The sequence below is a fragment of the Prionailurus viverrinus genome, chromosome C1, assembly GCF_022837055.1.
Source record: "Prionailurus viverrinus isolate Anna chromosome C1, UM_Priviv_1.0, whole genome shotgun sequence".
In the NCBI taxonomy this organism is placed as follows: Eukaryota; Metazoa; Chordata; class Mammalia; order Carnivora; family Felidae; genus Prionailurus; species Prionailurus viverrinus.
The window spans coordinates 143,134,952-143,279,007 of record NC_062568.1 but is presented as its reverse complement, the minus strand read 5'-3'; the positions used below and the strand labels follow the sequence as shown (position 1 = coordinate 143,279,007).

Genomic DNA, 144,056 nt, shown 5'->3' with positions numbered 1-144,056 from the left:
AGCCCAATGCGGGGCTAAAACTCACAAACCACGAGATCATGACCTGAGCCGAAGGTGGATGCGTAACTAAGCCACCCAGGTGCCCCTCTTTCTAGTTTTAAAAATAAGCTATGATTATAAATCTACAGAGCAACTACCCCCAAAGTGGAATGCGGTGATTTGCTGAGGTTTGAGGAGATCCACAAGGGTTTATTTGTTCAATAATCTATCCTAAAAGATTCTAGATGGAGAATTGAAGGAGAACAGCAGCTAGGAGAGGTTCAGATTGCTTGGGGGAGGAAGAGGACCTATCAAGTGATCCAAAGGGGGGAGCACAAACTGTGGAGGGACATCATGGGGGCTCAAAGAGCCTGCAAGGGAGAGGAGCCTTGAGCAAGGCTATGAGCACCTAGGAAAATTCCACACTTTGGCTAAAACTGGCCCTAAACACAGTTTAGGCAAAAAGCTTGAATTTTTTTTTTGGTATCCAAGGAAACATAATTAAGGGGACACAGGTGGTAATCCCTCCTAGAATTGACAGAGAAATTCCTCAGAGGTTTGAATACAAGGTTTGTGTCAAACAAATAAGCTTGGCTAATCAGAGGAAATCAGCGACTGTGATTAGATAAGATGAAATAGATGTTTAAGAACTTTGGGCATGGATGGGAAGTGAAGGATAGAGATATTAGATCCTTGTCTATTCTAAATCTGAGGAAGAGAGAAGACAGCGATTCTCAAATCCAGAGTCAATACAGAAAAGGTAACATTCTATATTTGTAATATTTTATGTGACAAGGATTCATTTTTAGCTTATGAACAGTAAAGCCTAAGGTCAGTGGTAAAGTTATTATTAGTAGAAAAGTATAGATTGCTGGTGCAAAAGAGTTTAGAGTGGGAGTGAGCCAAAGCATAAGAGAATCTTAAAAACTGAGAACAAACTGAGGGTTGATGGGGGGTGGGAGGGAGAGGAGGGTAGGTGATGGGTATTGAAGAGGGCATCTTTTGGGATGAGCACTGGGTGTTGTATGGAAACCAATTTGGCAATAAATTTCATATATTAAAAAATAAATAAATAAATAAATAAATAAATAAATAAAATTTGGTTAAATCTAAAAAAAAAAGTATAGATTAAAGATAATTCATACATTTATTAGGCTATTTCTTTTGATTCTTGAATATCTGTACTCTCTCCACAGCAGCTTGCATGTAATAGGTGTTGAATAAGTATATGCCGAATGAACAGATAATGAAAAATTTTTGTGAGTATAAAGCCATGGGATTTTTGAAGTCTTTTCTGACCTGAGATCACCAATAAAGTCTCATTGGGAGCACAGGGTGAATCTTTGAGCGTCCCCACATCAGTGTTAGCTGAACATCATCATTATTATTATACACTTTAATACCCAGAATCAATGATTCCTGTGTGAAAGGGTTGTGGAAAGATCTCTGTATATCTAAAAATGTGCTAAGCCCTTTCTGGAAGTATGCTAGCACACACATACTGTTTGCTTTCAGAGACAAACTTTTCATAGCAGTGTTAAAGTTTTCCAATAATTAATTACAAAAAAATAAACTGATTGACTACAGTGACAATGCAGTGCATTTCAAATAATTCTAGGAAGACACAAACAATGGCAATGCAAATAAAGACTTTGCTGGAAAGTAGAACAGGTGTGAAGGCTGAGTTTCCATACATAAAAGAAAAGAAAGCATGTTTGTATTCCATTTCTTATCAAAAGAACTTCCTAGTTGGAATTTTTAGACTAGATTAACACAGTCAAGGAGGGACTACTCCTAAATGTCCTAAATTTTGGAAAATGGGTAAAGTTTCTACAAACACAGAATGTTAATTAGAATCATATTTACATTTCTATTCATAAGTCTAATCATTCATTTAACAATCTCGTTGGTGATTACTGCTGAGCCAACTGTTGAGTATTTTTAAAAATTATTCCCTGGTTAGTGTTCAACTTTTATATTATATGGTAACTCATTATTAATGACAAACCTTGATCATGACAAGTACATTACTAACAAATTCTTGGTTCATGAGGGTGTGCATATTCCAGTATAGATGGGATGATTATAAAATCAAGATCTCTGGGGCTCCTGGTGGCTCAGTTGGTTAAGCAACCGACTTTAGCTCAGGTCATGATCTTGTGGCTTGTGGATTCAAGCCCTGCGTCAGGCTCTGTGCTGACCGCTCAGAAGCTAGAGCCTGCTTTGGATTCTGTGTCTCCCCCTCTCTCTGTCCCTCTCCTACCCCTTAAAAATAAACATTAAAAAATTTTTTAAATTCCAGCCATCTAGCCATCCACTCTATTTTCACCCTTATCTACTTTCTTTCTATCCTTTTAAAAAAGAAGTCAATCGGGGCGCCTGGGTGGCTCAGTCGGTTGAGCGACCGACCTTGGCTCAGGTCATGATCTCACGCTTTGTGAGTTTGAGCCTCGCATCTGGCTGTGTGCTGACAGCCCAGAGTCTGGAGCCTGCTTCTGATTCTGTGTCTCCCTCTCTCTCTGCCCCTCCCCCACTCATGCTCTCTCTCTGTCTCAGAAATAAACATAAAAAAATTTTTTTAATAAAAAAATAATAAAAAAGAAGTCAGAAGACCTCATTCCTCTGCTTAAAATCCTACAACAGCCTAAAACCCCAAATCCTTACATAGTCTGTAAGATCCTGTCTGGCCTCATCTCCTATGACCCTGTGCCTTGTTCACTCTGTTCCAGCCGTGTTGGCCTTACAGAAGCCAGGCACACACACACTCTGCTCAGGACCTTTGCACTTGCTGTTACCTGTGCAGGGAACATTCTTATCCAAAATATCCTTGTAATTTGCTCTGCTTTTCCACAACTTCACTCAAATGTCACCTCCTCAGTACCTAACATCTCCCCTATTTAACACTGTAATATTACTCTCACTCTGGACATTCCTGACCCCTTTTCTCTGTTTTATTTTTTCTCCTTAGCACTAATCACCATCTAAAAATATATATATTTGGGGCACCTGGGTGACTCAGTTGGTTAAGTGTCTGACTTGGGCTCAGGTCATGATCTCAAGGCTCATGAGTTCAAGCCCCGCATCTGGCTCTGTGCTGACAGCTTAGAGCCTGGAGCCTACTTCAGAATCTGTGTCTCTCTGCCCCTTCCCCACTTGTGCTCTGTCTCTATCTCCTTCAAAAATAAATAAATATTAAAAAAAATAATAGTTTACGTTAGTATCTTTTTTATCTGTCCCCTCACTAGGAGATAAGCTGTATGAGACAAAGGGTAGTTCTCTGTTTTGTTCCCTGCAGTATTCCCAGAACTTAAAAGAGTGCCTGGTATCTAACAGATATGCATAGATATTTGTTGAATGAATTGCATGAAGTCAAATAGCACCAGCTCCTGAACCAAGAATAAATAGAAAAAAGGTGAGAAAATATGTGACTTAAATTCATTAGGCTTTACTACTCTGGATCAACTGCTTTTGACAAAGTTAGAACACCTGTATAATGTGAAGCTTCTGATTAGCAAATATTTTTCATTTATCCAAGGGTTTCTGTCTTCCCACAAAAATTTCCAAAGATGATGTAATAAGTAGAAAAAATATTGCTTTGCATTTCATCCACTTTCTCTATTCCTTTCTATCACTCTAGAGGCATAATAAAAGGGATTAGGAGTAAAAGCAAAAAATATAGGTAATGTCAAATTGGGCAAACTGTACCTGAAAAAAAGAGAAATGGATGGTTGGTTTTATAAATGGAAACTGTCAAACACGGGCACAAAGAGACTTTCTTCAATGAGGCACCCTATCTGGTTTGGATTGTTTAAGCCACTTAATTCAAATGAAAATGCCTTCCAAAAAAAAAATATATAAATTAATGGACTAGACAGTAATTATCTTACACAAGGAGGCAGTGTTGCTCAGAAAAACTGAAGGTTCTACTTCCTTAGCTAAGTCATGGATATGAATCATCAACATACACCCAAAACCACTACAGAAAGAACGAACATAATTTTCCATATGACTACTTGTTCAACTTCTCCAAAACTCTTCCCTTCTAAATGAAAGTTGTTGCAAGAAACCCAACCCAAATGCATTTATAAAACCCCACTGGAAGGTGCTTTGTTTGAATGTTCACTCAACACAACCTTGTTTCAGATCACGATTTTGCCTTCCACAGGAGCTCCTATAAGATTCTGTTTCAAGAATGCCTTTGAAAGGTAACTTTAAATGAAAAAACAAAAGCAGGCATTTATATTCTACAAATTTTCAAGTGTTAAATTTGTTTCAGCAGGAAGTAAAGTCTTCTTTTAAATTAAGTCTGCAGCTATCCAGGGCTTTGTTGGCAGTGCTGGTGGTGAGCACTGAGGATTTCCCTCCTGGTGCTCTATCAGAATCTTAATTCCACTCTTAGATAAAGATATTGCCAAGGTATGGCATGGATAGTGGAGTTACGGCTGAACAAAGCCACAAATCAACAAGAGTAATGGGTTTTGCTTGTAAAATCAACTCTCAGTTATTCCCTATGTGGATTCCTATTTTGGTACATTTTCTACATAGAACGTCAAGACCAGTCTGGCTTTCCGCTGCTATCGGCATTCTCCCAAACCCACATGACCTACTCCCAGTTGACGGGTGCTTCTCAAACTAAAGTGATTATAAGTATCACCCACCTAAAGCCAACCATAATTAGGAATGAAAATCCACTACAGGATAATAATACAAATACGTCCCAAGACCAGACAAGCTACTTAATGTTTTAAATAACTAGCACCACAATCCTGCTTCCTAGGATACTGGTTGCTAATAGAATAGTACCTTATTTGAAGACATGACGTTTTTGAGGTATACGCCTAAAGGCCTAATCCAGGACCCAGGGTAACCCAATGACTTGCCTTCTGACAAGTTGGTCCTGGAGAGGAGCAGGGTATGTTTAGAGCCTTCCCTGGATTCTTAGGAGTAAATCCAAGGAGCACTCTTCCATTTGTTGCTTATCTCCTCCTTTTCAGTTCTCTCCTCTACTCCAAATCAAGGTTGACATGTGCTTTAATTTGATGAAAAGTAGATTACAGGAAACTGTTCCAATATCAGGATAACCTGGGCACACCTTAGTATTAAAAAGCAGGATTTTTCAAAAAATTGAACAGTGGAAATAAGATAAAATCCATTGAAGCCAAATATAATACTTCTATTATGCAAGAATAAGAGCTTAAACATGTGCTCCTCAGTAACAATAAAGATAAAGAAACTGGGTGTTTACATGGAGACCTAATACTTCGTTTCAACATATAAATCACTAGAATTCAAGGAATGACCCAGTGAGTACAGGAACATCCCAGTGACTGTTATGTGAGTCCAAGCTGGGTACTCCAGATTTTGTTAGAGAATATTATCATTGCCCTTTGTGCCACAGACCATCAATAAATATGTATCAGAAAAAAAAATGTATCTGACCATAACATTATTTGCACTCCAGTTTCTTTCCAAAACTATAATTTTGCACACGTTGTTGCCAAACTCACACTGGCAGCTTACTGACCAGAAATAATATTTAATAAGAGTTGCCCCCAAATATGTTATCCATTTGTTTCTCTAGATTAGTGATTTTTCACTTTCTTAAAGGCAAAGACTGCTTTCTTCAAAGCAAATCATATTCAGAACCCCAATTTTTAAATAAATAAAGCTACCCTGATTAAAATGGGGGGGGGGGTGCTCAGAGCCCCTCAGCCACTCACCATGGTCAGATGCAGATAAACCTCTGTGCCCTCTTAGGGAGTGGCCTGAATCCATTGCTCAAGATATTCTCAATTTTGTTGTTGTATCAAACCAAACCATCAGAGAGATACACATTTGAACCAAGATTTGGGCCTTTCTAGAATTAATTCTCTGAAAGTACTGCATAAGTTACCTTCTTTTTAAAGTTAATTTAGATTTACTTAAAAAGCAACCCCCCAAACAAGAATAATGTTTAGTATGACAGCCAAAGGTGTAGATTTCAGAGCTAGACTTCCCAGGTTTCAAATCATAGACCTACCATTTATGAGTTGCATGATCTCATGCAAGTTACTTGACTTCCTTGTACCTTTGCTTCCTCATCTGTAAAAAGAGGTTGAAAACATAATAGTACCTCCCCCAGAGAATGCTGTGAAGACTAAATGAATTCCAATATATAAAGCAGTTAGAAATACACTGTTTATGAAGAGCCATGGAGAATTCTTTCCTTTAGCCATCAGTGTTAAGAAAATTTATTTTTCACCCTAAACCGTATATTTTTTATTGTGAAAGCATTGAGATTCTTATAAACGACTATGACTTCTTTATTGTGCAAAATGTAAGGATGTTATCTCCACTTCTCCCTTCAGGGCCCGTGGGGGACACAACTGGCCAATCACACACTGAGATCAGACAAAGCCTCGGAATACTTTGCAAGTAATCCAGGTAACTACAACTACTAAGTCAAATCTGGCCTGTAAGTGAAATCTACTTTCCCTGCGCTGCAAGTACTCTTTCCATTTAACCATGCTGCATTCTGGATAGAAGGAATGGTAACACCAGAGAAATGACTATAGAACATGCTTATGAAAGAGCAAATAAACCAACGTAGGTTTTTATTTATCAAAAATTAATATTAACAGATTATGTACCAGGTACTTTGAAATATGAACTGTTAATATTAAATACTATAAACCTCATAATCACCCTTTGAGGTAGATATGATTATCCCCATCGTACATAAGAGAACCGAGGCAGAGAGAAGGTGAGAAACTTCTCAAGATCACAGAGCTAGTAAATGATGACCCAGGCAGTCCAACTGCAAAGGACAGCTTTTCATCACCCTGTGATTAGGCATCTCTTCAGGAGTAAAGTCCAGTCAGAGCTGGACTTTAAGAGGATTAACCTGAGGGCAGAAAGTAGAATGAATTAGGAGTGCTGAGCAGTGATCATTATTATTATGTGTTCAACACTGATTATGTGCTAGGCATTCTACTGAATGTTTTACATACATTCTCTCAGCTAATTCTCACAACAACCCCTTGAGGCCCATACAGCTGTGTACCCCATTTTACAAGGAAGGTAACTAAGGGTCAGGGAGGTTAAATAATGACACACAGGCAGGAAGTGGCAGAGCTTAGGACTCAAACCCAGTTCTGCCGGACTCCAAAGCTATGTGCTTAACTGCTCACAAAATATGACTTTAGGTGACACATGTGAAAAATAATAGGAATGAAGAAGAAAAACCGATGTAAGACATTTTGCAAAAAAAGGAATCCATGGAGTTTAGTGACTATTTCAACATTATCAAAGAAAGGGGAGGGGTCAGGGATGACTAAGGTTTGAAACTGTGAGTAATTTGGAGAATAGTGATGCTGATCAAAGAGAGAAGTCAGGAAAAGCCAGCCTCCCAGAGCAAGATGAGTTCATATTTAGACAACACTCACTCCAGAGCAGGAAAACTATGTGGCACAGAGTTGTCATTTTTATACTAGTTCACGCTACTCATCCATCAGATTTTCTAAAACTCATGCAGAGGCTGAACTGAAACTTCCGGTTCTTGCTCCTCTGAACAGATTTTTCTGAGCTCTTTTACTATTTGAACGATGAACATGATTTTAAAAGTCAAGTCAGAAGGAAAAATGTTAAAAAAATTATGTTTAATGTTTATTTTTGAGAGAGAGAGGGAGAGACAGCACAAGTGGGGGAGGGGCAGAAAGAGGAGCATACAGAATCCAAAGGGGCTCCAGGCTCTGAGCCGTGAGCACAGAGCCCCACACAGGGCTCAAACTAATAAGCCAAAGTCGGACGCTTAGCCAACTGAGCCACCTGACGCCCCTGGTTCCTTTGTTTTAAGGCACCTTGCACTTTAGAGAGGTAGCATCGGCATGAGCCTAGAGAATCTTAGGCTTCCTCATTCTTCTTCTTCTTCCTTTTTTTTTTTTTTTAATATTTATTTATATCTGAGAGGGAGACAGAGAGACAGAGCATGAACAGGGAGGAGCAGAGAGAGAAGGAGACAGAATTCCAAGCAGGCTCCAAGCTCTGAGCTATCAGCACAGATCCCGACACGGGGCTTGAACTCAGGAGCGGTGAGATCATGACCTGAGCCAAAGTCTGATGCTTAACTAACTGAGCCACCCAGGTGCCCCAAAAGGAAAAACATTTTAAGGTGTTAGTTTCTTTTATTTTTACTTTTATTGGGGGGGGGGGTGGAGGAGAAGGGCAGAGGGGGGGAGAGAGAGAGAGAGAGAGAGAGAGAGAGAGAGAGAGAGAGAATCCCAAGCAGACTCCATCCGTGTTCAGCACAGAGCCTGACCTGGGCCTCAATCTCACAACCCTGGGATTCTGACCTGAGGGGAAATCAAGAGTCAGGCACTTAACCAACTGAGCTGCCCAGGCACCCCTTAGTGTATTAGTTTCTTAAAGAGTAGGGTTCTTTGTGTTTAACCCTTAAGCAGCCAACAAAACCTCTGCACAACAGTCACCAATATTTTGGCATGAGATATACAAGAAGCGTCCTAAAAGGTGAAGCCATCTTAGCAGAAACAGGAGTTCCACCTTTTTGTGAAAACTTCTGTCTCTTCTCCACACATTATCACCCCAACCCCCACCACCAAAAAAAGATAAAATTTTTTGACAAAAAAATTCTTGATTGATAAAAATGTCAGGTTTGGGTTATTAATTAGTTGTGTGACCTAGGTAAGTAACTTGAGTTTTCTGTTCTCACCTAGGTTCTTCTTCCTCTATACACTAAGTAGGTTGTTTAGATTCAGTTTAGCTCAGACTTAACATTAACATTAACTTAACCGATGGCAGCGTTCTTTCCCACACTTTATATTCCATTATTCAAGAAGCTAGAAAGGAGGGATTAAGGGTCTGGAGCTCAAACAGAACATCAGAGCTGAACATGCTGCTACCATTCATCTCACACAATTCCTTTAGTTTATAAACCAAGAAAATGAGGCACAGAGTCTAGACTCAGCTGGTTAGCTACAGAGTCCAATCTAGAACTGAGATTCTGATTCACAGTCTTATGTTTTCCCACTACACCATAGTGTCTTTTCCAACCAACTGACCGGTTTAGAAATATTTGCCTTGGATGAACTCAGAGTGAGTTACAAGAGAGAAAAGGAAAAAAACCAAAAACAAAAACAAAAACAAAATACAAAGGCTCGCTGACCTGAGAGAGATTTATGTGTTGGACTTAGGTTCTTATAAAATGAAATCCCATAACACTTCAACTGCAACATAAAAGTATTAGGCTGTGTTGTGTGCTTTTTATAGAGCAGTATAATTGCTCAAGCCTCAGACAGAACTTCAGGTCTTGCGGCTGCAAACACAGTGTAACCAGGAAAAGTCACTCTCAAGTCTTAGCTCCTGAGACTACAAATGGGAGGCGATAGTACCCTCCTACCTGGGGAATGCCCTTGGCCAAGTATGCATTTGCTCCCACATTGACTATGCTGCTGGAAGAGCAAAGAGGAAAAAAAGATGTCCTGAGCAAGGTAGACAGGTAAGAAAGTGGCTAACAGAGAGGGTGCCAGCCAAGTCCTCCACCCACCCCCTGTCTTTACCACTGGATCTAAAAGGATACAGAAATAGAGGAACAGCAAATACAAAATCCAGACACAGAGACTGAAGCGAGAGTCCGCTTGGCATTGCCTACGGAGCTCTGGGCAGAAGCCCACACTGCCTGCCCTAAGGGCTGCCTCTGCTCACAACCTCTGTGCTGAGTTGCCAGGTTTAATATAACCATCTGAAGATTCTCTTGGAATTCCTTAGAGACAAGAACTAAATGCACACAGAAAAAACTAACGAATAAAATGAATTCATTGTTTTTATAGTTCAAAGTCTTTTTACCTTCCGAAAGAGTAAAATCGCGATGAAATTAACCTCTGAGGCAAAACCAGTCTGGGACGTGAAATAGTTGCCCTCCTGAACATACAGGAGTGTGCCTTCTCTGACACCTGGATGCTTCAAGTCTTCCTCAGAGTATTTTTCTGAATGCTGGGCCTTCTGCTGCTCGCTATTTACGGTTCCAGGTCAAATGTGCTTAGTATAACTCTTACTCCAAAATGAGTTTCTTTAAAAAAAAAAAACACTAATATTCATTCATCAACAAATATTTATTAAATGACTTCTCTGTGTCAGGCACTGTTCTGACAGTTAGGGAGGACCATGAATGAAATAGACAAAAATCCTGTGCTCATGGAACTGACGTTCTGATTGAAATCTCTCCCTCTTAACCATAGTTTGTATGATTCTCCGCAAATTCTGTGCATCTTTGAAGTTGAATATTGATGATGGAACAAACATTTAGTAAAACTGTGTTATTGTGAACTTAAAAAAAATCTCTCCCTCTATCTGCAAAGTGCCTGATTTCATAGATGTTTGTTGAATGAATAATATTTGGGGTCATCTATGAGAATCAGATTGATGATAGTACAAAGATGAGCAGTGAGCCACGTAAAACCTAAAATGTATGTATTTTATTAATCGATTCTTAAATTTCATTTCCATTCCCCTTCAAAACTTTTTCTTATTGGCTATAGTGCTACAAAATAAAATGGAGTTAAGTCCTGGGAAGTATTTCTCCCAAGGCACTGAGTCAAAATATCAACAAAGGAAAAAGGGAGAGCCTACTAATGATCACCATCATTCTGTGAAGTCCTGCATTTAGACATCTCCTGCTTCTATACGGAGCATCAGTTTTGTTTTGTTTTGTTTTTTAATTGAAGAATCATTGACAGACCACCTTATTTTAGTTTCAGATGTACAACATAGTGATTTGATATTCATATACATTATGTAATGACCACCATAATGAGTCTAGTTACCATCTGTCCCAAAGTTTTACATATTATTGGCTTTATCTCTATGCTACACACTACATCTCCGAGTCTTTATTATTTTATAACTAGAAGATTGTACCTTTTAATCCCCTTCACCTATTTTGTCTATCCCTCCACGCTGCGCATCAAATTTTTGGAAACCAAATGAAGTAGCATCTCAAAACCAACACTAAAATAAGTAATAATGTGGCTGAAAACTTACTTCAAGCAGATTCAGAGATGACCCTCTACAGATTGGCCTTTGAGGTTCCATGTTGGTGTAAGCTCTTCTGAACCCAGCAGAGTACTACTGACCTCCAGTCCGTGGCAACTTCATTTTCATAGTGTCCTGGGTGGTGCAGCCTATGGAGGGATGGGTCAGACAAACCCAGGTATTTCATAATGCAGTTAGACACAAAGCGTGTCCTTTGCCTCTGGGGAGTAAAGTTATGAGGATAAAGGTTATGAGGGAAATCACCTCTAGCATCAAGGAATGGCAACAAACATGGAAACGTAGACATCAAAGCCTAGGTGGTTATTAAAACACATCTCCAAAGAAAGACATACCATCATTGGATGAAGCCGCCTCTCACCATCCCCTTCTAAGGTGACTAGATGAAAGAAGAAAGATATTTATTATTATATCGGAAAGTTAAAAAACAATAAAATACTGGAACACCACAATCACACAACCGTTGTGGCATAAATAATGCTACCTCCATCTCAATGTAGCCTCTCCTTAGAAGGAAAGCCTATACTAAAAGGAATGGATTTGACTTTTCTTTGCCATCACTCTTGAGCAAAGTACCATTTATATTACAATCAGCTACATTCACATCCAAAGAAAAGGGCAGGAGTCAAACAAAAGTTTTAAAATAATACTGAGAATATACAGATGAAAAGAAATCATACACACACCCACACCCACACCCACACCCACACACATATACACACAAACATGAACAAGAATAGACAATGACATTACAAGGTCTAGAGGACAAGCTAGCTCCATCCTGACAATGACAACAAGAGCTGAGTTCAAACTTTGATTCTCTTCCTGGGTCATCCTTCCTGGAAGGCCTCTGCAAGAAGGTTATTCACTACTGGTAATGAGAAAGCAGTCAGAAGCAGTTCTCTGTCTAGAAGAACCCAAGTAATGATGAGAAACAGCTCTAATATGTACATTGGAAGAACAAGTGCAAAACCATTGTGACTTCTGTGAAGTGTTCCTGTATCTGCTGAAATGGCTTGCATGAGAAAGGCTTGGGGAGGAGACGGATGGTGGTGGGGGTGCAGATATAACAGAAGGAGAGGAGCATAAGTGATATTTTTGTGTTTTTGTTGACTACTTCTAATCTTCTGCTTTTGAAAACTTTCAAAATATTTCGAGAGTATTGGGTCCTCCTTCTCTTTCAAATTTTTCATCCTTCTCGCCACCTTCCTTTCTTGGCTTTTTCCCCCTTTTGGTGCCTGTTCTCCTCCTCTTTGCCTCCAGCCTGTATGTATGACAGGGCTCAGAGTTTCTGTGTCGAAGAAAGCAATGCTACGGGAATGGAGAATGGGAGTGTGATCGCGATTCGAGGAGGAACCATTTTTCTTCCTTGAACGCTGGTTCTATGAGAAGATCTGTGCAAGCTGGTGAGAATTATTGCAGAATGTGGCAGAGGTGGAGCCTTAGGAAAGAAAGTCCACCATTACAAATTCTAGTCATGAAATGTAAGAAAATACAGTCATTTATTGCCCCATGATATAGTCCCCCATCTGGATCTGATGTTACATAAATGTATACAGGAAGCTTTGAATGACAATGTCTGGAGGTGTGCATGAAAAAGATGACTAAGACACCACCTTGCCAGTGACCTGAAAGTCAAAGTTTAAGGTGGACAGGCTGTGCCCCAAACACTCAGACAGGAAGCTTGTCTTCCAAGAGCTCTTTCAGGTGATTTGGAAAATGAGTAAAGATTGTTCATCTTTGGACACAGGCTTAATCATTGCTGGCATTATACTGACTAAAAAGAGCCACTACAGACCCAAGAGAACAACCGAATACGTCTAGCAATAAATGTACACTCTCCATACATGAGTATTAAGTAAAACAAAATATACAAAGAAAAAATACAATAAAGAATGGTAGTAAAGATGTCTTGAAAGTTCCCACTATTTTTATTATTGAACCACTGGGGTGTTTCGAAGTATGGACTTCTTTTCTTCTTCTGTGTATTTTCATTTTTCTTCTTTCTTCTTCTACCTCCAACCCTTTTCCCATTTCAAGTACATAAAAAGTTATGTGTTTATACCTCTGAGTAGCTTTGGGGCAAAGCCAAAAGTAGAAAAGGCCTGTAAATCTTTCATTACTCTTCCAGGATCTTAGGAGAACATGGTGGTTTTGTGAAGAAGATGAAAGTCTCTATGCTAAACATGAAAAAAGTGTCTTGGCCAGAAACAAACAGGGAAGAAGAGTTTCACAAGTAGAGATCCCCTTTGTTCCACGCTGGTGGTTGGGGGGAGAAGAGAAGGAGAGAGGAGGAGGTCTGCAGGTTCTGAGAGCAAAGAGAACCTAGTCTGCCTTCTCACCAGCATATTGGTCCAGCAGCAAGATCCACAGAGTAAAGGGCTGCCTGCTGTGTCTAGACTGGTAAGAGTACAGCAACTTTAGGACAGAATTCCAGCTGTTTTCAGTAGGGAAAGGTAAGCAGATCACCCCCACAGGCTAGGTATAAATCAAGGTCCTTCACTTGGAAGCAAACTACACCTGTTTGAGCAAAAAGAATGTATTACCATCAAGCAAAAATGGAATGTATTGGAGGGTTATGGGAGAGTTCAAAGAATCAAAAACAATCTGAGAGCACCCAGCTTCAGAAAGGGGAGGACTGAAGTAAATGTGGTGGTCTGAATAACGGGAAGTATGGGCTTCCTCCAGGGTGCTGACACCAAGCGGATCAACTACAATCTTTTCTCATCCTTGGGTCATTCTTCACAAAATTTAAATTCCTGGAGAAAAAGAGGAAGCTTACTCAGATCCTTTGTTAAACTTTCAGCTAAAGAGAGTATGAAACTTGTTTGCTCATTGTAGAAGATTATAGGGATTGGGGGAGGATTAAACACCCCCACCCCACCAAAGAAAAGTTGAGGTGTTATTATAAAAAATGAAAGAAGGAAAGAATGGATGCTGGGCAGGCCCACTATAGATGGCCACTTTAGATATACAAAAATCTCATATACTTGATTACTTTTTAATACATTATTCATGTGTGATAATCAATTGGAAGAGTTGGAGCTCAATTTGACTGAGCATTAAATACATCGTGTCACTTTCCTGCTTACAACCATTTATTGACTCTCCATTCTTTCCAGTAAAGTTCCAAATTCTTCATGTTCTTCTGGACCTGCCATTTCCTCCAGGTTCATCTTTAATTCCTTTCTTTCCCTGAAACTTCTGTCCTCATAATACTATGGGATTGACAGTTCCTTGAACACATTATCCTATTGCATATCTATGGGTCTTTATACGTGTCACACCCTCTTCTCAGAATGCCCTTCCCTATCCCTTGTCTGCCTGGAGAACCATTCACCCAATTCAAATACTTCCTCTTTGGAAATGCCTCCCAGATACCTTCTTATTCCTGTCATCCTTTTCCCCCCACCACTTCTCTTCTTTGTTTTGGTACCCCCACTATATGTCTTGCACATTGCCTCTATTTTTAAATTTGTTCTACTGTGTTGTAATTATTTGTGTATATGTTTATCTCTCCTGCAGATCTATGAGGTTTTGGTGGGGGGAGGTTCTGAACAGATGGTTGTTGAACGAACTAATGAATTTTCCAATCAGACACCAATATTCACCAAGGGCCCACTCTGCATGGAATCATACACAGAAGACATTAGTAGGGAGTCATGCAGCATATTGACTGAAGCAGTAATTCTCTACTAGGGGTATGCAGACTACCAGTGGGGAGAGAAAAGTGGTTTAGGTAGGACATAACGTTTTCCTTAGAATCCCCAAATTCTTCCTTAATGTCCATGTTCACTTGCAAGCACAGTGCATCACTTTCTGCCTACTTTTTAGTTGCTGATATTACTTTTGCAATTTTAATTTATCTTCATTTCAGATATATAGTAGTAAAGTTCATACTCTAAAATATTATCAAAATTTTAAAGTTTATTTATCTTGAGAAAGAGAGAGAGAGCAAGGGAGGGACAGAGAGAATCCCAAGCAGGCTCCATGCTCTCAACACAAAGCCGGATGTGGGGCTTGAACCCACGAACCATGAGATCATGACCTGTGCCCAAATCAAGAATTGGATGCTTAACTGACTGAGCCACCCAGGTGACCCTACCATATTTTTAATTACTAGTGAAGCACTTGGTTTTATTTAGTGGATCATTTTATAGCGTAGCCCCTAATAATATGGATGCAGGAGCCAGAGTGCCTGTGTGTGGATCCAGGTTCTGGTTGAGTCACTCTCAGCAAGATACTTAACCTTCCTGTGCCTTAAATACCTCTCTGTGCCTCAAATAAAAATGAAACTCACAATAGTACCCAACACATGGAATTGTGGAGGAAATTAAATGAGTCAGAGATGTAAAGCACTTAGAACATTTCTCAGCATGTGAAAATTGCTGAAGAAATGTTAGCTGCCATTATTAATGCAATAAGATGTACTTCCTATCATAATTTTTTGGTCATTAAAATAATACAGTAAATGAGAAGTATAATAACATAATGCAGGTAAATATGAGTTTGTTCATCATGGTAGGATTCAGGTTCTTGGTGAAGTAACTATCAGGACATAAGAAACCATTCAAAACCACTATAACTGAGAATCACTCTTAAGGAATTGATAAATAAATGGGGGCAAAGAGAATAAACACAAATCCAAATCCACCAAAGGCATGGTTGAATACACTTTCTCACATAAGAACTTTGTAACTGGAAGATAATAACATGAGTCCAAAGGAATTACTTCATTTGAGTGGCCAAAAAAGAAAGGGGGCCATCTTTCAGTTGGGAAGGAAGGCAGGAATAGGTCTTGAACTTGCTGAAAAACAATTTTTGCCCCACTTAACGTGGGGAATTAGAACTAATGAATGAATCCAGTTAATTCATGAGTCACTATTCACATTTTCAGTCAGTCTTGTTTCCTAGGATCAGAGTTACAAGGTTTACTAATCAGTCATGTATCTGAGAGTTTCTACTCATTTACTCCCAAACTGACTTTCATTAAAGGGAATTTAAACAATTCATCTACTCACCTAAGTCTATAAGTCCAGGTGAAGCTACTGTTAGATAAAACTGGTTTTCCTGGTTTTCTAAGCATGCTGGTCACTCAGTAAAAGTTATTTAATGAGAAATATTATAAGTTTGTTTAGGAGTTTTCATATGGTCACTTTGTTTCTATGGGAAGATGCTTAAAAATCCAAACTTATTCCTGTAGTTTTTATTACAAATTGACAAAGGACATTGTGTATTTTTATACTTATGAAAATAAGCACTTGCTGTAAGGTCCAGGGTCAAAGCTTAGTTAATGATAATTAAGCCTTAAGACTTTGGAAATCACTGAAATATATTTTCCTTCTCCCTAATCTCTTAGGGTTTAGCTTTGTTAGGATGTATATGAATGAGTGAAATGAGGTTACTGGCTATGGAAAAATAACTGTGCTATTTTAGTATGTTTGGAACAATATGTGAGGATGTTTTGAAGGGGGAGTGAGACATGTTACCTTGGGAAATGCCGTAAGTCAAATGGAATTTGAAATCTAAAGGCTTCCACTGATGATGACAAACCAATAATAATGAATACTCTCTATTTCCAGTTAGCTAAAATTTCACCATATGACCTCACCTCTACTACCTCAGTAGGTCAGAAACTCAATTTCCCAAACAGAAATCCACGCATCTATGTAAAATTGCCCAACCCCTTTCTCACTAGTCTTTTTCCTAAGGTTGGTCCTCTTCTTATGCTCTGGATGCCACCCCAACTACCTTCTCTCCCCAACTACCTTCTTCTTCATTCAATTTCTAATGCCCTCTGTATTGGATCCTTCCCATCAGCTTTCAGACATACTCAGTCTCTTCACCTCTAAAACATCCTCCCTCAACCCTACCTCCTCCCCTAACTACCACCCTGTTGCTGTCCTCCCCTCCACAAACAAACTGAGAAAGGATTTATGTGCTCTGTATTCCTTTTCTCACTATACACTGCTTTTTAGACCCACTTCAATCTAACTTCCATTTCCAGTCCCCTGAAATGGCTGTCACTAAGTCACCAATGGCTTCTAGGTTGTTAAACCCAATGGACATTTTAGTCCTCACCTTACCTGATCTCTCAGCAGCATTCAACACAGTGATGACACTCTCTTTATGAAACACTCCCATCTCTTCGGTCCTCCTTGTTTTTCTTCTACTATTCTTCCTCAGACTCTTTTGCCAATTGTCCTCCTCTATTCAACCTTCAACTGTTGGAGTTCTTTAAAGATCAGTCCTAGACCTACTGTTCTTCTCAGGTTATATCCTCTCTAGTTGGTTATATGCATTAATTATTATCTATATACCAAATGACTCCCAAATTTCTACTTCTGGCTCAGACTTCTTGGAGCACCAGGCCATATGTCCAACTACCTACCTTATAATTCCAGTTAGGTTTTCAAAAAGTACCTCATATTTGAAATATGCAAAATCAAAGCCTGGGCCTCCCCTCTACCCTGACTAGCTGGTCCTTTCTTAATTTCTCACTGTCTCACCATCGCTTCATTTTCTAGATCAGAAATGGGGAATAATCCTTGACTTTCTTCTCCCTTATCTCCCATATACAATGTTTCGGGATGGCAAACTATTCTCTCCCTGTATTTTCAGAATTCCCTCCAAATCTCCAAAGCTGAAGAAGACAGGCATCGATGAAACTTTATCATCTTAAGATAACCACTGGGTTAATGAGATGCAACAGAACTGGCTTTGCGCGTGCATGCACCCACGTGTACACATGCGCGCAGGTGCACACACACACACACACACACGGAATATGAAGGGAGTCCCTGGGGGCAAATGATGTGTCTCTTCCCCTCCCACAAGCCAAGTTAGGAAATTCAATCAAATTAATTGTAAAGATAAGAACCCCTTCAAGAAAAAGATACAAGTATCTCATTGCTAGGTTGGACATCTACCAAGGCAATGGACTTGCTAATTTGCTCTAAGCCCTGAGCAACAGAAAAACAAGAATTGGAGAACAAAAAGAAGTAGCACCAGTTAGGGTGACAAGATGTTTAGATTTCCCAGAAGACACCAGAGAAGAAATCCAAACTTGAATAAACTGCTGGTACTGCCCAAGAGGGCCACACCCCAAGTGAGGGGACCCTAACACCAAGAGGCTGTGGGAACATTGCTAAGGTAGTGTCAAAAGTGGTCCTTCCCACATCACAGAACTGTACAGAAGCCCTTGCAAGGCATGTCTTTCATCAGCCACGTCAAGTACATTAGGTGCATCCTCATTTTGTAGAAAGCATAGTCTCCTCACAGTTCAAAAACAGTTAAACCTCCTTTTAGCAACTCAAATTTTAAACCATGTAAAGTCTTATTCCTGAAAAAAATTTTTTTTTATTCCTGAGAAAGAAATCTGGAAGAAAAATCTATAACTCTCCTGGCCTCTGACCACGAATTTTTTAATTGTGTTAACCAAATAATTTTCAATTTATTACCTCACCTCAGGGAATCAAAGATTATTCTTTCCCACTTTCTATAATTGGGAACCCCCAAAATAAGTCTTCCTAGTTTAATTAAGTATATGGGAAACAATATATCAAATGTATATGTTTTTGGCTTAATTTCATTGTGCTGAAATTATTTTTTGTTTTTTAAAATGTGTATTTATTTTTGAGAAAGAGCAAGCGGGGGAGGGGCACAGAGAGAGGGAGACAAGAGAATCTGAAGCAGGCTCCATGAGGTCAGCACAGAGCCTGACATGGGGCTCGAACTCACAGACAGTAAGATCATGACCTGAGCTGAAATCAAGAGTTGGACGCTTAACTGACTGAGCTAGCCAGGCACCTCTCCTTGTGCCAAAATTGTATCAAGCTCCACCAGAAATGCAAGAAACAAATGGGTTGAAAAAATTCAGTGAGAAACACATATGACTCTTACATTCAGTACATCAACCTTTTAAAGAGTCCACATGTTATCAAGTGCTTCGTTCCTAAACACTACCAGCTGAGTCAAGAAAAAGAATATGCAGTTATATGCAGATGTATAGGGTTGTGTTCATTTAATAATTTACTCTAAGTAATACTGATCTAAGGGCATGACACATGATCAGTTGAAAGAGCAATGGCCTAAGTACTATAAATTGTAGTTTAATCTGAGTGTTGTCTTTCATCTCTTTGAATTTCCACTTTCCCACTGGAAAAATGGTGATAATTCCTGCCTTGTATGTATTTATAAGAATTTTAGGTCTGAAATGATATATTGGAAACATTTGGAGAATCTGTAAGGTTAGATGTATCATAATTCTTGATATTTTAAAGTAACTTTGGCTTTCGTTTACAGAGATACTGCTGATGAATATCAGAGAGATAAATCGTTCCTTCTATTACAGGCATTTTCCAAGACAGATCAACAGCCAGACCAAGATAATATTTGTGATCCTTGATTACCTTAAAAAACAAAATGCACTAAAACAGAAAGCATGGAAGAAGTAACACTGGTAACTTTCTGTTCATCCCAAAATTTATTTTAGAAGTGTTAACTTCACACGAACTATTCACCTTCAGTCTTGAGTGTATTTCATATGGATGATTTAAATTTTTGATATTCTGGTTGCCACTGACAAATTCTGCATTTTGACAAGTTTTGATGAAGTCTTTTCATTCTAGACAATTTATGCAAACCTAACTTGAATAGTTGATTTTGACTTTATCCCCTTGAGTTCCTAGAACTGCCCTGATTAAATTTTAAAATATAATTACAGGTAGCACATTGAGTCAGTCAGTTAGTCAGAGAAATCTGAGCTCTGAATGCCTACTTCCTGCATCACACTGCATTAAGTGCTCTGGGGGAGGGCGGGGGTGGATGGGAACAGTCATCCATGAAATGATTTGAGGATTATTATTAAAACAACATATCACCAAGTACAAAGTACTCAAGTAGAAACTATACATAAAAGTTCAAGGAATGAAGAGTAAAGGAAGCACCTTTCCTGCTTTAATTGCCTGTCCTATATATTTAACAAATATGTTTGGTGATTGTTAGTAGTCATCCCTTTGCTGGCATCCCAAGAAAACAAATTAAACAATGTTGCTCCACCTAACAAATGGGCAGCCTGGGTTGGTATAGAGTTCTTTAATTTCTATTATCTGCTCATACTTGAACAGCTTTGTTAAGTGAAGGGTCAGTCAGGGTTGTTGTTGTTTTTTTTTTTTAATATTTTTTTATTTTAGAATAATTATAGATTTATGGACATATTGCAAAAATAATATAGAGAGTTCCTGTACACCCTTATCCAGTTTTACCCAATCTTAATATTTTACCTTGCCATAATACATTTATCAAAACTAAGGACCCACAGTGACACATTACTCTTAGCTAAGCTCTGGGCTTTATTCAGATTTCATTCATTTTCTGCTAATGTCTTTTTTCAGTTCCAAGATTTAATCCATATACCACATTGCAAAGAGACTTTAATGTCTTACTGCTGAGATTTAAAAATCAGCCATTTCTGGGCAATGAAGCTAATCCATGTCAAAATATTAATGTGAACAGTAAAAAGTAAACTGAAAGCCCAAGAGCTACCTGGGCATACCACAGTCCTAGGTTCTCAACTAACTTTGGCAAGAAATAAGCATGATTTTATATCAGTCACTATCCCTTTTTTATTTACTTAAAGATGATGATTGCATCAATATGAGCTTTACCGTAATTGCTTGGGTATTTTTTTAAATATCCATGAGAATAATTCTTTTGGTATCATATAGGGTGGACACCTACATTTTTATACATGAAGACACAAATAGAGGTTGATTGAGTTTCCAGTTAGGGAAGCTTACCATAGTCACTAGAGAAACAGAACTTTAAATAGTCAGCTGAAGGGAATCAGAAGATAAAAATGGATCAAGACCAGGGGGTGTACAACTTGGGTATGCATCAGGATCACCTGGAGGGCTTTCTAAAACACAGATGTCTGAGTCCCACCCCCAGAGCCTCTGATTCAGAGGGTCTGGGCTATTCTCAGCATCTGCATTTCTAACAATATTTCTGGAGATGTGGATGCTACTGGTCCTGATACTACACTTTGAAAATCACTTTCTTTGGTAGTTGCCCGGAAGAAGAATACAGTCATTTTGTTCTGACAAGGTATAATTATAGGTCCCTAAATTGATATGTTGTCTATCAGTTAGATAGGGAATCTGTTGAATCTCATTCCATATCTGTGCAAGAACTAAAACAGAAAATAAAACAAATATATTAGTTTTCCAAACTGGTGTTTACCATTCAGTCTTCCTTTCAATTAATGCTTTCATTTTAAAAATAATAGAATATTGTTTATAACAATAATAAAATATCATTATAAATGAACCATAAACTTGTGGCCTGAAACAATACCTCTACCTTGTTTAATAGAAATTAATAGGGGTGAGGGATATAACACTCTCTTCAGCAGTGTTTTGTTTTGTTTTGAGATAGAGAGGGAACACGTGTGAGCAGGGGAGAGGGGCCGAGGGACAGAGAGAGAGAGAATCCGAAGCAGGCTCCACGCTCAGCAGGGAGCCCAATGCGGGGCTCGATCCCATGACCTTGGGATAATGACCTCATCCAAAATCAAGAGTTGGACACTCAGCAGACTGAGGGATAATTGTAAGGAAACTAAATTAATAATATCTCCTGGGGTGTACTGGCACATGGTGGAAATTTTTGGAAACATTACTTATTGAGAGGTCTTTTATCCCTAATCTCCACTTTTTCACCCTTGTATCAATAAGTAATGTTAGTGCTGATCTCATAAACATATCTTCAGTTCCTCAAACTGTTCTTCCATATCCTTACCTCTCTCTCTCCCAGAAGCCTTCCTGACTCTTGTGATGGAAATTCCAGGAAAGCTACTGACATTTGTTACTTCCTCTAAGTGAAGCTTAGCAATTTTTCAGTTTTTGTGAAGGCATAGACCAACATTATATAAGACCTCATCATCCCTATTAGAGTGTAAAGAGATAAAGGATAAGGTGCATTTTATTTCTATTTCATCTGGTTGCTACAGAAAGAAAAAGAAAAAGGAAACTTCAGAAAAATTGAAAAGGTATGCTGATTGCCTCAGGACAAGAAGAGAAGATGTGAGAACACATTCTTTTTCACAGTGGGTCAGAAGAGAAAAAATCCTCTGTCAGAAGCAACAAATAGTACAAACTTTGTATCCTGCAAGACCCTGCCTTAGGATCCTTCATATGGTGGGTTGGTAGCTTACATCCTGCACAAATTAATAGGGTACAAGAACCTCTACAAAGCACTCCTTGGATTCCTCTGCAAGTACACTCCAAATATATTCAGGGTTTCTGATAAGGTTGTTCTTGCTAACTAATGGTGGCAAAGGAAAAGTCAGCCAACTTTCAGGGTCCACAGATAAAAAAAAAAAAGGTAACAAGGAGATGACCTAGCCCTGGGAAGTATACATCAAGAAGAGGCTCCTATCACACATGACTCTCCTGAACCCCTGTTTCTATCCCCCTGCATTGCCATCAGTGACAGAGGGTTCACAGGGTGGGGGTGGAAGGAAGTCCCCATTCAGTGAAAATCAGAATTTCGGGTAACCTCTGCCCACCACCGTAAGCTGGACAGCTTACCAATGCCAGTATTTGAAGACTTTTCTGATGAGATTAGCGGTGATTTTAACAAATGTGATTTTTTAATACTGTATAATGAAATGTGTCAACTTTTGGAAGATATGCACAACTCAGTGCACCAATATATTCCAAATGACCACTATAATGCATGATGTTACAAAGTCATGCATGGGTAAAAAATCCATTCAAAATGAAAGCTAGACCAATAGATTTTAATGTGATAGAGTACATATAGCCTGTTGATATGATTTCAGATTACACATTGCAACTAACCTTTAAGAAACTTAAAACTTCTCAATTTTTGGTGTAATATTAAAGATGAATATCCACAGTTACCTGAAAAAGCTCTTAAATATTCCTTCCATTCCCAATCACATACATTTTTGAGGCCATATTTTCTTCATGTACCTAAACCAAAATAGTATGTCACAACTGGTTAAACGCAGAAGTAGGTATAAACCAAGTTATTTCCTATTAAGCCAAACATAAAAGAAATTTGCAAAGCATGTAAAAAATGCCACTTTTCTTGCTAATTTTTTTGTTTTTGAAAATACAGTCATTTTCATAGAGTGTGTATATTATCATATAATGAATTTGTTATTTTTTAGATAAATGAATACATATTTAATTTGTTCTCAGTTTTAATTTCTACATGGTGCACATTGATATGATCTAAATAAACAGAAGCTCTTTGGGGTTCTCAATAATTTCTAAGAGTGTTAGAGGGGTTCTGAGACAAAAAGTTTGAGAACTGCTACTCTTAAGCCAAGGACTATGCTTCATAACCTTTCATTTTAAATATTGTGTTTCTGATAATTGTGCCCAATGTTTGCTATACTTTATGTTTGTGAAATGTATAGTAGGGAATATTTTATTTCACATAGTAATTCTTTCTAAGATTATGGAAAATTAAAACATAAATATGGAGAAAAGTTAAACAGCTGAAAACAAAAGAAACAAATGAATAATCATGTCTCTAGTGTGGGTGATCTAATCATTACATTTGGGCTAATTTCTATGGAAAATATATTCTCAGCTACCAACGAGGGACGTACAAATGCATCTAATCCGGCTCTTTGAAGAAGACATGAGAAGGTATCATTCTAAATTTGGTGTTGATTACACAATAAGGTAGAAGTCATAGAACCTCTTCTACTTTTTGGATTTGCTTGTGTAATTGTTGGTCTCTCCCAGGTGGAGTTGTTTGATCGAAGGGAATAGTTTCTTTTTTACTGCTAGAACCAAAGGATCTGGCATGAAGTATGATTTAATAAGTATGTGCTGAATGAATGAAACAACAGAAAAAGTTCTTAGACACATAAAAGCCATTCCAGGTTGTTATTTAAATTATATTTATGGTTGTTCCATTATCAGAAACATAAGCCAGAGGCACCATATGCATTCCAAAGATATACATAAAAGCTCCTTTGATGACCCAAACAACCAGAAATCATTTTAGGAGATGATATTTTAGTGTAGTGAAACTGCAATTTGATTGTGGTGTTGCTTTCCCTGGTCAAGTAGGGGTCAAGAATGTGTATCACCAGGGGCGCCTGGGTGGCGCAGTTGGTTAAGCGTCCGACTTCAGCCAGGTCACGATCTTGCGGTCCGTGAGTTCGAGCCCCGCGTCAGGCTCTGGGCTAATGGCTCAGAGCCTGGAGCCTGTTTCCCATTCTGTGTCTCCCTCTCTCTCTGCCCCTCCCCCGTTCATGCTCTGTCTCTCTCTGTCCCAAAAATAAATAAACGTTGAAAAAAAAAAATTAAAAAAAAAAAAAAAAAAGAATGTGTATCACCAGGTAAGACACATGTGGAACTATATATACTCTGGAAATATATATTTTCTTAAATGTTTTTAGTGTTTATTTTTGACAGAGAGAGAGACAGAGCATGAGAGGGGGAGGGGCAGAGAGAGAGGGAGACACAGAATCAGAAGCAAGCTCCAGGCTCTGAACTGTCAGCACAGAGCCCGACGTGGGGCTCGAACTCACAGACCGCGAGATCATGACCTGAGCCGAAGTCGGACGCTCAACTGACTGAGCCACCCAGGCACCCCTACACTCTGGAAATATTAACAGGCAGAAAAGAATCTGTTTATCCAAATAGCTCACCTTATTGCTTAGCATCAAGTCACTCGGGAAATATAGTAAAAACTGCCCTTGTATCCTATTGCATCATGGCCGAGTTTAGAATATGCTGAAAAAAGTTAAATGCCTCAAGGAAATGATTAGAAATTACTCCAAAGGCATGATCTGAAGACTTATTTCTGGAAGAAAACTTCTGGTCTCCTAATATATTTCTAGTTTCTGGAAAGGGTAGCACACGCATTATGTCTCTTTCACAGTGTGGAGTATACCAAGATGACGGCATTCACCATACAATTATTCTTCAGGTCTTTGATATCTGAAAAATCTTCATGTTTGAGTCACTAATTGAGTTTCAGGTAGGAGGGGGTGTGGTTCTAACATCTCACAAAATTGTACTGATTATACTCTTGCTGACTTTAACTTCTTTCACAGGAAAGCTGCCACTGTGACAGTCCTATTGACACTATGAATCCCTGTAATAACTTTTCAACCAACTTCCTGGTCAGTAAAGCCCGAGAAACAAACCTCCTTAATCATGTAGACAGCTTAAAGTATAGAATAAACAAAAAAAAGAGGATTCTCAAAATTCCTTGAGATAAGTAGTTTAAGGGCCAATAACAGCTCTTGAGTACCAATGAAAGCACCCACAGTTGACAGGCTACTTCTGTAATAGGTCTATTGTTTTTGTCAAAAGAAACTTCTGAGAGCTTTGTTTGATATGAACATTTTATTGAGCAAGAAACAAAACTCTTCGCAGAGAGATTTCAAGCTAAAAGGGGTTAGGAGCTCAGCTTTTAGCAGTTACAACTCAGTTTATAAAGCATGAATGAGAGAGTACATTGTTGTTTAATGTGTTTGGTAACTAAAAACTTAGTCTTTTTAGTGTAATAGCACTGTGCAAGCTTAATTGTGTGCAGCTGATTAGCTGGGAAGCTACAAAGTGACACTGACTTGAAAAAAAAGCTCAAGTTTTGCTTTAGGTCAGTCAGTATTTGGGGGAAATCAGAATAGTTTAAGTGTTGGTTATGTGACTATGAGTGCTGGTTAGTCTAGAGATATTTTCAAACTGTGGCCCCCATTTTGTTTTTTCCTTAACAGTTCTTACCAACAAATTATATGGCATAATTCAAGTTCAGGAAGCATTAATTTAGTGTTTGTCAAACAAAGGTTTGTCAAACGTTTATACCACATTATAAATAAAACATCTTCCAATCCCAAAACTGGTACCCCTTATTCTTATGCAATGGATTAATATTTTGTGCCTCTGGAATAATTTTTGTGATACAAAGAGCTTAAGTCATATTGTAAAATAATAGATCCAATTTTGTGAACAGACTCTTGGTCATTTGTTAGTTTGGATCATTGAATTCATCTGGTGTCCAAGAGTTCTATTTCAGGGTATCTCATATGTCAGAATGAATACAGATAAGCAAAACATATTTATTAAATATTTAAATTGTTTCATTTTAAAACAACATATACTATATCGGGAATGTACCCTGAGAATATCAGACAATGAAGCAATTAGTGAGAAAAAGCAAATGGCCGAAATGGACATCAAGTAAAGGAACACTCAACATGAACCACTTTTTTTTTTTTAACGTTTATTTATTTTTGAGACAGAGAGAGACAGAGCATGAACGGGGGAGGGACAGAGAGAGAGGGAGACACAGAATCGGAAGCAGGCTCCAGGCTCTGAGCTGTCAGCCCAGAGCCCGACGCGGGGCTCGAACTCACGGAGTGCAAGATTGTGACCTGAGCCGAAGTCGGATGCTTAACAGACTGAGCCACCCAGGCGCCCCTTTGAACCACTTTTTAATACATATACTAGAATTATGCTTCAACTTTTTCTAAGCTATAAGCTACTTGAGGGCAATCATGATATCTTTTTTCTCCACACTGTTTGTCATAGTCTTTTATACCCAGAATTATAAAAACAGCTAGTTAGCATTTATTGGATATGTTTCTTTAGCATACATTATCTCAACAACCTATATGACAATATAATTAGCCCCATTTACAGATCAAGAAATTGAGGCTCACAGAGATTATGTGATTTAATTGAGATTTTATAGTGTCTAAGCGACTGAGCCACCCAGGCGCCCTGAGCCCACTGTTTCAATCGTACTCATTCACACTGTTCCTTTATTGAGCAGTTTAAATATATATTGGCAGAACTGATCCATACTTTTGTGACTTCTGCAGAATATGGATTTTATTCTGATAACAGAAATCCTTTCATTCAACTCACACAACTGTTTTGACAAATAAGCCATGAAGAAAAAATAGGAAGTCTCTATATTAATCACCTTTAATCTCATTTGTATAGTACCTCTGAATAAACTTAAGACAATTATCTAAATCCATTTCAGGATTGGGGTGCCTAGGTGACTCAGTTGGTTAAGCATCTGACTTTGGCCTAGCTCATGATCTTGCCATTCCTGAGTTCGAGCCCCTCATCGGGCTCTGTGTTGACGGTTCAGAGCCTGGAGCCTGTTTCAGATTCTGTGACTCCCTCTCTCTCTCTATCCTTCGCCCACTCACACTCTCTCTCTCAAAAATACATAAACATTAAAAACAATAATACATTTCAGGATTATTTTGTGTTCTTATGAGGAAAGTATATATTATATGTAGGGAAATAAAATATTAAGACTAGAAGACATTTCCAAAATACTTTTGCAGTCTATATTTTTTAGATAAAGTTTGGTTTGTCTCCTCTTACTTCCCCCTCCTCTCGTTCTTGATCTGATTGTTCCTCTTTAGATGTTACATAAAATCTTATGACTTACTGCAGCCAAACCAAAGTATGTCAGTAATTTTAGAGCTCAACATCTTTTCCTTTCTATTATATTGCATAATTCAGTTTTGTATCTAAATATGCTGGCTTTAGTTTTCTAATCACAATTTTGGACTTGTGACTTCATAGCAGGTTTTGTATTCTGGAAGATGAAGTTTTGATGTTTTCAACATCCTGCGTAAAAGAACTTAAATGGGTAAAAAATGCAGTATGGACATCAAAATATTGGATTATCAAAACATTCAATGTCAATATTTAAACATATAATTTCAAATTAAGGCAGTTTCCGGAAAACTAACTCCTAACAGTAAACCAAAAGGAAGTATTTTGCCTCTGTTTAATTTTCATGAAATTAAAATGAAGAATACAGAAAAATTTAACCATTGGGGAAACATTTTCTTCCCTTGGCTCTTATGACATTCTCTTCATTTTCCCTTCTCATTCTCCTTTAGTGGGTCCTCCTTTTCTCTCCAGCTCTTTATGCAGGATCGTTCCAGTGCTCAGTCCTTGGTCCTCTTCTTTTTTTCAGTTCTTTATCCACACTCACTGTAATGATTCGAAATACTATCTATATTCCAATGACTCCTACATTTTTATCTCTAGTCCATACCTTTGTCTCCTGCTGCAGAATCATACATCCCAACCAACAACAACAATCAGTTGACTACTAAGTGTCTCAAACTCAATTATTTCCAGAACTGAAATCTTGATCTTACCCTTCAAATTAGCTCTACCTTAAGTCTGTCTCATCTCAAATGATGATAGCCCCATCCTTCCAGTTGCTTAGTTCAAAAGTCTTGGGGTCATCTAAACTCTTCTCTTTCTCTCATGCACTTCATTCAATCATCAGGAACTATACCTTGCAAAAGAATCTGATCACTTCTCACCACCTCCATTAGAACCACTCTGGTTCAAGCCACTTGTCATTTCTCCCCTCCTTCACTTTCCTTCCCCTAAAGTCTGTTCTCCAAAGAAGGGCTTGGATGATACTTTCAAAATGTAAGTCAAATCGTGTCATTTCTTTTCTCAAAATCCTCCAGGAAATGTGCATCTCACATAAAATAAAAGCCAAAGCTCTTACAAAATCTTACACAATCTCTTACTTCTAAACCCTTCCCCTACCCACTGTCCTCCTTTCTCATATTACTCCTGGCTTCCACAGTTTCCCAAACGTACCATGCTTGCTGCAGACTAGGAGTCTTGGAATTGTATGTTTCCGTTGCATGGACAGCTTTTTTCCTAGATAAAAGCTTTACTCAGATGAGCAGCTCTTTTCTCAAATAATTGAATAGTTTATCTGTTACCTCTGTCAAATCTTTGCTCAATGTAACTTTTTCCAGAAGGCTTCTCTAACAATCCTATTTAAAAGCTGCAACTGCCCCTCTACCCTCTCTTCTTCCTTTATCCGGTTCTATTTTTTCCTTGCCATGTGTTACTTTATAGCTCATCACACTATTTGTGTGCTCATTTCAGGTCTTTCTCCAGTAGAATGTAAATTTTATACAGCAAAGACTGTTTTGTTTCAGTATTTTGAGGATTCGGCAGATAGCAGATGCTTAATAAAGACTTCTGCCAACTCATCACTCCACTATTCATACAGCTGGGCAGCCCCCCTAAACTTTCCTCAAAACTAAATTTCAGCACCTTCTAAAACTGCTGAAGCTCACAAAGTAGTCCACATTTTTCTTTAAGAACTTCCTGACCCCGGAAGTAAAAGACTAGGTAAGGGAGTCGGAGGGGTAAGCTATTTCCGTTTCCGTACAGACGCTACGGAGCAAACACCATGGCGAAGGCCGGGGATAAGAGCGGCACTAAAGGAAAGAAAGGCCTGAAGCGGAAAGCAACCGCCGAAGAACCTCAAGAGGCCGCAGTCGCTGAGGATGGGGCGACGGAAAGCGGGGTCCAACCCCCGAAAACGGCTGCCTTTCCCCCAGGCTTCAGCATTTCGGAAATTAAGAACAAACAACGGCGACACTTAATGTTCACGCGGTGGAAACAGCAGCAGCGAAAGGTATGACGGGGCTGAGGCTGCAGGGCGCATGCGCTGCATCCGCGCGCGCGCACGACAGTGGGGAAGGGAATAGCACTTGCGTGGTGGCCGTGGCTTGGCGTCCCAGAGGCGGTAATTAATCGAGAAGGATGACGCTGACGTTCTGATGCCCTGGTCCCCTCGCACTGCTTTGGGGATTCTGTCTAGGTTCAGCTTTTACGAGGATTCTCTTTCCAGCCCCTGCCTACGTTCCCTGGCTGAGAATGAAAGCAAGAAGTCCCGCTCTCCTAGCAGTGAAAAAAAAAAAAATTAAAAAAAATCCCCGTCCTGACCTGGAAAGAGAAAGTCTCCCATCTCTGTGCTTCGACCCGTGCACCTAACGTTGGCAAATTTCTAGAGCCTGTAATACAGGCAGTACGTGAATCCAGTGATGCTTTTCTGATTCCTGGGCAGCAACTCTTACCTAAAGTATTTCTGTGAAGTTTCTGGTAATAATATTTGTAGCGTTGTCCTCATACTGTTCTAGGAGATAAACAGATACGAGGAGATAAAGCTCAAGATCACAGTGCTTATTTGTGGTTATGTTGCACTCGGAAGCAAGCATTTGTTTATTCCTGTACATCATAAAAGTTCCCGCACATAATATTCTTTTTACTTGCCTGTCTCCTCTTATTAGATACTACATCTTTTGAGGCCCTGAATAGTGCCTTACTCATAAGCGCCAGAGTGCTTTTGGAGTACGTAGAGAATCTAACTCATTCTGGTGAGCGCGTTTGCGGGAAGGGCCTCCTCGAAGACTTCTTAACACTATAATCTGAGATTTGATGTATGGAGGGTCTACAGGCGTTGGGGGGGAGGGCGTGCCCGGGAGAGCACTTTCTGTGTGTGTAAGTGAGCATTCTGTTCAGAAATGTCCAGCAGGTACAAATTTACAGTACAAATGTAACTCACTTTGCAAGTCCTTAATAATTTTAAAAGCATATTTTGATTGTAAAATTTATGAATAACTAAATTATTCATGGTTTATTGGAAGCAATCTGAAAACGCATCTCCCATTCTCATTTACTTGTAGTATTTTCCAAGAGAAGCAACCGGCATAGCCATCATGGTTTTCTTTAGAATGCAACTGGTTAGGAATGCAAAATAAAACAGCCACAAAAACGTATTAACTAGTTTTAGATGGGCGTTTCACATTTTCACTTAATTTGAGGCTTTATAGTAAGATAAAAAGCAAAAGGTAAAAAGGCAAACTTTAAATATTCATACTTGCCAATTTCAATTTTTTAAAGGAGAAAGACCTTTGTTTATTGATTAGCCAGCTTATTTGGTTTACAATAACTTTGGTATGAAAGTCTGTGTCAGGGTGTTTGCTTTAATGCGTTACAAAGATTGCTGAGATTGGCCGTAGCATTAGTAATGTGTAGTTTCAGTATGTGTTTGTGATATAACTGATGGTTTCTCAATATTTTTCTGTTTTGTTTTTTTTTAAACCTTTTAGGAAAAGTTGGCAATTAAGAAAAAACTTAAAAAAGAGAGAGAAGCTCTTGGTGATAAGGTAAATAACATTTTTGGCCACCTGCTTTCTGTCTTATGTTGAGTAATGCTCCCTTATGTTTATGTTGTATCGCTTTCTTTTAAAACTTACTATAAAATATTTCCAATGTATAAAAGATATGAAAATAAAATAACAAACCCCTTCCCATTCATTACCTAGCTTAGAAAACATTGCATTAGCAAATAATTTTCGAAGTCCTTTGGATGCTTCTTACTGATTGCTTTCCCCTCCAAAGCTAACCACTTATGAAATTGCCATTTTCTTGTTCCCATGCATTTCTTTCTTATCTTTAGGTTTGTGTCCCTAAACAATGAACACAGTAGTGATGTTTTGCATTTTTTTCAAAATTTCGTGTAAATGGTGTGTCTACTTTAACTTGCTTATTTTACTTAATTTTACGTGTTTGAGAGATAGGGACTTATCTTTCTGACTTTGGAAAGCTTTTGGGGAAGCTTCCCAGTTTAGGCCTGTCGTTGGAGTTTTTGTGACTTGAAGCAAAGGCTCTTGGGGAAAGGCAGGATGCATGCAGCCTGTTCTGTTGTAGGATTGAGGTGTGTAGGAATGAAAGCTGATACAGAGGATATTAATCCTTTGAAGACTGAGAATGGCAAGTGGGAGGAAAGTGAGATACTTGGATGGACTATGGCAAAGAAGAGAGTAAAGATAATACATCCAAAAACGATTTGGCTACTTTTGTGATATTGATAAGAAATGAAGTCTACTGAAAATTTTTAAAAGGACTGCTAAATACATCCACAACTAAGCTGTTTTCCTTTAATTTCATTTTATTTATAGCTAGTGTTAGATTTTGATTTGTGCTTGCAAAATTTTTAGAACATACAACTCTTCCTCCTCTACTGTCTCTTAAGATAAGGTACCAAGGAATGATAAGCATTTTTGAGGAAAATGAAAAATGTAAAGATTATATGCAAACTAAACACTCTGCCTTTTCATGCCTTCTCTTAATAGGACTAGGTTAAATCACATGAAATTGCCAGTTTTAGACTTTTAACCTGCAGAATTCTATCAGCAGTTATTCTCTTTTAACTCTCAGTAATCAGCCAGTTATAGCAAATATGCCAATCACCTTTGGATATATCACCATTCTTGTTTTTGGACTGAAAAAATGAATTCCTAGAACTTCCTCCTTTAAAAAATTACTTAAAACTTAATATTTGTTTCATAGAGTAATAAGAAATGAAATCCTGAAGAGTTTAGCAGTTCTTATTTCTTCCTATCTCTGCTAACATTCAAAACCATATGTTTTGAATTTGTTTTAGTCAGTATACGCTTACAGTTCTGTATTCCTGCTCTGTAGCATTTCATTTACACAGTTTTTTTCGTCTAAGCTGCGTATACATGATTGCCAATTCTAACAATATTCCATTATGTTGAAGTGTCACAGTCTTTACCCTGTTTTTGGATGTTTGCTGTATTTGCTGTTCATAAATTGCTTCTCTCTTTCATACCTTACCATAAATGCCTCAAACTGGAATTACGAGTTCAGCAGATAGATTTGTAGCTTTGGTTATTTACTTCTGGTGTTTTTTTAAATTTTAATTTTAGAGAGAGTGTGCATGTATGTATGCGTGTGGGGAGAGGGACAGAGAGAGAGAGAGAGGAGAATCGCAAGCAGGCTCCATGCTTAGCGTAGAACCCCACACAGGGCTCAATCCCTAGTCCCTGGGATCATGACCTGAGCTGAAATCAAGAGTTGGGCACCCAACTAACTGAGCCACCCAGGCAACCCTTGTTATTTATTTCTGAAGAGCTTTCTGAAAGTATTGGAACAAAGTTCCATATATATGTACCTTTGTACATTTGACTCTTGAACAACATGGGGGTTGGGGTGCAGAATACCAACTCCACTCCAGCACATGTGAAAATCCCACACCCTACTATTGGCCTGAAGTCTTACTGATAACATAAAGTGAATTAACACATATTTATGTGTTATATGTATTATATACTGTATGCTTACTATAAATTTTTTTTTAATGTTTATTTTTGAGAGAGAGAGAGAGACAGAGCATGAGCAGGGGAGGAGCAGACAGAGAGGGAGACACAGAATCCGAAACAGGCTCCAGGCTCTGAGCCATCAGCACAGAGTCCGACGCAGGGCTCAAACTCACAAACTGTGAGATCATGACCTGAACTGAAGCTGGACGCTCAACCAACTGAGCCACCCAGGCGCCCTTGTATGCTTACTATAAAATAAGCTGGAGAAAATATTATTTGGAAAATTATAAGAGAAAATACCCTTATAGTATTATACTATAAAAAATGCACATATAAGTGGGCCTGCACAGTTCAAATCTATGTTGATCAAGGGTCCACTATAATTTTTCCAATCTATTTGATATTTTTCTTAGTGTATAATTACTTTGATCACAGTTTCTTCTTTCTGCTACTTCTGAATGGTTTTAGACCATTTCATTCAGTTAGCAATTCTTCCAGTATGTTTAGGTCTCTGCTTAGAGTTAAAAAAAAAAAAAAAAAACCTCTTACTCAGTATTATTATTAGGATTGATACAGCAATGGAAATGAGGAACAGATTGAGCCTTTGGAATATTTACAGATTTCTGTTACTCTTCCCTAACCCAAATGCAAAATTATTAATGTAAAATCCTTCTAAAACTTAATCTGGTTTTTTTGTTGTTGTTGTTTTTTTAATTTAGGCTCCACCAAAGCCTATACCAAAGACCATTGACAACCAGCGAGTACATGATGAAACTATAGTAGACCCTAATGATGAAGAGGTAATGTTGGAAGTCTTAAATAAATTTGGATGACCACATTTGACAAATTATTTGTTCATATGTTGATATTTAAAGTACTGGCTGGTGAAGTTGTGTAATGGACTGATTCAGCTATAATGTTGGTATATTATTTGCTATAGATTGTTTCATAACTGAATTTCTCAATAATGCTATAGGAAAAACTCTGATTCTACTTATTTTATAGAAATGTATTATATTTTATGACCAGGTAAACTTTTTGTCATTTAATTTATAGTACTTCTGTTGTTTTTAATATCATTTGAAAAGCATTTCTCATTATAGAGTTTTATAGTACTAGAAATTTTGATATAAGGATAACATTTGATATTTTTGTGTCCTCATAAAACTCTTGGTTTCAAGATAATCATCCACTTTTCACTTTTCACATTTCCCTTTAAATAGTTTGTTACAGTATGGTGAGAGAATCAAGTTTTAAATTTTTTTTGTGTGTGCAGGGAATTTGGTTTTGGTTATGTTTGTTTGCTTTCAAACCATACAATTATTGACATTCTTTCCTATTTCCTCACATAGTCATTCATTCATTCATTCATTCAGCCAGTCAGTCAGTCTTCTAGCAAATGTTGATTGATTGCCTGCTGTGTACTGGGATCTGTTTTAGGAACTTGGCATCTGTCAGTGCACCAAGCACCGTGCCACATATACACACAAAATATCAGCCTTTTTCTGGGCTATTGGTCAGTTTGGTCAGTTTGTCACTGTATCACTTCTTTATTTTTATAATTATTTATCTTCATGGTAAGTTTATCTATTAGAGCAAGATGCCCCTCCCCACCTCCATCCTCAAATCTCTCTCTTCAGGAATGTTCATTCTCTTTTTGGACCTTTGGTCTGCCATATAAAATTATAAAAATTGTATTAAAGCAGATCACTCAGGGGATCTATTTATATATTGCTCTTTTTAGGTCTTTAAAAATGTAATTCAGTGAATTTTATAATTTGCTTCATGCAAGGTGTACATATAAATCTTGTTAGAGCTATTGATGGCTATCTTATGTTTTTTATTAGTGTAAATAACAACATCTCATTGAGAATTGTTTTATTTGCTGATTGATAAAAATACAATTGATTTTTGGACTGTGATCTTCTAAACAGTAGATCACCTAGATTCGTCTCCAATAATTTGTCTAAATATTGTTTTCATTTCATGTTTAGCTAATCATTTCTACAAATAACTTTCAATCCATTAATCATTTATTTCTTTTGTGCTGACTAGAGCCTCCAGCATAACGTGAAATAAATAGAAAACGCAATAGTGGCATCTATGCCCTGGTCCTGGTTTTAAAGAGAATACTTCTAACGTGCCATGTTTAATGTTTGTGTCATTAATGGTAGATTCTCCTTATATGTTAAGGAAAATCTATTTCTTTTTTTGCTGCAGGGAGGGGGGTGTTTGTTTTATCAAGAATGAATGTGAAACATTATCAAATCCTTTTTCTGAAAATAGAGATAATTATGTACTTTTTCTGCAAATATTGAGATAAATATGTAGTTTTTCTCCTTTATAGTACCAATGTAGGAAATGAAATGGATCTTCTAATGTTAAATCTCTTTTGCATTCTTGGGGTAAATACAATTTAATTACAGTGTTTTATCTTTTACACGTTTTGGTTTGTCAGTACTTTGTTTAGAATATGTACATCTATGTTTTTAAGTGAGACTGCAAAAATGTCCCTTTCCATTCCTAATATTATTTATTTGGGCTTTTCACCAGAGATACATCTATTTTGTTACTCTTTTCAAACTACTTTTTTCTTTGATCATCTCTTGAAATTTTGTTTTCTAATTTATTTATATCTCTCCTTATCTTTATAATTTATTTCCTGTTACTCTGTTGAGTTTATTCTTCTTATTTAACTCATTTTTCATCTTCCTTTCTATTTCTTCCTTTCTGTTGTGAGCAATTAGGGCCACAAAATTCCCTGTAAGTACCACTTTTGGTATATCCCACAGTTTTAAGATGTGTTTCTTCATTATTATTCAAATCTAAGTATCTCCTTTAATGGGAGATTTGTTCATTTCTTCTGGTAATTTCTTTTTTTTTTTTTTTTTTTTCTTTGCTTGATGTTTATTTCATTGTTTTCCCCCGGTTCTTATTATATTGTTTCTTTTACTTATTTAAGGTTTCATTTATTCTTCTTTTTCTGGTTTCTTAAAATGGAAGCTTACATTACTGATTTTATACTTTCTTTCTTTTTAATATAATCTGATAAAGCTATCATTTTCCTCCAAAGCACTGCTTTAGCTACATCTCATACCTTTTGATATGTTTGTTGTGTTTTCATTTTCATTCTGTTCAAGATATTTTCTAATTTCTCTTGTTATTTCTTCTTTGGCTCATTGATTATCAAGAAGTGTGTTGTTTAATTTCCAAATATTTGAGGATTTCCCACATATATTTCTGCTGTTGATTTCTAATTCAATTTTATTGTGGTTCTGGAACGTACTCTGTTTGATTTTAGTCCTTTTCAAGTAAAGAACTGTTCTGTGTTTTAGGATAAGATCTATTCTTGAAAATGTTCTGTGTTCCTTTGGAAAATGTATATTTTGCTGTTTTGAAGTATATTAAGAGTTGTTTTAAGTTGTTTGATTGTGGTGTTCATGTTTTCTATATTCTTGCTGAATTTTCTATCAGTTACTGAGAGAGGAGTATTGAAACCTCCAACTATAATTGCTGAATTATTCATCTCTTCTTATTCAATTGACCCTTAATCCAGTGTCCCATATTGTCCCATCCCTTCGATTGTCCATAGCCATATTTCTTAATGTCTATTTTGTTTCATATACACATAGCCACCTAAACTCTTTTATGGTTACTGTTTGCATGGTATATCTTCTTTTTTCATTTTTTACTTTCTTCATTTCTTCTTTTTTACTTTCAACCAGATTATATCTTTGAATTTAAAGTGTCACTTACAGGGGCATCTGGGTGGCTCAGTCAGTTAAGTGTCAGACTTCAGCTCAGGTCATGGTCTCATTGTTTGTGAGTTCGAGTCCCACATTGGGTTCTTTGCTGTCAGTGCAGAGCCTGCTTCGGATCCTCTCTCCCCACCCCTACCCCTGCTCTCTCACTCTCTCTCAAAAATAAACATTTAAAAAATAATAATAATAAAGTGTCACAGATGTTGCTTTTTTTATTCAGTCTGACAATTAGTATGTATTTTTTTAATTAAAAACTTTTTTTAATGTTTATTATTTATTTTTGAGAGAGAGAGGGACAGAGTGTGAGTGGGGGAAGGGCAGAGAGAGAGGGAGACACAGAATCCGAAGCAGGATCCAGGCTCTGAGCTCTCATCACAGAGCCCAACGCAGGGCTCAGACCCATGAACTGTGAGATGATGACCTGAGTACAAGTCAGACGCTTAACTGACTGAGTCACCCAGGCACCCCTGACAATTAATATTTAATGTTAACTATTGATGTAGTCATATTTACATCTGCCCTTTTACTTTTTTTCATTACATTTTATATATTTTTTTAATACTTTTTTTTAATGTTTATTCTTGAGAAAGACAGAGACAGAGCATGAGTAGGGGAGGGGCAGAGTGAGAGAGAGACACAGAATCTGAAGCAGACTCCAGGCTCTGGGCTGTCAGCACAGAGCCCAACACGAGGCTCAAACTCACAAACCGTGAAATCATGACCTGAGCTGAAGTCAGACGTTTAACTAACTGAGCCACCCAGGTGCCCCACTATATTTTATACCTTTATTGTGTTCCTCCTTGACTTTCTTTTATATTAAAAAAGTATTTTTATTATGCTATTTTAATACCTCTTAATCTTCTAAGTTATATATTTAAGGGTTTTCTTAGTCGTTTCTGTAGGAATTACAGCATGCATCTTTAATTTATCACAGTGTACTTCCAGCACATACTGACATGATTCTGGTAAATACAGTAGGTTTCCACCAGTATAGCTTTGTTCCTTCACTCTTGTTCATGCTGTTGTCATATATAACATTTGTCTGTGTTATAAATCCAGTGTTGTAATCTCTGCTTTAAAATATCTCATTGTTGGGGCGCCTGGGTAGCTCAGCCAGTTGAGCGTCCGACTTCAGCGCAGGTCATGATCTCGTGGTTTATGAGTTCGAGCCCCGCATCGGGCTCTGTGCTGACAGCTCAGAGCCTGGAGCCTGCTTCGGATTCTGTGTCTCCTCCTCTTTCTGCCCCTCCCCTGCTCAGTGCTCTGTCTCTCTGTCTTTCAGTAATAAATAAACGTTAAAAAAAATTTTTTTTAATATCTCATTGTTTTTTAAAAAAAGAAATTTACACATGTAACACACACAAAAAGTCTTTTATAGTTAACTTCGTGTTTACCATTTACAGTGCTTTTCTTTCCTTTCCTTGGATCTAAGTTACCATCTGGTGTCATTTTCTTTCAGCTTGTAGGATTTCCTTAAATTTTTTTTTTTTAGGTTTGTTTATTTATTTTGAGAGAGAGAGCATGAGCATGAGTGGGGGAGGGACAGAGAGAATCCCAAGCAGGATCTGTGCCGTCAACACAGAGCTCTAAGTGGGGCTCGGTCCCACAAACCGTGAGATCATGACCTGAGCTAAAATCAAGAGTTGGACACTTGATTAACTTGAGCCACCCAGGCACCCCGGGAGATTTTTACTCTTATCTTTGGTTTAAAGTATTTCTTTTAGGTTATTTGCTTGGGGTAGAAATAGATCCCAGGCTCTGAAGTTTGGCGAAGTCATTCTGACCTTGGTAAAAGTATAACTTCCTTGGGAGCCCAGGAGCAAGGCCCACAAACATTAAAAGTTGAATTTCCCAGGGCGCCTGGGTGGCGCAGTCGGTTAAGCGTCCGACTTCAGCCAGGTCACGATCTCGCAGTCCGTGAGTTCGAGCCCCGCGTCGGGCTCTGGGCTGATGGCTCAGAGCCTGGAGCCTGCTTCCGATTCTGTGTCTCCCTCTCTCTCTGCCCCTCCCCCGTTCATGCTCTGTCTCTCTCTGTCCCCAAAATAAATAAAAAACGTTGAAAAAAAAAATTTAAAAAAAAAGTTGAATTTCCTTTAACAGCACTGTGTCTCCACTTGTTTGTTTTATTGTTATTTTTAACCTGCCTCCTGAGTGATTGTCCTTGTGTTTGTGTGGCTCAATCATAAGCCAGTGATTCGGGCAGAGATTGTGTTGAGATACCTTGAGCCTCTGAGCCCCTATCAACTGAGCTACCTGTGGGTTGAGGACTGCATTCAAAGTTGCAACCAGTTTTCAAGTCTCCCTCACCTTTTGTGTGCACTGGTTTTTTAGGTCTGTCCTATGTATAGTTCAGCTGTCAGCCAGGGATTTGTAGAGAGATTATCTCAGCTCCTCTATGGCTCTTACATTTCCAGAGCTCTCCTTTAAATTTCTGGCTGATCCACACCTACCCTGAACTGGCCCAGTAACTTTAGACTGGCAAAGCTAGGGTTTTCAAACCCACCTCTCCTCAAATCCAGTTTACCACCTTTGATTCAAGTTTGCTGGTTCTTGCCTACCATCAGACCCGAAGTTGATAAAGTTACTATTTTTGTAGCCATGTTGATGGAAGAAATGGAATAGTTCTAAGGAAGATTCCTGATGTTCTTGCCCACAGCCCTAGCCATTTTTCAAGAAAAAACACAGCTCAGTTTGTGTCTTGAAATTGTTTTTGACAGTTTTTTCCAGTTTTATACTTGTATTCTACAGGTAGAAAATCACCCAACCTCTTTATGTCACCATTAATATAAGCCCCTCCTGGCTGTCTTCAAATCCCCTATCAGCCAGGAAGGAGGTCAGTGTCATAGGATCCTGCTGGAGCTACTTTTAAAATTCTGGCCCAGTAGAGTGTTTGATATAAAATTATCCTTGTTCTGTTCACAGGTTGCTTATGATGAAGCTACAGATGAATTTGCTTCTTACTTCAACAGACAAACTTCTCCCAAGATTCTCATCACAACATCAGATAGACCTCATGGGGTAAACATATCTATCAGTGTAGTTATTGAATTCTTAATTTTCTTACATTACTTAGACTATTTAAAAGAACTCTTTTCAGAAGATCTGAGTTAATTAGTAATTTAATAGATAATGCCTGTGAGTAAGCTAAATAAAATGAATACTGGTGATGTGATGTAGGTTCTCTAAGCATGATTCTTCAGGATAGGGTTTATCAACCTCAACACCATTAGCATTTGGGGCTGGGTAGTTTTTTATTATGGGGGTTGCCCTGTTCATTAGAGGATATTTAGCGGTATCCCTGGCCTCTACCCACTAGATACCATTACCAGCTGTCCCCTACTATTACCACCAGTCATAACCACCAAAAAATGCTTCTAGATATTGTCAAATGTCCTCTAGTGGGGCATAATCACCCCCAGTTGAGAACCACTGCTTTAGGATGGTCAGTCTTTGATAAAGGATTAAATACTGTTCAGATATCATTTTTTTCCCTACCCTTGCTCTTTATTAATAACACATATCAATCATTGCTCCTTTCCTTATTAATGTATACCAACTTAAAATTTTTATTCCTTTTCACCTCAGAAGATTTCTATTATTTTGTTTTGCAGAGAACAGTACGACTTTGTGAACAACTCTCCACAGTTATACCAAACTCACATGTTTATTACAGAAGGGGATTGGCTCTGAAAAAAATTATTCCACAGTGCATTTCAAGAGATTTCACAGATCTGATCGTTATTAATGAAGATCGTAAAACACCAAGTATCCTTTCTTTATTAAAGTTTTCCTGTCTCACCTTCACCCCCTTTTAAAACATATTTAAAAGAATAAGGAAATGTTTTCTATAACTTTCAGAACATAATTTTTTTTTTTTTACAGTATATGACAAGAGTTTATTGATACTGCACTGTAATCAACATCCATGCAAGCATGTACAATGGCCCCCATGCAGATACAGATTCCATTGAGCCAAAAGACAGCAGTGATTCCTTTAGTGATAGTGAAAGTTGTCATACACAATAACCCTCCTCTCACTCCCTCCCTCACACTACCCATGAAGGTTTTCAAAGGGAAGTGCAGGTTAAATTTATTTATTTTTCTTTATATTTTATTATTTTGTATTATATTAGAGTATTGTAATCATTTTTATATGAAAAGAACATAATTTTTTAAACAAGAAAATTATGTATCTCTATCCAAGAATCTATAAACTATTTTTTTCATTTAGCAAATATTCAAGCAAATGCTATAGCCAAGACATTACTTTAGTCCTTAGTAAAAGGTGCAGAGATAAACAAGAGCTTTAGGGAGTTCATAATCTAGTAGGAGAAAATAGACATGTAAACTAACAAAAATGTAGAGTGGGTAGTACAGTTAAAGAGAAATACAGGATACAGTGCACACTCTGGTAAAAATCTGCCCTGGGGATATCAGGGAGGAAGGACTTGACCGGAAAAAATGCTTAACTCAGTTTGGTGAATATGGGCGAATGAGGTGAATAAGGCAGAGGAAGAGTGCCCAATGCAGAGAGACCATTTGTAATGGCAGAGGCATTAAGGAGCAGACCCAGTTGGGGATCTGCAAGTAGTTTGATATGGCTAGATTTTATGTTACCAGAGGTGGTATCACAGGATTACATTTTTGTAATGAGCCCATTTTATGTATTTACTACTGTTTCAGATGCCAAGAATACTCTATCCTTTTTCTGTGAGTCTCAGATCCTAGGTGACTGTGTCACTTGAAACCAAGGTATTTTTTCCTGTTTGCAGAAATGAGATCATATAAAGAATGCCTATATTTGTTGTTGCTGTTGTTTTACTTATTTATCAAATTGTGGCTGTGAGATCACTAATTTTAAAGATGATCAGTTGAATGGGTCAAATTCTTAAAATTATTAAGGATTCATAAAAAATAGGGACAGGAGTTTCCTGTTGCCAGGATAACTTTTTTTTTTTTTTTAATCAATGAACACTGCTTTAAAAAAAATGGTGTCAAAGCTATTTTTTAAAAATCTAGATAACTTTTATGGTTTTTACTATTTTCAATAGAAGTTAAAGACGTTATCCACTTGTACGAGTTGCTTTCTAGAGACCAAAATAGACTAAAGCTAGCTTTGTAATGTGATGTTTTTTTGGCCATATTATAATTTGGCTTGGATTGTGGGTTAATGTACCAAAATAACTAAAATCTCTTGAATACTTAACTATTCCAGAAGAGGTCTGTTTTTAAAAATGTAGTTGCTGCCTTCTTAAAACTACCTCCCAAAATAAAGTGGCAAGGTCTGTGTTCCTCTTTTATTTTTGGCAGTTAAAAAAACCATCATTATTTTAAGGCTGCCAGCAGGTATTCATCAGTTGAATAAACATTGTATCCTTGTTTTATCTGAGCTATTTTATATGGATACTGCGTTTCACTTACACCATCTATTGCCTTTAGAAAGCTATGTTCTCTTTTCCTTATAAAATTGTATTGTCTTTTTACTCAAAATGTATTAATATTTTTCTGATTACCATATTGGACACCTTGTAGGGTAAGTTAACCATTAGATTAAGATACCATCAGTACACAGACCAAATTTATATTAAGGAAATAACCAGGCTAATGAAGTAATCCAAATATGAGATTGCTTCTCCTATACACTTAAATATATATATGCACACAGGTGTGTATGGGTGTCCCAGGATTATAAGTTTTGAGTATAGAATTATGCAGCAGTTTCTAAAAGTCCTAATGAATAGAGTTTGTATCAGTATAATCCTGCCTGGATGTTGATTTTTATAATTTCAGAGATATTTCATTTTCTTTTCTAATTGATATATAGTAATGAGTTAATGGCAAATTATTGGTGAAACAAGCTAGGAAAGCAGACCTCCTAAATTGCTTTTGTGTTCTCTGTTAACAGAGAATGGTCTTCAAGACTAATGAGGAGATTGCTGGGGGGCCCTGGAAGTCCATCTTGGATAAAAAGTTTGTAAGATAAGGCCTAGAAACTCTGAATAAGATCAGATATCCTGGCTTCAAAGACTATGTGCACAAACTTGTAAAGGAGACTTTGCTACTCTGGGGGAAGATATATGAGACAGGCAAGTGGAGGAAGGAGGGAGAAAGAGGACTGCTGGTTAATATATGCCATGATCCAGAAAAAAACATGTCAAATAATTAAAGGGAGACTAATTTGTAAGCGCATAATAGAAATGGTGTATGATTCCTAGGGACTTAACATGGGCTTACAAATAACAAATCATGACCCCTAATGATGACACTTGGAGAAAACTTGAGAGAATTGAGGATGTACAGCCTTTGGGAAATTAGAATATGGGGCATGACAAGATACGGAAGGGCTGCTGTGTAAAAGAGTAGTGCCAAATGGTGGGAGTGGCTTGTAAATTTTCAACTTAACTCTAGAAAAGAGCTTTGTCAACTATCTAAACTGAGTCTGGTGGCTTTGGGTCAGGCAGATGTAATGTTAAATACAGACTTCATTACGTGTGACTTTTGTCAAGTTTCTTAGCTACTTGGTTTCCTCATCTTTTAAAATAGGAAATGATACCTAAATCTTCAGGTTTCCCACAAAGACCACATTAAATGTATTATGTTTCTTTTTTAAATTTTTTTTTTTAATGTTTATTTACTGTTGAGAAAGTGAGACACAGAGTGTGAGCAGGAGAGGGTCAGAGAGAGAGGGAGACACAGAATCTGAAGCAGGCTCCAGGCTCTGGGCTGTCAGCACAGGCCCCATGCGGGGCTCAAACTCACAAATGGTAAGATCACACATGAGCTGAAGTCAGGCGCTTAACTGACTGAGCCACCCAGGCGCCCCTAAGGTATTATGTTTCTTAAGGCATAATACCTTAGTCCTGTTGTGAGCATTTTAGTAAATGTTATGGTATAGGAGAAAGCGCGGAAGTTTTTCCTGGAGACACCTAACATCTTCCATTGATTATTTCTAAATGGAAATTTGAGTTAGGTACGTCTTTGTCCTATACTTTTGGCAGCTTGTAGGCTGTTTTGCTTTCTTGGCCTTTGGGGACTAAATGTCCTTTTTGCCCCAGTCATCATAACAAAATACCTGTATGCATTAGGGCTTGGGCACAGGTGTAGTCCCACCTGTTACGATCTGCCACCTAGCTCTGAAATTTGAGCTTATCTACCTAACCTTTCTCAACCTCTTTTCATTGTTACTAAAATAGGGATAATGAACTCCTATTCTTCAGGATTTATGTTAGGAATTAGTTAGGAATTTATGTTAGGAATAAGTAAAGCTTTTTGTACAATGTGGGTACGTAGGAAAGGATTATTTTGGATTTTGTAGTTTTGACAGAAACCACAATTGAGTTGCAATGTCCTAGAAAGTTGGGGATCTGCAATTTGTTTGATATTGCAGATTTGATTTAGGTTGGAAGTGTTGATTTAGGTTGGAAGAAATTACCTTTACCTCTCTTAGCTCCCATGAGTGTGATTTTTTTCATTGTGCAAATGATCCAGAAATACTTTTGGCTGTACCTCAAGAAGTTGAACCTGTGATGAATTTTTGAAAAGAAGGAAATTTTGAAAAGAAGGAATTCAAACATTACTGATCATCTGGTATGTGGTAGGCACTAGTATTTATCAGAAACAAATGTATCTTCCAAAAGTTAACAGATTAGTTGGGAAGAAAGTCATTTACATAATTATAACTCAAATCAGTGACAAGTGCTATATATAGTTAAGTAACAGTGACAGCTGAGATTTAAAGCTTAATGTTAACTGTGTAAAAAGAGGTGGCATTTGAAGTAAGCCTTAATAACAGTACTGCCCTTCTTGGTCAAGCTTGCATGAGTCCCAAGGCCACAAGCTCCTTCCCCAGTAAACCAACAGAAACCCCCGCCCATACCACATCTCCCTATCTGATTGCTCCGCAGGGCTTCAGTTCTAGTGGAAGTAGTATCTTGTCTCATTTGATAAGCAGATCAGAGCACACCTAGTGAAAATTGACCACATTCTGGCCAAGTACTAAACATTGCCCCCTGCAGGCAAGGCCAGCCTCTGCAGATGACTGGCCTGAAGGATAGAGCAGCCAAAACACAACTGAGCGCACACAGCACACACGAGATATTCCCTCAAGTGCCAGGCCCTGGACATTATGGGACCTCTTCTTCATAAAGCCATTACTCTCAAAAGCAGGAAACCTAAAGGGCTTTTCTAACACAGAGAAGAAGGCAGAGACCTAGAAAAAAAATGCCAAGACAGAGGAATTAATCCCAAGTGAAAGAACAAGTGAAACAGACATAAGTAACATGTCTGCTGGAGAATTTAAAGCAACAATCATAAGGATACTCACTGGGGTTGAGAAAATGAAAGACTCTGATCAAAATCAAAAGCAGTCCAACACCAAGATACATTGTAATTAAACTTGCAAAATATACTAATAAAAACATCTTAAAAGCAGCAAGACAAAAGAAATCCCTGACTTAACAAGGGAAGACCCATAAGGCTAGCTGCAGCTTTCTCAACAGAAACTTGGCAAGTCAGAAGGGAGTGGCATGATGTATTCCAAGTGCTGAATGGGAAAAACCTACAGCCAAAAATAGTCCAGCAAGGCTATCAGAATAGAAGAGATAAAAGAATTTCCCCAAACAAAAATGGGGAAGTTTGTGACTATTAAACCAGCCCTGAAAGAAATATTAAAGGGAGTTCGTGACTATTAAACCAGCCCTGAAAGAATTATTAAAGGGAACTGAGTGGAAAAATCTCCAGAAACGATGACAAAACAAGTATTAAATGGCACTAAATGCATATCTGTCAATAATTTCTCTGAATGTAAATGGAGTAAATACTCCAATCAAAAGACATAGGGGGAGTGGGTGCCTGGGTGGCCCAGTTGATTAAGTGTGTGACTCATTAATCTCAGGGTTGTGAGTTCAAGCCCCGCATTGGGCTACACGCTGGACATGAAGCCTACTTAAAGAGCAAAACAAAAATAGGGTGTCAGGATGGGTAGAGAAACAAGATCCATCTATGTGCTGCCTACAAGAGACTTATTTTAGACCTAAAGACACGTGCAGATTTCAAGTGATGAAAGACTTGGGATGAAAGACACGGGATGAAGAAACATTTATCATGCAAATGGATGTCAAAAAAGCCAGAGTAGCAGTACTTGTATTCGACAAACTTTTTAAACAGAGTGTAATGAGATGAAGAAGGGCACTGTATCATAATATAAGAGACAATCTAACAAGAATATATAACATTTGTAAATATGCCCCCAACATGGGAGCACCCAGATATATAAAATAATAGTCATAAAGGAATTCACTGATGAAGTGAGCCTTAATGGAGGAGTTAAATATTGCAGGTGTTTCAAATAGCATGAACAAAAGTACATGATAGGATTAATATGTATGGTGTATAAGACTGTCAGTGTCTACCAGTTAGGAAACATGGGGAAGGCATACAGATTAGAAAGGTGGTTTGGGGCCACAGAGTGTTACAGTGATGTTTTTACTCTGTAGATAAGCTGTTGTGAGAGTATTCTGAAATTAGGTACAGTTATCAAGACTCAAGGTATCTAGTTTGTTTTTCAGTTAGCACATGAGAAACAGTGGTCCAGATACAATGAGTCACATCCCATAGCCTACTATACAAATTCGATTTACCGTCTGTATTAGAAATGTACTTGGAATGGTGGGAGAGACGTTAGGCCAGCAAGGATCCTGTTTTAATCTAGTTGGAAAATCTCAAGGACCTCAACTAACAATAGCAGTAAGGGTGAAGAGGAAGTTATGGAAGTGAGGAATTTATGAGGGTAAATAGGATTTGGCAAGGAAGGGAAGAAGGAGGAAGTTGAAGATAACCATAGTTTCTAATCTGGGTTAATGGGAGAATGTTGATACCTTTATCAAAAATGGAAACTTCTGTTTTGTAAAACTGTGTGCAGTTAGATTTGAAATAAGTAGTCTGATTATGACCTCCTTTTAAGGTTCAGTATTTGGAAAAATCAAGTTGTTACAAAAATTTGAGGAATGTTATGTTAGCTAGCTGCATTCCAGACTTTTAAAGCCCTAGCACCGCTACCCCTGCTGATTGTAGGTAGGGCTCTTATACTTCATTTGTAGTTGAGAGTGTCTAGCACCAAGTCTGTTTGTGGTAGACAATCAGTAAATGGTTATTAAATAGTTGATTCTAATTTGTGGCACAGTAATCCCAAGAGTAAGAGCTGGTCTTTTGAGAAACACTAATAACCTTGATTTTAAGAAGAGAGCCAAGTCTCTGGTTTATGGGACAGTATTTCAAAGCTGACTGCATATACTTACAAATGTACAAAAAAATGTACATACAAATGTGTAAGTATGCATTTTTAGGGTTTTAAGGCCTGAACATTATACTAGAATTCCATCCGGTCTATCATTCCTATTAGGGTAGTGTATATAAGCTCTTTGAAGAAACCTACTTTGTTGAATATGCAACATACCCTCTTGAGAGTGATGAGGTATTTATCATACCATGAAGAGACAAAGTGGGACTACTATAGGGGGACTAATATAATCTATTTTTCTGAAATATTTGGTTGACTTATGGTCTTTAGTTTTAGGTATGGTAAGAAAATTTCTTTTCACCCAGAGGAATACATGTATCTACCTGTTCATCTAGCTACAGAATTTAGGAGGCTTTGCACATACACAGGATCAGTTACTTATGCAATTTAAGATTTAAATAACCGAGTTCAGTGTTCTTAGCTTTATGAACAGATGGATTAATTCTAAGTCACTTGCCCAGTGGCCCAACCGCTCATTTTAAAATGAGCAGTGTTCGTTTGCGTAAAGAAATTAAGGTAAGTTTTACGTGTTCCTTAATTGGCATTGGTCTCCTTGCAGTTTTTGATTAAACTCTGTAACATATATAGATCTAATTGCTTTTATAATGGCCTTTGCTTTCCTGGTTAAAGCAAGTTTTATCTACCAGTAGTTTTCTTATCAGATTGTAATTGAGTTATGGCAGACAGGCAATAATAGCCTTCATTACTCTGAAACCAGTTTCTTTTCTAGTAGGACTTTTTGGTACAGCCACTACATGTTAAAGTTATTTTAGAAGTATTATATTTCATGGAATTGATGTTATCTGTGGTAATTGATCATTAAGAAAGATACCTTTAAAGTTTATCAGTTTGTCAGGTAAATTCTGAAACTTGAACTTGCAATAAGGATATTAATTCCTTAATGTGATTTTTTTTCATAATTTTTCTAGAGAAGAGGTAAAGACCCTACAGAACACGTACCAGAAATAATTTTGAATAACTTCACAACACGGCTGGGTCATTCTGTGGGACGTATGTTTGCATCTCTCTTTCCCCATAATCCTCAGTTTATTGGAAGGCAAGTTGCCACATTCCACAATCAACGGGACTATATCTTCTTCAGATTTCACAGGTGAGGAAGGTTCTTTAACTCCATGGACTCTGATTTCAATTATGAAATACATTTTCAACATAAAATGTTTTCTAATGTATTGTGACAAGTATTGTAGATGAGAAGTAAGTATCTTTTGAACTGTCATATTAAAGAAATTACATTTGGCTTATTCAGACTGTTTTCCCTAATTCTTTATCTTTGAAGGTACATATTCAAGAGTGAAAAGAAAGTGGGAATTCAGGAACTTGGACCACGTTTTACCTTAAAATTAAGATCTCTTCAGAAAGGAACCTTTGATTCTAAGTATGGAGAATATGAATGGGTCCATAAGGTATGTGCCTTATTCTTTGAAGAGCCATTTTCTATCATTTCAAAAGTATAGAATGAGAAGGAAACTTTGTACTTTAAGCTTTGAGTGCTTATACCTTGTGTTTCTGACCTCCACGAGCTTGAAAGAACCAATCTCTGATAAGGTATTTGGGTCTGATGACTAACACTGGTTCATTTGAAGTATCCTAAATTAGATCAGTGGTCCTCAAAGTGGGACCACCACTGTTAGAAGGCAAATTGTTGGGCCATAGACCTAATCAATCAGCAACTCAGGGGCCTAGCACTGTTTATAAGCGTTATGATTCTGCTGTATGTATGAAAACTGCTATAGAGGTTTCATAGAAGTTTGGAGATCACTTTAAGTCCTAAATGAAAACTTAAATATTTTAAAACCCATCTCTTTTCTAATAAGCAATATTTCACCTAAGTACTTACTTTAAAATTTTATATATCATTACACACACACATACATATTAGAACAGTAACTTCTAAAGACTATTCAGTCTCAGAGATGGACCCAGAGGTTTTTTTTAGCATTGTTTACTTTTTTTTTTCCTTCGAATTTTCAGCCCCGGGAAATGGATACAAGTAGAAGAAAATTCCATTTATAAAGTACTGAAGGAATAGTATTGGATTGTGCTACAACAGGGCCTCTTGGATTTCAACTCTGGCATCTTTTCAAAATGGCATCTACTGGTTGGGTTTCATAAACCTTTCATGTCTGGACAAGTGCCATGAATTATCTTTCACTGTTTATGTAGCAAATACAAATAAAAGTCATTTTGGTGAGTTTAGAAATTGCAGTTTAAGAGTCCTAAAATTTAATTCTCTTATTTCTAGGTATTGTGAGTAAGTTGTAATCAAGATTCAAAGTAAGTTTCTCATGTGTACTTTCATGGAACATTCGGTCTGGAGAAAAAATACAGTCCTTGGTAGATACTGTGTAACCCAGGGGCTTTCTACCAGAATAAACTTGGATCTGGCACATCTTTGGAGGCCAGGTTTCTGGGATATTTTAATATTTCTTTAAGCCTTTCAGAATGGCAAATTTTTAAAGCAAAATGGTTTACCAAGGACTTAAGGCAAAATTGCAAATTACTGAAGCTAATCTTCAGTTCCATTTTTCTTGGTACTTTGTACCTCATTACATCGTACTGTAATATTCCACTCAAGAATTGTGTAAAACTCTGAAGTTTTTAACATCTTCTAATATTCCCATGTCTTCTCTCTACTGTCCTTATTAGGAGAGCAGTCTATTAAGTAATTAATTTTTAGGTGTAATGGTAATACCCTACACAAGGGAGTTTTTTAGTATTTCTCATTATTAAGTAACTTTCATTAAAACAAAGTTAATCCTGCAAATAACTCATGTGTAGAAACTAGTATTAGCAGCCTCCTCCTGACCTTGAAAGAAAAAAGTTTGCAACTTATGTTTAATTCTCTAACAGTCTTTCATATGTATGGTATACAATTATGTGAGATGAGCTGTAGAACAAGCCCTAAAACGTAAACCTCTTCTTAATGACATTGAGAAATTGCCATTATCTTATGTGTTCAAAACAAATTAATACATAGTATATTCAGTACCAGTAATTAACCAAAAAACTTTTACACTAAGTATTTTATTGTATGTGGCTGCCAGTGTATATAAAATAATTACCCTTGTGAAATAGAAATTTATGAAAATTCAGAGAGGTAGATGTTAAGGACTGACGAAAGTAGAAGTTTATATAGTATGGCACGTGTTATAGGGATAAGCTTTCATACAGGCTCCAAATTTAGTTCTCCTTTGAATATGCACTGGTTCATGAAAAATGGTTTAGAAAACCTGAAATGGAAAAGAAAAGAGTGGATTAGGGGAAAGGACCAAAACACAATAGTTTTTTCTGAAAAGTAATACATCTTCTATTACTTTGAGGGCATTCATTTGCATGTTAGCTTATACAATGCTTTCAATTAAACCAAGCCTTTTAGGAAGCAGACATATCACAGGGTTTCAAGGGAAAAAATGAGAAATAGATCTCTGTGGTATATAAAATAGAATTTTCTCTTAATTTTCACAACCACTCTGAAGTACAAATCACCCATGGTTTATAAAAAACAGACTTCTAGATTAACTTGCCAAGATCACTGCCAAATATACTCTATATCCTAATTTTTAAAAGTTAACATAAAAATCTCTTAAATTCAGAAAAATCTGAATATCCCTAGAAAATAAGCAATAGCATTGAGGAGAGCAGTTTGATAAATTCTACTAAGGTAGAAGATGCAATCCCACTTCTATTTACTGTAGAGGCCACTTTTAGGCAAACAGGCTTGAGCCATGGAATGTAAAAAGTGCCCACATGGATCCCCTGCCTGGATACACACAGGCCCATCAGGCGATCCACATTAAAATATCCTTAGGCCCTAACTAACCAATGGGCTACTTACAACTAGGCACAGTTACCAAAAAGGAAGATTCCATACATCGCCTCATGTTCTCCCTTTAAAAACAGCCCCTAACTGCTTCCTCACTGCAGAAAGCCTCTCCTTTGCTGTCCTGCCCAAAGCTCCCCCTAAGGTGTATTCCATTCCCACTGCCTCATGGCACAAGCCTTTCTGCTGTCCTGCCTTCCCGGTCCCTTATGGTGTATGCAATAAATTTCTATCTCCTTTGTTCTGTCTTGGGTAAATTCTTTCACCTCCCTCACCATCAACTTCCACCTGATCATTGCCTCACATGTGGGGGCCCCCATTCAACTGGACAGACACCCCACTTAACATTTACCTAGATAAACCTATACATAAAGTGAAACATACATGGATGTTGACTATCGTGGTGTTTTAAGAGGGAAGAACTAGGAATAGCCTAAATGTAACTCGGCTGGGGAATGGATAAACAAACCGAGGTTTATACACACGTTGAATACTAGAGATAGAGAGCAGGTAAAACAATCTACAAGGATCAACACAAATCTCAAACAATAGTTGGTCCTTAAAAAACAGTAACTGTTTTAAAACTACAAAACACAAGAAACGTAGTAAAAAGTCAAAACATGGGTATACCCACTTCAGAGTAAGTTACCTATACAGAAAGGTAGAAAAAGTGTCTTTTATTTCTTTTTGAAAATTAGTAACGGGGCGCCTGGGTGGCTCAGTCAGTGAAGCGTCCGACTTCAGCTCAGGTCACGATCTCGCGGTCCGTGAGTTCGAGCCCCGCGTCGGGCTCTGGGCTTATGGCCCAGAGCCTGGAGCCTGCTTCCGATTCTGTGTCTCCCTCTCTCTGCCCCTTCCCCATTCATGCTCTGTCTCTCTCTCTCTCTCTGTCTCAAAAATAAATAAACGTTAAAAAAAAAAATTTTTTTTTTAAAAATTAGTAAGGTAAACTACTTAATTCAGGATGGTAGATACATGGTTCTCTATACTTATTTGGAAATTTCTATTGTCTTAGAACGAGAATGTTCAAGAGGCTTAAACAGAATGGTGAAAAAAATGTTTAACCTCAGTCAGTTAACATTTGAATTACTAGATCAGTAGAAAAACTAGAAAAAACTAGATCAGTAGAAAACAGTAGCAAATAGGCTGAGGTCTGTTTGGCAAGGGCTCAAGAGAAAGCACTCTTGAGCTCCATGTGGAAAGTTTGTTCCCAGTTAGCAAGTGTTATTAAATTTTAAATGTCATTCCTTACTGAATAATCTTACTTCTAGAAATTTACCTTAAAGAAAACAGGTAAACTATACATAGGAGTACCAAGATATTTGCCTCAGTGTAGCAATGTTTAATGATGTTTAAGCTGTATTAATGATGTATAATACAGCCACTAAAAATTTCATTTACAAAGAATTTTTAATGAAATAAAGTTCAAGGTTTTTTTTTAATTTTTATTTTTGAGAGAGAAAGAGAGCATGAGAGGGGGAGGGGCAGAGAGAGAGAGAGAGAGAGAGAGAGAGAGAGAGACAGACAGACATAGAATCCGAAACAGGTTCCAGGCTCTAAGCTGTCAGCACTGAGTGGGGCTCAAACTCACAAGCCGTGAGATCATGACCTGAGCCGCCGAAGTCAGATGCTTAACCAACCGAGCCACCCAGGCATCCATAAAGGTTTTTAAAAAGCAGAATAAAAACTGTACATACTGTCTGTAAACCAGCATATAAATTTTTTTTCCTCTTAAAAGGAAATCTAGATTAATAATGATTGTCTCTAGGTCTGCTGATCATGGTCTTTGTATTTTCCTTGTATTCTAACCTATTGCTAAGTTATCTATGCTGTCTCTCTTTAAACTATATATTTTTAAAAGATGTAAATATAAAGACTCAAATATAGAATCTGTGTATCCCGGCCATTCAGTGTGGGCCCAGGACCACCAACATCTGTATAACCTGGGCATCTGTAAGAAATGCTTCAGCCCTATGCCTGGGTGGCTCAGTTGGTTGGGCATCCAACGTCATGGTTCATGAATTCAAGCCTTGTGTCAGGCTCTATGCAGATGGCTCAGAGCCTGGAGCCTACTTTGGATTCTGTCTCCCTCTCTCTCTGTCCTCCCTCACTTGTGTGCAGTAACTCTCAAAAACAAACATTAAAAAGAAAAAAAAAAATCCTTCAGCCCTTAGAATTCAGACCTACTGAATTTGAATTTGCATTTTAACAAGGTAATTTGCAGATACATTCAAGTTTGAGAAGAAATACTTTTACATCCAAACATCCTTTTCTTGGCCCAAGGTGTTTAAAATCATATCCATAAACCTGTTTTATTAAACTGCCAGGATTAGTAGCTGTTATTTTACTTTGAAATCTGGGTTCTTATCCTAGCTATATTATAATTTTGAGCAAGTCATTTAAACACTTATCTGCAGACTCCTACAAAATGAAACTGTTAACAGCCAGGTAAGAAGCCACGTTTCTTAACAGTATTTTATATCAAATGAAAATAAACCACTTTATAAAGTGAATACAATGGGGAACAGAGGTTTAAAAAGAATCTTTAATAAGCCATAAAAATATGAAATACCCAAAAACTGCCATGAAGAATTAATATTGCTGAAGCAAAGAACTATTAACTATTAAATACGAACATGTTAGGCTGTTAAAAAAAAGCTACTTCCTTATGGAAAACCTGTTACTCAAAGGTGGTTTCTGGTGTTTCAAAATCTTTACCAATCATTGTATTTACTGGAAACATGCTGACTTCCTGGATACTCCCAAATCCACAAAGCTTAATTAGGGAGGGCACCAACTATGTAACATGGTATTTTAAGAAGCTGGCTTCCTGCACTTTGAGGAGTTAGAATGTTTGTAAAGGGTGTGTGCCATAGTCTTTTTTTTTTTTAAACACTATTAGTTTGGTTGCTTCTCATAGGTCAATATGAGTACACCCTCTGACTTAAGTACTGTGAATTTATAAAAGGTAGCAGCACCCTTGGATTACATATTAAATTATCCACAGCATGTTTTTTTGGTCAAATCTCTCTTGGATTAACATTACACAATTTTGCACACACACACTTGAAATGGAAGCTACAGATTAACATATGGATACATGCTTTAAACCAGCCCATCCTGAAATCTGAAATCAAATCCACTGCCTGCCACCATGAACTCTCATACACTTCATTTCTCTCTTGTTGTATCTTTACCTAAGAATAAAGAGTGAAACCTGTTATCCCCCACTACAAATGTCCACAACCATGTCAGTCTATTCAACTATATCCTGAATTTCTCTTGCATTCCCAATTCCCAATTAATTCTCTGCTATGCTGTGCTACAGCTGGTTTCTATTAGAGAAATGACATCAGAATCCAAATCAATTGGTAGTACACGTATTCAAAGTTGTCCCCATAAACACTGCAGTTTAAAAAAAACAAACAAACCCTAAATATTAAAGAAACTTACCAAAGATTCGTTTTACTACAAAAAGGAACAGACTTTCTGGGGTCTGAAGGGATTTGTACTTGAAGATACTCCAGTCAGCAGGGGATCGTGTTGAGCATTCTGCAGACAGAATTGTTTCAAATCTGCAGCTGCCTGGGAAACCTGTACAAGACAAAAGGAGGGGGTAGTGGGAGGAGGTGAGAATGTTTTCAGGAAGGTTTTCTCAAATCTTTGAAATACCCGCAATAAACACTTCTCTTAACTCAAAAGAAGACATATAAAGAGTCATACTGAGCTCACCATAGTCAAAACACTGCACATACAGTGGACTAGCTTATAGTATGCTTTCTTTTGCTTGCTTATTAAAAGCATCAAATGATTTAGTACATCTGCAAAGAAAAACCCATCTGGGTAGTTTATTAATAAACTTCAGAGGTACTCAACCTTCAGGTTACTCAACATCTTGTTTTTTACTAAAAGCAGTACACAAGATGCAAACAAAAGGTGTTAACTGTCTTGAAAGCATATATATTACTGAGAAAATGAACATCATGTTCTAAATCTGAACCACTCAGTTCATTGTTTTGGCATTATGTACCATCTGCTGTTTCATGTTACAAAACTGGACAGTTCAGTGTCATGTAACTGAAAAGCCGATAGCAAACACTGAATTATTTTAGCCACTTCACCAAGCAGCCTGCCTTTAAGCAGCAGTGTATTTGCTTAAATGTGATTTAATTTTCATATATGTATCCAATGCCACTCAAACAGCACTTAAGGAATTAGGTATCACTTAAACACCTATGATTTGTATATATTCTGATTAGGTGATGTAGAATACCAGAACGGTGAACTGAACGGTTCAGATGTAGAACATGAATAAAAGATGCTCCAAATGAATACAAGATCCTAAGTCTTGAGGTTTAGGAAGATGGTAAAAACAATCCTTTTATTTTCAGTTTTAACTATCCCCAAGAAGGGTGAGAGCAGGTGTCCAGTTCAGTTGGGCATTTGAAAGGGAGGTGAAAGCATCACAAATACTCTAAGAAATCCTGCAGATTACTGCTGTAACCCAGACATTTACCTGGTAAAAGGATACATCATCCCAAAATGAATCTCAAACCTTGAAATGTTTGTACATTACACAGCATTTTATCCACTTACACAACAGTTTATCCACAGGTTAGCAACTGTGTAAAGTAATATGTAAATACCTGTTAGCAAGTGCTACAAGTGGCCACCCTGTTTACCCACCAAGAGAAGGTGTAGCTAAAGTGGGGAATGCAAGGTATCATTTTACACAATCTTAAAACCTGGTTTCATTCACATTAACTAGCAGTAAGGATAAAGTATCTGACAACTTTCTGCCTAAAGTGTAGGCAGGCTTCCAACTTAATTAATTCCCTTTCACAAACTTCTCAAGCACCACTATGTGCCAAATATACTTCTAGGCACTGAGAATACATAAGAATAGCCAGGTTCCTGTTATGGAGGTGACAGTTCAGGAGAAAATACAGACAAGGAGCTATTCAGAAATAGAGTGGTTAGATCTTGACCTAAGGAAAAGTGTCTCTGAGGAGGTGACTTTTTTTTTTTAATTTTTTTTTTAATGTTTATTTATTTTGGGGACAGAGAGAGACAGAGCATGAATGGGGGAGGGGCAGAGAGAGAAGGAGACACAGAATCGGAAGCAGGCTCCAGGCTCTGAGCCATCAGCCCAGAGCCTGACGCGGGGCTCGAACTCACGGACCGCGAGATCGTGACCTGAGCTGAAGTCGGACACTTGGACACTTAACCGACTGAGCCACCCAGGCGCCCCGGAGGTGACATTTAAACTGACATCTCAATGACGAGATCCAGCCAAGTAACTATCAGTGAGAAACAACCATCAGCGAGAATTCCAAGCAGTGGGTGAACTGAGACAAAGGCTCTAAACTCAAACAAGCTGCTAGCCCCTAAAGCACAGTAATAATCACCATCCAGGAGATTGAAACCTTATAATCCTGGCATAATTATTAGTGCCCTCTTTCACTCTCCAAAGTGCCCTGGTTGGCAATACAATGCATGGTCACCCTACATATGGTATAGTTTGTCAAGCATTTGTGAAAATTTCTATCAACTGTGGTTAAACATAAAGGTTTAACAGTAAACTCGTGCTAGTTTAAAATATCACCAAAAAAAGCATCTAGCACAGAGTCATGGATAAAATAGGTGCACAAAATAAAATCAAACCAACCACACTTTACAACAGAGTTAAAAGTTCATTTAAAGTCCCAAGGTGGGACGCCCTCCCCTCCTTGCTACATCCCTAGTAGGAGATGAAATAACTCTAAAACCAAAGCCACCTGTGGTGACTTTAATGCTCCAGAACAGAAGCCTCCTGAAGAATTATGTCCAAGAGGCAGGCATCACCTGGAAGAGTCACTGGAGTAGCTGGGGTTTTCATAGTAAAACCCTCAGAGTACTTTAATCTGAGGCCTTCATCTCATTTTCTTTGGAGACAAGGAACTAAGTACCCCCAATGAACACTTACTACTTTCAGCCAGCTTTTTTTTGTTTTTGCATCCCACTCCCATTTTTTTTCTTTCCTGGGCCACTCTAACCTGTGATAAAGGCGCACATGCGTGATAATGTAATGGTTGGTTAAGAAACATAGGATTTCGGGGCGCCTGGGTGGCTCAGTCGGTTAAGCTGCCTACTTCAGCTCAGGTCATGATCTCACAGTCTGTGGGTTCGAGCCCTGCATCGGGTTCTGTGCTGACAGCTCAAAGCCTGGAGCCTGCTTTGGATTCTGTGTCTCCCTCTCTCTCTGCCCCTCCCCCGTTCATGCTCTGTCTCTCTCTGTCCCAAAAATAAAAAAAATAAAAAGAAACATAGGATTTCAAGTTTCAGAGTTAAATCCAACCGAGACTGACCATAAATCACTGAGATGAGTTAAGAAGCTGGAGATGAGAGAAATGGATTCCAAACAGCAATGTAGTCTACAGCACTTAAAGGACAGGGAGGGGAATCCCACACCAAACTGATGGGAATTTCCCTTCCCTCCTGAGGTGACCACAACTGAGTAAGCTAGGTCCCTGACATTTCTATTTAAGGAAGTAGGTAAATGGGAGGCTATCTTACTCCATAAAACATTTCAGGGAGAAGTAAACACTGAGCCAGATGAGTACACAATCAAGTCATCTTGAAAAGTGGCTGCTTCTTTCAACAGAGGGCATGATTTATATTCTTGTTTCTTTTTTTAATTACAAGAAGTGTTTCACTTGTAAGATGTCCTGCACCAGAAAGAAGCCAATCCACTTAGGATTTTAAAAATCTGGAGAAACTTGGAACAGCACTTGAATGTCAGGTTGTCCTGCCAACACACACAAAGGTTTCTCCCCGCAAGGTAAATGCCCCAAGACAAGGTCAGTATTAACTAGACGGCAAAACAAGTAAGAATGGTCCACTCTGATCACTAAGGTATGCAAACCAATAGATATTTCCAAGGTCAGACACAGTAAACTGCCAACTAAGTATGAAATGCACGCTTTGTATGAGGTTGTACAGAACACACCAGTGGTAACCTTAGGCACCGGGGACGTTTCGAAAACAAACATGCTTCTTTAACTTACAGTTTGCGTTTGCAAAAATTCGTTTTCAAGTATGTGTTCGGTGGATAAGAGGAGCTGGCAAGGAGTGGGTTTGGGAACGTTCCGACATGCAAATAGGTTCTGTTCTGAATTAAAAGCCAGGTAAAACTCTGTCCAGTGAAAATAAAGGGTGGAGTCTGGTAAGCTAAGGACTAGAAGGGTGCGGACGGCGCTCGGAGGAGCAGCTGTTGCCCAAGCCAGCCGCGGAGTCACGGCGGAGGGAGGGAGAGAGAAGGGCCACCGGAATGCGGAAAGCCGTGGTTCAGCCCCGGGGCCAGCCTGCCTTGGAAAGTCCTGGCGCGGAAAGGCGCACTAACCGACCCCCGAACAACAGCGCCGATCCGCGCCGCTACTTCTCTAAAGCTGGCCCTCCCGGATCGGGTCGTCGCCGCCGAGCGCGCGTCCTCCCCAGAGGAAACAGGAGCGGGACAAAAGTGCCGCTCGCCCCAGCCACCTCGGCCGCCCGATCCCATCCGCCGCCGCCGCCCTCCCCTCCCCCTCGTCCGCCCGCCCGCCCCCGCACACCTTCACGCGGTTGAGCCCGGCTTCCAGCCGGAGCTGTTGAACCACTTTCTTCATAGCGGCGACGCTGGAGGAACCCGACATGGCGCTCGCGAGAGCCGGGCAGATTCGTCGTTGCAGGAATCGGTCCGGTAGAGGGTCCGCGGGGTCTGACGGCGGGGCAGCGCGGCGGGGGGCGGGGCTCCGAACTTTGTCTCTAAGTTTCCGGTTCTTTGCCCAGCGGCTCCACCCGCGGTGCGCATGCGTGTCCTCCACGGCTCTCAGTTCCAGCTCCTCTCCCCACGCAGGAGCGGAGCCGGAGGGAGGGGAAGGAGGGAGTGAGAAGGGGAGGAGCGCGCTTTGGGCAGAGGAGCAGCGGGACGCCAGCGAGACCCGTCGCCCATCTTCCTCTCCCGAGAGGCCGACTTAGGAGAGGTAAAGAAAAAGCTCCTCATTAGCCGCCAACACTCGAGGGGAACCTGAAAAGGACTGGTTAGGAAAGGCGGGTGCTTGAAGGAGTTTATAAAAGGCCTGCTGGACAGGCGACAAAGAGGTTCCAGTTCTCCTGACGGCCTTGGCGGCAGAGGTTGTGGGAAGAGAAGGGCCCAGCCGAGGAGTAGGAGCCTGAAGTAGCCGGCGCGAGTTACGGACACCCCGTCTCCTTAGAGACGCGTCTCTAAAACGCTACCCGAGTTTGTGGGGCGGCCGGTCTTCAGCCAGTTTCCGGCCCTCAGACCCCCCTGAGGCCCAAAGCTCTCTTTAGAGCTCGGAGGTCGCCGTAACTGACCGAGGAAAGCGGGGCGGCGGGGAGCAGGGGTGCTGGTTCGCTAGGGGAAAGTGCGTCTTCTCAGGATTTGGCTTCTCTCGCTTCTTATCTCTTGGTTTTCTCGAAGAGGTGGTGAAGAAGCCAAAGTACTTGCAGAAGATTACACCCGTCTCATCTTGTTATCCACTTCACTTGGGGAATTAACGCTTATTATACCTTAAAAAATAAAACAACTTCTTGTGCTTCCGGAAAGTTTGTTTTGTATTTCAGTGGTAACTTATTACCTGCTGCTTGAAATTGACCTTCAGAGGAGTTGCTGGAGAGAGAAACAGTAGTATCTAATCAAGCAAAATAGGCTCAGCCAATGAATGTCTCACCCATGGAAACTTATTTGTTATGTCACAGCGCTTAGGATAAGTGTTTCCTCCTATTCAACGATTAAAGTACATCAAGGAATACACTACTGTTTTCTTTCTATAAACGTGAATAATTTAATCACTGAGACATTTCAGATTTTTTGTGTAGTGAGAAAATCCACATATAATTTGCTCTAATTGACAAATAAAACATTATTTACTAAACAGTTTAAATCACTTTACAAAAATGTACAGGGTGCTTTAGTAGTTTATTTAATTCATACAACAGATGTAATAACTAGGGTTAAAAACCAAGGTTTAAATTCTGGCTCTACCACTTACCTTGGTATTCTCCGCCACCACCCCTCCCCACCCCCTCCTGCAAGCCAAAGCCATTTAAACTTTGCTGAGGCACTGTTTCCCCATTTCATAATGAAGTAATAAATCTATCCAGAATTTTTTAAATTTAATTGAAGTATAATTGACACACCATGTTAGATTAGTTTCAGGTGTAGAACAGTGATTTGACAACTCTCTTCATTATGCTATGCTCACCACAAGTGTGGCTGCTACTGTCACCATACAATGCTATCACAGTACCGTTGACTCTATTCCTCGCTGTACCTTTTAGCCCAGAGACTTATTCATTCCATAGGTGGAATCTTGTACCTACTACTACCCTTCATCCATTGTGCCCGTCCCCCCACCCTCCTTCCCTCTGGCAACCGTAAGTTCTCTGTATATGGGTCTCTTTCCGGTTTTGTTTGTTCCTTCATTTATTTTTTCGATTTCACGTATAAGTGAAATCATATTGTATTTGTCACTCTTTGATTTATTTCACATAGCATAATATTCTTTAGGCCCATCCGTGTTGCAAAGGGCAAGGTCTCATTCTTTTTTAGAGAGGAGTAATATTACATTACTGAATGACATTCTGCATGTTCTTTTTTAAATAACTTTTTAGTGTTATTTACTTTTGAGAGAGAGAGAGAGAGAGAGAGATGGAGTGTGAGCAGAGGAGGGACAGAGACAGAGAGAGGGGGAGACACAGAATCTGAAGCAGGCTCCAGGCTCTGAGCGGTTAGCACAGAGCCTGGCACGGGGCTCGAACTCACAAACCGGGAGATCATGACCTGAGCCGAAGTTGGATGCTTAACCGACTGAGCCACTCAGGTGCCCCTACATATTCTTTATACATTCATCCATTGATGAGTACTTGGGTTGCTTCCATACCTTGGCTGTTGTAAATATTGCTGCAGTAAACATAGAGGTGCATATATCTTTTCAAATTAGTGTTTTCATTTTCTGCAGCTAAATATCAGGTAGCAGAATTACTAGATGGTATAGTGTTTCTATTTTTAATTTTTGAAGAACCTGCATACTGTTTTCCACAATGCCTGCACCAATTTACATTCCCACCAACAGTGCAGGAGAGTTCCTTTTTCTTCACTTCCTTGCCAACACTTTTATTTCTTGTGTTTTTGAAACTAGCCATTCTGAGGGGTGTGAAGTGATCTCCTTGTGGTTTTGATTTGCATTTCCTTGGTGATGATTGATTTGGAAGATCTTTTTATATGTCTGTTGGCCATCTGTGTGTTGTCTTTAAAAAAAATGTGAGTTCAGGTCCTCTGCCCATTTTTTAATCAGATTGTTTTTTGGTTATTGAAGTATGATTAACATACAATGTTATATTAGTTTCAGGTGTATAACATGATTCAACAGCTTTATACATTACTCAGTGCTCATCACAATCAGCATACTCACCATCTCTCACCAAACAATATTATCACAATATTATTGGCAGTATTCTTATGCTGTACTTTTTGTTTCGATGACTTATTTTATCACTGGAAGTTTGTACCTCTTAATTCCCTTTATTTCACTCATCTCCCTACTGTCCTCTGGCAACCATCAGTTTGTTCTTTGTTTTTAAGGGTCTGGTGTTTTGCTCATTCATTTGTTTTTTAGGTTCCACATGTAAGTGAAATCATATGGTGATTGTCTCTCTCTGTCTGACTTATTTCACTTAGCCTAATACCTTCTAGTTCCATTCATGTTGTTGCAAAGGGCAAAACTACATTCTTCTTTATGGCTGAGTAGTATTCAATTGTTTATATAAACCACCTCTTCTTCATCCATTCATCTGTCAACGAACAGTTGGGTTGCTTCCATATCTTGGCTATTATAAAATAATACTGCAATAAACATAGGGGTGCATATATTTTTTGAATTCATGTTTTTGTTTTCTTTGAGCAAATACCCAGTAGTGGAATTACTGAATCATAGGGCATTTCTGTTTTTAATTTTTTTTTTCAATGTTTATTTATTTTTGGGACAGAGAGAGACAGAGCATGAACGGGGGAGGGGCAGAGAGAGAAGGAGACACAGAATTGGAAACAGGCTCCAGGCTCCGAGCCATCAGCCCAGAGCCTGACGCGGGGCTCGAACTCCCGGACCGCGAGATCGTGACCTGGCTGAAGTCGGATGCTTAACCGACTGCGCCACCCAGGCGCCCCACTGTTTTTAATTTTTGAGGAACCTGCATAGTGCTTTCCACAGTGGTTGCACCAACTTACATTCCTACCAACAGTGAATGAGGGATTCTTTTTCTCCACATCCTTGCCAACACTTGTTCGTGTCTTTTTGATTCTAGCCATTTATATATGTGTAAGGTAATAAATATCTCATTGTGGTTTTGATTTGCATTTCCCTGATGATTAGTGATGTTGAGCATCTTTTCATGTGTCTGTTGGACATCTATATGTCTTTTTTGGAAAAATGTCTATTCAGATCATCTGCCCGTTTTTTAATTTGATTATTTGTGGGTTTGGTGTAGAGTTGTAGGAGTTCTTTATATATATTGCATATTAACTCCTTGTCAGATATGTCAATTACAAAAAAAAAGAGAGAAATCTTCTCCCATACAGTAGGTTGTCTTTTCATTTTGTTGATGGTTCTAATGCTGTGCAAAAGTTTTTTATTTTCGTGTAGTCTTAATAGTTGTGTTTTTTTAATAATTTTTTTAAAAGTTTATTTATTAAATTTAAGAGAGAGAGAGTAAGCATGAGCAGCGGAGGGGCAGAGAGAGAGGGAAAGAGAGAATCCCAGGCAGGCTCTGCACTGTCAGCACAGAGCCCTGATGTGGGGTTCGAACTCTCAAAACCTCAAGATTATGACCTGAGCCAAAATCAAGAGTCAGATGCTTAAGCAACTGAGCCACCCACGTGCCCCAGAGCTTTTTGATTACCAACTGAATTTTGTTACTAGTAATCAGCCTGTTCAGATTTTTTATTTCTTTCTGATTCAATCTTGGAAGATTGTATGTTTTTCTATGAATTTATTCTAGGTTGTCCAATTTGTTGGCATATAATTTCTCATAGCAGCCTCTTATAATTCGTTGTATTTTTGTAATGAAGCTTGTTATTTCTCTTTCATTTCTGATTTTATTGAGGCCTCTCCCTTTTTTTCTTGATGAATCTGGCTACAGGTTTATTAATTTTGTGTATCTTTTCGGAGGACTCACTGTTAGTTTCACTGATTTTTTTTTCTTCTGTTTCATTTATTTCTGTTCTGATAGGATTTCCTTTCTTCTCTGGTTCCTTTAGGTGTAAGGTTAGATTGTTTGAGATTTTTCTTGTTTCTCAAGGCAGACCTATATCATTATAAACTTCCCTCTTAGAACTACTTTTGATACATCCCCAAAATTTTGAACCATGGTGTTTCCATTTTTATTTATCTCTTGGTTTTGATTTCCTATTTGATTTATGACTTATTGGTTGTTTAGTAACATGTTTTCAAATCTCTACATTTGTATTTTTTCCTTTTTTTTTGTATTGATTTCTAGTTTCATATTCTTGTGTTCAGAAAAGATGCTTGATTTTATTTCAGTCTTCTTAAATTTATTGAGACTTGTTTAGTGGCCTAACATGATCAATCCTAGAGAATGTTCCATATGCACTTGAAAAGAATGTATATTCTGCTGTTTGGGGATGGAGTGTTCTGTATATATCTGTTAAGTTCATATGGTCTAATGCATAATTCAAAGCCAGTCTCTGTGTTGATTTTCTGTCTGGATGATCTATCCATTGATGTAAGTGAGGTGTTGTTAAAGTTCCCAACTATGATCATATAACTGTCAATTTCTGCCTTTATGTCTGTTCATATTCTTTTATATATATAAGTACTCCTATATTAGGTGCACAGATATTTACAATTGTTATATACTTTTGTTGTATTAATCACTTTATCATTACATAATGCCCTTCTTTGTCTCTTGTTACAGTCCTTGTTTAAAGTCTATTTTGTCTGATATAAGTATTTCTACCCTAGCTTTTTTTTTTCCCACTTCATTTGTGTGAATATCTTTTTCTATCCCTTTACTTTCAGTTTGTGTCTTTAGGTATGAAGTGAGTTTCTTGTAGGCAGCATTTGGAGGGTTGTTTTTTTTTTCTTTTTTCTTTTTTTTTTTTATATGCGTTTTGTCACCCTGTGTCTTACCTGGAGCATTTAGTCCATTTACATTTGAAGTAATTATTGATAGGTATGTACTTACTATAATTTTCTTCATTGTTTTCTGGTTGTTTTTATTGTTCTCTATTCCTTTCTTCTCTTGATCTCTTCCCTTGTGATGACTTTCTTTAATGTTCTCCTTTGTCTTTATATTTGTGTATCTGTTACAGGCTTTTGGTTTGTGGTTATGAAATTCATATACAACATCCTAAGTATATAGCAGTCTATGATAAGTTGATGGCTGCTTAAGCTTGAACACATTTTAGAAGCATGACATTTTTACTCTTTCCCCCTTCACGTTTTATGTATATGATATCACATTTTTCACCTTTTTATTTTGTGACTTCCTTAACTACTTTTTTTTTTTTACATATAATTGATTTTACCACTTTTAATGTTTAACCTTCGTACTAGCTTTGTAAGTGAATGATTGACTACCTTTACTATATGTTTGCTTTTATTAGTGAAATTATATCCTTTTATAATTTTCTTCTAGTTATGGCCTTTTCCACTTAAAGAAGTCCCTTTAACTTTTCTTGTAAGGTTAGTGGTGATGAACTCCTTTAATTTTTGTTTGGGAGACTCTATCTTTCCTTCAATTGTGAATGATAACCTTGCCGGATATAGTATTTTTGGTTGTACTTTTTTTTTTTCCTTTTAGTGCTTTGAATATATCATGCCACTCCCTCTGGCCTGCAAAGTTTCTGCTGAAAAATCGGGTGATAGATAGCCTTATGGGGTTTTCCTTGTATGTAACTAGTTGTTTTTCTCTTGTTATATTTGAAAGTCTCAATCTTTAGTTTTTGATGTTTTAATTATTAGGGGTTTGATGTGGACCTTTTTGGGTTTATCTTATTTGGGATTCTCTCTCTGCTTCCTGGGCCTACTTCTCTGTTTTCTTACCCAGGTCGAGGAAGTTTTCAGCTATTATTTATTCAAATAAATTTTCTGCCTCTTTCTCTTCTCTTTCTGGGATTACTACACTGCAAATGTTCGTATGTTTGATATTGTCCCAGAATTCTCTTAAGATTTCCTCATTTTTAAGAATTCTATTCTCTTGTGGCGCCTGGGTGGCTCAGTTAAGAGCCAAATTTGGCTCAGGCCATGATCTTGCGGTTCGTGAGTTCAAGCCCTGCGTGGGCTCTGTGCTGACTTCTCCGAGCCTGGAACTTGCTTCAGATTCTGTAACTCTCTCTGCCCCTCTCCTGCCTGCTCGCTTGCTTGCTCTCTCTCTCTCTCTGCCCCTCCCCCACTTGTGCTCTGTCTCTTAAAAATAAATAAACGTTAAAAAAAATTTTTTTTTAATTCTTTTCTCTTTTTGCTGTTCAGCTTGGGTACTTTTTGTTACCCTGTCTTCCAGATCACTGAATCTCTTATTGTTTCCCTATATCTGTTATTGTTTTCCTCTAGTGTATTTTTCATTTCAGTTATTATATTCTTCAACTCTGGTTGGTTCTTTTGAATGTTTTTATCCCTTTCTTGAAACTCACTTGATTTATTCACTCTTTTCTGCAGCCTGGTGAGCATCTTTTTGACCATTCTTTGAACTCTTTATGAAATAGGTTTCTTATCTTCATTTCATTTAGTTCTTTCTGTGGTTTGTTTTCATTTAAACAAATATTCCTCTCATTGAAACCATATTCCTCTGTCTTCTCATGTTGTTTCATTTTCTGTGTATGTTTCTATGAATTAGGTGAAACAGCAATCTATCCCAGTCTTGAAGGAATGGTGTTGTATAGGAACCATCCATGTGTAGACTGCATGTGCCTGGTGACTTTGGCTGGCTGGCCGGAGCTGGAGTGGGCACAGACTGGGAGTTTTGTAGCATGCTGCATCGGGGCCACCCCAGTGGGATGCCTAGAGCTGAAGTAGGCCTGGGCTGGCAGTACCCTGGATTCTCAACACCAGGTCATCAAGTGTCAGAAATTTTTAAGCTTGATTTTTAGTTCTGCTGCTTACCCCAAAATGATTTTTGGAGTAATGCAGAGAAAGTACGATAGGTCATTCTCTTTAAAGTACAGACCAGATCAAAGTGACAGGTGATATATCTACGAGCACTTACTCCCTCTCAAACCCATAATTGACTAATGATAATCTATTTTTGAGAATTCTGAATCTTGAGTTCTCCCAGTTCTAATTTCTAAGGTCTCATCTTTATATGCAATGCCATTTTATTGTCCAGGATTTAGTCTTCAGCATTGATCCAGTCAGAAATGACAAAATGGAGGTATCATTCAAAATATGGCTTCTTTGCTATACCTTTAGAAGGGATAACGTAATGGGGCAGTTTACCTGAGGACAATATTAAAGCAGGTCTTGGTTAATGACTTGAGTTTGCTTAATTAAAAATTTGTTCTGAATGAAAATGTCAAGTTTTTTTTTTTAATGTTAATTTATTTTGAGAGAGAATGTGCACATGTGCACAGGCCCATGCTGTCAGTGCAGAGCCCATCTTGGGTTCCATCTCATGAACCGTGAGATCATGACCTGAGCCAAAATCAAGAGTCAGAAGCTTAACCAACTGAGCCACCCAGGCACCCCAAAAATGACAAGCTTTTAATGCATGCACAGAAATTAACAATCCTAGCCTCCCAGTTTTCACATCAGTAGCAATTTGCATGCCCATGGACTGTAATTCTTATAGGTTATTACAAATAATTTTTATATAATAAAGACATTACCATATATGTATCTGAGTTGTGTTTAGGTTCATAATATAGGCTGATATTAGTACAATGGCAGAAAGAGCCTTTGGGTAGGTATAGAAATGGAAATATCTAAATAGTTAAAAAAAAATACTAATGTAATTAAAATAATGTTTGAGATGGTTAAAATAACAAAACATTTTAAGTTTTAATTATTGTAAGAAATTTGCATAGGAAGTAATATGTGAAACTAACTTGATTTAAAAGATGTTATGTCCCAGGATATAATTTTTTAATTTTGATACCATTAGAATAATTAGTGGTCTCTGATATGATTTCATAGAGCTGTAATCAATACCAAATAACAGAAATTTTAAATTTTGTTGCACTTACTGTTTTAATATAAATCAAGATTGTGCAATGCTTTGAAATCTTGAAAAGGCTTCTGTTCTGGTATTGGTATCACATCCTTTACTTAAGGATTGTCCTACTTTGATAATTCCTGTTTAGAGTAATTCAGCTACCTTACTTTTCAATTTTTATTATATAATTTAAATGTTATTGTGGATTCTTGTAAACTGTTTTAAATCCTCTGAGAATAATACAGGAAACAACACAAACATAGCTTAAAGTACTTAAAAACTGGCATTTTCATCTGGAATAATTATTCATGTTATATTTGAGATATCCAAGCCCAGGAAGAAATGTTTATGGTAAAACAGTTTTCATCATTGTATAGCCATTTGCACAAATTTAGTCTTTATACTTCCAGAAACATATTTCTACTTTATATAAAATACCATATATATTTAACTTTAATTTTCAACCTTGAGAAAATTAATTGTTTAGAATACTAAAATATGCCCTGGTCACAAGTCTTTTATAATGTAATTTAACAATTTATTTAGTTGTATTGAAGATATATATATATGTGTGTGTATGTATATATATATATATGTATATATATATATGTATACATATATAAATGTGTGTATATATATATGTATATACACACACACAGACTTACTAGTAATAGGTCTTTTTAAATTATGAGATTGTGTACATTCCTAAGTTTTCATTTTCAGTGTATTTTAAAGCCTTTTGTGTTTTTCTTTTCACTTTTTGAATGAATCAGAGACCAGAATTGAGTGGAATGCTATCTTAAACAAGTCAAAAATCTGTTATAACCTTTACATATACTACTTAAATGAAGAAAGGTAAAACACCCCACAAAATTCCAACTGATAATCACCCTATTCAGACACTGGTGAATATGTCCCTCAGTCCAAGCCGACCTTCTTCATCAGAGGTAAGAAAATCTTGTAAACTAAAATATAAGAAAATATAAGAAAAGCTTGCTTAATATTGTTTTTGAAAAGTTCTGAGAAAGCAAAATATGGATTATATAAAGTATTAGATATTAACTCCACTGTGTATCCCATTGTCTGATTACAATTATTTTATCCCAGTTCTTTTATCTGTAGTTCATTTCCTCTAAGTACTCTGATTTTATTGGGTTCCCAGTGCATTGATCCTATCACCTGTTTTTTGTTTTTGTTTGTCTGTTTGTCTTATTCATCACCTTTTGATGCCCTCCAGAGTTTAAATACCATAGAACGATCTGGATTACTCTCTTTCTGATACTTTTGACTCCTTGGCCCTCTCTCATTTCATTATACTGCTTGGCAAAACAAAAACCCTGGTTAATCTAATTCTTCACCTATGCTATACCTATACCTACAATGGAATGTGGCTGGAGAAAAATATACCAACATGAACATTGTTCTCACTTTAAATTCAGGACCATGAATCTCAACTGGAACCTTTTGCTGATAGGCAGACTGTCTTCCACTCACTCATTTACTTTTCCACTGTTCTAGACAACTATTTCATACCTTCTCAAACCCCCAGTACCTTCTCTCCATTTTCTCTTTAAACCAGCTCCAATCAAGTTTTCACTCCACTACTGCACCAAAATTGCTGTTAAATTCACCTCTACATTACTAAATCTGTTGTTTAATTCTTATCCTGCATATTTTTGGTCTATCTGTGTGCAGCAGTTGACACTGTTGATCACTCATATTTAACATAATTAATTCACTTGGCTTCTAGCATACACATCTTGGTTTTCCTCCTGCTTTCCTTGTTGTTCATTTTCAGTCTTCTTTGCTGGGTTTTCTTCTTCCTGATCACTTAATACTGGAGAATTTCAGGGGCCAGCTCTTTGTTTCTTCTCCATCTGCACTCATTCCTTGGTGGTCTCATTCTGTATAATAGCTTTAAATACCAACTTTAGGCTAAGGATTCCCAAATTTATATCCTCAATCTAGTCTTCTTTCCCAAACTGCAGATTCATGTTTTCAGCTTCCATCCCACATGGATGGCCAATACACATCTTAAAATTAGCATATCTCAAACTGAACTATGGATCTTTTCTCCCTCCCCTAAACATGTTCTCCCCATGACATTCTCCATCTCAGGTGATAGCAAATCCATCCTTTGAGTATCTGTGGCCACATGCCTTAGAGTCATTTTTGTTTGTTTGTTTCTCAAACTTCACTTCCAATGGACTAACTGTAGCTTCAAATTATATGAAAATCTGACCATTTCCCATCACTTCTGCTAGTACATTGGAATGAGCCACCATCATCTCACACTTTATTCAGATAGCATCATAACAGGTTCCATTTTCTTGTCCCTTACAGCCTGTTGTATTAACCCTTTAATAGTTATTGAATATAGTAAACTTTGGAAGTAGAACATTGTATGTGTCCTATTGAAAGGCAAAATGAAATACAGGGCACCATTTATAAAGTATTCTTGCCCCCAGCTGACTAATTTGTGTCAGTTGAAGACTATACACAGTTAACTGTTTACAAGAGGGAAGTCTTTGTTTCAAAAACGCTTGTTGAACAAGGTTGGCTGGGAAGATGGTAGAGTAGGAGGACCCTAAGCCTGCTTCATCCAAGGATACAACTAGATAACACATCATTGTAAATAGCCAAGAAAACTACCTAAGAAAGACTGGAAGAACAAACTCTACAACTAAGGTAGGGAAGAGGCCACATCGAAGGAGGTAGGAAGGGCAAAGACAGGGTCTAGGAGCAAAAGGGACTATGGCCATCTTTGGTGGAGAAGGAGAGGTGTAGAGAAAGGCAGAAAACAGACTTTCACACTGGGGCACCTACAAACAGGGAGGATGAATCCCCATAATATTTGCCTTTTTCTTGAGTTCTTACAACCAAAGGGACTTAAAGCCTGGAATTTTAAAAAATCAGCATACTCTACTCTGGAAGAGTATAGAGGGCTGTAGAAAGCCCCACCCATAAAGAGCACAACAAACAGTCCATGAAGACACAGGGTAGAACCAGCTGTTTGAGACATGTCAGGGGAAGTGGGAGGGTGAGTGATTTGTCATCACAGCGTGTGACCCAGAGACACAGGGATTGCTGAGAGACGCCTCCAGGAAAAGGAGCAGACAGGCACCATTTCCCTTCCCTGTTCCCCCTCCTCTGGAATAAATACTGGCCACCTGTGGGAACCAGGGTGGTGCCTACACTCGTTACCTAACTTGCTTGCACTGAGTCCTGCCCCCTCATGCTTTGGCAGATCAGCCCTTCCCAGTCACACCTACCTCAGTCCCCACATTGCACATTCCTCCCCCAGAATACTGGTGCAAACCCTGCCAACACCAAATCTGCTGACACATACATTTGGCAGGGCCTTATTTCTGGGAGCAGGAGGGGCAGATCCCATTTCACAAGCTGACTACTACACACCATGTTAAAATGTATGCCACTCCTGTTGAGGACCACAATAGGCAAAGAGAGCCTCTGCAGACAACTGGACTGAAGGAAATAAGATACTAAGACTCAACAGCAGAGCACATGCAATGCACATAGGAAACATTCCCTGAAACACTAGGCCCTGAGGAACAGGGGACACTGTACTGCAAGGTACTATAGGACCTCTTCTTCATAAGACTGTTATTGTTAAGAGCAAGAGAAGTAGCTGATTTTCCTAATACAGAGAAATGGACACAGAAAGTCGGACAAATAGGGAGGCATAGATACCCCCAAATGAAAGAACAGGACCAAGCCACCAAAAGAGACCAAAGCAAAACAGTTAAAAATAATATGCCTGATATAGAATGTAAAGTAATGATCATAAAGATACTTACCAAACTTGAGAAAAGATTGAAGACATCAGTGAGACCCTTGACAAAGAGATTAAAAAAAGAGAGAGACAGATAAAGAACACAGTAAATGAAATTGAAAATATATTTGATGGAATAAATACCAGGCTAGATGAAGCAGAGGAACAAATTAGTGACCTGGAAGACAAGTAATGAAAAGTAACCAAGCTGAGCAAAGGAGAGGAAAGAAAATTATGCAAATTGAGAATAGTGCAAGGGAATTCAGTGACTCCATCAAGCATAATAGTCATAAGGGATCTCAGAAGAAGAAGAGGTTAGGGGGCAGAAAATTTACTTGAAGAAATAATAACTGAAAACTTCCCTATTCTGAAGAGGATAATAGATGTCCAGATCCAGGAGGCACAGAGAGCTCTCTAAATATTCAATCCAAGGAGTTCCACATGAAGACACATAGTAATTAAAATGGCAAAAAGTAGTGATAAAGAAAAAAGTTTTTAAGCAACAAGAGGAAAAAAAAAGACTGTTAAATACAAAGGAAACCCCATAAGGCCATCAGTGAATTTTTCAGCAGAAACTTTGCAGGCCAGAAGGGAGTGGCATGATATATTCAAAGTGGTGAAAGGAAAAATCTACAACCAAGAATATTCTATCCAGCAAGGCTATAATTCAGAATAAAAGGAGAGAGAAAGAGTTTCTCAGACAAAAACTAAAGGAGTTCATGAATACTAAACCAGCCCTACAAGAAATATTAAAGGGGACTCTTTGAGTGGAAAGGGAAGACCATAAGTGAGAGTATGGAAAGTAGAAAGCAGAAAAGCAGTAAAAATAAATATTTCTGTTTTATAATATTGATATCATAAATATCAAAGGACTCATAAAATAAAAAGATGTAAAGTATGATACCATATACCTAAAATGGGGTGAGGGGATAAACAATGGGTTTAGACTTAAACTGACCATCAACTTGATATACACTGCTATATGCAGAAGATGTTATATACAAAACTAATAATAACCACAAATCAAAAACCAGTAATACATATGCAAAGAATAAAGAGAAAGGAATCCAGTCTATCACTAAAGAATGCCAACACACTATAAAAGAGAACAAGAGAAGGATCAAAGAAAATCTGTAGAAATAACCATAAAACAAATCACAATGGAAATAAATACATGCCTATAAATAATTACTTTGTAAATGGACTAAATGCTCTTATCAAAAGACATACAGTAACAGAGTGGATAAATTAACAAGACCCATCAATATGCTGCCTACAAGAGACCCATTTCAGACCAAAAGACACCTGCAGCTTGAAAGTGAGGGGCTGGAGAAATATTTATCATGAAAATGGATGTCAAAAGTAACCTGGATAACAATACTTACATTGGAAAAATAAGACTTTAAAACAACTGTAACAAGACAAGAAAGGACACTATATAATAATATTTATGTACCCAACTTAGCACAGAAATACATAAAACAGTTAATAACAAGCATAAAGGAAATAATTGATAATAATACAATAATGGGGCACTTTAACACCCCACTTAAATCAACAGACAAATCATCCAAATAGAAAATCAACAAAGGTATAGTGGCTTTGAATAACATACTGGACCAGATGGATTTAACATATATTCAGAACATTCTATCCTAAAACAGAGTACACATTCTTTTCAAGTGCACACAGAACACTCTCCAGATAGATTAGGTCACAAAAGAAGTCTCAACAAATTTTAAAAAATCAAAGTCCTACTGTGCATCTTTTTTGACTGCAATGCTCTAAAACTAGAAAACCACAGGAAAAAAATCTGTAAAGAGCACAAATACATTGAGGTTAAAATATCGTGCTGCTAAACAACGAATGGATCAACCAAGAAATTAAAGAAGGCAAAAATTACATGGAAACAAATGAAAATTGAAAAGACAATAGTCCAAAGTCTTTTCCTCAAGTGTGGTCCTAAGAGGGAAGTTTATAGGAATACGGGTCTACCTCAAGAAGCAAGAAAAATCTCAACCTTACACCTAAACAAGCTACAAAAAGAACAAAACCCAAACTCCGCAAAAGCAAGGAAATAAAGATTAGAGCAGAAATAAATGATTTAGGCAGCCATTGCCACAACCATGATGTTGAAACAAAAGAAGCAGAATTAGCAGCAGCAGCCACCACTGCAGCAGCCTCAGCTGCCAGAGTGGAAAGAGACTGGAGATGAGGAGCATGGAAGTCCCATTGGACCACCAGCCTTCTGGGCCTTACTCCCATGGCCACTGGAAAGCCTGGTGACTCTAAGTCAGCTCTTCACAGAGGTCTTCCAGGGTCAAGGGAATGAATGATTCAACCACTGCTGAGTCTCCCACCTCCTTCCTGGGGCAGAGGCCCAGTCTGGGGAGGCCTAGGCCCCAGGTGTGGCCCATGTGGTTGTGGTTGGTGGAGGGCCAATACTGAGCCTTTTTCCTGGACCAAGCCATGGAGGTCCTTTCAGGGGAGGCTTTCACAAAGAGCAGAGAAATCCTCGAAGGTCAAAAGTTGGTCTCTTATCAAAAATACCTACCCACCCAAGTATGGCCCCCAGGTTATGGAAAACAAATCCTACCACCCTGTCTGCTGACATTTTGCCAAAAAGGGTCACTGTCGATATGAGGACCTCTGTGCCTTCTGCCATCCAGGTGTCAATGGATCTCCTCTGTGAGACTGTGCCTTTCCATCGAGGCTGAAGGGAGCCCTCTGTAACCTAACAGCCATATATTTCCTTGTGGCCCTGTGATGGCTACTGTGAGGCTGTTCCACCCACTGCCCTCAGACAGTGACACCCACCCCCATCTGTGACCTTCCCATTTGGGGTCCAGAGTTATGTTTCATCACTGGTGCCCAGTGTGTGGTCTTTTGTCTGATTCAGCCTCTAGAGACTTGTCTTCAGGACCCCATCTTTGCTCACTTCAACTGCCTCCTAGATCCTCTTCCCCCTCACTAACTCACTGCTGAACAGGAAACCTCTTTGGTGCAGTTTCTTATGCATCTGTCCACCTAGCCCCCGGTACTGCCCTCGATTCTTGAGAGCCCTGGAGCAGTTTCATACCATTCCCTTCCAGCTGCTTGAGTCCTTTTTATGTGACAACCCTTACCCACAAAGTTGCCAGTTGCTCTGTGAAACTCACCAGGTTGACCTGGGGTCAAGTATGGATGACTGGTGCAGTTACTCCCTGAAAGGCCACTCTCCCTGCTTTTGGATTTTGTAGTTTCTGCATCAGTAGCATGATCCCCATTGCTCTGGTCTGGTCTGACCACAGTGCTTTGTGAAACTGTTCATCCCCTTGTATGTAGCCTCTCTCTGCCCGTGGCTTTGTGACTTCCCAACACTAGACTAAGTTTTTCTGCCAAAATGAGTGAGACTTCGTGCCCTCTAGACTTTCCATACCTCCCAATGTGGGAGAATTGTGAAACTTTGTGCAAGACAGCCTCCCTGGTCTCCCCATTCTGGGGTCGGTTTTTCTGGGTTTGACACAAGCCCATGAGACATCTTCTAAAGCTTCTGAGGGGTTACCCTCTCCTCTCCAGCCCACTTTAGTTAGACTATGTCATTGTGAGGCCACCAGCCCTTTCATCTGAATTCTGTGAATCTCCACCCAGCCTACCTTTGGGTAGAACCTGGACAGTACCGTCACCCGCATCTAACTTTCTTCCCTCCATCCCTGGCACTGGTTGTTTTCTGTGAAAATGGCAGTGTACAGGCTCAGTTTTGAACTGGCCTCGAGGAAATGGATCAGGAATTGTGTGGGCAGGAGGGAAGGATGAGAGCCATTGGAGAACAGAGAATGATTTTTTTTTCTTTTTAACATTTTTTTTTAATATTAGTAATAAAGGCAGTGAACACAAGCAAAAAAAAATGATATAGAACAAAAATAAATAATGAAACCAGGAGCTTTTTCTTTGAAAAGATCAACAAAATTAATAAACCTCTAACAAGACTGATTAAAAAGGAGAGGACCCAAGTCAACAACATCACTAATGAAAAAGGAGAAATAGCAACCAACGCCACAGAAGTACAAACAATTGTAACAGAATATTATGGAAACCTGTACACCCAACAAATTGGATAAATTAAATTAATAAATTTCTAAAAACATATAACCTACCAAAACTAAAGCAGGAAAAAATAGAAAATTTGACCAGACCAATTACCAGCAATGAAAGCAAATCAATAATCAAAAAACTCCCAAAAAACAAAGTCCAGGACTAGATGGCTTCACCAGCAAATTCTACCAAACATTTAAACAGCTAATACCTATTCTTCTCAAACTATTCCAAAAAATACAAGAAGGAATACTTCCAAATTCATTCTATGAAGCCAATATTACCTTGATATCAAAAGGAAATAGATACCAGAAAAAAAAGAACTGTAGGCCAATATATCTCATGAATATAGATGCAAAAATCCTCAACAAAATGTTAGCAAACCAAATCCAACTATACATTAAAAAAATCATACACCATAATCAAGTGGGATTTATTCCTGACATGAAAGGGTGATTCAATATTCACAAAACAGTAAACATGATACATCAATAAGAGAAAGGATAAAAACCATATCATTTCAATAGATGTAAAAAAAAAAATCTGAAAAAGTACAAGATCCATTCATGACAAAAACTGTCTGCAAAGTGGGTCTAGAGGGAACATACTTCAACATAATGAAGACCTTATATGAAAAACCCATAGCCAACATCGTACTCAATGGTGAAAAACTGAGAGCGTTTCCCCTAAGGTCAGGAACAAGATAAGGATATCCACTCTCATCACTTCTATTCAACATAGTACTGGAAGTCCTAGCCACAATAATTAGACAACATAAATAAAAGGCATCCAAATTGGTAAGGAAGAAGCATAATTTTCACTATTTGCAAATGACATATATAGAAAACCCTAAAGACTCCATCAAAAAAAACTACTAGAAGTCATAAATGAATTCAAGCAAAGTCATAGGATACAAAATAAATGTATAGAAATCTGTTCCATTCCTACACACTAATAATGAAGCAGCAGAAAGTGAAATTAAGAAAACAATCCCATATACAACTGTACCAAAAACACTCAGATATCTAGGAATAAACTTAAGCAAAGAGGTGAAAGACCTGTACTGTGAGAATCACAAAACACTGATAAAAGAAATTCAGGAAGACACAAAGACATCCCATGCTCATGGATTAGAAGAGCAAATATTGTTAAAATGTCCAAACTACCCAAAACAATCTACAGGTTTAATGCAGTCCCCATAAAAATACAAATAGCAATTTTTTATAAGCCCCTTTCAATTTTTTTTTATGTTTATTTATTTTGACCGTGCAAGCGAGCAGGAGGGAGGGGCAAATAGAGGAGAGAGGATCCCAAGCAGTCTCTGCGCCACCAGTGCAGAGCCCAACACAGGGTTCAAACTCACAGATTGTGAGATCATGACCTGAGCCAAAACCAAGAGTCGGATGCACAATCAACTGAGGCACCTAGGTGCCCCACCCATAGCATTTTTCACAGAACTAGGACAAACAATCCTAAAATTTGTATGGAACCACAAAAGACCTAAAATAGCCAAAGCAATCTTGAGAAACAAAACTGGAGGAATCACAATTCCAGATTTCAAGTCATATTATAAAGAAGTAGCAATTAAAACAGTATAGTACTGACATAAAAATAGACACATAGATCAGTGGAATAGAACAGGAAAGCCAGAAGTCCATTATTATATGGTTAATCTTCAACAAAGAAGAAGTGAATATTCAATGGGGAAAAAAATTCTTCAACAAATGGTGTTGGGAGAACTGGACAGCCACATGCAAAAGAATGAACCTGGACCACTTTCCTTCACCACATAAAAAATAAACTCAAAATGGATTAAAGGCCTAAATGTGAGACCTGACCTGAAACCATAAAAATCCTAGAAGAGAACCTAGGCAGTAATTTCTCTGACATTGGCCATAGCAATATTTTTCTAGATATGTCTCCTCAGGCAAGGGAAACAAAAATGAACTATTGGGACTACATCAAAATAAAAAGCTTCTGCACAGTGAAGGAAACAATTCAACAAAACTAAAAGGCAACCTATGGAATGGGAAAAGATATTTGCAGATGACATCTGGTAAAGGGTTAATATCCAAAATATATAAAGAACTGATATGACTTGATACCCCCCAAACAAATGATCTAATAAAAAATGGGCAGAAGACATCCAGATGGTCACCAGAGGCATGAAAAGATGCTCAACATCACTCATCATCAGGGATATACAAGTCAAAACTGCAATGAGGTATTACCTGATGCCTGTCAGAATGGCTAAAATCGAAAACACAAGAAACAGCAAGTGTTGGAGAGGATGTGGAGAAGGAAACTTCTTGCAGTGCTAGTGGGAATGTAAATAGGTGCAGTCACTGTGCAGAACATTATGAAGATTCCTCAAAAAAATTAAAAATAGAATTATCCTTCAATCCAGTAATCTCACTACTGGGTATTTATCCAAAGAATACAAAAACACTAATTCAAAGGGATACATGCACCCCTGTGTTTATTACAGCTTCATTTACAATAGTCAAATTATGGAAGCAGCTCAGGTGATTGGATAAAGGAGTGATTTTACATATATAAAAAAAGTGATTATATGTGTGTGTGTATGTACACACACATATACAATGAGATATTATACAGCCATTAAAAAGAATGAAATCTTTCTATTTGCAACACTATGCATAGAGCTAGACAGTATAAAGCTTAGCACAATAGGTCAAAGACAAATACCATGTGATCCTATTTGTATGTGGAATTTAATGAAACAAAGTAAATGAGCAAAGGAAAAAAAGAAACTAAGAAACAGACTCTTAGCTATAGAAAACAAAAACTATAGAAACAAGGGGTGAAATGAGGAAAATAGGAGATGGAGATTACAGGATACACTTTTCATGACAAAAAAAAAGATTAAAAAAAGAAACTATAGTATACTAAAAAAAGAGAGGAATTGGAGAATTAAGTTAAATGTATCTTAAGGAGTTAATAAGGTAAATTCAGAATGCAAAACATTCTTTAAAACAACTACCCAGTCTCTTTAAAAAGTTAATGCCATTAAGAGGGGGTGGGGGAGAAGGTCTGGAAAATTTGCAGATTAAGATTTTTAAAGATGTGACAAACCCAATGCAGTGTGTTATCCTTGATTGGATTCTAGACTGAAAAACATTCTGAGAACAAATGGACAATTAAGGAAATTTGAATGTGGAATGGATATTATTTTACATTAAGGAACTGTTAATTTTCTTAAATGTGAAAATGTGAAAAATTAGACAAGTCCTTATTTTTAGGAGATGGATGCGAAAGTATTTAGGATTATATTTTCATGATGTCTGATTACTTTGAATGGTTTGTTAAGGGAGGGAGAGAGGATTGAGGACAATCTGGTTGTAACATCTGTCACCCCATTGATGACCAAGGTTGATTGGACTGATCTGGCTGGACAGGTGGGTGTCCCCTTTCTCTCTCACAACTCCATATGTGTCCCTCCAAAAGTTGTGTGCTGGGTTGAAGAGGACGACCTTCCCTATAGAGGAGGATCATTCTTCAGTCAAAGGGTATACAAGTAGTTCTGCTCCCCTGCTAGAACCTCCAAACAAGCTCTCAAGGTCCGATTGTAGAAGGCAGGGTAGTCAAGTTTCCAAGACTGCAGACACATCCAAATAAGGTGCTGCATGTGGCAGTCCCCTTTAAAAAAAGAGGTTGGGTGGGGGGCGGGGGGGAGAAGAAGTAAATGTGGCATGATGTTTACTTTTGAATCTAAGTAGTAGGTATTTGGGTGTTTGTAGTATTCCTTTTATTTGTATGTATGTTTAGAATTTTTCATGTTAAAATAAGAATCTAAAATGAATGTCAGATGTGCTTCTATTAAAACCCTGAATTGGCTTCTCATTTTCTAAGATAAAGAGCTTACAGTGGCCTGGAAGACCCTATTTGTTCCTTGTCCTCCTCATTTTTCTTACTTGATCTTTTACTACTCTCTCCCTCACTCTCTCAGCTTTAATCACACTAGCACTTTCTCACCTTAAGACCTTTGCTTTAATTCTTCTTGGAACTTTTTACTTCTACATCCTCACTCATCTAATTTCTTCTTCACCTGCAGTCTTTACTTAAATCTCACCTTTTCTGGGGCACCTGGGTGGCTCAGTCAGTTGAGCGACCAACTCTTGATTTCGGCTCAGATCGTGGTCTCACAGTTCTGTGTTGGAGCCTGCTTGAGAGTCCCTCTCTTTCTCTCTCTCTCAAATTAAAACAAAACAAAACAAAACACTGAAACCTACTTCCTCTTTTATCTTCCCAGTTTTCCTCACCCTGCTCTACTTATTCTTTTTTTTCAGTACTGACCACTTTCTCATGTACTATATAACTTATCAGTGTTTTATATTTACTGTTTATTGTCTGTGTGCCTCACAGACCTGGGTCTAGTCTGAGGCAAATGAGTCACTTGCCTGAGGTGCAAAATTTAAGCCCCCCCCCCACACACAAAAGACCCTCCATAATTAAGATAAATAATTCAATACAAGTTTTTTTAATGAAAAAATTGATGCAGAAGAAATCCTAATAGCATTTTAAAGAGAAACAGAATCTGATAGGCCATTTTGGAACCTGAGGCAAAAGGCAAAAATATGTGCCTATAAATATACCTTTTAATGTATTTTTAATGGTTAGTAGTTTTGATGAAAATATTATTGATGAGCTGCTTCCATGAAAGCCAGAAAAGTAAAATTATAATAAATTCATGTTTTGGTATAAATAGAATATTTAACCTTAAAATAATGTTGTGAGTTTTAGTATATACTTTTAAAATTCTCAGTATTTTTTCAACTACTTTGTTATTCTGGAAAAAGTTAACCATTAAGAATTTTTGTTTGTTTTTTGTTTTATTTACTTTTGAGAGAGAGAGAGCATGAACAGGAGAAGGGCAGAGAGAGAGTGAGACACAGAATCTGAAGCAGGCTTCAGGCTCTGAGCTGTCAGCACAGAGCCCAGTGCGGGGCTCAAACCCATGAACCATGAGATCATGACCTGAGCTGAACCCAAGAGTCAGACACTTAACCAACTGAGCCACCCAGGTGCCCCCAGAAATGTATTTCTTTTAAGAAACATGTATTGAGGTTCATATTTTTCCTTTTGCTTAAGGCTGTAATAGTAGTATTAATTTCTCTATTTAAATTTTTGATATTTTGCTTATCATGAAAGTTTTTACATTGAATAGGGTTTTTTTAAATGTATTTATCTTGATTACGGAGGTTTTGTTGCAGCCTTAAATTTTGCATCTGAGGTCAGTGCCTCACTTGCCTCACTCTTCTTCTTGTCCTGTTGCCTCATTTGAAGGTAGAGTTATGCACAAGCAAGGATCTTTTTCTTACTCACTACATATCTCTAATGCCTAGACCAGTGCTGGCACATGGTAGACATTCAGTAAATATTTGTTGAGGGAATAAATAAACACAAATCCACTATAAATTATTTTATATCACAAAATGTATCAAAGTCCAAGAAATGTTTTAACTATATTTTCTCTGTATTGCCTACTCAATTATGGAATTAAATCTATACAGGCACTTTGATTTATAGTTCATGAATTATAGAAATATTGACAGAATTTACTTTGTTTATAAAAACAAAGTAAAAATGTTTAGTTCAATAAATATTTTTTCTCCTGTAAAATATTAATGCATTTATATAAAGGATAAGGTCATATTTACTAAAGGCTTCTGAAAGTTTTACAAATATTTAATCATGTAGCTATTAAATATTATAGTATTAATAGTATAGTGTAGGGGTGCCCAGTTAGCTCAGTCGTTAAGTGTCCAGCTCTTGATTCTGGTTCTGGTTATGATTTCACAGTTCGTGAATTCAAGCCCAACACTTGGGATTCTCTCTCTTCCTCTTTCTCTGTTCCTACACTGCTTGCGCTCTCTCTCTCTCAAAATAAATAAACTTAAAAAAAATAGTATAGTGTAGTGTTAGCTGTGAATAGTATAGTATAGTTAGGAAATTATCTTTTAAATGCTCTGGTATTCAAAATACAGCATATGGCAAACTTCAAACTACAGCAGATCTATACACACATCAAATGTATAGAAGTAATTTACTTGGTCTATAAAAACAACTTGAGCAAAACATTCAGTTCAAGAACCAATTTTATCTCCTATAAAAATTACTAATATTAATGGTAGGTCATAATCAAATTTTTAAAGTTTTACTCAGATATTTAATACTGTAAAGTATAATCATTTGAGTTTTAATATGCAATGAATAACAAACTTCATTAGACTAAAAGATAAGACTAGGGGCGCCTGGGTGGCGCAGTCGGTTAAGCGTCCGACTTCAGCCAGGTCACAATCTCGCAGTCCGTGAGTTCGAGCCCCGCGTCGGGCTCTGGGCTGATGGCTCAGAGCCTGGAGCCTGTTTCCGATTCTGTGTCTCCCTCTCTCTCTGCCCCTCCCCCGTTCATGCTCTCTCTCTGTCCCAAAAATAAATAAACGTTGGGAAAAAAAAAAAGATAAGACTATATTTGCTCTAATTGTTTTGTTTCTGTTGTGGTAATCTAAATATTCATCTAAGTGGAAGGATTCTAATTTAGGTCTAACAAAACATTAATAGAAAAGAAAATGGTATTGGGGCACCTGGGTGGCTCAGTCGGTTGGGTGTCTGACTTTGGCTTAGGTCATGAACTCGTGGTTGATGAGTTCCAGCCCCATGTCGGCCTCTGTGCTGACAGCTTGGAGCCTGGGGCCTGCTTCAGATTCTTTGTCTCCCTCTCTCTTTGCCCTTCCTCTGCTTGTGCTCTGTTTCTCTCAAAAATAGATAAACATTAAAAATAGCTTTTTAATGTTTAAAAAAAAAGAAAATAGTATTAATTTTTTAAAGTTTATTTTATTTGGAGAGAGAGCACGAGAAAGGGGCAGAGAGAGAGAGAGAGAGAGGGAGAGGGAGAGAATCCTAAGCACGCCCTGCACTGTTAATGCAGAGCCAGATGTGGGGCTCAAACCCAGGAACCCATGAGATCATGACCTGAGTCCAAAGCAAGGGTCGGACGCTTAATCCACTGTGCCACCCAGGTGCCCCCACGAAAATGGTATTAAAAGTACAGATAAACTAAGCTGGCAGACATGCCCTACACAAGAACAACCATTTCTTCCCCCATCACTGTCAGGAATAGGTTCTTCCTAGAATTCTGGGAAACAAAAATATTTCCCAGACCATAGTTGAGAATTGCACAGTTGCAGTTGCTGAGAACTAGCAATCATCACAACAATGTTAGGGAGACAATATGTAGCGTGTAAGGATTCCACAAGATCACTATAACAGAACTGAGTAGGTGGGGATCAAGGGAGAGGGAAAGGTTGGTAATCAGAAAACTGATCTTGGTGGTCTGCAACTCTTACTTCAAGCCACAGAAAGAACACTGTATGTCGGGGATGTTATGGTACCTTAAGACCACATCTATGACATTGTTTCTAGGGAGAAGATGTGCTGTAAGTGCCAAGTAGCCAACTTAAAATTTTGGCTCTTCATTTTCCTTTTTGTGTTTGTTCAGAAGGATACATGTATTCCATCTTTATTTCAATTATGATTATTAACTTTAAAATTCTAGAGGACATCAGCTGATTTTTTCCATTTTAAAAATATTTTAACTGATGTCTTCTCAATTTATTCAGTTGGTGGAACTTCATGTTTTCTATGTCCCTGAAGGATCATGGAACTATAAGCTAAATACCATTTCAATAGAAGTTGTTAACAAATTCATTTCAGCTGGATTTATAAGGCAAGTATTTTGTGGTCATGTTATGATGTGCCTGAAAAAGCAATCTCTTTTTTTTTTTCTGCAGAGAAAAATGGGTTGTTTTTTTGGGTTTTTTTTGTTTTGTTTTGTTTTTTGTTTTTGGAAATTTAGGTTATAAGTGAAAAATTCTGGTCCATGTTATGGATCCAGTTTCTAACTTAATACTATCAACAAATAATGTTATATAACAGTTAATATGTACTGGAGGAACAGATGTCACTTAACCATAATACTGCCACCCAGAAAAGGTATAACTGGTATATTACTGTGGTTACACACAAAAAGAATATAGAGAGAAATTATCTGAAATTAGAAACCTGTTGAAAACTGTGAATAGTGGTTAAACCAGCGTATCCACAATGACTTTTTCAAAAAGAAACAGAATATAAGTATATGTGTGTGTACATTTACATGTATGTGTATTTTCACATTCATAGAAGCATACATGACATTATTCCTTATCTTCCACATCACTTCAAGCATACCAGTCTCTGTTCTGTTCTGGAACACATCAGACATGGACCTCAGGACACTTGTACTTGCTGTTCTCTTAATCTAGAATGCTCTTTCAGCCCTTATGTATCCTATCTCACTCATCTTCAGGTCTTTACTCCAATATTACTTTTTTGTTTAGATCTCTGATCACTATATTTTAAATTGTAGCTATGCTTCCTTCTCTGCTTTACTTTTCTCCATAGTACTTAGCAATGTCTTATAATTTATATGTTTTTCTTATTTTCTTAATTTTTTTCTTTCCCATCATTAGATTGTAAAGTCTGTAAGGGCAGAGATTTTTGTCTCTCTTGTTGATTGCCATATTCCCATTCCTTAGAACAATGCCTGACACATACTGGGTGCTCAGTAAATACTTGTTGGTTGAATGAATTAGTTATATAATGTTTCCCATAAGATCCTAGAATAACAAGAACTCAAAAAAATAGCATAAATGATGGCTTTAAATTTTAGATTTTGAGTGATGAAGTATCCCTAAATGAGCAAAAGTGTAGGGTCTGACAACATTTGATCATCAAAGAAATTTTTAAGCACCAGCTAATCTTGTCAAACTTCCAAAATAATTATCTGTGGGTAAATCATTCTTTAATATATGTGTAAAAAATATGTAAGTTCCATAACAAAGATTTTTAAAAAATAATACCATTTAGATGTGGATGAGAAAAATAGGCAAGCATTTTCCTTTCAGTACAGAAAGGGCTTTTTTTTTTTTCCAATGTTTTTATTTATTTTTTGGGGGACAGAGAGAGACAGAGCATGAATGGGGGAGGGGCAGAGAGAGAGGGAGACACAGAATCGGAAACAGGCTCCAGGCTCTGAGCCATCAGCCCAGAGCCCCACGCGGGGGCTCGAACTCATGGACCGCGAGATCGTGACCTGGCTGAAGTCGGACGCTTAACCAACTGCGCCACCCAGGCGCCCCTGAGAAGGGGCTTTTATAAACAGTATTTATTTGTATAATCATTTTTTAAAATTTCCTGAAGTTTTACAAAGTGCCAGGCAATATAAAACCACAATATATTAAGTCATATATGATATATTAAATTAGTATTTATTTTTGAGATAGCTGACTAATGTTATCAAATGTATAGTATAGCTGAAACCTATTTCATTTTACATTATAAAGCAATGTCATATTTCAGAGTATCTCCTCACCTTACTTTACAAGCCCTGAGAGAGCGTCTCGGTGAGTTCCTTGGTGAAGATGCTGTTGCAGAAAAATTTTTATTTCTGAAATGCATTGGAAATAATCTAGCTGTGGTAAGTTTTCTTATTTTTTTCTTTTTGATTAAAGAAAGCATACCTTAAGAAATTATGTTTCTTAAATGCTTATCAACTCAGCTTCTTAATATGAGATAAATAATATCAATCATAATGAAATGACAGTATAACTAAATACATAGATCATTAAGAAAAGATGGGTTGTGGGGCACCTGTGTGGCTCAGTTGGTTGAGCAACCAACTAGGGCTAAGGTGATGATCTTAAGGTTCCTGAGTTCAGAACGAGCCTTGCGTCTGGCTCACTGCTGTCAGCTCAGAGCCCTTTTTGGAACCTCTGTTCCCTCTCTCTCTACCCCTTCCCCACTCGTTCTCTCTCTCTCTCTCTCTCTCTCAAAAATAAACATTAAAAAAAAAGATGGGTCTTATTAGCATATTATTGGACACTAAAATGATGGGGATATTTTCAGGTGTGTGTTTCCTTGGGAAGAAAAGGAAGACAAAGTTAAAATGTGATTGTATAAGTAATATGTATTTTTAAATTTAAATGATAGGTTTAAAAACATTTTAAGTAAGTACTTGTGTTCTGGACAGAAATGGATCCTCATTGTTTGGGGCACAGCTAGCTTCATTTGGTGTGAAATGATAGGACTCCAGCATATGTACATATATTTTGGGGGGTTTCAGCTATTATCTGTTGAACAATCCTATTTGTAGTTTCTGTGATTTAATGGCAGGCTTTTCTCAGTTTCTCCAGCTGAAATTCTTAATTCTTAAGCCATTGGATCTCAAAAGTTTCTGGTTTCTCATATCAACATGAGGTTTCTTTCTTTAATCAAGACTTTCCATGTTTAAACAAAAGTCAGTATATTCCTATTCCACTCTGGTTAACATATTATGTCATTATTATGTATTTATGTGATTATTTACTTAACATCTGACTCTGCCATTAGACTATAGCTTCCTGTGAGCAGGGACTTTATTTTATTCACTATTGTATTTATACAGTGCCTAGCAAGGTGTTTAGCTCTTAAAGACATCTAAATGTTTATGGACAAATAATGAATGATAATGGAAAAAAAATAAACATTTCCCTCCAAAGTAGTACTATTAAGGAATTTTCTATGTGGAATTCTCAGGATCAGCAGCTAGATTTGAAGTTTTTGTCACTTGAGTTCTATTCAGTATGGTAGATTCTTAATTTACTCATTAAGTTTTTCTCAAAGAAGAATAAGAACAGTTCTCATAACTTTTTATTCTTTTTCATGATATCTAAAATTACACAATATCAATCACAGAATCCTAGGTTGGAAGGTAATTTAAGTGAACTTCCAAAATTCTTCTAATATTTTACTGTTTTCAACAGATATTTATTGATGTTTTTCTACAAACAAAATGAGAAAAAAGAATTGGATATGGATCCTTCCCTTAAAGAGTATTCAGTGTAGTGGTGGAGAGAAATTAAATTAGCATATTTTGTATATTCAGAAGAAAAAGGGATTACATCCAGCAGGAGAAGAGGGGAGATGGAGAACTTTGACAAAGAAGAGATATATTCAGTTTGGAGTTTGTAAGATAAATACTTGATCTTGCAAAGATGTTGGGTGGGGAAAGCTTTCTGAGAAGAGAAAATAGAATGAGCAGCAAAGTGGAAAAAGCAGGCAGCTAAGAAAGAGTGGAGTTTTTCTTTTTTTAAATTGGAACATGGTGTGAAAAGAAATAGTAGAGAACAAGTTGTAAAGTCATTTGTTGAAGTTCTTGAATGCCAGATTAATGAGTTTTGTTTGTTTCTGAAGCATTGGAGTTTTTGATCAAAAGGTGACATGATGAGAGCCTTAAGAGACTAGAGGCAGGGTTTATAACTAGGAGACTTGCCGTGGTTAGGCCAGAGATATGGAGGGCCTAAGGAATAAGCTGCTTCTTAGATTTCATCTATTGCTATTTTTCTCCTTGATTTTCCATTTTAACCACAAAAATCTTTGTGTGGTCCTCAAATATAGCAAACTCTGTTCTGATTTATGTTCTTTGAACTTGCCTGGAAATTACTTCCCCTTGATTTTCAAATAGCTTGCTTCATCTTTTCATAATTCAAGTCTCAAGCTCAAGTATTATCTTTTCCAAAGGGCCATCTCTGACCACCTACTTTTTAGATATTCTTACTCTTAAATTACTCTGTATTCCATCACTCTTTTGTTTTCATAAATCACATATCACTGTTCTAAATCATGTTTCTTTAACATCTGTTCTCGTAAGTAGAATAGAAGCTACATGAAAGCAAGAACTCTGCGTTGTTTACTGTTGTATCTCCTACCATAGAGAATACTGCCTGAGTATGCCCTCAATATTTGTTGAATGAATGAATGGATGGATGGATGAATAACAGATGAACACCATGGGTTATATATTTAGGAAATAAAGTATACAGCTTTGGACTCTGAAGCCAGATTTCCTGGTTTTGAGTCCCAACTTGGAAACTTCCTAGTTATAACATCATGGACAAGTTATTTAACTTCTCTTTGCCTCACTCTTGTTGTCTGTGAACTAAAACGTGTGCCCATCACATGGAACTGTGGAGATTAACTGAGCTATTACATGTAGGGCACTTAGAATAGTGCTTAGCATATAGTGAGTCCATGCAAGTGATAGCCATAGTCATTATCACTAAATGACATGGAATTTCTTTTATGTTTTGTACAGCGAATAGAAATAGGATTATATTCTACATTTTCTAGACTCTAACCTCAGTTATCAGCTTTTAAGTTTGATTTGTATGTCACAGATATGTGCCTTCTGCAAAAAAAAAAAGTTGGACTAAAAATAATTGAAAACATACAAAAGCTTTATTTTTTTTCCTCATTTATTTGTTTCTAGGTGAAGGCAAAGCAAGAATCAGAACTGAAACTCAAGTCATTTGTTCCTCCATATGTATGTAATGTGACATTTTAAACTTACGCTAATTTTTTAACTTAACTGTTTTTTAAATTACAAGCTAATTTTTTAAATTTCCTATGTGTTTTAGGCTCTTCAGCCAGAATTATATTTGCTTCCTATAATGGATCACTTAGGAAATATTTATTCAGCATCAACAGTTTCTTTAGATGAGCGGCAGACTAATACCGGTGTTGCTGAGGCTGATGGAATAATCCACAGACCAGTTAGTGTAACTTTGGTGAAGGAAGAACCTGGAACAGATCCCAGTTTTTTAGTAAACACTTTGAAAGAGCTTCTTAACAAGAATCGAGAAGAAGGTGATTTCAACTGGAATGGGAAAAACAAAGAGGTTATTATAGTACATTTTAGTAGTCAGGTCGGTGAGCAAATTCTGGGCAAATCTAGCCTTACAAATGTGGCAGTATAAAAGGAAAGCTACAAGTCCATTGGGGGATTTTTAAAAATAGTTTCACCAAGTGAGAGAAAAAAACGCAACTTAAGTACTATGTTAAAAATCAAGTCAAAATACTTATAGCACATAAATAAACTCCACTACCTTCTTTTATAATAGTTTCAGATAGTTAAGGCTGAAGGAGAAAGGAAGTGATTACTGCATAGAACCCTGGTATTATTACTATAAGTGAGAAGGATCTTAGCCACGAAAATAGTATCAAACAGAAGCAAAACAATTTTAATGCTGGACAACATTTGTATTTCAAAGAATTGTAAATTTTTATCTGATTACTTTCATCAATTCAGTTCTTAAAAAGTGGTAGATAATTAAACAAATATATAAAGGTGGAACTATTGTCTAAGAACCTATTGAAAAAAATAATGCCCATGGGAAATAAACTGTGATGGAAAAGCAGATATATTAAATATTTATAACTGAAATGACCCCCACCCCCCAGTTAATGGCAACATCCATTACAGCTGCAAAATATAGATGTTCTTAACCACTAACATTTTTCTCCATCTTCAATTATAACCATTCTTATATTCTAAGTTTATGCTATATCCAATGATAACTCAAACTTAACACCTTCTTTAATCATAGGTCCATTTAGTATTTACTCTTCTGATGTGTTTTACTATTTCTGATGAGAAATGTGGATGAGATCCACCTACTTTATTATTTGATGGCAGCAAGATGCTCAGTGAGAATCTTTACTTCCTTCTTGATCGAGTCTTCTCTCTACTACAGTGTTAAATATTGCTTTCCAGTCATAATATCACTTAAAAGGTTAAAGGGAAAAAATACCTGGGAAAAAAATTCCGAGTGGAATCCCAGTATTCCTGAAAAGTACAAGGTCAAGTGATTGATGAAGTAGGTGATTGCCCTACATAAAGCTGTGAGTAGTGTCATATTTCATATCCTGGGCTACTGGCCAGATTCTTGAATTATGATATTTGCACAAAACCCAAAACAATCTTTGGTGAGAATATTTAACCCTTGAATTTTGTGAAAGTGTAGTTTTTAAATGGTATTAATATCTTGGTGCTTCACTTCAAAAAGTTTAATTATACTTTATAAGAGGCCAGCATATGCTCATTTAAAAAAGTTCTAGATATAACAGTAACTATAAAGAAGATAACAATAATTTCACCATCCAGAGATGGCTTCTGTTAGTGTTCTGGCATATATTCTTTCAGTTATTTTTTTTTTCAGTTCTTGTATATAATAAATATTTTTTTGGCTTTTAAAAATGAGGGCACATATGAACCCTTAAAGCTTCTTCTTGTATTTTAGAATATGTCATAAACATTTCATATCAATAAATATAGATCTACATCATTATAGAATTCCTTGTGGTATAATTTATGTATCCAACCCTGTGTTAGTGTTTTTGCTATTATGAATACTGCTGCGAGCAACATTTTTTTTAAGTACTTCGTGCATTTGTCCTGTTATTTTTTAGAAGTTTAATGGCTGTTTCTAAGGCTGTATTTTTTGTTGTTCTTTTTCTTACAAGCACTTTCCAATCTTGTGTGTCTTTCTCTGTCACATCTTATTTCTTCCCCAATGAACTATTACTTTGATTTTTTGAGATAATTTTTTTCTTGCTTTTATTTATAGTTTTACCAACTGAATATGTATTTATTTTTTTAAAAAATTGTCTTCATTTACTCATTTTTGAGAGACAGAGACAGAGTGTGAGTGGAGGAGGGGCAGAGAGAGAGGGAGATACAGATCTGAAGCAGGCTCCAGGCTCTGAGCTTTCAACACAGAGCCCAACATGGGGCTCGAACTCACAGACTGAAAGATTATGAGCTGAGCCGAAGTAGGACGCTTAACCGAGACACCCAGGCGCCCCTAAGTATATATTTCTTAACAATAGTTTAGTTTTGAATGTTTTTAATTTAATTTAGATGGACTCATATTGAAAGTATTTTATTTTTGACTTGTTTCTTTTGCTCAACATTATAAGATTCAGTCATATTTCACATATAATACTATTTTTTTCATTGTTGTGTAATATTCCATTATAAGACTATACCATAATTTATTTGTTCTGATGATAGATATTTGGTTTATTGCCAGTTTAGGGATATTACAAATATGTACATTCTTCTACATGACTCTTAAATGTATAGGTCCATGAGGAGCTCAGAGAATGTAACTAGCATTGGCATTGTTTGCACATATTCAGCTTTACAAATAATGCCCATGTGTTTTCCAGAGTGGTTGTACCCATTGGCAATGTCTGAAAGTTCCTATTGAACCATAACTTTTCATCCTATCAGATATTTTCTGTCTCCTGTTTCTCTGCTTTAAGTTGTAGATAATTTCTGCAGATTTTTCTTCCAAATCTATTTTACTGATTCTCTCTTTAGTTGTGTTTTATCTGCTATTAAATCCTTACACTGAATTTTTAATTCCAAATATTTTACTTTTCTTTTCTAATGGTTCTCTTTGGTTGAACATGTTTTCATATGTTTATGGCCATTTGGATTTGCCTTTATTCAAATGTTTTGCCCATTTTCTTTCTTTTAAATATAGCTCCATTTTATATACATATAAGTTTTTTCCACCATATGTGTGCATGCATGTGTGTGTGTGTGTGTTTCTATGTTTGTATATAATTCATTCTAGATTTTAGTTTGTGGCTTCTTTTTATTCTCTTTATGATTCTTTTGATGAAAGGAATTCTTAAATTTTGTCAACATGCTCTAAAATTACAAAGAAATGTGTTGACATCAACTCTTCATCAGTTTTGCTTTACATATTTGAAGCTGTTATTAGATGAGTGACATTTAGGATTATTATGTCTTCTTGATAAACTGACCCCAATGTAATTATACAATGTTTCTCTTTATTTCTGGTAATAGTTTTTATTTTAAAGGTTAATTGCTCTAATATTAATATAATTATTCTAGCTTTTATTTTTTAAGTTTATTTATTTTGAGAGAGAAAAAGCATGTGCATGTGATCGAGGGAGGGGCAGAGAGAGAGGGAAAAAGAGAATCCCAAGCAGACTCTGTACTGATGGGGTGATCCCATGAACTGTGAAATCATGACCTGAGCCAAGATCAAGAGTCAGAGGCTTAACTGAGCCACCCAGGCACCCCTCTAGCTTTTTTTTGATTGGTGTTTGCATGGTATATCTTTCTCCATTGTTTTATCTGTTACTGAATATCCAAAGTGGGTTTCTTATGGACAGCATGTATTTAGATCTTACTTTTTAGTCCAATTTGGCAATCTATATCTTTTACTAGGGGTATTTAGACCATTTACATTAATTGTAATTATTATTGATGTGGTTTGTCTTAAATATACCATCTTGCTATTTTAATCCATCATTTCTTCCATCTTCTATTGTTCCATTTTCTTGCCTCTTTCTTGATTGAGAAGTTTTTTGTGATTCAATTTTATCTCCGCTATTGTCTCATTAGTTATTTCTCATTTTAGAAAACTTTTAGGTGCATCTGGGTGGCTCAGTTTAACTGTCTGACTTAAGCTCAGATCATGATCTCGTGGTTCATGGGTTCAAGCCCCGTGTTGGGCTTTGTGCTGACAGCTCAGGGCCTGGAGCCTGCTTTGGATTCTGTGTGTGTGTCTCTCTCAGTCCCTCCCCAGCTCATGCTCTGTCTGTCTGTCTCTCAAAAATAAACATTAAAAAAAAATTTTTTTAAAAAAGAAAACTTTTAGTGGTTGCTATATTTATACTTATTTTTTTAAGATTTAAACTTTTTAATCTCTATTAATAATATATTAATATTATAATATCAATATGGAGCTCAAACTCAAAACCCCAAGATCAAGAGTTTCATGCTCCACTGATTAAGCCAACCAGGCACCCCTATTTTATTTTATTTTAATCCATGCCTTATGGATTGTTTTTTATAAACTTTTATTGGAACACAGCCATACCATTTTGTTTACATATTTTCAGTGACTGTTTTTATACTACAATGACAGATTTGAGGAGATGTGACAAAGACTCAGTGGTCCAGAAGCCTGAAAAATTTATTATATGGCCTTTTAAGGAAAAGTTTACTACTCTTGCTCTAAACTATATACAGTGCGCCTTTAAATTTGAAGTTTACTTTCAAATTGTATACAACTTCATATATAATTTAAGAACCTTACAGCAGTATTACTTCTGTTTTCTCCCCCAATTCCTTTGTGCTGTTGTCATATATTTTACTTCTGTATATAACTCCACAATACATTTTTACCATTTTTATTTTACACTGTTATCTTTTAAAGAATTTTAAAGTAAGGGAAAAATGATTTTTTATATTTAGGAGAGAGTTTCTTCCCCCTCCCCCAACCCAGTGGCAGTAAACCAATGCTTTGTATCAGTGCATGATCCTGGGGCGAAGATAATCCTTACAGCTTTTGCTTCTACCCTTCCTTCAGGCTTTGCCTAGGACTGGTGATGAGGTTTTCCACTCCTTCCTCAGTGGTAAGACTTCTCAAAGCTAATATTGTTGAAAGGGGAGTCACTACTCTTCCTCCAAAGCAGATGGCTTTTGCCTCTGTTCCTCCTTGAGAACCAATACATTTTTGCCTGGGTCCTGAGATGGAAGAGTTTCCAGTTCCTCCCCAATTGGCTTAAGGCTTTTGCTTTGTGTGAAAGAAGAGTGTTGAGAAGGATGGAATGTCATACTTTTTTGCCACTGATGGCTCTCCTGCCAGGTCTCCTGCCCTGCCCCTAGTCTTTCATGTGAGCATATGATACACGCACCTGGAAGGGAATTTGCTATTAAGTATTGACTTCCCTTTGTGTCTGAAGATCCCAGAGATTCCAAACTATCCTCGTAGCCCACACTGGCCTTTATAATTCCTTAAAATTTTAGCTGTTTTCTTATTTCTTTTAATAGCAGTTACCACTTCCTCCTGTGCTCTGCCAAAGATGAAACCATTTTCTCCTAGGAGGGAATTGGAATTCAGTTCCCCACAACTATAATTCTCTGATGAATTCAAGAAAAGTTATTCTTTTATTGATTATTTGCCTTTTCTTCTTGTTCCAGTGGGAGCATTGTTTCATCTTTCTATAATCCTGAGCACAAATGGAACTGCAGTTCTTACATTTTAATATAGTCAAGTTTATTGATATTTTCATTTATGGATAGTGTTATTTATGTCTTTTTTTTTTTAACCCCTTTTCTACCCTGAGGTCATGTATTGTCTTTCAAACATGTTTTGGTTTGTTTTTCCAATTCAGTTTATTAATCTACCTGGAACAAATTTTTATGTGTGACGTGAATAAAGTTCCTTAATTTTTTTCCTATATGTACACTTCCATTTGTTGGTGGTAGTTGTATAGTTTCTTTAAAATACCAAATTACTCTTTAGTGGTGCATGAGAATGCAAAATATCTGAACTCTAACATTACATTATCAAATATAGACAGTTACAATGCGCGTAGTGGGGTACCTGGGTGGCTCAATCTGTTAAGCACCCAACTTTGGCTCAGGTCATGATCTCACAGCTCGTGAGTTCAAGCCCCACGTCAGGCTCTGTACTGACAGCTCAGAGCCTGGAGCCAGCTTCAGATTCTGGGTCTCCCTCTCTCTCTGCCTCTCTCTCTCTCTCTCTCTCTCTCTCTCTCTCTCCCAAAAATAAACATTAAAAAAAGTTTTTTAAAATAATGTGCATAGTATGCTTTACAAGTCCTTTAATGAAGGAGGAAAGAGTAATGCTTTACCCATTTTCATATTGAAGTGGGTATTTCTTTCCATTAGTTGTCTTCTGTTCTTTCCCATGGGTCTGTGCTACACACCTCTACATTTTTGACATGCCTCAACTTTAACATATTTAATACTTGACTCCACTGTTGCCCCCAAACTAGTGTACTTTCTTGACTTCTTTGGTTTCATCACTCTTCCAGTTGTTTAAGCTTTGAAATAATCCTTACTGTAGATATATATATATATATATATATATATATATATATATATATATAGGAACCTTAAAAACCATATTGTAGCCCCCTTGCTTATAATCTGCTTTCCAGTCTATTCTGCAGAGTGCAGTCAGCATCATTCTTGTTGTTACAAGCTGGATTATTTATCTGTCTGCTTAAAAACCTTTGGAAGACTCGTTGATTACTACTTAAGGCCCAAGTTCTTTAAGATGGCATTGAGAACCCTTTATATTCAGACTTCAAACCCAGGGTTGCAAATGTTTGGCCATGCAGATTGTTCACTGCCTCATTCCAGAAGGCTTCCTTCACATAGATCATGATATGAATGGGGTTTTCAGGATTTGCTTAATATGGTAATTGGTTCAGTGACTTTTAGCTGTTATTAGTAGTAATACTATTCTTCTTATTATTATTATAATTATTATAGTTTATGGATAAAGGGGAGGAAGAAGTACCATGAAGTACAACTGGAGAAGTAGGTAGAAACTTGAACTGCAAGACCCTTGGTTCCAAAACTAAGGAATGTTTAAGCAATGGGAAGCCATATTAACTTCGTTTGTTTCAAGTTTTTATTTAAATTCTAGTTAGTTAATATATAGTGTAATTATTAGTTTCAGGAGTAGAATTTAGTGATTCATCACTTACATATAACATCCAGTGCTCATCACAACAAGTGCCCTCCTTAATGGCCATCACCCTTTTAGCCCATTTCCCACCCAACACCCCTCCAGTAACCCTCAGTTTGTTCTCCATAGTTAAGATTTTTATGGTTTGCCTCTCTCTTTTACCCCTGTGTTTATCTGTTTCATTTTTTAAATTCCACATATGAGTGAGATCATACAGTATTTGTCTTTCTCTGACTTATTTCTCTTAGCATAATACACTCCAGCTCCAACCACATCATCACAAATAGCAAAATTTCATTCTTTTTTATGGCTGAGTAATATTTCATTGTATATATATACCACAACATCTTTCTCTATTCATCAGTTGATGGACATTTGGGCTCTTTCCATAATTTGGCTATTGTTGATAATTCTGCAGTAAACATTGAGGTGCATGTGTCCTTTGGGTAAATACCTAGTGGTGCAATTGCTGGATCATAGGGCAGTTCTATTTTTAACTTTTTGAGGAACCTCTATACCACCTTCCAGAGTGGCTGTACCAGTTTGCATTCCCATCAACAGGGTCAGAGTATTCCCCTTTTTCTGCATCCTCGAAAACATCTGTTGTTTCTGTGTTGTTAATTTTAGGCATTCTGACAAGTGTGAGGTGATGTCTCATTGTAGTTTTGATTTGTATTTCCCTGATAATGAGCGATGTTGAACATCTTTTCATGTGTCTGTTACCCATCTGTCTTCTTTGGAAAAATGTCTATCCATGTCTTCTGCCCATTTCTTAACTGGATTATTTGTTTTTTGAGTGTTGAATTTGATAAGTTCTTTATAGATTTTGGATACTAACCCTTCATCAGATATGTCATTTGCAGGGGCACCTGGGTGGCTCAGTCGGGTAAGCATCTGACTTCAGCTCAGGTCATGATCCTGTGGTTTGTGGGTTTGAGCCCTGCTTCACATTCTGTGTCTCCCTCTCCCTGCTCCTCCCCCACTCATGCTCGCTCTCTCTCTCTCTCTCTCTCTCTCTCTCAAAAATAAAGCTTAAAAACATTTTTTAATTAAAAAAAGATATGTCATTTGCAAATATCTTCTCCCATTCTGTTGGCTGCCTTTTAGTTTTGTTGATTGTTTCCTTCGCTGTGCAGAAACTTTTTATCTTCATGAAGTCCCAATAGTTCATTTTTCCCTTGCCTCCAGAGATGTATCTAGTAAGTTACTGCTATGGCTCATGTCGGAAGAAGTTGCTACCTGGGTTCTCCTCTAGGGTTTGTTTCTCTTGTCTCACAGTTAGGTCTTTCATCCAATTTGAATTGATTTTTGTGTATGGTGTAAGAAAGTGGTCCAGTTTCATTCTTTTGCATGTTACCATGTACCATGTTACATCTTTTGCATGTTCCCGACACCATTTGTTGCAGAGACTGTCTTTTCTCCAGTGGGTGTTCTTTCCTGCTTTGTTTTAATAGGAGTAACATGATTGGATTTCAATTCTAGCAAAACCACTTAGGTGACACTATGGAGAATAGATTGAGGTGATAAAGATCTGAAATATGAAATGCAGTGGAACAGAAATCAGAACTTGAAGTCAAGACACTCCTAAGGATTGGGTACTGTGCTGCGTGCTTTCCATGCACCGTGCCATTTTAGAGATAAGGAAATGTAGGTTAAAAAAATAACTTAGCTGAGGTCACACCTGCTGTGACAGTGCCAAGACTTGAACTCCTGTGTGTTTGACTAAAGCCCATGCTTTATTTACAACACCATGCAAGAGTCACACTGAACTTTTCACTATTGCCAAAAATGCTGCATATATTTGTACTGTGTATTTTGCAAATGCCATTTTCTTTGCTTAAATTCTTCTTGCTCTCTTCTTTGCCAGGCAAACATCTCATAGTTCAAAACATAGTTTCACAGTTATCATATCCCTTTCTGTGAATCTATAACATTTTATGCATATATTACTGTAGCTCTCAAGACACTATTTTGATTTTTTTCAAAAGTGAATAGGCCTGCTTTCTTTATGTTATTAAACTGCATAGGTATGAATGGTGCGGTACATCATGCTCTAGACTGTTACTATGAATGAGATACATGTGCCAGATCCCTATCAAAATTACTTAGAATCTAATGAATTTTTCACTGTTTTTTCTTTCTTTGGTGGGGGGGGGGGGAGTAGTATTTTATTATTAACCTTTAAGCAGCTGATACATCTGGTTTTTGTTCATTTTGCATTGAATATATCCTTTAGAAAATCCCTGTTTATTGTCTTTAAAAGACTATTTAAAATATACCAGCTGGGAAATATAGCAGCTAGACTAAAATTAAACCAGTACAGGCTTCAGGTTGCAAAATTCCGTGGCAACTCTTGTAAAATGGCTTTTCAAATATTAACATGACTCATTAATTTTTTCAAAATTAAAAAATTTGATTTATCCAAAGGAAAAATATCTGCATTAATATTGTGAGGTTCATGGATCTTTTGTTCATATAGATCATATAGAACATTAATGTTAACATTTTAAAGACATTGTATAGTTTTCCTATATAGGGAAATTCTGTTAAAATGAAGGGAGGTTTTATAAATAGAAATGTATGTGAAATAACAAATGACATTATATGCTCTGTATTTACACCAGCCTTTTCCAGAGAAGTTTCCTCAATACAATTTCAAAAGATGCTTTTGGCCAAAGCTTTCTAAAGACAATTAAGTTTAAGTAAAACCTAACTTACCCCCATCTTGTAGATTCACATTGTACATAAAAACAGAGAAATCCTACAAGGGGGTGTGTGATTGTTTTCCTGGTAGGGTTTCTTAATCCTTTCTTTTCCTCAAACTGAATTGACATAAAGAATTCTCCTTTCACATAAACTGTTTTATGAAATTTACTTTGGAAACTGTTGCCTTATATCATGTGTAGTAGAGTTCATGGAAAAGGACACAGGACAAGATAAGAGTATGTCCATATATATACATATTTGTATAAAATTTTATTTTACTATTTTCTTAATATTATTAACTTTATTTGCCATGGATGAACATGACCATCAGCAGGGGGAAAAGCCACTCCAAAAGGAAACCAAACTGGAAAAAATCAAATTGGAAATTCTGAAGTGCCAGGATCATCAGAAGAATCAAATAGTGATTTAAGAAACAAAAAAAGGTAACTAGTATAGATGTTGATTCTACATGTCATAATCTAAACTATAAAGAATGAGATAACCAGGGTACTGTTACAAGGACTTCTAATTACAACAAATATATGAGTGAAATTAGTGATTTTTAATTAAAATTACCTTGATTCTAATCTTTAATAATGAGGAATAATTGTTGCTTAAATTTATTTCTATTATAATTCTTATGTCATCAGAAGCAGCTTACTGACAGAAAATTTTGTCTTTGCCTTTCTTAGAGTTAGTTGTTCTACCTCACTTAGATTCTTGGTTATGGGGAAACTAATCAGTATGCTTGAGTTTCACATGGTATCATTTCATGGAGAATTACAGTACTTAAGGCAACAGTTTTTCATACAGTCTTTTGAAATTAATAGAAGGGATTTTATAAACAATCATTCACAAAAGAATTACAAACAAAATGTGTTTCCAAAATTTTTATGTTACTTTGCTATAGATATTATAATGTGATTTGAGTTTAGCTAGTACTCATACTAAATGTAGTTTATGAGCTTGAAATATAATGTTCTCAGGCTTTTTGAGGCTTTAATGTTACATTTGTGTTTACAGAATGTCAAATAAGATAAAATGTGAAAAGCTAATATTCATGGAATCATTTTTTAATATGACTTTCAAATTTGTCATTCCCTTTAAGTCTGTTTCTTTGGAAAAATGAAGATGATAGAGTTAATACCATTAGAACAGAGAACAATCAGGTATGATTTAAATATTTTTTGTTTAAATGGGGTATTGCAACATAATATTTATACTGAAATTGAAACAAAACTGCAGCTTAAAATGTCTAAGTTTTCTAACCTTAGAGGTGAGAGGATGGGAGATAAGCCTCAAAAAAATTCAGGAGCCTACCAATTCAGTGAAATCTTTGGGTATACTGTGGTATGGATAGAACATATTGAGGTATGTCCTAAAGTGAAAGCCAGGTTTTTATATCTTGCCCCATTTATCACTGAGAATGAGTCACTTGATGGACCTCTTTGGAATTTGGAGAGAGATTTGCCACATTTGGATGTACTGCTCCAGTCTTTTTTTTTTTTTTTTTTTTTTGAATCAAGTAATCCAAAAGACCGCCAACTTTGGGCCCAAAGGAAGTGAAGGCTCACAAGGTGATCTGAGAGACATTGCAAACAATGTTGCCACTTGTGTTTTAATGTCCAGCTGATCAAGTGCTGGAGTACTGAGTGCAGTCTGAGTCATGTCCTGTAGGCGAATCACAGCTCAGAGCTCTTGGGTTTCAGAGCAAAAGGCACACCATCTTCAGCAATAATTGTCCTATCGTAATAGGACAATTAGATATTAATAAAATATGCTAGATTTTAATAAAATCTAGATATTAATAAAATATGCTATCTTCATGCTTTAAAATTTTTGTCAGTCTAGTGGATGCTTACTGCTATTTGTGGTTTGAATTTTAATTTCCCAGGTTACCCATAAAGTTGATCATGTTTTAATATTTTTATGGACTTCAGTTTGGTAACTTTTTTTGGAAGTGCATTTTCAAGTGTTTCTTTTGGGTTGTCATATGTTTCTGATTTGTATAAGTTTTTAATATACTCTAGAGATATTTATTTGATGCTTATTTATGTTGCAAGTATCTTCCCCTACTCTGTGCCTATAGTCTACCTTGCTGAATACCTTGCTTAGTATTTCTTATCCTTATTTTTTCCCACATTCTCTTGCTAGGTAGCTGTGTATATTGCATATATAGCAATGGTGTATTGGCATCTCCTATTATTAGTGTGTTACTGTTTATCCCTGTATCTCCTGTGGTTTCTGGTTTGTTTAGATTTCTATGTGTTACTTGGCGCAAAGTTGTTCTTATGTGAATACTAATAACACTTTTGTGCTATGAAGTATCCTTTTTTTGACTCCTTAAGTGCTTTTTTTGGTCTGAATTCTCCTTTATTGCATATCAAGATACTAACCTGTACTTTGTTTTTGCATACATTTATTTGATATACCCTCATCTTCCTTCACACTTTTTCCCTCCAGCCTTTCTGAATTGCTTTGTTTTAGATATGTCTTTTACATATAGCCCAGATAGAGTTGGGTTTTGTTTTGTGAGAGTGTGTGAAAATATTTTTTATTTAGTAGATGAATTATGTCAACTTATGTTATTGATAGGACTGATGTGTTTAAGATTTGTCATTTTATGTTACAGTTACTGTGAGTTACTATGTGGTTTATTTGTACTTTTCCCCTCTCCTCATGTTTTAGGAAGGTTGTATTTTTGTTCTAGTGTTTAGACTAATACATTTATGTTAGTGTACTAGTGTTCTTTTCCCATTTTTTAAAATTTATGCTTCTGCTTTTCATTTGTTACCTCTAAAACTATCCACTGATCTGTCCTATTCAGGGTAATCAAAAAAATCTTTCTTCTCTAATGTATTTTAAGTTGTGTTACTTCTATTTTGTCAGAGCATATAACATTTATATGCCATACTTCTAGACTTAACCTCTCACCTTTGTTTTAGTCTCAGATCTGTAATTAAATATGTTCAACACACTGCTAGTTCTTTTACAGAAGACTTTTCAGTCATCTCTTGGTTGGATTAAGTTCAATTTAGAAAAAGCTCCTAGCTACAATATTCTCTTCTTCCACATTTAAAATTTTGTCTAGAGCAGAGATCAGCAAACTAGGACCTGCAGACTATTTTGTAAGGCCTTGGACCTACAAATATTATTTTATTTTATTTTATTTTAGAGAGAGAGAAAGCACAAGTGGGGGAGGGGCAGAGAGAGAGAGGGAGACACAGAATCTGAAGCAGGTTCCAGGCTCTGAGCTGTCAGCGCAGAGCCTGATGCAGGGCTCGAACCCACGAACTGTGAGATTATGACCTGTGCTGAAGTCAGATGCTTAACTGACTAAGCCACCCAGGTGCCCTGGTTTTTTACATTTTTAAGGAATTTAAGGAAAAGAATCATGACAGAGACAATATGTGGCCCACAAAGCCTAAATTATTTACTCTCTGGCCCTTTACAAAATTTGTTCATCATTGTCTAAAGTTTTGATACCTGAAGGATAGCTTGATTGGATGTCACATCCTTGGCTTACATCTTTTTTTCCCTTGAGTTTCTTTAAAATGTTGCTCTACTGGTGTTTTATATGTTACTGTTAAAAAGTGTGATGCCTGGTTTTCTTTTCTTTGTAAACTAGCTTGGGTATATTTGTCTGGAAGGCCAGAGGATTCATTTAACATGTACTAGTTTTACCCGGCTGAATCTTAGCTCAGAATTCTAGATCAGGTTTTTCTGGATACACAGTGGATCCTTGCAGTATGAAAATCCAGACATATTTCAAGAGCATTTCCTAAAATTATAATTTCAGAAAATAATTTAGGTAGCAGATCTATTGTTTCATTTTTTCTTTACCTTTTATATACGCTATCTTTTCTCTGATCTATTTCACTTTTTTTTTATGTTTCATTTCCTTTGCATCTTTATTTGTATTCTCCACTATCCTTACTGTATTTTTGGTCATATTTGTTGCTTCTTGGGTACTTGCTAATTTATTCATTTCTGAGACAATTTTGTTTTTTAATTTCTTTCTTCACTTTAGCCAACTTCCATTTCACATCTTCCTGTTTTTCCATTTTTATTCTGAGTTTTAAAATTCTTGATTTATTGTGTCTGTGGTATCTGCAAATGTTTATTTATATTTAATCTGTGTTGGAAGTATTGTTTAAGTTTTTCTCTGCTTCATGGCTGTCTGTTTGGTTTTAGTTCTCAATTGTGAAGGTTTTTTTTAAATGTAAATTTGTGTGGATGCTTGAATAATTTGTAGATATTGTTCATGTTTATTTGTGTTAATTTTTCTGTTTAATAACTTATTTTTATAGAGGAACAGGGAGCCCTGTGTTGGTGGTTTCTTTTGCTTCTTAGGTTGGATGCTCCCTCTTCTGTTCATATAGTGAAATGCAGTTATTTATTTTTAAATAAATGGGGCTTTTGGGGTCTGTTTTCTTTGAATTCTTTTCTACTAACTTAATTCAGCAGAGCTGTTATCTTGGCCACTTTCTTCTTTTCTCTTACCAGCTATCCCTGAGGGAATATCTCTTCCAAAGTATTTTCCTCTCTTCAAAGCTGTCTTCCCATAATTACCACTCGGGCCCCCTACATTTTATAATCCCCTTTCATTTGGCCTCCTCATCAAAAGTGCTCTGATGTACAAGATTTTATCCTTACTCTCAGGATTTCTCCTATGCATGTGGAGCCCCCTCCTTCCAGACTAAATCATGGTTGATGTTTCTTGTGTTATCTTTGTATAGTGGCCTCTAATGCTTAAGCAGTCCACATCTGCTTGGAGGTGGGCTCCTGAGCACACTCTGCTGGTCTAGGGTGTTTATTTCCCCAGTTATATGCAAATTAAAGTATATGTAAATTAACGGATTTTGTGTCCTACTTATGCTGTAGACATAAGTTATGGAATAAGTTATAAATAAGTTAAGTTATTATTTGCTCTCTTTTTATAGCAATTGGAAGGATATGTGGAGAGATTGTAATTTAGGTGGTTGCCATTATTCTGTAGGAGACTGAACTTATAAGTTAATAATGTAACATAACATTAAAAACCAGAAAAAGAACAGTAAAACAAAGGAGTAAGGGCTTAATGAAGATAGAAGGAGACACTAATAACTCAGAGGTAAAAAACTAGCAGAATTGAAAACAACTCAAGATCTATGAAGTGATGGTGGGAGAGACATCCACATTGGTAAGGCTCGAGGTAGTTTATCATAAAAGGGTAGAAACACAAAAGTTAAGAAAGATAAAAATGACACAAACACAAATACAGAGCCAATAAAATATATGCTAAATTTTGAAAATGCAATAAATTTTCTTATTTTCTAAGCAGACATAAGTTATCAAAATTGGCTCAAGATAAAAAAAATGAATATAATCTTAGAAAAATGTTAAAGTTATAAGAAATCTTGGAAAGAAATCATGTTTACAAAGTAATAATGGATTTTTTTTCTTTTAAGTTTGAAGTACCTGTGTATAATGTCCAAGTAATGGTGGAATAGAGAAGTTGAAGCACAAGAGAGAATCTATAGTTATAAATACAGATTTGGGATTTTGTCACCATATAAGTAAAAAAAAAAAAAAAATCCATTGCTGTTGTACATTATCACATGCTTACAGACAGGTGAAAAATTTGTTATTCTACCAGATCTTACTGGTTTTCATATTTGCTTACAGATAAGTAAGAAAGAGTGCATCACCCTACCAGATCTTACTGATTTTCCTTCACTTCCTTGTCAACCTGCTCTTTCTCCAGTAATAACTGATATCTCTTTATTACAGATTGAAAGTAAGTATGATGATACCGTAAGTACAAATAACTCTGTGAGGTAAAGTTAAATATTAATGGAGGGGCACCTGGGTGGCTCAGTCGGTTGAGCACCCTGTGTCGGGCTCTGTGCTGCCAGCTCAGGGCCTGGAGCCTGCTTCAGATTCTGTGTCTCGCTGTGTCTCTGCTCCTCCCCTGCTCGCGCTCTGTCTCTCTCTCAAAAGTGAATGAAGATTTAAAAAAAAATTTTTTTTTTAATAAAAAAATATTAATGGGGAATTATTGTCCAATAGGTACAGAGTTTTAATTTCGGAAGATAAAAAAGTTCTAGAGATGGACAGTGGTGATGGTTGTACAGCATCATAAAAGTACATAATGCCACTGAACTGTACATTTAAAAGAGGTTAAAACTGTAAATTTTATTATGTGTATTTTACTACAAAAATGTTAAATTATTTTAAAGAATGTGAATTATATGTTAATTACTGCATATATTTAATCACTAATACTATTTGCGGGTAAAATTTATTCTTGCTATTTTAAGCACTTTTAAGTTTTACACTCCTAACTTTTAGCTTTTGGACATTGACGGGTTATAATCCTTTAGGAGAGAAGATTATTGAACAACTGAAACAAGTAAAGAAAGAAAGAAGATATCTGGAAAGAATTAGAGAAGAACTAATTAAAAAAGTTGAAAAACTATTTGAGCAAAGCAAGTTGAAGCAATGTCACGGTAAAATTTATTACATCTTTTATCACTATTTTGTCATTAATTAACATACTTTACATAAGGTTTTTTAAAATTTAAGTTCAAATTTTTTTATAACATTCCTTTATTCATTTACTAAATAAGTATGTATTGTCTACTGAACTTAGCCACTGTTCTAGGGGCTGAGGAGATAATAGGCAGACACAATTTTGTCTCTGCCCTCAAAGAGCTTATAGTCCATTGGGGAAATGATAAGAAAACAGTAACAATACATCCTGATGATGCTATGATAAAGGAATTACAGAATTGTATGCACAGGAGTACAGAAGAAGAACACCTAAATTAGATGGAAGAGATCAAGAAAGGCTTCCCAGAAAACTGTTAAATATGCTTAAATCTGAAGTGTGCCTCCTCTTGGCTGTAGGCTTTCAGACATGCTTTCCCTCTGCCATCTACATCTCCTTTTCCTTCTACCCACCCCTTCCCAGTTTACCTGGCTAGTTCCTACTAATCATTCAATCTCAGCTTAGATATTACTCTAGAATCATCCCCTGAATCCCTTGTCTTCTCTACATGCTTAATTTTGTGGTATGTGTGTCTGTTTTGCCAAACTGAATGAATGAATGAATGAATGAATGAATGAATGAATAAGAGAAGTTAAGTAGAAAAATAGGTAGTTTTCCTGCAACAGAATTAGAAACAAGTGTTACTAGGACTAGGTAGAAATGGAAAAACAAGCCAGGGTAGAGAGATGTTAAAGGATTTGAGAAGACTGCATTTTGGGTGGTATTGGAGGATTATATGAATAAAAGGTATATATGGAATTAACTGGTTGTAGGATTCTCAATTTACAGCAAAATTATTACTTCAGTGTTAGAACTGACTGAATGTTATAGGCAATGTCAGGAGGTATTTCTGCAGGTTCTACCTTATTAAGTGGTATCCTGGAAATGATGGCAATGACTAAGTTTTTGTTGTACTGTTAAAAGTGATTTTATCAGACAAATTTGAGTAATGGATTAGAAATCACAGGACCAGGATTCTAATACCAGATCAGTGATTTATGTAGACAAGTTATTTCTCCTCTTTGTGTCTTCCTTTTTCTGTTTATAAAATGAGAATATCAGGGGTGCCTAGGTGGCTCAGTTGGTTAAGTGTCAAACTTTGGCTTAGGTCATGATCTCATGGCTCATGGGTTCAAATCCCCGCGTCAGACTCTGTGCTGGCAGCTCAGAGCCTGGAGCCTGCTTCAGATTCTGTATCTCTTTCTCTTTTTGCCCCCTCCCCTGCTTATGTGCTCTCTTGCTCTCTCTCAAAAATAAACATTTAAAATGAGAATGATTACTTTCTATTTCAACAGGAATGTTTCAAGATAAAAGGCATGTATCAGCTATCAAATACGTAGGAAGCCTACTATGTGCATCAATTCCTTGCATTGTTTTAAATGCTGAGGATACAGTAAACAAGATGAACATGGCCCTGCCCTTAAGGAGCTTTCTTCTAATGCAAGGAGATAGATGTAAACAAATAAGACAATATCAGCTCCTGATTAGAGCTCAAAAGTCCCTTTAAAAGAGCAAAGAGTGATGGGGCAGAAAAAAATGTTTTAGCTTGAATTTTCAAAGAAGGCATCACTGAGGAGATATCATTAAGATGTGATTAATAAGGAGGCAGGCATCTAAAGAGATAAGAGAAAAAAAAAAAAAAAAACCAGTCCAAACAGAAGGAACACTAAAATGTCAAGGTCCAGAGATGGAAGTGAACTTGCAGTATTAAGGAGCTGAAATAAGGCCAGTGTGGCTGGAACTTAATATGGAGGAATGTAGAGGAAGATAAAATCAAAAGCTCACCAAGGAACAGACAGGCCAATTTAAGGAGTTTAGATTCTATTCTAAGATGAGAAGCCATTGGAGGATTTTTAGAGATGTATAGGACTTTAAAAATATTTTTAGAACATCAGAATGACTGCTGTATGGACTAGCCCATAGAGGGGCAGGAATGGAAGCAGAGAGACCAGTTAGAAACATAATCCACTTTCAAAAGATGATTGTGCACTGACTAGGGACATAGCATTGAAGAAGACAGAATGTGCCAGATGCTGGAAGTATTTTACAGTAGTACCAATAGAACTTGCTGAGGGATTAGATATAGGACATGAGGGAAATAAATAGTTAAAATCTTGAGTTAAAATCCCATAAAGTTGTAGAATTTTAATGAAATCAACTTTTATATCTGGGGTTTTCATTTCTTTGATAATTTTTTAAAAGAGAAGCATAAGCATATTCTGATATAGTAGCATGCAGTTTGTGTTCCTGTTAAGTTTGTATTTAGAATCTCATTGGGTCAAAATGATTCCCTAAATTGGCAGTATTTGATTTCTAATTTTCTCAACTACAGGGCTCAGGCTTAAATTCTGCCCTACATACATTTGGGGATATATTTGGAATAATTTTAATAAGTGATAAATCAGAATCAGCTTATTTTATAAAACATAAGTCATTTAAGGGGATGAAAAAATATTATGCCTTTCTCTTCATTGTTTTAATTATGATTTGGAATCAGACTATGGAAAAAGTAATCAAAATAAATATACACATTTTTCTATAGGTAGTATTTTTAATCAAGATTTTTCAGAAATAATTACAAGCTTAAAGAACTTGGTTTGGTTCCTGGATTCATCACTGTTTTCTATATTTGTAGGCCAATCTTTTTATTATCTAATAAACATTTCAGTCTTTGCTTTAATTTCCTCAGCATATGAGGAAGGAAGAGTGGGGGAGTAGAAGGGTTTAAATTAACTCAAAGGTCCTTTCCGAGTTGAAAAGTTTAATCCTTTAGTCAGACTCACATTATAGTCCTTGCTTTTTTTGTAGCCTGTGATGATTGGAAGAAAAAATACTTTGAAACAAAGAAAATCACAGCATCGTTGGAGGAGGTTTTAACAAAACTTCGAGAAGATTTAGAACTTTACTATAAAAAACTGCTCATGCAGCTTGAAGCCAGGGACATTAAGATGAGACCAAAGAATTTGGCAAACATCACAGACTCTAAGGTACTTATTACTAAATGTGTTCACATTCTATTAGAGAAGTTCTACTCAAAATGCATGTTTTATTATTGCTAGTATTATCATAGGTAGAATGCTTTAGGCTACGGGTAACAAAAACTTGACTTAACCAATAAGAAAATTTATGATCTCATGTAATGGGTGCTGAGAGGATACAATTAGGAGCTTAATGAGATCTTTAAGGGACTATGTGCTTCTGGCATTCCTTACCTATTATTTTCAGCATTGGCTTCATTATAAGACTGCTTGTCCTCATGGTACCAATAGAGTTGCCAATGGCAAGTAGGGCTATCTGCCTCCTAAAGAAGAATATATAAAACTTTTCTCCAGTCTTACACTAATATTATACACCAATTATATCTCAGTAAGGTATATAACATAATTATTTATGTATGTATTATGAAATGATTACCATAATAAATTTAGTTAACATCCATCATCTCACAGTTACAGATTATTTTTCTTGTAATGAGAACTTTTAAGGTCTATTTCCTAAGCAATTTTCAAATATACAATACTGTTAATTGTAGTTATCATGCTGTACATTACATTCTCAGAACTTATTTTCACCCCAAGTTTGTGCCTTTTGACCACTTTCACCCATTTCCCTTCATTTTCTACCCTCTGGCAACCACCAATCTGTTCTCTGTTTCTATGAGTAAAAGTTTACCATTTTAGATAAATCTAATGTAAAACTCAAATAGGCTCAAGTAATGGATTATCCATCTTAGCTGATACTAATTATCTTGCATAGCTGATTTTTTTGTTTTATCAAGTTCAATATACAATTTTTTTCCACAGAGGCAGCTTAAAATTTTAAATAGTTTTTGTTGACCATTATACCTCATAAACTTTTCTGAACAAAAATAACTAAAAAAGCTTCTTATATTAAATAGGTTTTCTTATATATAGTATTTAATTATTAAATATTTTAAAGTAATACTATCCAATTCAGCTGATAAATTGTTATGACAATTTCAAAAGCCTTGCTAGTATCTTAAACCTAGTATATTCCTTTTATAGTAATATTTCTTACCATTAAATTGGCACCACAAAGGCAACTTGCACACATATCTACTTATTTTTATAAAACATGAATAAATGTAATACAACAGAAGGGAATGTGGTCCCTAAGACATGAGAAAAAGGTCAATTCTAATTTACTCCAAAGCAATGAGTTTATTTTATGCAATAGGTTATTCTTATGATTTGCTTTTTTGGTATTTGTTATCACTTGATAGTTTGCAAGACAATTAAAAATAAAAATAAATAGGGGCACTTGGGTGGCTTAGTTGGTTAAGTATCTGATTCTTGGTTTTGGCTCAAGTCATGATCCCACAGTTTGTGAGTTCAAGCCCCACATCAGGCTCTACATTAACAGCGTGGAGCATGCTTGAGATTCTCTCTCAAAATAAACTTAAAAAAATAAAAATAAATAAAAATGAATTTACTAAATGTCTTTGTTTCATACAGAATTACCTTATAATCCAGATCACTGAGGTACAGCATGCTATTGACCAACTTAAGAGAAAACTGGATACTGACAAAATGAAACTCATAATGGAAGCTAAGGTAATTTGCATTTCTCCTAATCAGACAACATTTATCTTGAAATAAATTGTTTTAATTTTGGTTATCAAAAGCCTAAAGATAGTACAGATTGTCTTAAAGTCATTACCTTAACCAAGAGCATGAGTGAGAAAAATGCAAGAAGTAAATCCTGTGAAAAGATGCCTGTTATAACAAGGCCAAAGTAAAATTTCACTAAGAATTAAAGCAAAAGGACCTTGTGAATCAGTAGAGTCTCAATATATTAAAAGTAATTTATTTATGGATGACTCTAATATATGCAAGTCTCACAAACCACTTAGCTCTCTGAGCTCAATTTTTTTTTAAACCCATTCTAGGGTAAGTCTCTCATTCTGATTATTTTCATGTATATATAATTAATGCTCTAAATTCATTTCTTTATCAGAAATAGCTCTACGACATGAATAATGACCCCTTTCTAGAATGAGCACTGTCCATTGTTCTACAGTGATGGAAATGTTCCATATCTGCACTGTCAGATACAGCAACCACTAGCCACATAAGGATATTGAGCACTTGAAACGTAGCTTGTTGTGTGACTGAGGAACTGATATTCAATCTTCATATAATTTGTTAATTTATATAGCTATATGTGGCAAGTAGCTACTGTATTGAATAGCCCAGTTCTAGAATCTTTTTACTAGCAGCATTCAATTAGGACTCTCTGAATTTTAGAACAGTAAAATGAAAGCTAATTTTTGAAAGTTAATTGTTTTTGTAGGTGAGAAAACAAGCAGTTTCAGATTTACGCATGCTGAAAACTGAACTGGCACAGAAGAAAAATAACACATCTGTACAGCCTCAATTGGGTATGTTAATTTAAAACTTATTTGCCAAACAAATGTAACCATTGTTTTCCTTGGTGCGATACTTTATATAAATCATAAGTTATATATTTTTTTCGCTTTTCATTTGGGTTTCAAAAAATGTTTCAGGAACTATTAGATGTAAAAAAGCTAAACACTAGCTATTTGGTTATTTTTGAAGTTTTTAAGTCTATTACACATTTTACAGTACTATATTTTATAAAATAGTCTTAAAGTTTAATAGCAATATTTCATATTTATTAAAATATGATTTAAAGAATCTATCTGCATTTAAATACAGACCATTTATTCATTGTATTTGATTAAAAGCAATCTAGAAATTATGGTTTATAAATAGGGATATTGAATTTACATCCAGAGCTATGATAGAGATTAGTATCTAAGAATTCAAATTTTTAAAATTTTAGAAATACAAAGACAATAGTAATTCAACAAATACTATGGAAAATGGTTGGTTTCACTCTGTCATAAATAATTGGATAAACAGGAAGTATTCTCAATAACAGGTGACTGAATCATCATTTATTCCAAATGAGGGAAGAGGGTGAAATGTACAGAGAAGACAGGATTTATGTAAGTCCAGAGTTCAAGGATGCAGATTTTTAATAAGTGTAACACAATTGCCCTGAGGAAAAGAACAGAGACCTCTTTACATTTAGAAAAATTATCTTTTAGAGAGATTTTGTGCAGAGAAAAAAGTTGAAAAACCAATGTCTTTAAATAATTAAAGGAAAAATGCACATATAGAAAAAAATTTAACAATGGAAAGAAATTATAGATGTTCATAAATGAAGGAATATTAATAGAATCATGTTCAACACTAAGATTTTCCTGAAAGTTTCTGCTATAACCTCATAAAAATAATTTAGGTAAAAAATATTAGGTAGTTCTAACATACTAATTCAAAATATGACTTATATTTTATTTTTTCCTCTGGAGGCTTTCAGAGAATTTGAGTACTATATGAAATCAGGAAGCAGAAAAATTTTTGGAACAAAAAGTACAGAGCTAACTGCTTCTCAAAGACTAGGTTTTAAAAAATCTAGTCTAAGCAAATAATTTCCAATTCAAATTATACATGTTTTAAAAATCAGCAATAAAATTATGAAAACAATTTTTCCTAATTATAGTATTAAACACAGAAGAATAAATATAGCAAGTTGACTTCTTACCTTTGTTTTTAGATAACCAAAGCATTTATCTGCTTTTAATTGCTTTTAAATATAACTAAATTATATGACAAAAATGTATACATTTTCATTTCTTCAAGAAACGGATCTATTTATACAGATCATTTTTCTAAATCTTAGTTTGACAAAAGATGCTCATCTGTCACAGCTTTGGGTTTAAGACTTTCCACATTTCTTCGGTTTGCTGTTTGGCTACAGCATCTCCAGAGTAGTCAAGACAATTTGCGTGCCACATGCCAATGCCTCGTAAGCCATGCTTTTGTATGTATGCTGCCTTTAAAGAAATGCTCTGAGGGTTATCATACCACACTTGATGCAAATGGCCAGAAGAATCCTAGAAGAAGAAATTAAACTATTCAGCACAATATTAAATCCAATGACTCAAAAAATGATACAATGAAATAAAGATTTTAGGGCACAATATTTTCTGCTTCCATGATTCTGTATGTGGTACTTTCTAGATATGATTGTGGTGAGTTCACAACAGAAGAGAACAAATGAACTTCATAATATATTCTATATAAAGTCCTATTCCTTCCTTGGTCTGATCTGATGATTATCAACCAAGATGTACATCTGAAGCACTTGTGTGGCTTTAAAAAATACAAACTACTGGGACCCACACCACATGAAAAAAATCTTCAGGGCTGATGACAGGGCATACATTTGTTTTGTGTTGTGCCATTCCATTAGATAATTCTGATATGCAGACACGGTTAAGGAGGATCGCTGCTCTGGTCCTCTAAGCCAGTTTATGTATTTTTTTTTCTTCTACAGTTCCTGGAAATGTGCCTAATTAAGAACTCAGCAGATGACTTCATCTGTGATGAATCAGTCATATCAAAAAGTAATGGGTGAGGAAAATATCTCCTTTTCCAGGTCTTACAGAATTGATTTTAAGAGCCTGTCGGGTGTGGATTCCATGGGTAACTTATGCACACACATTTTTGTAGATGAGAAAATCTAAAAATGGTCTTATGCTCACCTTCCACCCTTTAAAGTCCTCCTCAGCATCAACTGCCTCTAGTACTAACACAGTCTCTCCTAGAAGGTAGATAAGCTATTGGATAAAAGAAAGAGAAAAGGAACAGAAAAACTAGGCAAAGGGTAAAGGAAAGGGGGAAAAGATAGGAAATAAAAAATAGAATCAACTGATTTTAAATAATTATACTGATTTTTATATACATCTGGGAAACTTTTAAAGGCAATTCTCAATGGATGCCAGTAATAATTTTATTTATGGTAGCACCACTGGAATTAGGACTACTTTGCAGGACATTAGTCACTTGGTAAATGAATAAACTGGCATATTTAAGTATAGTAGGCTCATTTACTACAAGCATATTTTATATATTTAAAATTTTAAACTGTGATTCACTATTAAAAGGCAACCTCTATGTAAATATAGAAATATTTATTTTTGCAGGTTCAGGGATGAATCCAAAGACACATATCTCTTTGCCATTATTTAGTGAGTACTTTGAGTCCTTTTGGTACTGTTAAGAAATTTCAAATGCCTCAAAGTAGTGAAGGATGAAAAACTGAGCATATGTAAAATTGATCTATTCATGATTAAGGCATACATATGTTTTTGGGAATGTCGAGTGCATGATGAGGCTGCTATGGCTCAAACAGCATAAGAAAGCAAAAACGATTCTCTTCAATCACAACAAGAAACTTGATTTTGGTTGCTATGGAATTTTACAATGAATGAAAAAGAGGAACAAAACCGTTTTATAGCTAAACTGTTGTCTAAAGTGCCATTAAATAAATGGCTTTCAAAAGGTTTATCAAAAGGCTTCCTGAATTGTAAAACCTTAAAGAATTTGTCGTATTCATTAAGGAAAAAAATAAGTCAGGGACTACAAAAAATAGTACCCCAGAGTGTAAAATATTACACTGTTTGGCAAAGACAAGATTATAATATACCCTAGTTTAATGGGTATATAAAGGTATAGAAATCTCTACACCAAAGCTTTCTATATAATTGATACATATGTACATGCCTGTATAGCAAAATTTATTAAATATTTTTCATAAATTGGGACCAGGCCATTATTAAGTAAATTCCTACTGGAATCAACTTACATCATATTTTAGGGCTCCTTTTATTTACAGTAACAGAATCTAAAGTAAATTCAAAGATGGCTTGTAATTGAGGTGTGTGGAAAAGTTTGTATTATATTAAAGGTAAATTATGAAAAATATTACTTTTGCCTCTTTGTATGGCAATTACTATTTATCAAACACTACCTGACAGAATTGCTCTTGTCATTTCCTCTACTTCTTCAAGTTTCTGTTTGTAATATAATTTGTATAGTGTCACATAGTTTATACCATTTTCCACTGATTCCATGATGATGCATTCTTTATTCTCAGCCTCATGCCTCTCTATAAAAAACAGCCTCATCAGAACCTTTAGGCTACCTTGAAATGAAGGCTTACTGAGTGGTAACCTATTTTGGCCCAAAGCCACAGTTATACATAGCTGTCAATTATTACAGGAGACCCTGTTTGTGATATGCATGTTTTTATAACCTTATCTAACATGACAAGTGGCCCATGCAAAGAAGTTATATTAGCATAAGTTGAACTGCTCAGCTAGAAAGTAAAGTACCTGATTACAAGTTTACTCATCTAAACTCTATGTTGTACCCTAAAAGAAAACTGATAGAAATTCTTAGTATCAAATATGTAATTATGAAAACATGCAGTTATGAAAATAGAATGTTCATAACTTGTGAAAAGTCTTACTTTATAGTTATAGTAAGAGGCCTTCTGATTTTTATCCCAGTGGCTTCCAGAAATAGAACTATTTACGTGCTTCATAATTATTTTATAGGGCACCTGCTGTCCTGAAGCAATACCACAAGAGGCCCTCCAGGAAGGGACTTTTGGAATGGTACAAACATGATCCTAGAAATATAAAATGTTCATGTTATACATTTATCAGTTAAGCAAGTCTTAGAAACCCAATCAGAAAATGTAATCAAAAACTATTAAAAATAAAATATGTACTATAAATAACCTGACTATACCTAATAAAAGTAAAAAGAAAATATATAACATTCAGAAACTTCCATGGGATTAAATAAACGCTACCTTTTTAGTCTCAAACTATGTTCATATACAAAACAGGCTCCAAAAATATAATAGAGAAAAAAATCATATAGGAAATAATCTGTTCTTACCTCCAATAGCTTTAGACAGGTATAGTCATAACCATACCAGGGGATACCCATTACAAGTTTCTCAGGGTTAATGCCGATCTTGATGTAGTCATCATACCCTAATCAAGTTGGGACGGAAAAGGCATATTTTTTTCTTTATATTCTACTAATGGGTTTATACAAGCTATTCAACCATTCGGAAGCTAAGTTTGAAAAAACAAGTACATTTATGCAAAATACCAATAGAGTGTTTCTCTAATATGACATAAGTGATTTGTTTTGAATATTAGAACACATTTAAAACAAGATCAAATTAAAGCAAAAAACTCATAAAATTTACTTCTAGGAAGAATGACACATTTCAGGAAAGCATGTTAATTGTGTATTAACTGCTAAGACATGATATAACTCTCTGGCAGGGATGGCCTCAGAATTTCATATAGCATATTTCTATAACATGGAACAATTGTGCTTTCTATAAGTATGAATTACAGCTAGAGACAAGAAATGTCCCCCAATTACTCTGTATTCAATCTATAGTTAGGAAACAAAGAAATATGAACAGATTCCTGGTCAGTCCCTGTTGTGCCCAATGCTGCAAAATGTTTTCCCACCCAAAGATGTTCCAAGATTATCAGAAAGTTGAAGTAAATTTGCTGTTTTTAAGAGCCTTTATTGTGTACTGTTAAATATCCAAGAGAGGGGTACAGTATGCCTTATTTCACAAACATATTTGATAATGAGCCTAATATTGTTAGGACACAATTATCTCCTTTATGAAACACAGTTTGGAAAAATGAACTACTTTGTAGTTTTAACAGTTATTTTCCAAATTATAAGTGGCATATGCATATGATCAGATTATTAATTTGGACATGATGAGGCTAGGTTCTAAGATTTTTCTCTCTAAATTGAAAAATCGTTTTTTATTAATCAATACTTAAAGCAGGGCCAATTATCTCAGAAAATTTCACTTGAGTCCAAAAGATAGCAAGAAATCTTTTATTGAATTGGCTGATGTGATATGAATGATAGATCAGAAGTACTCTTAATTCTAATAGTGATATAGCATGGGTGCTAATAATAAATGCCAAATAAGACAGTCCTCTATCAATCATGCACAGTAGCTACTCACATTATAACTATCTTTGCTATTAGCTAACATTGGTTATTTCAACAAAAATATCATGTCAAATTCTAGATAAGCAAATATCTCCTTTATGTAACTTTGGGTGAAAAGTTTTGACTTGAAGTTAGAACACCTGCTTGAGCCCCAACTAAATAATACTTAGTAGCAATACAAAGAGAACTTAACACTCATCATCCCATCTATAATAGAGGATTAATAATATATCCCACAAAATTTTTAGAAGAATTAAGTGAAAACTTTATGTAAACTTGAAAGCTCCCCAAATTAAGTGATACTCATGTTTCAAGAAAGCTTTACAAATGGAAAAGGTATACAAATGATTTAGAAATACTAAAATAACCTTAATGTTAAAGTGATCATTTTGTGGATTCTTACCAGTTAATGTCTCCTTATAGGGAGCATTGGCTGCTGCAATACATTCTGACAAGGCCGGACTTTGTTCATCATAAGACATCACAAAGAGAAAGTCACAAGCATCTGCAATTCCAGTGTAATTATAGCACCTGTCTTTGCACTTTGGAGACCAAGTTACATCAAAGGTTACCTGTGGAAAAACACGTACCATTTTATGTAACATGATCAAATATGATTATGTCAGTTTTTTATTATATATATTTGCTTCATACTACCCAAGAAAAAAAGATCTATTTACATATATGAACATAGGGTTCTATATGCTTATAGAAGTAGAACAGTTCTAAGATATTTTTACCCAGATGTGTTAACCCAGACATATATTTGGACAGATACAATGACCAGGAGCAGGGCACTGTGTAGAAGAGGAATTTTAAATGTCTTTAGAGCCTAGACTGGTACCTCAACTGATTGAAATAGACGTAATGACAATAGGGTGTAGATGGGTCACTAAGCAACTAAAGAGTAAGCACAACTAAAATAATTCAAGTACAGAAGTTTTTAAAAATATTGTGTGGGCTAGATAGGTCATCTCTTGGTACAAGTTGACTGTCCTGGGTTGGGAGTCTAATAATCAGTTATGTTACATGATAGGTTTAATCCAACATTACAGTTAAAGAAAGTGGTTCATGGCTATAGGGATAAACTAATCAACTCAAAATGTTGAACAAATCACTTAAATGTTATTTTATGGGAATATTCAAATAAAACCTGAATGATGAATTACCTTTCATTTTTGTAAGCCAGTCTTCAACAAAGATGAGTCTCTTTAAAATATTTATTGCCTTAACCAGATATTAATTTGCATTATTTTATATATGGACAAATGTTCTAAAGCATCATTAAAGGTTTCTTTTTCCTTTAGATACTCATTAAACACATTAATTATTACAAAAATTAAGATAATGCAATTAAAATTTTTACACTTTGGCCAATTTATTGTTATAGAATTTTGACAAAGTCCTAAAAAGAGTTGTAATTCTCTATTAACAATAATGGAATCTCAGCTTTATAAGTACAAGCTTTCCTCAATAGCACTACAGCAAAATAGGTTATAAAGTGAATTTTTTACACATCCAATCCCATTTTATCACTGCTTCCTATTATAAAATGGAGCTATACTATAGTAACAGAGAAACCAAATGATCACCTCTAAAAAGGAAAATTTCAAATCCACTGTAGAAGTCCTTACCTCTCCTGAGCATTAGTACTTTTACCTGGGGCACCTGGGTGGCTTAGTCGGTTAAGCATCTGATTCTTGATTTCGGCTCAGGTCATGATCTCACAGTTAGTGAGTTCGAACCCCACATCCAGTGAGCTTGAGCCCTGCTTCGTGTGAGCCTCACTTCTCTGTCTCTCCCTTTCTGTTTCCCTGCCCCTCATGGGATTCTCTCTCTCTTTGCCCTCATTCACTTGCACCCTCTCTCCCCCTCAGAAAAAAGAAAGACTATTTTTACCTGGATTTCCTGTCATGGTTAATCTCCTATTTTTGCGAAAGCAGCATTCGTATATTAGACAAATCAAAATGATTTTGGTTCTAGTTTTGGCTCTGTTATAACTAGGTCTGTGTCTCTAAAAACATCTGAATTGGTTTTCCTACCTGTAAAAAAAATCATTGTGTGGGAAGAACTCTTCTGGTATATTTCTAGCTCTTTAATTCTAGGACCATAATTCTGTAATCTTTTTTTTTTTATATATAGGCAAAATGAATTTTTTTTAAATATAAAATTTATTGTCAAATTGGTTTCCATACAACACCCAGTGCTCATCCCAACAGGTGCCCTCGTCAATACCCATCACTCATCCTCTCCCTCCCTCCCTCCCCCCCCCCCCCTTAACCTTCAGTTTGTTCTCAGTTTTTAAGAGTCTCTTATGTTTTGGCTCCCTCCCTAACATTTTTTTTTTTCCCTTCCCCTCCTCCATGGTCTTCTGTTAAGTTTCTCAGGATCCACATAAGAGTGAAAACATATGGTATCTGTCTTTCTCTGTATGACTTATTTCACTTAGCATAACACTCTCCAGTTCCATCCACGTTGCTACAAAAGGCCATATTTCATTCTTTCTCATTGCCACATAGTATTCCATTGCATATATAAACCACAATTTCTTTATCCATTCTCAAATCAATGTGATACATCACATTAATAAAAGAGCATAATTCTGTAATCTTAATCATCATTTCCCCAAACCTCATTTCTCCTTCCAGACTCTATTTGTCTTTTTTTTTTTTTTTTTTTTTGGTGGCCTGTTTAAGAACTTTAGAGCTATTATCTGACTTCTCTCACACCCCATAACTAATCTCCCATTTTCCTTTGGGTGGCTTCTCATAACTGGTTCTGCTTCTTTCTTTCCATTAATTAATTCAATATTTATTGAAAACTTCCTGAGTGTTAGGGTTATGCCATCATCCTAATCCAAACTATAAATCTCAAGTTATTAGACTTGGATTAGTATTTACTGGTTTCCATTTCTCCTCTAGACTATTATACATACTACTATGGAATAACCTTCCCCACTTTCTACCATGTAACACACCACATACAGAATAAAATGCATATGCTTCAGTCTGACATTCTGGACCTTCCACAATCTGGCATGCCTTAGCAACTGTACCTTCCACTAATTTTGATACATGAATTTGACATAATAGGCCAAATTGTTCTACTTGCCCCTCAAAATTGGAAATAGATACTCCTATTGCAAAGTCTGCTCAATTTCTTCCTCCGTGCCCTTTCACTGTAGCATAATCTGGGCTAGCAAAGAGGTTGTTTCCCTTACACTAACTCTAATCTCTTAGTAACAGCAATCTAGAAAATGAAGGAAACGTTTTCTGAGAACAAAATTTGTGAGGAGAGGATTATGTTGGCCTGTGTACCAGGTATTTGCTATTCTTGATCTAAACTGTATTCGTCTGAGGAGGGAAGGTCCAAGATGGTGATGTAGGAAAACCCAGAAACCACCTGCTCCACAGACATACTAAATCTACACCTACTTATAGAGCAGTTCCTCTGAAAGAACTGACGACTGACTGAAGAGCTTTTGCACAACAGAAGAGAAACACACCACTTAGAAGACAGCAAGAGAGATGTAGACACGGGTACAAAGGAAGTCCCCACCCCCCTGATGCTGCTACTTGCAGTGGGGAGGGATATCTACTGGGAGACCATTGAGAAGATTTGTCTGCCTTGGGGTACAGGGGGAAAAAGCAACTTTTTAATAAAAGATCAATTAGAGGGGCTCCTGGGTGGCACAGTTGGTTAAGCCTCTGACTTTGGCTCGGGTCATGATCTTACTGTTCATGGGTTCGAGCCCCGTGTCAGGCTCTGTGCTGACAGCTCAGAGCCTGGAGCCTGCTTCAGATTCTGTGTCTTCCTCTCTTTCTCTGTCTCTTAGCCCCTTCCCCACTTGTGCTCTATCTCTCAAAAATAAATAAATAAATATTCAATCAATTAGAATATACAAAATCTAGCCCTAGAACTCTGTCAAAAAGTGGGGGAGCTGCTAGAAATCTTGGGGTCAGAAGGGTTGGCAAGCACCAGGGTTTACATTCCCTCACTACCTGGACATGATGAACAGGAGCAGGGCCTGGGTGGGTACCCAAGGCAGCTTACCACTTCAGTAAGCCCTGGGCTCCTAGTCCACACCAGCCCTACCCATCCCACAAGGCAGATCGAATACGGTGCACGTAAGACAACCCTGGTCAGCATTTACCATAGTTACAGCTGTCTCACCAAAGTGACAGAGGTGCATAACACCCTAAAACTTTCCAGGCCTGCACTGCTTTGGCTCCAGGCAATTTGCCAGGGCATTCTCCACCCAGAAAAGCACCCTGAGACACTCTGGCCTGTGCCTGCCTCGACTCCAGCCACCCTGCAAGAGTACCCATGCACAAATGTCCTGAGAAGTCTACCCACTTAAGCTTCACCTGTCCTGCCAAGGCACCCTCTGCACAAAGAACCCTGGGACTGTCCTAGCCTATGCCCACTTCAACTCTGACCATCTCACCAGGGTGGCCCCACCCTGCAGGGGAACTCATGCTAGCCACCACTCCAGCCAGCTGGCCAAAATTACCAGGTGCACACAGTCTACACATAGGATGATTACACACACAGGACCATTCCTTCAAGTTTAGAAATAGCTGTTCTACCTAACTCATAGAAACAAACACAGAAAGTCAAGCAAAATGACAAAGAAGAATATGCTTCAAACAAAAGAATTCAGAAAAGGAACTAAATGAAATGAATATAAGCTATCTACCCAATAAAGACTCTAAAGTAATAGTCATAAAGATGCTCACCAGAGAAGAATGGATAGACTCAAAACATTAAGAGGAGACAGAAACTTAAAAAAAAAAAAAAAATCAGAGTTGAATATGGTAACGGAGATGAAAGATACACAAGAGGGAATCAAGAGTGGATTAGAGGATACCTAAGAATGGACCAACAATCTAGAAGACAGGATAATGGAAAGCACTCAACCTGAACAGCAAAAAGAAAAAAAAAATTTAAATGGGGATATGGTAAGGAATATCTTGGACATCAAGTGAATAAGCATTCACATTCTAGGGGTTCCAGGAGGAGAAACAGGAGAGGAGGAGGGAGAGGAGGACAGAAAATTTATTTGAAGAAATAATAGCCAAAAATGTCCCTAACCTGGGGAAGGACACAGACATCTAAGTTCAAGAATCAGAGAGTTCCAAATAAGATGAACTCAGGGAGGTACACAACAAGACTATAATCAAAGTGTTAAAGATTAAAGACATAATTTTAAAAGCAACACAAGGAGTTAGTTACATACAAGGGTTAAAGCTATTTGATGAGTTTTCAACAGAAACTTTATAAGCCAGAGAGAACTGGCATGATCTAGTCAAAGCACAGAAAGGGAAAAACTTCCAAGAATACTCTAACTGGCAAGGTTATCATTCAGAATTGAAGGGGAGAGAGAGTTTCCCAAACAAAAGTTAAAGAAATTTGTCACCACAGTTACGAGAAATGTTCAAGGGACTTCTTTACATGTAAAGAAAAAGGCCATAATTAGAAGAAAATTATGAAAAATTTCACCAGTAAAAGGAAATACAATAAAGGCAGAACAATCACTTATGTAGCTAGTATGAAGGTTAATAGACAAAAGTAGTAAAATCAATTATATCTAAAAATGTAGTGATGGGGCTCACAGTAAAAAGATACAAAATGAGACAACATACATAAAATGAGGGGGAGAAAAATGAACTACGTACAAAATGTGTTTGAACATAACTGACCAACTTATAGACTGCCATATACTTAAGACATATGAACCTCTTGGTAACCACAAACCAAAAATCTATGATGGATACACAAAAAATGAAGAGAAAGAAGTCAAAACATAATGCTAAAAAGTCACCCATCACAAAAAGAGCAAGAAGACAAAAACTACAAAACAATCAGAAAACAACAAAATAGCAGTAAGTACATACCTATCAATAATTACTATAAATGTGAATAGTCTAAATATTCCAATCAAAAGACAGAGTGACAGAATGGTTAAAAAAAAAAAAAAAGACTCATTGATGTGTTCCTACAAGAGACTCATTTCAGACCTAAAACCACATATGGACTGAAAGTAACAGGATGGAAAAATACCCCATGCAAATGGAAGGAAAGAAAAAGGTGGGGCAATACTTATCTCAGACATAATAGACTTTAAAATAAGACTATAACAAGAAACAAAAATGAGCATACATAATGATGAAAGCATCAGTCCAATGAGAGGATATAACAGTTGTAAATATGCACCCAACACTGAAGCACCTAACTACATAAAGCAAAACTTAACAGACCTAAAGGAAAAAATGGACAGTAATATAATAGTGGCAGGGGACTTTAAACCCAACGTACATCAATGGATTGATATTCAGACATAAAATCAACAGGGAAACAGTGGTTTTCAATGACACATCAGACTAGATGGACTTAACGTATATATATATCTGTGTGGGTATGTGTATATAGACGTGTGTATACACAGAATACACAGTCTTTTCAAATGCAAATAGAACATTATCCAAGATAGAGGATGTGTTAGGCCACAAAAACAAGTCTCAATAAATTCAAGAAAACTGAAATATCAAACATATTTTCCAACCACAAAGGAATGAAACTAAAAATCAATTACCAAAAAAAAAAAAAAAGAAAAAAAACAAACACATGGAAGCTAAACAACATGCTACTAAACAACAAATGGATCAAATAAATCAACTTTTTTATTATTTTTCTGATTTCTGAATAGTTATTTTTAATGTTACTATTGCAATAGTTTCAGGGTGCCACAAACCATGCCCATATAAAATGGCAGACAACCCATAATATTGTGTGTGTTCTGACTGAACCCAGTGGTTTTTGCCATGTCTCTGTCCCTCTGCTTGGGCATCCCTATTCCCTGAGACACAACAACATTTAAATTAGGCCAATTAATAACTCTACAATGGCCTCTAAGTGTTCAAGTGAAAGGAAGAGTCACATATCTCTCACTTTGAATCAAAAGGTAGAAATGATTAAGCTTAGTGAGGAAGGCATGTCAAAGCTGAGACAGGCCAAAAGCTAAACTTTTTGTGCCAAACAGCCAAGTTGTGAAAGCAAAAAGTTCTTGAAAGAAATTAAAAGTGCTACGCCAGTAAGCACATGAATTTTAAGAAAGTAAAAATTGTAAGAAAGTAAAAATTATAAGAAAGTAAAAGCCATATTGCTGATATGGAGAAAGCATTAATGGTCTAGATGGAAGATCAAACCAGCCAAAATTCCCTTAAGCCATAGTCTAATCCAGGGAGAAAGTCCTTAACTCTTCAATTCTTTGAAAGCTGGGAGAGGTGAGGAAGCTGCAAAAGAGAAGTTTGAAGCAGCAGCAGTTGGTTCATGAGTTTTAAGGGAAAAAAAACCTTTCTCCATAACATAAAAGTGCAAGGTGAAGCAAGAAGTGCTGATGTAGAAGCTGCAGCAAGTTATCCAGAAGATCTAGCTAAGATAATTAATGAAGGTGGCTACACTAAACAATAGATTTTCAAGATTGACAATACAGCCTTTATTGGAAGAAGGCTGTTATCTAAGATTGGAAGAAGATGTTATCTAAGGAATTCCATAGCTAGAAAAGAAGTCAGTCAATTTCTGACTTCAAAGCTTCATAGGACAGACAAAGTCTCTTGTTAAGGACTAAAATAGCTGGTGACTTTAAGCTGAAGCCAATTCTCATTCACCATTATGAAAATTCTAGGGCCCTTGAGAATTATGCTAAACCTGGAAGAGGGGGCCATGATGCTGGAGCAGCATGGAACTTCTTTTTTTGCCTCTCTTATTTCTGAACTGCAGCTAGATCAACACCAAACTATCTTGCACACCTGGAAAACTGATTTGAGGATTAACACAACAATCTGCACAACTTGAACCACAGAACTTGGCAGTTACATGGCATGGAGAGATGAACTGGGGGGAGACAGAAGCCACAGAGGGTAGGGAGCTGTTTTTTCTTGTGGAGAGAGGACAGAGACAGGGGAGAGTACAGGAAAAGCACTCCCCCCCAACCCCCAAAAGCAGATGGAGAGAAGGAGAAAGAGTGGACTGAACAAAAAAGAGAAAAAGGGACTGCAAGCCAAAAAAAAAAAGGGGGAGGGGGGTGGGGGGAGAAAGTAGAAAGAGGGCTTATATACCATTAAGTCTCTATAAACAGGGGAGAACAGAGTCTGAAACTCTGCAGTTCAATACCTGGCGGAGCTCTGGTGGGAAGGGCAAATCCCCAGGAGCAGAGAGCAAGATCCGAGAGGTCCTCAGGGAACATGGGGAGAGGTGATTCCCCTGCTGGGAGGACAGTTGGTAGAAGCTGTGTGGCCTCCCCACAGGCAAAGGTCCCAGCAGACCCTGGAGAGCAGCCACATTCGCTGGTGTTGGAACAAGGACATTAAGGGTGAAGCCTGGCACCAGGTGTGTGTTGTGATTTACCATAATCCCTGAAATGCTGCTGCTACATGATCATGAAAACTTTTTCTGGGGTGGGCTGGCACCCAGCTGCAGTCTCTGGGCATCTGCAGCAGTTACAGGTGCATGAACATTCCAGGGGGCGGGCTGGCACCCGGCCATTGCTCAGCGAGACCATCCCCCAGAGGGTTTGAGTGGGTCAAAGCCGCAGTCCCTCAGAAGTGAGGGGTTTGGAAACAGCCCCATCTGAGATAAAACTCTGGAGGGAGGTGCCCCTGGTGGCTGACGGCTTTGTCATGGACTCTGTAGAAGTGGGGAGTGGACAGAAGCCAGAGACAAAGGAAGGGTGCATGATTGCCAGTCAGTGAGAGCACAGAATTCTGATACTAGAGACTAGGTAGCTGGGTGACACTATTTTCACCCCTCCTGCATAAGGGCATATATGCCTACATGTGTCACCCCAGTAAACTAAGCAGTGCCATCTAGTGGAGAACAGAGCCATTACACCAAGCCCTGCCCAACTGGGCCAACCGCACTCTAGAGGAACACCACAAATCTCTCCACCTGCTTAGTTTACAGATTATAAAGTGCTTCATAGTTTGACTTCTAGGGGAAAATGGATGTAATTTCAATCGTATTTCATTCTGTTCGCTGGTCCCTCTATTCTTTTTTTTTTCTTTTTCTTTTCTTATTCTTGAATACAGAAAGAAAAAAATTATTTTTATTATCCGTTTTTATAAAAAAGATTTTTCTTTAATTTTTTTTTTTTTACTTTTTTGTAAATTTTTGAAATTCTATTTTACTTTCATCATTTCACTTTATTCTATTTTATTGTATTCTTTTTTTTAATTTTCGTTTTCCTTTTTTTCCCTTTTCTTTTAGATCTATTACGTCAAACTTCTTTCAACAACCAGACCTAAATATACCTAATATCTAACATCCTTTATTTGATTTTTTGTGTGTGCTGTTTTTAAGTTTTTAATTTTAATTTTTTTATTTTTTTATTTTATTAATCCTTTTTTTTCCTTCAAAATGAAGAAACAAAGGAATTCACCCCAAAAGAAAGAACAGGAAGAAATGACAGCCAGGGACTTAATACAGATACAAGCAAGATGTCTGAACCAGAATTTAGAATCTCGACAAGAAGAATACTAACTGGGGTTGTAAAAAGCATAGAATTCCTTTCTGCAGAGATAAAAGAAGTAAAATCTAGTCAGGATGAAATAAAAAAATGCTATAACTGAGCTGCAATCTTGAATGGTTCCCATGGCAGCAAGGATGGATGAAGCAGATCAGCGAATCAGCAATACAGAGGACAAACTTATGGAGAATAATGAAGCAGGAAAAAAAGAGGGAAACTGAGGCAAAAGAGCATGATATAAGAATTAGAGAACTCAGTGACTCATTAAAAAGGAATAAAATCTAAATCTTAGGGGTCCCAGAAGATGAAGAGAGACAGAAAGGGGTAGAATGGTTATGTGAGCAAATCATAGCAGAAAACTTTCCTAACCTGGGGAAAGACACAGGCATTGAAATCCAGGAAGCACAAAGAACTCCCATCAGATTCAACAGGACAAACTTATGGAGAATAATGAAGCAGGAAAAAAAGAGGGAAACTGAGGCAAAAGAGCATGATATAAGAATTAGAGAACTCAGTGATTCATTAAAAAGGAATAGGGGCGCCTGGGTGGCTCAGTCGGTTGAGTGTCCGACTTCGGCTCAGGTCATGATCTTGCACTCCGTGAGTTCAAGCCCCGCATGGGCTCTGTGCTGACAGCTCAGAGCCTGGAACCTGTTTCAGATTCTGTGTCTCCCTCTCTCTCTGGCCCTCCCCCCGTTCATGCTCTGTCTCTCTCTGTCTCAAAAATAAATAAATGTTTTAAATAAATAAATAAATAGGAATAACATCTGAATCTTAGGGGTCCCAGAAGATGAAGAGAGAGAGAGAAAGGGGTAGAAGGGTTATGTGAGCAAATCATAGCAGAAAACTTTCCTAACCTGGGGAAAGACACAGGCATCGAAATCCAGGAAGCACAGAGAACTCCCATCAGATTCAACAAAAACCGGCCATCAACAAGGCATATCATAGTCAAATTCACAAAATACTCAGGCAAGGAAAGAATCACGAAAGCAGCAAGGAAAAAAAAGTCCTTAACCTACAAGGGAAGACAGATCAGGTTTGCAGCAGACCTATCCACAGAAACTTGGCAGGCCAGAAAGGAGTGGCAGAATGTATTCAATGTGCTGAATCAGAAAAATATGCAGCCAAGAATTCTTTATCCAGAAAGACTGTCATTCAAAATAGGAGAGATAAAAAGTTTCCCAGACAAACAAAAATTAAAGGAATTTGTGACAACTAAACCAGCCTTGCAAGAAAGTTTAAAGGGTACACTCCGAGGGGAGAAAAAAAAAGGAAAAAAAAATTCCAAAAGCAACAAAGACTAAAAGGACCAAGAACACCACCAGAAACTCCAACTCTATAGGCAACATAATGTCAATAAATTAATATCTTTCAGTACTCTAAGCGTCAATGGACTCAATGCTCCAATCAAAAGAAATAGGGTAACAGAATGGATACGAAAACAAGATCCATCTATATGCTGTTTACAAGAGACCCATTTTAGACATAAAGACACCTTCAGATTGAAAATAAGGGGATAGAGAACCATCTAACATGCTAATGGTCACCAAAACAAAGCTGGAGTAGCCATACTTATATCAGACAATCTAGATTTTAAAATAAAGACTGTAACAGATGAAGAAGGGCATTATATCATAATTACGGGGTCTTCCCACCAAGAGCTAACAATTGTAAACATTTATGCTCCAAACATGGAAGAACCCAAATATATAAATCAATTAATCACAAACATACAGAAACTCATTGATAATAATACCACAATAGTAGGGGACTTCAACACCCCCACTTACAGCAATGGACAGATCATAGAAACAGAAAATAATCAAGGAAACAATGGCTTTGAATGACACACTGTACTGGGTGGACTTACCAGATATATTCAAAACATTTCATCCTAAAGCAACAGAATACAATAAACATTCTACTTGAGTGCACATGGAACATTCTCCAGAATAGATCACATACCAGGACACAAATCAGCCCTCAAGAAGTACAGAAAGATCGAGATCATACTGTGCATATTTTCAGACCACAACACTATGAAACCTGAAATCAACCACAAGAAAAAATTTGCAAAGATAACAAATACTTAGAGACTAAAGAACATCCTATTAAAGAATAAATGGGCTAAACAAGAAGTTAAAAAGAGGAAATTAAAAATTACGTGGAAGCCAATGAAAATAACACCACAGTCCAAAACCTCTGGGATGCAGCAAAGGCAGTCATAAGAGGGAAGTACATAGCAATCCAAGCCTTCCTTAAAAAGGAAGAAAGGTCTCAGATACACAACCTAACTTTACACCTTAAAGAGCTGGAAAAAGAACAGCAAATAAAACCCAGGGGGCACCTGAGTGGCTCAGTCAGTTAAGCTCCCAACTTCACTCAGGTCATGATCTCGCATTTCATGGGTTTGAGCCCTGCATCAGTCTCTGGGCTGGCAGCTGGGAGCCTGGAGCCTGCTTCAGATTCTGTGTTTCCCTTTCTCTTCCCCTCACCCACCCTCCCTCCCTCTCTCTTTCTCTCTCTCTCAAAAATAAACATTTAAAAATTAAAAAAAAAACAAAACAGCAGAAGACAGGAAATAAAGATTAGAGCAGAAATCAATGCTATCGAAATCAAAAAAACAGAACAGATCAATAAAACCAGGAGCTGGTTCTTTGAAAGAATTAACAAAATTGATAAATCCTTAGTCAGTTTGAACAAAAAGAAAAAGGAAAGCCCCAAATAAATAAAATCAAGAATGAAAGAGAGATCACAACCAATGCTGCAGAAATAAATAAGAGAATTAATTTGCAGAAATTAATAAGAGAATATTATGAGCAATTATACACCAATAAAATAGGCAATCTGGAAGAAATGGTCAAATTCCAAGAAACATATAAACTACCAAAACTAAAACAGGAAGAAATAGAAAATTTGAACAGACCCATAACCAGTAAGGAAATCAAATTAGTAATCAAAAATCTCCCAAAAAACAAGAGTCCAGGGTTGGATAGCTTTCCAGGGAAATTCTACCAACATTTAAAGAAGAGTTAACACCTACACTTTTGAAGCTATTCCAAAAAATAGAAATGGAAGGAAAACTTCCAAACTCATTCTATGAAGCCAGCATTACCTTGATTCCAAAACCAAAGATCCCTCTAAAAAGGAAAACTACAGGTCAATTTCCCTGATGAACACGGATGCAAAAATCCTCAACAAGATACTAAACAAACAGATCCAACAATACATTAAAAGAAGTATTCACCATGACCAAGTGGGATTTAGACCTGGAATGCAGAGTGGGTTCAATATCCTCAAAACAATCAATGTGATACATCACATCAATAAAAGAAAGGACAAGAGGGGCGCCTGGGTGGCGCAGTCGGTTAAGCGTCCGACTTCAGCCAGGTCATGATCTCGCGGTCCGTGAGTTCGAGCCCCGCGTCAGGCTCTGGGCTGATGGCTCAGAGCCTGGAGCCTGTTTCCGATTCTGTGTCTCCCTCTCTCTCTGTCCCTCCCCCGTTCATGCTCTGTCTCTCTCTGTCCCAAAAATAAATAAACGTTGAAAAAAAAAATTAAAAAAAAAGGACAAGAACCACATGATCCTCTCGATAGATGCAGAGAAAGCATTTGACAAAACATAGCATCCTTTCTTGATAAAAACCCTCAAGACTGTAGGAATAGAAGGATCGTACCTCAAGATCATAAAAGCCATATATGAAAGACCCACCGCTAATATCATCCTCAATGGACAAAAAAAAACTGAGAGCTTTCCCCCTAAAGTCAAGAACACGACAGGGATATCCACTCTTACCACTGTTATTCAACATAGTATTGGAAGTCCCAGCCTCAGCAATCAGACAACACAAATGAATAAAAGGCATCCAAATTGGCCAGGAGGAATTCAAACTTTCACTCTTCATGTCTGACATACTGTATGTGGAAAACCCAAAAGACTCCACCAAAAAGCTGTTAGAACTGATCCATGAATTCAGCCAAGTCACAGGATATAAAATCAATGCACAGAAATTAGTTGATTTCTATACACCAATAATGAAGCAACAGAAAGAGAAATCAAGGAGTCGATCCCATTTACAATTGCACAAAAGCTATAAAATATGTAGGAATAAACCTAACTGAAGAGGTGAGTTGCAGCGCTAGTCGCGGTGGGATGAAGCTTTTTCATCACTTGCAAAGGTTCGCCGGGTCATGGTGCCAGCCTGACTGAGAAAAGGATGCTCCCGGAAGATGAATGCGGAACCACCTCCTCCTGCTGTTCAAGTACAGGGGCCTGGTCCGCAAAGGGAAGAAAAGCAAAAGACAAAAATGGCTAAATTCGTGATCCGCCTGGCCACTGACGCAGACTGCAGTGACATCCTGCGGCTGATCAAGGAACTGGCCAAATACGAATATATGGAAGAGCAAGTAATATTAACTGAAAAAGATCTACTAGAGGATGGTTTCAGAGAGCACCCTTTCTACCACTGCCTGGTTGCAGAAGTGCCCAAGGAGCACTGGTCTCCGGAAGGACACTTGTTGGTTTCGCCATGTGCTACTTTACCTATGACCCGTGGATTGGCAAACTGTTGCATCTTGAGGACTTCTTCGGAATGAGTGATTATAGAGGCTTTGGCATAGGATCAGAAATTCTGAAGAACCTAAGCCAGGTTGCCGTGAAATGACGCTGCAGCAGCATGCACTTCTTGGTAGCTAAATGGAATGAACCATTGATCAACTTCTACAAAAAAAGAGGTGCTTCTGATCTGTCCAGCGAAGAGGGATGGAAACTCTTCAAGATCGACAAGGAGTATTTTTGACTAAAGATGGCAGCAGAGGAGTGAGGAGTGCTGGTGCAGAAAATGACAGCTGCCATTCTATTTTAGATTAAATTCTCAACTGATCTTGCTTTCTATCCTGTTTGTAGTCGAATAATAGAATGAACACCCATTCCAAAGCTTTATTATCAGTGGTGGTGTTGCATGTTTGAAATGCGGTCTGTTTAAGATGGCAATCCTGTATGCAGTTTGGAGTCAGATTTCTCCTTGAACATCTTTTGATAAACAGCAAGGTGGTATGATCTTAATGTATAAGAAAAAAACTTAATTCTTGTGAGTCATTTAAATATGTACAATGTATATGCTGGTACTTAGAGTTTTTGATTCTTTTTTAATAAACTACCATTTGTTTAAAAAAAAGAGGTGAAAAATCTATACACTGAAAACTACAGAAATCTTATAAAAGAAATTGAAGGCGGCACAAAAAAAATGGAAAAATATTCCAAGCTTATGGATTGGAAGAACAAATTTTGTTAAAATGTCAATACTACCCAAAGAAATCTACATATTCAATGCAATTCCTATCAAAATAACACCAGCATTCTTCACAGAGCTAGAACAAACAATCCTAAAATTTGTATGGAACCAGAAAAGACCCTGAATAACCAAACTAATCCTGAAAAAGATAACTAAAGCTGGAGGCATCACAATCCTGGACTTCAAGCTGTATTACAAAGCTGTAATCATCAAGACAATATGGTACTGGCACAAAAACAGACACATAGATCAGTAGAATAGAGAACCCAGAAATGGACCCACAAACACATGGCCAACTAATCTCTGACAAAGCAGGAAAGAATATCCAGTGGAATAAAGATAGTCTCTCCAGCAAGTGGTGCTGGGAAAACTGGACAGCAACATGCAGGAAAATGAACCTGGACCATTTTTTGCACCATACACAAAAGAAACTCAAAATGGATGAAAGACCTAAACATAAGACAGGAAGTCATCAAAATCCTAGAGGCGAAAGCAGGCAAAAACCTCTTTGACCTTGGCCACAGCAACTTCTTATTCAACACGTCTCCAGAGGCAAGGAAACAAAAGCAAAAATGAACTACTGGGACCTCCTCAAAATAAAAAGCTTCTACACAGCGAAAGAAACAATCAGCAAAACTAAAAGGCAACCAACGGAATGGGAGAAGATATTTGCAAATGACATATCAGATAAAGGGTTAGTATCTAAAATTTATAAAGAACTTACGAAACTCAAGACCCAAACAACAAATAATCCAGTGAAGAAATGGGTAAAAGACGTGAATAGACACTCCTCCAAAGAAGACATCCAGATGGCTAACAGACACATGAAAAAATGCTAAACATCACTCATCATCATGGAAATACAAATTAAAACCACAATGAGATATCATCTCATACCAGTCAGATTGGCTAAAATTAACAACTCAGACAACAACAGATGTTGGAGAGGATGCAGAGAAAGAGGATCTCTTTTGCACTGCTGGTGGGAATGCAGACTGGTACAGCAACTCTGGAAAATGGTATGGAGGTTCCTCAAAAAATTAGAAATAGAACTACCCTATGACCCAGTAATTGCACTACTAGGTATTTATCCAAGGGATACAGGTATGCTGTTTCAAAGGGCCACATGCACCCCAATGTTTATAGCAGCTCTATCAACAATAGCCAAAGTATAGAAAGAGTCCAAATGTCCATCAACAGATGTATGGATAAAGAAGATGTGGCACATATATATATATAATGAAGTATTACTAAACAAAAAGAATGAAATCTTGCCATTTGCAACTATGTAGATGGAACTAGAAGATTATGCTAAACGAAATAAGTCAGTCAGAGAAAGACAAATATCATAAGACTTCACTCATATGAGGACTTTAAGATACAAAACAGATGAACATAAGGAAAAGGAAGTAAAAATAATATAAAAACAAGGAGGGGGACAAAACATAAGAGACTCTTAAATACAGAGAACAAACTGAGGGTTGCTGGAGCGGTTGTGGGTGGAAGGATGGGCTAAATGGGGCAGGGGCATTAGGAAGGACATTTGTTGTGATGAGCCTTAGGTATTTATACATAAGAGATGAATCACTGGCATCTACTCTTGAAATCATTATAACACTATGCTAACTAACTTGGATGTAAATTAAAAAATAAATAAATTTTAAAAATTATGCTATATCCACTCTGTGCTCTATAAATGGAACAACAAAGTCTGGATGAAGGCACACCTGTTTACAATATGGCTTAGTGAATGTTTTAAGCCTACTGTTGAGACCTACTGAAGAAAGTTTCTATTCAAAATATGACTGCTCATTGACAATGTACCTGGTCACTGAAGAGCTCTGATGGAGATGGACAATGAGATAAATTTTGTTTTCATGCCTGCTAACACAGCATCCATTCTGCAGTCAATGGATCAAGGAGTCATTCCAAATTTCAAACCTTATTATTTAAGAGACATATTTAGTAGGACTATAGCTGCCATAGACAATGATTCTGCTGAAGGATCTGGGAAAAGCTAATTGAAAACCTTCTGGGAAGGATTCACCATTCTAGATGCCATTAAGAACGTTCGTGATTCATGGGAAAAAAACAAAATATCAACATTAACAGGAGTTTGGAACAGGAGGGTTGATACCCACCCTCACTGAAGACTTTGAGGGGTGTAAGACTTTAGTGGAGGAAGTAACTACAGATGTGGTGGAAACATTAGGAGAACTAGAATTAGAAGTACAGCCTAAAGATGTGATTGAATGGCTGCAATCTCATGTAAAACTTTCACAGTGGAGGAGTTTCTTCTTGTGGATGAGAAAGTGGTTTGAGATGGAATCTATTCCTGGTGAAGATGCTGTGAATATTGTTGAAATGACAACAAAAGGTTTATAATATTACATAAATTTAGTCAATAAAGCAGGAGCAGAGTTTGAGAGGATTGACTCCAATTTTGGAAGTAGTTCTATTGTGGATAAAATGCTAGTAAACCACATTGCATGCTACGGAGGAATTGTTCATCAAAGGAGGAGCTGATCAGTGCAGCAAACTTCACTGCTGTCTTATTTTAAGAAATTGCCACAGCCACCCCAAACTCCAGCAACCAACACCCTGATCAGTCACAGCCATCAACATCGAGGCCAGACTCTCCCCCAGCAAAAATATTACAACTTGGTGAAAAGCTCAGATGGTGGTTTGCATTTATAGCAATAAAGTATTTTTTAATTAAGGTATTTACATTATTTTTCAAACATACTATTGCACACTTAATAATTGACTACAGTACAGTTTAAACATAACTTATATGCACTAGAAGGCCAAAAAAAATTCATTTAACTTGCTTTATTGCAGAGAGAGAGAGAGTGTATGTGTGTTTAAATACTCTTGGTTATCTTAGGAGGCCAGGTTTGAGATCACTGATCCAGGGCCACATTATCTTTTGTTACCTATATATTGCCTGTAAATATGCCTTTTGCTCTTTTAGCAAAAAGCTAAAAGATCTTCTGCTCTAATCATGCTCACTATGGCAGTGGGGAAGCCTTTTGCCATAGCTCTGTCAAGTTCTATAGAGTTAGTCCTTTGACACTTATTGGACCTCAGTTTGCAAGTAATCAGAGCCTATGAAGCAAGTGACTTCCCCAAACTACCTCTACTCTTAGACAAGAGGGATTTCCGTCCTGCACTGATGAAAGCAGGACCTGGATGGCTAAGCACTTTCTGATTCTTGCCAATCCAGTTGCCTATTTAATATCTCTAACCTTGCTGCAAGACAAGTAGGTCGGGCATTCTCAATGTTGTATTGTGCTATGAATAGAAAACAGATTTAGCACTTTAAAATTCTGTAAAACTTCTCTAATTAAGAACCTCAAAAGTTCCAGAAAATATTTTTAGGATATATGTGCTGAAATTCTTTCCTACTCAATAAAGCTGAGATTCTATTAGTCATACCTTCATGAGTACATTTTGATAGAGAAAATGAGTTTCCAAAAAGTAGCAAATGAATTTTTACCTGTGATCCCTTAATTTCACGATGGAAAGAGTCTGTGGCTTCTTTGACTAAAGCAGTTAATGCATAATATTCAGGTGAAAAACAATTAGCTTCTTGCTCTATGTCTATATTCATTCCGTCCATATATTGTGCTTTGGCCAACTTAACTTTTTGAGCTATCCAGGATGCTCTGAAAGTAGGATCAATTATATCTTTTAAGGGTATATCTCCTACGGAAGAAATATACATCTTTTGTGCATATGTGCTTTTCATAGTTTAATGGAATTTATTTCACAACACCTTAAAACATCTTATTATCTTGGAATACTAAGCCCCCAATTTAAGTTTTCCAAATAGAGAAATAATATACCAAAATAGAAAGTCATTACTCAATCTCCAAAATAACCATTATGAATAACTAGTAAAATCATTCTCAAATTAGAAGTAGAAATTGTGGACTGACTAGCTAAAAGTCATCAGGCTAATTAGGATTCACATTTTGCTCAAAATCAGAGTGGTTTATTTAATTCTTTAAAAATAACTATCTGTGAAATGAATTAAACAGTATCTGAGATTAATTTTAGGATGATAAAGCACATACCAGATAAACACGAAAAGGGAATTTTTTGGAAAGTCAGGATGACAAGAAATGCAAGTAAACTTACCAATTGGCTGGACACATCTAGTGAAAAACTGTTACCCACCTTTTAGCACTACTCTGGCTCCATGTGAATGAGCATAGCACATAAGTTCTGGATCATATTTTCCAAAAATTACCACAGTTGTAATCTGTGACCAGTCATAAAATTTCCAAGTTTTATATCCAACATCAAACACAAAGACCTGCCAAAACAACAAAGATAAGCATCATTGCTTAAATCAAAGAGATTACAATGCTGACCACCCAAAATAACATTAAACACTGGTCATATACCAGGCAATGAGAGTACAACAGTGAACAAGACATAGGTGTCCCAGTATCATTGGTGGCAGGGGAAATTAACCAGGCCTCGAAAGTTGGGCTAGAGAGAAATGTGGAAAGAGCCAAGGCCTAGAGGCAGAGAAAGCATGGTGATTCTGCAACTCAGTATTGAGTATAGCTGACACCTAGGATTTGGAAGGAGACAGCAGTAAAGAACCAAAGAGATCTAGGCAGGGTTAAGTCATGAAAGGCCTTATAAGCCCTCTTGAGAAATTAGCATATTATCCTGAGAGAAAGGGTTTTAAAAGAATGTATACATGTTAAGTATGCATTTACATATGCATTTTAGAAAAATTCCTTAAGCTGAAATGGGAAGAGAGGCTAAAACTGGAAGCAGCACTGCTGACAGGAAAGCTGTTGGAAGAATCCAGGCAAAAGATGAAGGTGACCTCAGTTAAAATTGTGGAGCAGCAGAGATACGCCAGATAAATGAACAGATCTGGAAGATCCTAAGGGCAAAATTAACAGAATTCTGTGATGATTGAATGAGTAAAGTAAAAGAAAGGGAGGTTGATTCATATTGAAGTTTCTGGCTGCAGCAGCTGGAGCCACTGGCTCTATGCAAATGCACCAGATGATTGCATTTACTACAAATGGTTTTTGGTGAAACAAACTTCTTAAGAAGTCCTCAAGTTAAGTTCTAAGGTGGTGGATGTTATGCTTCACCAGTATTTTCCCTTCACAGATAATTCTAGAAGCACAGAAGTCTCACTGATAATTTTATTACAAATAAAGTTTTAATTCACTGATTTAGCAAATGTTTATTGAATTCCAATAAGGTATGGGGGATGCACCTCGCTAGACATTAGTGACAGAAGTTAAAGAAACCAGGTCCTTTAGCTGTTCAATTACAATCGTGTCAAGGGCTGCATGGAAATGCAAGAGGCCATGACACCATATGAAGGGGGCCTGCTACCCTCGTAGGGCAGGGTAGAGCTACACACTTTGGGGGAAAACTGAAATCTGGGTAATGATTTGGACACGATGGAAGGTTACCTATGAACAAAAAAAGAGCGTTCTCAGGAGAGAACCAAAAGATCAATGTGGCAAGATCAAGTAGGGCTTTGTAGATACTCAGAATTTTGTATTTTACCCTGAGATGTAATGGGAAGCCACTAGAGTGTTTAAGCAGGGGAGGGACTTAAAATTTGCATTAATATATGAGAAAGAGGGAGAGATCAAAAATCACTGGGCCACTATGAGGAGAATGGAAGGGGGAGGGGAGATATAATAGTTAAAACAGACATTTCTTAATTTTCTCAATTTAAAAAAATTATTTCATTTCTATTCATTTCTGTTTTCAGAATTATTTCATTTCTGTTATTTCATTCTGTTATTTCATTTCATTTCATTATTTCATTTCTGTTTTCAGAATTAACTATGTATAATCCATTTTTCTCCTAGGTAACTTCCCACTAAAATAAAAATTACAGAATGTGAAATTGGAATGGCCCTTATTTTTTGGAGTTTTTAGATGCATATTTACATCACAATCCTTATCCCCTATTTTAATTCCAATAATTAAGATTGAATTTGTTTTTAAAAATACTGAAAGCTTGTGACATAATACAAATCCTAAAAATATAGCTGGATGAATCAACTGAAAGTATCAGGGAAAAAAGAGCAATGTAGTCTGTGTTTGAAGAATATAGGTCAGTAAAGAAAAAAACCATGAACTTACAAATGAACAAAATTTTTCTTCTTTGCATAATTGATTTTCCAAATGCCCACATACACTGCCCAATCCATGAAGAGGTATTGGGCGCTACAGGAAGTCTTTCATATGTTAGGTTTCCACACTGAGTAGGTTCTTTATAAACACTTTACCACCTTTACTTACCTTAAGCAATGTACATATGCCTTTTTACTGGCATTTAAATGCCTTGCCTCAAAATCTGTTAGATTAAGAACTGGAAATTGTCCCTATCTTTACAATAGGATTGCTCTTTACACTGTTAGCCATAAAAATAACTACCAGTTATTTTACCAGCAAAAAACTGCTTCCAGTATATTCTGATTGACTTTGTGTTTATAACAGCCTTCTCACTTTCCTCCTTTCCTCTATAAAAGAGCATTCTTCTCCTTTGTTCTGCAGATTTACCAGTGCTGTTGCCATAGCTTGCTTGTCCCAGCTAAACGCAGTTTTTTGCTGGTAAAATAACTGGTAGTTTTTATTTTTATGGCTAACAGTGTAAAGAGCAATCCTATTGTAAAGTATGGTGGCGTTTGGTTGGCTGAGTTATGACAGTCTAATTGCTCGGGCATTAATGGGGCAGGAGGAAATCCTTTCTTCTTGCTAAGATACTAAAGTAGTATCCATGTGCAGGGTACCTCTGCTCTTCCCCATTGGGTCTTCAATCGATGACAGGTAGGACATCAGAGCTCCCTCTGCCAGTCTCCCAACTCCAGTCTAAATGAGGTTTCTTTTTATTAATTTTCACACTTCCCACTTTTGATCAAGATCCTTTTTTGGAAGCATCACTGATCAAGAGGCAAGTTTTCCACATTTAGTGATTTTGTCCCTAATACCTGGAAGGATCTTCCCTGATTGTCACAGCCTGTATTAGAGGGAAAATACTGCTATAGTTGGAAAGCACTTCAGGCCACATTTGAGTAACAAGAAAGATTAGGAGAGAGAAACTCAGGTATTCCCACCTAAAGTCTGTATCCATTCAAGGTCCTTACTACTGGAAATAATCTCGAAGAGTTGAGCCAGCATCACATTACTGGATACAACATTTTTTTAAAAGTCCAACAGGCCACAAAGTATGAAATTTAATTATACAAAGAGGAAGTAACATAACAACTCCAAATTGTATAATGATTCTAAACCAGGACACTAGGTCTAGAAGTAGCCACAGAAATATTTACTGACACTTATTCCAATTTAGGGGAGAAAGGTTCTTCCTATGTAGGCAGAGGTGGAGTCATGTATGCCTCCTGGAAGGCTCCACTTAAAGAAACCATGAAAATAGGAGCACCTAGGTGGCTGAGTTAAGCGTCTGACTTTGGCTCAGGTCACGATCTCACAGTTTGGGGTTCAAGTTTCACATTGGGCTCTGCACTGACAGTGGAGAGCCCACTTTGGGTCCTCTGTTTCCCTCTCTCTCTGCCCCTTCCCCCTCAAAAATAAACATTTTTTTAAAAACTAAAAAAAAAGAAACCATGAAAACAGAATCATAAATACTGCAAGCCCACAGTAAAGGAATTAACTGAGGCATCTTGAGAAGTTACAGTGTAGGTGTAAACTTGAAGCAAGGGCTGACGAATTTTTCGTAAAACAGCACAACTTGAAAGATGTTTTAAAATAGTATTCTTATCTCAAAAGACTGTTTGGAACCAAATGTGTTACTGAAAATACAGGTTGGGGGCGCCTGGGTGGCTTAGTCTGTTAAGCATCCAACTTGATTTTGTTTCAGGTCATGATCTCATGGTTCATGAGCTTGAGCCCAGCATCAGGTTCTGTTTGAGATTCTCTTTCCCCCCTCTCTCGGCCCCTCCCTTGCTTATGCTATCTCCCTCAAGATAAATAAATAAGCAAAGAAAGAAAGAAAGAAAGAGAGAGAGAGAGAGAGAGAGAGAGAGAGAAAGAAAGAAAGAAGAGAAGAGAAAAAAAAGAAAAGAAAAGAAAAGAAAAGAAAAGAAAAGAGAAAAGAAAAAAGAATCTGTAAGGCTGCAAACTCAGAAACCATGAATCTGGACAAGAATCCAATGTCAGTTAATAGTTCAGATGAAATTGTGAATTCTGAACTTCCTACCTTTCAAAAATAAAGTGAAAAAGTAGCTTGTCCCAGGAGCATGATAAGGCTCTTTCCAAAAAGCTATAATCAAAAGAAGAGGGTTCCCCCTTCCACAAGGGCTTGGGAAATACAGATGAGGTATTGTCTTCCCACAAAAAAAGAAGACACAACGGTGAGAAAAAGGTATACAGGCCTGGTCCAGACATCTTGGGAAAGCTGTCTTGTCAGATGCCATCCGCTTTAATTCCAGGAAATCTTAACTTTCACGTCATTAGATGTATGCGGGTCCGGTCATGGTTTGGTGCTTTCTTTAGATATGTCATGTGAATCTATTCCCTGGAGTTTTGTGGCATAAGGCTTGGTTTGCAGTTCCTGATAAGGAAGGGCCTTTCCAATGAGGTAGAAGACTCTCTATGGAGGTGGGGTTTTTTTGTTTTTTGTTTTTTTCCCAATAAAATCTCCAGGTTGCAAGATGTGATGATGTTTCAGGTCACCTTCTCCTAAGGGTGCATGGTAAAAAGATTGCTCTACCTAAGTATGGTTATTTTTGAACCCAGAAGATGACCTAAAGACTGGAAGAACAGACTCCATAACCAAATGTAAAGAAGAGGCCACATCAAGGAGGTTAGGAAGCACTGATGTGGTCAGGAGCCAAACTGACCCACAGGACTGTCCATGAGAGGGAGGGATGCCGCAGGTCTGGGTATCAGGGTGGGGAGTAGACCCCACAACAGGCACAAAGGACCCACACTGGGAAGACAAATGCCCACAAACATTTGGCTTTGAAAACGGGAGGGTTGAATTTCCGGAGTTCTTACAATCAAAGAGGCTTAACACTTTGAACTTAAAAAATCAGCTGGCTTGGCTCTGAGAGCCAGAAGGCAATAGGAAACTGTCCCTTAAAGAGACAGCACAACAAACAGCCCCACTGAGATCCAGCATAGAGCAGCAACTTGAAAAATTCCAGGGGTATACAGGAAGGAGATTTATTTAATAATCTCAAGAGTGTGTGCTGGAAGGGCAGAGATCTTTGGGAGACTTCAACAAAAGAGCTGGCCTGCACCATTTCCCTCCCCCTGCCTAGATACACAGACACTGGCAGAAAACAATGCAGCAGGAACACTCTCCACCTAGCTTGCTAAAAGCATGCCCCACCCCCACGTGTCTCTGTAGATCTGTCCCCTCCAAATTGGCTGGCCTCAGAAGTTTTCCTGGATGGCTGCAGATCCTCTCCCACTCTGGACCAGCACAGGCCTTGCTGGCACAACACACCCCTGCCCCCACGTTCTCCTGTAGACCAGACCCCCCAGTACATACAGCCTTACTCAGAGCCCATCCAAAGTAGTGCCACAAACCTGGCAGTGTGCAAGCACCCCCCACAGAGGCCAGCACCACTCCAAAGTGACTCCTGCCCTGGGGAGAGAGGAACATAACTTCACAGACCAGCACAACCACGGCCCAGCAGTGGGCTAGGGACAGACATCTGGTTGCCCCACCCACCAAAGAAAACTTCTCAAGGGACAACACAGGACAAGTACCCTGTAGTTCCATGCTACTGCATCCCTGACAAACACCTGGTCAAACTCAACTCAAGCCAAAGGCAGCCCCAGTCTGGCGCACTAACAACACAGGGACTAAGTCCTTCCCACAACAGGCAAAAAAGAGCCATTGCAGATGACTGGACTGAAGGCAAACATGGCTCAGCCACAATAGTAGGGTGCATGCAACACACATAGGAGAGAAGTGCCAGGTTCTGGTGAACAAAGGATGTTGCACTGCAGGGCACTACAGAACCTCTTATTCATAAGCCCACTACTTCCAAGAGCAAAAGACATAGCTGAATTTCCTAACACATAGAAACAGACACAAAGAGTTAGTCAAAATGAAGACAGAGAAGAATGTATCCCAAATGAAAGAACAGGACAAAACCACAAGAGAGCTAACTGAAACAGAGATAAGTAACATGCCTGATAGAGAATTTAAAGTAACAGTCATAAAGATATTCATTGGACTTGGGAAACAAGTGGAGGGACCTTCATGAGACCCTCAACAAAGGGACAGAAAACATAAAAAGGAACCAATCAGACATGAAGAACTCAATAACAGAAATTAAAAAGCACACTGGAGGGAATAAATAGTAAACCAGAGGAAACAGAAGACTGGATCAGCAACCTGGAGGACAGAGTAATGGAAAGCATTCAAGCTAACCAGGAGGCGAAAGAAAGAAAGAAAGAAAGAAAGAAAGAAAGAAAGAAAGAAAGATAAAGGAAAATCAACAATATCATCAAGCATAATAACATTCACATTATAGGGATCCCAGGAGGAACAGAAAATGTATTTGAAGAAATACTAGCTGAAAACTTCCTGAATCTGGGGAAAGAAACAGATATCCAAATGCAGGAGGCACAGAGGGTCCCCCAAAAAAACCAACCCAGGGAGGTCCACATCAAGACACCTAGTAATTAAAATGGCAAGAAGTAATGATCAGAGAATTTTTAAAACAGCAAGAGAAAACAGTTACATACACAAGAAATCCCATAAGGTTATCAGCTAATTTTTCAGCAGAAACTTTGCAGGCTGGCCAGAAGGGAGTGGCATGATACATTCAAAGTGATGAAAGAGACAAATCTGCAACCAAGAATATCCTATCAAACAGGCCTATTATTTAGAATAGAAGGAGAGTTTCCCAAACAAAGGTTAAAGCTAAAGGAATTCATCACCACTAACCCAGCACCACAGGAAATGTTAAAGGGAACTCTGAGTGGAAAGGAAAGACCATAGGGAAGAGCAAGGAAAGCAGGAAGCCATGCACCCCAATGTTTATAGCAGAACTATCAACAATAGCCAAATTATGGAAAGAGCCCAAATGCCCATTGACTGACGAATGGATAAAGAAAATGTAGTATATAAATACAACGGAATATCACTCAGTGATCAAAAGAATGAAATCTTGCTTGCCATTTGCAACAACATGGATGGAACTAGAGTGTATTATCCTAAGCAAAATAAGTCAGTCATAAAAAGATAAATGTCATATGTTTTCACTCATGTGGAATTTAAGAAACAAAACAGATGAACACAGGGAAAGGGAAGGAAAAATAAGATAAAAATAGAAAGGGAGGCAAACCATAAGAGACTCTTAAATACAGAGAACAAACAGGGTTGCTGGAGGGGGATGGGCTAAATGGGTAATGGGCATTAAGGAGGACACTTGTTGGGATAAGCACTGGGTGTCATACTTAAGTGATGACTCACTAAATTCTACTCCTGAAACTATTATTACACTATTATTAACTAACTTAGATTTAAATAAAATTTAAAAATTAAAAAAAATTAAAAGGCAGGAAGCACAAAAGCAGTGAAATTAAGTGTATCTATAAAAATCAGTCAAGGGATTCACAAACTAACAGGATGTAAAGTATGACACCATATACCTAAAACATGGAGGTGAGAGGAGTAAAAATTTAGTGCTTTCAGAATGGATTCAAACTTCAGTGACTATCCACTTAAAATAGATTGCTATATGCCTAAGAATGTTATAAATAAACCTAATGGTAACCAGATCAACCAAATAAAAAACCAGAAACATACAAAAAATAAAGAGAAAGGAATCCAAGTATATCATTAAAGAAAGCCAGAAAACTGGGGGAAGACAGTAAAAGAAAAAAGGAACAGAGAAAAACTACATAGGAACAGGGTAAAACAAGTAACAAAATGGCATTAAGGACATACCTATCAATAATTACATTGAATGTAAATGGACTTAAGGCTCCAATCAAAAGATATAGGGTGACAGAGACACATTTTAGACCTAAAGACATGCAGATTGAAAGTGAAGGGATTGAAAAGCATTTATCATGAAAATGGAAGAGAAAAGAAAGCTGACGTAACAATACTTATATCAGACAAAAGACTTTAAAAAAAAAAGACTGTAACAAGAGACAAAGAAGACACTATATAATAATAAAAGGGACAATCCAACAAGAAGATATAACAAATATAAACATTTATGCACCCAACAAGAGAGCACCCAAATACATAAAGCAGTAAATAACATAAAGGAAGTAATCAATAGTAATGCAATAATAGGCGGGGACTTTAATACCCTACTTACATCAATGGGTAGATTATCTAAACAGAATCAGTAAGGGAACAGTGGCTTTGAGTGACACACTGGACCAGACAGATCTAATAGATATACTCAGAATTCCATTCTCAAACAGCAGAATACACATCCTTTTCAAGTGCACATGGAACATTGTCTTGGATAGATCACAGGTAAGACCACAAAACAAATCTCAATAAATTAAAAAAGATAGAAGTCTTACCATGCATCTTTTCTGAATAGAATGCTATGAAACTAGAAATCAGCCACAAGAAAACATCTGGAAAGACCACAAATACATGGAAATTAAACAACATACTACCAAACAATTAAAGGGCCAACCAAGAAATTATAGAGAAAATTTAAAAATTCATAGAGACAAATGAAAATGAAAATACAACCATCCAAAATCTTTGGGATATAGCAAAAGCTATTCTCAGAAAGAGGGGGTCTGGGTGGCTCAGTCAGTTAAGCATCTAACTTTGACTCAGGTCATGGTCTCATGGTTCATGAGTTCCAGCCCCACATCCAGCTCTGTGCTGACAGCTCAGAGCCTGAAGCCTGCTTCAGATTCTGTGTCTCCCTCTCTCTCTGCCCCTCCCCTGCTCACACTCTCTCTCTCTCTCTCTCTCTCTCTCATTCTCTCTAAAATAAACAAACATTTAAAAAAAATGGGGGGAGGTTGTCTGGGTGGCTCAGTTGGTTGAGCATCCTACTTCGGCTCAGGTCATGATCTCACAGTTCCTGGTTCAAGCTCCATATCAGGCTCTGTACTAACAGCTCAGAGTCTAGAGCCTGCTGCAGATCCTGTGTTTCCCTTTCTCTCTGCTCTTCCCTTGCTTGCACTCTCTCTCTCAAAAATACATAAACATTAAAAAATTTTTTTTTAATTTTTTTTTAAAAGAACAAAAATCTCAAACAACCTAACTTTACATCTAAAGGAGCTAGGAAAAGAAGAACAAACAAAACCCAAAACCAGTAGAAGGAAGAAAATAATAAAGATTAGAAATACGTGAAATGGAAACTAAAAAACAATAGAACAGATCAATGAAATTAAGAGCCAGTTCTTTGAAAAGATCAACAAAATTAACAAACTTTAACCAGAACTATCAAAGGAAGGAAGAAAGGAAGGAAGGAAGGAAGGAAGGAAGGAAAAGAAAGAAAGAAAGAAAGAAAGGGAAAGAAAGAGAGGACACCAAGTCAGAAATGAAAGAGGAGAAATAACAACCAATATCACAGAAATATGAAGGATTATGAGAATATTATGAAAACTTATATGCCAACAAATTGGAAAACCTAGAAGAAATGATTAAATTCCTAGAAACCTATACCTTCCTGAAATGGAATCAAGAAGATAATAGAAAATTTGAACAGTCTAATCACTAACAATGAACATGAATCAGTAATCAAAAAATGCCCAACAAACAAAAATCCAGGACCAGATGGCTTCACAGGTAAATTCTACCAAACATTTAAAAAACAGTTAATATTGGGGCGCCTGGGTGGCGCGGTCGGTTAAGCGTCCGACTTCAGCCAGGTCACGATCTCGCAGTCCATGAGTTCGAGCCCCGCGTCGGGCTCTGGGCTGATGGCTCAGAGCCTGGAGCCTGTTTCCGATTCTGTGTCTCCCTCTCTCTCTGCCCCTCCCCCGTTCATGCTCTGTCTCTCTCTCTCTGTCCCAAAAATAAATAAACGTTGAAAAAAAAAATTAAAAAAAAACAACAGTTAATATCTAGTCTTCTCTAACTACTCCAAATAATAGAAGAGGAAGGAAAGCTTTCAAATTCATTCGATAAGGCCAACATTACCTGGATACCAAAACCAGGCAGACACTACCAAAAGAGAGGGAGAGAGAGAGAGAGAATGAACTACAGGCCAATATGTCTGATGAACAGACATAAAAAATCCTCAACAAAATATTAGCAAACTGAATCCAACAATACATTAAAAAAATTCATTCCTCACGATCAAGTGGGATTTATTCCTGGAATGGAAGTATGGTTCAATATTCACAAATCAATCATTGTGATACATCACATCAGCAAGAGAAAGGATAAAAACATATGATCATTTCAGTAGATGCAGAAAATGCACTTGACAAAGTACAACATCCATTCAACTGTCAACAAAGTAGATTTAGAAGGAAAGTACCTCAACATAATAAAGGCTATATAAGAAAAATTCACAACTAACATCATATTCAATGGTGAAAAACTGAGAGCTTTCCCCCTAAGATCAGGAACAAGACCAGGGTGTCTATTCTCACCACTTTTAGTCAACATAGTACTGGAAGTCCTAGCCACAGCCATCAGACAAGGAAGAGAAATATAAGGCACCCAAATTGGTAATAAAGAAGTAAAACTGTCACTACTTGTAAATAACATGATACTAAATATAA

At 37.1% G+C, this 144,056-nt stretch overlaps 3 protein-coding genes and 2 pseudogenes across 5 annotated transcripts; 4 read left to right on the top strand and 1 right to left on the bottom strand.

Annotated features, from left to right (window-relative positions):
• The first annotated feature begins 29,258 nt into the window (after positions 1-29,258).
• RPF1 (ribosome production factor 1 homolog) lies at positions 29,259-68,861 on the top strand. 3 transcript variants are annotated; one of them, XR_007155136.1, is made up of 12 exons: positions 29,259-29,505; positions 30,983-31,039; positions 33,718-33,798; positions 39,682-39,777; positions 40,371-40,524; positions 47,490-47,572; positions 47,986-48,167; positions 48,354-48,480; positions 49,049-49,175; positions 58,950-58,954; positions 63,634-63,638; positions 68,851-68,861. XR_007155136.1 is itself a non-coding variant. In XM_047873247.1 (9 exons), the coding sequence occupies exons 1-9, from the start codon at positions 29,278-29,280 to the stop codon at positions 49,088-49,090; spliced, it is 1,050 nt and encodes a 349-aa protein (XP_047729203.1). In that variant the 5' UTR covers positions 29,259-29,277; the 3' UTR covers positions 49,091-49,282. The 3 variants fall into 3 exon arrangements, 1 of the variants encoding a protein (XP_047729203.1); XR_007155135.1 differs by lacking the exon at positions 58,950-58,954; XM_047873247.1 differs by lacking the exons at positions 58,950-58,954; positions 63,634-63,638; positions 68,851-68,861 and having other exon boundaries at positions 49,049-49,282.
• GNG5 (G protein subunit gamma 5) lies at positions 50,086-58,687 on the bottom strand. The gene is made up of 3 exons (XM_047873249.1): positions 58,487-58,687; positions 54,351-54,491; positions 50,086-50,307 (listed from the first exon to the last, which is right to left on the bottom strand). The coding sequence occupies exons 1-2, from the start codon at positions 58,565-58,567 to the stop codon at positions 54,366-54,368; spliced, it is 207 nt and encodes a 68-aa protein (XP_047729205.1). The 5' UTR covers positions 58,568-58,687; the 3' UTR covers positions 50,086-50,307; positions 54,351-54,365.
• On the top strand, positions 58,760-115,698 carry SPATA1 (spermatogenesis associated 1). Its single transcript, XM_047873246.1, is given in 16 exon segments — positions 58,760-58,897; positions 67,874-68,047; positions 82,608-82,714; positions 84,388-84,505; positions 87,335-87,388; positions 87,483-87,711; positions 97,432-97,543; positions 98,209-98,269; positions 102,768-102,879; positions 103,466-103,591; positions 106,441-106,619; positions 108,108-108,206; positions 108,946-109,001; positions 109,003-109,033; positions 111,019-111,095; positions 114,957-115,698. Coding segments are annotated over 15 exon segments (1,647 nt in total). The 5' UTR covers positions 58,760-58,897; positions 67,874-67,945; the 3' UTR covers positions 115,141-115,698.
• Positions 73,008-74,690, top strand: LOC125173740 (proline-rich protein 3-like; annotated as a pseudogene).
• Positions 115,699-128,149: 12,451 nt separating the features above from the next.
• LOC125173738 (diamine acetyltransferase 1-like) lies at positions 128,150-129,243 on the top strand (annotated as a pseudogene).
• Positions 129,244-144,056: the final 14,813 nt, after the last annotated feature.

Excerpts from the sequence above, each read along its gene's own strand:
- RPF1 (XM_047873247.1), top strand. The coding sequence starts at position 29,278 with ATGGCGAAGGCCGGGGATAAGAGCGGCACTAAAGGAAAGAAAGGCCTG. Across the intron at positions 29,506-30,982 it reads GGAAACAGCAGCAGCGAAAG|GAAAAGTTGGCAATTAAGAA; the intron begins GTATGACGGGGC and ends TAAACCTTTTAG. Across the intron at positions 47,573-47,985 it reads GTTTGCGTAAAGAAATTAAG|AGAAGAGGTAAAGACCCTAC; the intron begins GTAAGTTTTACG and ends TAATTTTTCTAG.
- GNG5 (XM_047873249.1), bottom strand. The coding sequence starts at position 58,567 with ATGTCGGGTTCCTCCAGCGTCGCCGCTATGAAGAAAGTGGTTCAACAG. Across the intron at positions 54,492-58,486 it reads CCGGGCTCAACCGCGTGAAG|GTTTCCCAGGCAGCTGCAGA; the intron begins GTGTGCGGGGGC and ends TGTCTTGTACAG.